This window comes from Ammospiza caudacuta, chromosome 2, assembly GCF_027887145.1.
Source record: "Ammospiza caudacuta isolate bAmmCau1 chromosome 2, bAmmCau1.pri, whole genome shotgun sequence".
Classification (NCBI taxonomy): domain Eukaryota; kingdom Metazoa; phylum Chordata; class Aves; order Passeriformes; family Passerellidae; genus Ammospiza; species Ammospiza caudacuta.
Window position 1 is genome coordinate 89362703 of NC_080594.1, and position 134073 is coordinate 89496775.

General features: G+C 40.5%; 2 protein-coding genes across 7 annotated transcripts; one reads left to right on the forward strand and one right to left on the reverse strand.

Annotated features, from left to right (window-relative positions):
* Positions 1 to 21543: 21543 nt before the first annotated feature.
* UBE3A (ubiquitin protein ligase E3A) lies at positions 21544 to 75743 on the forward strand. Of its 5 annotated transcripts, none has more exons than XM_058824933.1 (15): positions 21544 to 21820; positions 25481 to 25570; positions 30963 to 31030; positions 39143 to 39289; positions 39895 to 40013; positions 43329 to 43373; positions 53071 to 53381; positions 56501 to 57756; positions 65908 to 66052; positions 69625 to 69830; positions 71972 to 72136; positions 72522 to 72677; positions 72772 to 72845; positions 73315 to 73458; positions 73669 to 75743. In XM_058824933.1, the coding sequence occupies exons 5-15, from the start codon at positions 39994 to 39996 to the stop codon at positions 73787 to 73789; spliced, it is 2643 nt and encodes an 880-aa protein (XP_058680916.1). In that variant the 5' UTR covers positions 21544 to 21820; positions 25481 to 25570; positions 30963 to 31030; positions 39143 to 39289; positions 39895 to 39993; the 3' UTR covers positions 73790 to 75743. The 5 variants fall into 5 exon arrangements, with proteins under 5 accessions (XP_058680916.1, XP_058680920.1, XP_058680918.1 ...); XM_058824937.1 differs by lacking the exon at positions 39143 to 39289 and adding an exon at positions 40655 to 40736; XM_058824935.1 differs by lacking the exon at positions 39143 to 39289.
* A 9756-nt stretch (positions 75744 to 85499) lies between these two features.
* On the reverse strand, positions 85500 to 104473 carry CNGA3 (cyclic nucleotide gated channel subunit alpha 3). Of its 2 annotated transcripts, XM_058800169.1 has the most exons (8): positions 104373 to 104473; positions 100640 to 100756; positions 98987 to 99166; positions 97404 to 97457; positions 93597 to 93704; positions 91434 to 91541; positions 90433 to 90539; positions 85500 to 87267 (listed from the first exon to the last, which is right to left on the reverse strand). In XM_058800169.1, exons 1-8 carry the CDS (start codon positions 104471 to 104473, stop codon positions 85862 to 85864), a joined length of 2181 nt encoding a protein of 726 aa, XP_058656152.1. In that variant the 3' UTR covers positions 85500 to 85861. The 2 variants fall into 2 exon arrangements, with proteins under 2 accessions (XP_058656152.1, XP_058656153.1); XM_058800170.1 differs by lacking the exons at positions 93597 to 93704; positions 97404 to 97457.
* Positions 104474 to 134073: the final 29600 nt, after the last annotated feature.

The following is a 134073-nucleotide window of genomic DNA, read 5'->3' on the forward strand; positions in this document are numbered from 1 at the left end:
AACCAATACTATTTTACAGTAATGAGAAAATATTTATCAATTCCCAAGTAAGCATTTTTATTTAAAAAAAAAAATTGTCATCTTCTTTTCTGACCTGTCAATATGCCTCTTTGATGGCTGATGTAGTCATGAAATATCCAGCTACATTGTTCTCCTTGTTTGTAGGTCAGTATGTCTCAGGGAGAAAAACAAAAAGCAAATAATTAATTATTACTGTTTGCTGCTCCATGGCATTCTGCAGCCCGTTTGACTGATGAGCTGATGGGCACCTGTGCTTCTGAGTGAACTTGAGTGATTTGTCTTGGTTGATGAAGTGTTTTTGCTGTAAGTACAGAATAGACAAGCAAAGCTTTTTTAGACCCGTTAATAAACCATGGTAATACCTTGATCTGATCTGGATTAAAAGCATTTTAAATATGTACAATACTAAATGTAGAAGATTACTCAAGTTATCTTGTTACAAACTCAGGCTCTGGGAACGGAGAGGAATAGAATGTGGATACAAAACACTCTTGGGCAGCCAAGTGCAAAAGATTTTTTGCTGAGAAAGTTTGAAAATGAGCAAAGAAATGAGAGAGTGAAGATGGTGGAAAGCAAAAAAAAATTAAGTAAATCAAAGAGGAACTTGGGTGAGATACCAATAAAGCAAGAGGGCATCACAGATGAATGCAGCATTTTCAAACAGAAGATGGTGCCTTTTGAGAGGAAGAATATAAACTACATCTTCTGGCTTCTAAATTTAACTGTGAAGAGTAAGAAAAATGATTGGGTGTCACTGGCATTTTGTCAGAGATGTCTCGTAGTGCTAAAAACAGGAACAGTTTGGAAGGGAAAAGAATGGAACAGAGAAGCAATACTGAAAATACTTTTTATTACCCAAACTGAGCACATCATGATCAGTTCTGGACACCTTGAGAAGGACAAAAGAGACATGAAATGAGTTTAGAAATGACAACAAAAACAATTAGAGGCAAGAAAATCTTCTAGATGAATAATAAAATCAAACCTGTTCACTTCAGAGAAGGAAGAAGATAAAGGTATTCAGAATTACAAAGAAACTGGGTTCTGCTCATCATTTTCCATCATAAAGGAGCAGAAGGGCATCTGCTGAAAATGAAAGACATAGGATGAAGAACACTCCTTTCCCACAGCAACTGTCTGATGCTATTCCTCTCCACCAGAGACAACTGATACCAGGAGTTATTTTTTACAAATTAAAAAGGAATGGACATTTCAATGGGAAAAAAAAAAGAATATGTCAAGTGCTAAAAGTAAAGATGTGATTCGATTTTAATGGATGCTATCTTCCAGTGTAGGCTGCAGGACATAAAGCGATCTTTGAAGGTGGGCAAGAGCAAACTTTTTCCCCTCCAAGGAAATTCTATTTAACTATCATGCTCTAGAATTTCTCAGACCTTTTCAGTGACAAACCTGGCACTTTCCACTGTCTCAGACAGGATGCTGGAACAGATGAAGGAGTGGCTGATTATGGAGCAACAGGTCCTGTTCTACTGTACCAGCAAACAGGAAAAATCTGGAAGAGACTAAACGTGGCCACAGGGAGACAAAAAGAGACAGAGCTTGCAGGAGTGCAAAAATTAAAACCAGACCCACAGTTCAGCTCAGTTCTCAAACATCCAGACTTTAAGAGAATAATACTCCCACTTGGAAACCAGCAGGGGAAAACAGAGACAAGCTATGGGCAATATGGTCTTCAGGAGTGTCCTGGTTTAGGGCAAATTTGGGAGCAAATTTCCAAATGGGGTGACTCTAGAAAGCAAACTTAAGCTTCCCTTTTCCTCATTGGTTTGGGAGATATAAACATTTTTCGAGAGAAGTGGACAAAACTGTTTACTAACAAGCAAAGTACTCACAAACAGGAAAAAAAAATGAATAATATTAAATAATGGAATTTTTCCTTGTTCTGAAGAGACAGTGAATTCAGAGACAGAATCCTTTCCATGGGCTGTAGCTCAGCTCACTCCATTTTTCAGGGCTCGGGTCTTTCTTTCCGCGGTTTGGGTCGGGTGTCCCGGCCACAGTGCAGCCTGGGGGCCCCCGGACCACAGTCCTGGTGTTCCAGACTGAACAATAGCTGAACAATTCCAAAGGCCTTCTGGCCTCAGCCAACTAGAAAAAACCTGACTAAGAGGAAAGGAGAGCTCTGTCCCACTGCCTGTGCTGCAGACACCACAGTCCATGAGAAGGAAAGCAGGGGAGCCAAGTGCAGTTTCTGCAAGCAAACTGCATGCTTCTTCTCCCCCTGTGAGAAACAACTGCTCACTTTGAAAATTTAAAAAGGTTTATTAAACCTTGACATAAATACAACAAAAGGACTACATAAGGAAAAATTTGCAGCGCTGGGAACTGCCCTTGTGGATATCATGTGGCCAGTTCATCTTCAAGAGTTGCATCAGCCAACACTGGCCCCTCCCAAAGTCTGTCAGGCAGCTCTTCTTTGCCATATATCAGCTTTCTTGTAACTTCATTGGAGTTCAGGTGTTGCCATGCTGCACCCCCAAAGCACCAAGCTTTTCCATTCCCAACTGGCCCATGCAAAGGACATGTGTGCAGCCTTCTTTTACCTGTCCTAGACAACCCCGGCTGTCTGATGGTCACAATACAGGGGGGAAGGGAACTATGGGGAGAACAGAGAACATCTAAACTACAATAACATAACTGTACATCACTAAAGCTTTTCTTAATATTCACACAATGGTCATCCCTTAATTGCGAGAGCCAATCATCTCATTATCATCTATAACATCCCCTTGCTGTCAGAACCACTCTTGAAGGTGCAGAACTTAACATCCAGCATAAGCAGAGCACACAATTTGGGATACAAGCATCATAAAGTCACCCTAGGACAAGGAGAGATTAATAAACTGACACAAGCTGCTGTGTCAAGTGAAGACTGGAGATGGTGTCTTTGCTCTAGAGAGGAACAAAGACATCCTGTGTTTTGCTAACTGGTCTCACTTTCACCCCTGGCACTCACACACACTAACTCATAATTAATTGACAGCTTTCCTGTGGTTTTGCAATCATTGAAACACACTGTAAGAACAGATACATTAATTTCATTTTTTTTTCTTAGTGACTTGGCTAAAACTAAATGGTTTTTGGCTTTTTTTGAAGATATGAAATAGAGAAATAGGACCAATTTTGGCATAGCTGCTGTATTCCACTTTTTTCAGCTCTGTGTTAAAATTTTCAGTAAGGCCCACTGTGCTGCTCTCAGGCATTACATGGATAAACAGGGATGTTTCACCACTTTTGGAGATTCCAGCCAGGAGTCCCTTTCCCTCTGCTGCCTGTTCAGGAACTCAGGGTGGGCCAAACACCTGGCCTACAAACAAAGATTTGAGAGCAGAAAGAGATGGTGTAACACATACACAATACTCAGTATTTCAGAAATGCCCACCCTCTTCCTTGTTTCAGCATGTTTTCAGAGATGTTCAGTCTCTTCACAAGCAGCAGAGGTTCTGAAAAGCAACTGCTACTACTTTGTGAATGGCTGTTTCAAGCATCAGTTCTGCTCCATGGTTTTTATTGTTGTGCTATTTTTACTTCACTTCTCTCACGTGATCTTCTAATGCAGCATCCTCCCCAGGTAGCATGGTGAATTATGCAGCCACCCTGCTTGAAGAGGTGAACATAACATAAGCTTTTACACAACTAAGGGGTAGCATTTTCCAAAAGTCCAGATGAAAAGATTCCCTTGACAACTCTATTCATGCATTATATGTGTTTCTTTTTGCTTAGTGACTTGAAATTCCATGACATAAAAACTCAGTTATTTGCAAGTAGTATTCCTTCCCCTTAAAGAAGGGAATAAAACATTGCTAAAATTTCTTTCTTCTATGGAGGATAAGCTGCTTTTTTTTGAGGGTTGTGCACTCGCCCTGAGATTTTCCCCATTTCTGCACGAGAGTTCATCCTCCACTCTCAGCCAGAGGGGAGAGCCAGGCAGAGCAGCAGGGAAAACCAGCCAAGAACAACCTGGGAAAATTCAGACACCTCTTTCCTTCAGTCCCTAGACACACACTGGCAGAAAGAAATACGAATGAGAACACCATCCATCTGATCTTCTCTTTGATTTTTAATTTTTTTATAGAGGGACTGTTCCAGTACACAGATAATGATCAGAAAGATGATGAGGTTTTGCCATAATCAATACAAGCTTTGAACCAGTACTTAGAATGGTTAGCATTTTAATACAGACAGAAATATTTTGCTCTCTAGCATCAGGCCAGAATATTAACTAGCAGAAGTATTTATTCACAGACCTTTCACAATTAGGTTCTCAGTCTGCATAAGACTTCTCAACTCAGAGATAGGTACAAGGATTTCAGTGGGGGAAAAATAAAAGTAAAGCCAAAAGACTTCAAGCAGCTTAGAATGTATAAAACTTTTTGAACAGCTGATGAACATCAATGAGACAGAAAAGACAACCTTGTCTACACAACCTTGTCTACAGCTCAAACTCCTCTCAAGACAACAGCAGGGAAAAGTCTAAATAGAAAAACAAAAAAATTAGTAAGTCTGATATCTTCAACCTCTTCACTGGCATCAGGTGCTCTCATATCACCTGGTTCTGCATCCCTCTCCCTGTAAACTGATAACGTGCTTTCCTAGGTGTACTGAAGTCCAGTTGAGATGGGCAGCTTGAGTTAGAAACGTAACCCAGTGAAGACCAAAGTGATTGTGGCAGAGAATGAGCATGTGTATGAAACCTGAAACAAAAAGCAGAGGAAAGATCCCTTCTGCTGCTGCTCATCCTCAGCAGGCACTGATGGCACTGCACCCAAAGACTTGGACCTGGCCTTGGATGTACAGGTCACACAGGGCAGGGAGGGAATAGGAACAACTTTCCTTCCTACTCAAACCTTTGCAAATAGCAATAACTTCAGCTGGACAACTTTGCATCTGTGTCAATAAATCAAGCTTGGCAGTTAGGGAACTGTGCATCTTGTGAACCAACATTTGAGTGAAACGCCTCTCATCTGAAGAAAAGTAATTTGCTTTGCCAAGCCAACTCAATTTGACTTTTCTAAAATAGAAAAATAGGCCAGCTAAGCCAGAATGTAAATTTACAGAGTGATTTGGAGAAATTAAAAACTACTTTTGACAATCAGAAGGAAAATAAGAACAGGGAAAATTATAATGTACCAAGTAAAGCAGAATGTGAGTCATCCATGCTAATGCAGATTTTTTTTCTCATTTGTTTTCCAGGAGTGTCTTCAAAGATATTGAAATTTAGCCTCTACACCCCAGACTGGCAGCAAGAATGACAACAATAATAATAAATCACCATATTTCAAAATCAAGAGAAAAACTAGGTCTTTTAGGTTTTATTCACTGTCTTAATAACTTGTACTTATTAAACCTCATAGTAATTTCAGAGAGATCACAGTGAGATTCATTGAACTTTTAAAATCAGCAACCAGTCAAGTCCTGTGACAATGCTTTAGGCTCATGAAAATGTCTGGCAGAAATTTAAAAATGTTCTTGCATTTTTTTCAGTGTTTGTTGCTATCAATCCAAACAAGCATGTGTGCACACATTCATGCATGGATACAACTTACAACTTTTTCATAATGGTTTCCTTCCTCCCACAAAAAAGAAAAATTAAAAAGAGGTTGTGTTGTTTCACCAATGCAAACTATTTGTAAACTCTGAATTGGTTCATTCCTGGTAAAGTGAAAATCACGAAAATCCTGTGGGTCCTCACTTGCTCCTTCACCTTGCTGCACTTTTCAGACCCACTGTAGCAAGCCAGCCCCCAGCAAAAGTTCAGAGCCTGGTGACACCCCTGAACCAGGCAAAATCCTCAGCCCTGTGGCTTTGAATGAGTGGGGCAGCCAGGGGAGATGGAGGGAGCAGAGGAAAAACTGCTGTGTCACTGTGGAACTCTTGGCACCCCATTGCAGGAAATGAGGCAGCAAAGTCAGCTGCAGTCAAGCCTAATCCTCACTGGCAACGTGAAGAAGAGAGAAGCAAAGGGACAGATGAGGAGGAAACAGCAGGGATTTCCCCTCAGCAACAATGATACTTGAAAGCATACAGACATAAAGTATTTTTGGACTGCCTGGACACTTAGCAGGAGCTGGGGATTATGTGTGTGCAGGAGTTCAGAAGAGGCTGCAAGAGCTTTGGGAGGATCCTAAACTGAGTGCAAAATGCCTAAATCTCTGGTCTGCTGTGAGAGGGAATCTGCAGTGGTTTATTTTAGCTGGAACAGCTAAACAGCTTCCTGGGACCTCTGCTTGCCACAGTGACCATCATTCTGGCAATGTTCAAGACACCTGCTGTCTTTACCTCCTGCTTCTCTCCACAAAGGTGTAACACAGGCACTTTTATTGTCAATGCTCATGATTATTCTGCCTGTGAAATTCAATGCAAGGGTATCTAAACCCTCTTCTGTGAGCCTCTCAGTTCAAAAGAAATACAAGTGATGGCAAAATACCCCAATTTAAGCTACCAGAAAGGCCTCTATCATTTCTACCTGTACTTTCTGGTCCAAGGCACATTGGACCAAATGTCTGTGATTGACAGGACAGCCCAGCTCCAAAGTCTGTCAGCAAGCAGAACTGACAGGCTCTAACAGAGGAACCCAGAGCTGGGACCCTAAAACCTCCATATATTGCCTATTACACTGCAAAGATATCTGCCACCAGCAGGAACTCTGCCCAGATTTGTTAAATAACTCCCTACTGATAAGGATTGCATCAGCTCTCCAGATACAGCTTAATCATGCCAGTGATTTTTTGCTATCCTTGAAATTCTAAAATACAGAGTGAGTTTTCCTTTTTTTTTTAAAGCATTGTTAAAAATGAGATTGCCCCATATGTTTTATATTTTCAGTTCATTTGCTGGGACAGAGAATACCTTTGGGCAAAGTCTTTGTTTCCTTAAACTTAACTCAGCTGTGCTGCCCATACAGATGAACAGTTTTCAGAAGTAAGGTACAGATAAGTCCAGCAGTAAGTACAGACCACTGTGGAATCTGTGGAATCTGTGGATTCTTTGCCATGTGGATGATGTCTTGCCTTGTGTCATTTTTCAGTTTCAGTATTCTTTGTCCTCAGTTTATGCACTATTTCCCCATTTCTTCAGCCCTCCTTGAACCATCTCAAAATTGGGGTTAGGTAGCAACTAAACTGGAAAACTGCTCTGACCATCCTTGCACACCTTGCTGCAAATAATCTCCTCTGTTGAAAAATCTCTCCCCATTGTGGGGGCAGCTTCCCTCTAGCAGCAGTTCATGCAACGGGATTTTGTGAAGGGTCAGAGTATCCTTTGCTCTTCCTCACAAAATCCTAGCTGGATCATGCCACTGCATCAAAAAGAAAGCACCCACCTCATGCTGTCCTCCTGGCTGAGAGAGGAGGCAGCCCTGTGTGTGGAGGGTGATGGTCAGACAGAGTGAAGGAGGCAGGGATGGATCAGGCAGGCCTGCCAAGGGCTTCAGCCATGCCCAGCTGCCTCCCTTTATGTTAACTCTTGCTGCCTCAGAGGGCATGGGAAAAGCAAGCCCTGAGAGGAGCTGGCAATAACAAGGCTGTCCAAAAGGCCACCTTGGAGGGATGGGGAAGGCTCCACCTCGGACCCCTGCCCACCACCAATGCCCCCTCCCCAATACCCTCTGCCCCCACATCCTCCCCCGACCTGCCAAAGGATCCTGTTTTACACATCTTGCTTGTCCATGAGCAGCCTTTCTGATGTCCAAAGCCTCTCTGGCCTCAGAAAAGGCTCCTCAAAGTGACTGATAGTGTTGTCACATGCTCCATCTGCTCCCTTGAGCCTGGAGGGGCACTTCCATGACTCTGGGACACTTCAGACTGAGCAGTGGCTGACACTGAATAGCAATATTCCATCCAAATACCATGTAAAAGACACCTGAATTCAGACCTGGAGTGGATGGGGATCATCAGTCTGCAGAGTTTGGGGGAGGCAGGGGACAGATGAGGACCAGCAACTGCACCAGGTAAAAGCAAAGATCAAGAGGACAAAATAGGGAACATGGGTTTGGACACTGTCAAGACAATGAGGAAAATAACATTCAGAGGAGTGGAACTGGAAAACTGGGACTGGCTGAGTAGTGAAAGCATGAAAGGGCAAAGCATAGGCTGATGTTAGTAGGAAGAGTGATGCATAAATAAAACATGGTACAAGAAGAACAGAAGGCTGGGGAGAACCAGGGATGCAGAGAAAGGCGAGCATGTGGCATCAGAAGAGGGTAAGAGAGGCAAAGCAGCATGCAAAGAAAAAGTAGAAAGATTAAAGGAAAAGCTTTGGGAGCTGAGAGGCATTGAGGGTCTCCTTTTTTAATTTTCTGTCCAGAAATGCCTATGAAAGTTTCTAACAAAGCATCCCAGATCTCCCAAAAGCCCCCAGGCAACCCACAAAGGGCAGCTGGCAGCTGCTCTGTACCACCTCCTTCATTGCATACCTACCACAGGGAGATTGTTCCACAGGGAAATCGACATTTTTGTCCTGGCTGTTAGCATGTCCACACAAATCAACAGTATGATCAATCCACATGTTTTCTTTGCTTTTTAGATACCCAGGCTAACAATTGTGTTTCCATCTGCTGCAGCACACAGTATCATGTAACCCCTGTACAGAGACTCTGCATTAGGAGGCATAAGCTGCCAAGGACTCTGCTCCACTGTCCGAGTTCACTTTGTTTTAGGAGAAGAGATTTCAAATTAAGTAAGCCAGTGCAACACAAATGTGTTCCTGTGAAATTCAAGCACATGGAAGGAAAATATTTTTATTTTATTCTTCTGGAGGAAAGAAATCATCATCACACTTCCCAGAATAGTTTCTAGCTAAAAACAAAACTCATTAATGGACCATTTAATTTTCTTGAAATGGTGCTTTTCCTCTATAAATGAGTAAACTTAATTTTTTTACCTCAAACTTTCTGTTGTTAATCTGTAAAGTACAGTAATGCTACCCCATCAACATTTTGAGGTGTTATGAAAATAAAGCCATGGGAAGCATTCAGTTGCTATAGTAATTAGCATCATAGGAAAAGGCCAATAAGGAAACAAAGGACTTTGTCTCCAGAACAGGGTTTAAATCACACATGAACTGTGTGTTAACCATAAAATCCACATAAAACAATGAGGAGAAAATAAAAAATACCGAGGCAAAAAGCCTGCAAGAATAAATATAACATGCATTGGCAAAATTAAAGGCTCTATGGCTCACACATATGCCTCCTTTCTGACATTTCCTGAGAGATTTTTAAGTGACTTGGCAAAGAGAAGAATGTTTTTATTAGTTAATGGTTTTTGTGTGAAACTCTATTTAATTTGCTTTAAATGAGTAATTTAGTCTCTTGCCCGGATACTTGAGGAAATTATGAAATTTTAAGTTCTTTTTCCATTACAGTAGGTACCTCATAAATATATCTAAACCATACTATATATATACATTTTAAAAACACTTAGGATAAAGCCTTTCAATTTTTGTTCCAACCTTTGTTCACAATCTATTTCTTTTGCTCTGAAAGGCTTTCTTTTTGCCACCTTTTTTGTTCCACTCTATATTCAATGAAGAAGAAATGCTTCCTAATTACAAGACATGATGGGTCTTGCTACATTTCCAAACCGTCTTATGCTTGGGTGCTTAAGAGCATTTGGCTTTGTGCTTTGCATCTAACCAACAACGTACCCAGGTGAGCTTCTATTGGGCAGGGACTTAATCCCTGTCATGTTTAATCACTACATTAAAAGATTTAAAGACTAATGTTAAAGGCTATTCAGTTTGGGCACTACAGACCTACAGGATGCAGTTGGGAAAAGCCACTTGGTTTTTCCTGACAAAACCTGTCATAAATCTTTAAGAAGAAAAGCCAGGAGAGCTGAGAAGGAAACTCCTTTTCTGTGACACCCCCTCAGTGTGTCTCAGACATCCACCTAGACACCCTGGGACTTCCTGCAAGTTTCACACACGAGGTGTTACTTGCACCATTTACTTAAATAGCTGCACTAAAAGTTCAGCTTTGGCCCACTTCTGTTCTGCACAACACCAATAAGAAAGTTATTAGGTCAGTACTGACAAATTCCATCCCTAGTCAGTGCAAAACTCTGCAGAGAGGATGACTCATCTGTTACCCAGTACAGAAAATGTGAGGGGGCCATTTTGCGCTCCCTCAGGAATCTGAACCCCAAATGTAAAATCTCCTGCTTGGATCCCACACTGTTGCAATACAATTGCTAGCAGCAGTAGTTAGGGATGTTTCTGCCTGTCCAGTTCACTGAGGTATTAGAAGCCCCTCTTGGAGGTGTGGACTTTGCTACAATTCCCCAAGTGCTTAACTCAGATCTCAGGCTGCTGCACATCCAGGTTTGTCCCCTGGGGCCACACACTCCAGTGCTGCATTAACTCCACTGGCTTCCAAATCCACTTCCCTGGTCCACATCCAGTACAAGGCATTTTCAGCCTGGTAATTCATCAGCTTGAGGACCCTGATGCTTACAGATCAACAGAGGCTATCCAAACCGCTCACATTATTTTCCCAAGTGAGTAAAAAATAGTATCGTGATAGCAGTACATACAGTACCCTTATAATTGCTTTATCTGCAGATAAAATTTAGTTCTTCATAGACAGCCCTACAGCAATCGCTACTATTTTCAGCTACCAGAACCTGGCACAAGTGTCCAGGGAACAACTCTTTTTCAATAATCAACTTCTGTCAGCACCACAGAGCAAAGACATCCCTCCCTGATGCTTCCCCTACTGCCCTTTTATCTATGCTGCCTTGACTGAAAACATTTTCACAGCCACAAAGCTAACAATATCACATCTTTTCAAATACCAAGTCAACCCCAAATGGTGAAAAAAAATAATTGCAAAACAGCAGACTAGATAGCGATAACAACTGATGTAGAATTTACATGATTTAAGAGTCATATCAGTCAGGTCATTTCTTATGAATACTCATTTAGATTGACAATGTCTCTGTATAAACATTTAGCAACTTATTCCAATTTTCCTCATTTCATTTCAACAGTATATGGACTCATTCAGACCCTTTGTTTAAAAAAAAAATTAAAAATAAGTATCAGGATAAAAATAAAAATTTTCTTTCCCATAGATGCGTGACATCCCAATACAGGTATGTTCTAATACTCCAAAGCAACCTTTTCGAATATTAGCCTTTATCATACATTTTCCTTCTTTTTTCCTGCATCCCCCCAACAGATACCTAAAAAAAAAAAGCTAGGGAAAACAAAATACTTTACAGACCAACCACTGCCAGCAAAAGACATTTGAAAATGAGACAAGTCATGATCTCTGTACACAAGAGAATTCTTTGCTCAAGTAGGGCAGGAAAGATTTTTCTGATGTAAATGTAATATAAAAGACCTTGCAGTTCAAATACTTCATCATTCACATGACTTACATGTAGTCTGTAATATAAACACGAAAAGAGGTCTTCTCTTGTGCTAGATTTATATTTATTTATTTATAATTTAAGGGAGTGGAAACTGAAATATGAGCACAAAGGAATTGTTAATGGGTGTCAGTCTGGGAGGTGGCCTCTCCAGTTCTCACTCACCATGAACGTGTGTCTGTGCAAGGAAGATAAGGCACACATGCCCTCTGTGTCTCTGATGACATCTCACCACGTCCTCTGGGGGACAGCATGACAGGTCTTTTCTTCTTCTAAGGTGTCGTGGTTTAACCCCAGCCAGCAGCCAAACCCTACACAGCTATTTGCTCACTCCCCCCGCAGCAGGACTGGGGAGAGAGTCAGAAGTGTAAAAGCCAGAAACCTCACAGGCTGAGATAAAGACAGTTTAATAGGGAAAGCAAAAGCCAAGGATGAAAGCAAAACAAAAGGAGAAATTAGTTCACTGCTTCCCACAGGCAGGCAGGTGTTCAGCCATCTCCAGGACAGCAGGGGTCCATCATGCACAATGGTGACTTGGGAAGGCATATGCCATCAATCCAAATATTTTTCTGTTCCTCCTTCTTCCCTCCACTTTACATACAGGGAAGGATGTCATATTGAGTGGAATATGCCTTTGGTCAGTTTGGGTCATCTGTCACAGCTATGTCTTTCTTAAATTTTCCATGGACTCGCAGTCTTCACACCAGCCTGGCAGTAGGAAAAGCAGAAAAGACCTTGGCTCTGTGTAAGCTCTGCTCACCAATAACAAAAACATCTCTATATCAACAACTCTGTGTTTAGCACAAATTGAAAACATAGCCCCATATCAGCCACTGTGAAGAAAACTAACTCTCCCCCAGATAAAACCAGTACATAAGCAAAGTTCAATATAACAAAGAAAGCCATTGTTCCTTATGTATCCCATATTTGATGTATCCCATGTATTATATTGGATTATAATGTATCCCATTTGATCACAATAAAACTGTGGATCAGAACTTCACTTACTATTAAACTTCAGAGATTATGTCTAACCCTGAGTGTTTTTAAACTAATTTTGATATTATTTTCGTATATTTTTAGTTCACAGACTTGGCATAATTTTTCTGAAAGACAATAAAAATAAAAAAGTATATAAAAAGAAAGATTACTTAGACATGATAGTTAGTTATATCTTAATTAGTTTTGAAGCATATGACATGCTGTATGAAAATACTATTTCCAGCATTACAAGCATTATAGTACTAGAAATAACTCTACAACTTTGATTCCAGTTCATAAATTATTAATAAATATAACTCTTAGCTGAGGACCCTACTAACAAGCTTTTGAAAAATCTGCAGCTTTGACAGGGAAATCAAGCTGCAGTATCCACTCTTAGGGAAAGACTTTCTCATGCAAATCTTGCTTTTGCGTTCAGTAGGAGTATCTTTATGGATAAGGAAAAAAAAAAAAGTAGTATGGTGCTACTTACTACATTTAGGGGCTCATTAATTTGGTTTAAGAGTGAAGAGCTTAACAGTATTTGTAAGCATGGAATGAACCAAAATTGGAAACTAAAGGATATTCCTTCTGGAATGTAACATGCAAGTCTTAGTAACATCAGTTCAGTGTGGGTATTTTAATAAAAGGAAACCTTCCCATCCTACACAATGCATCTTGCCACATGTCCATTTATTCCAAGGGACAGATTCTTCAGCAATTTTCAGCTGTTCACTCCAAGCTGGAGAGGGTAATCTGTGCTTTGAAGGAAAATTTTCCATTCCAACACAGGAGTTTGTGACTGAGTTTCAAAGATGCAATTCTAAGTACTTTGGGTCCAACAGCAAACCAGTTGAAAATTAACTTTTCATTTTCACCTCCTTTATGCTCAATACAGGTAAGAAACCCTAAATAACAGGCAAACTTCCAGTCTTGTTCATACAACAAACGAAAGGAACTGCAACCCAACAGACCACGCTGTGATGTCCACCATTACAGGACCTGCATTGTTTAAGTGTTTTACCCTACCTTGCCTTGTGAGTGCTCATCCAGCTTTATTATGCCTTTAAGTCTGCAATGACATCAATTTTGATCACTTTAGAAACATGAGATTATATTAATTTTCAATATCCTGTCTGGAATGGTGAGGGATACGTCTTAAATCAGATGTTACTTGTGAAGAATCATAGAATCACTCCCCCCCTTGCTCCCTTCTGCAAAGTGGTGTCAGTTCAGCCTTTCAGGGCACAGAATCACATCTGCTCTGTGGCTTTTAAAAATATTTCTTTCCACAATTGCAAGGCTGTCAAGGAACTTTAAGGCTTACAAAGGAAAACATGACAAGAAGTCACAATTAACATTCATTGTATCTGTTTGAATATGATTCCCTTGTGCATAAAAAGCTCTATATTTGTTCTTCAATGTCTCCAAACAAAGTGAAGTAGCTTGTTATATTCAAAGCACCTGCAATAAATGACTACGGAAAGTTAGGAAAGAACTAGTACTAAAAAGCCTATCAGATCTTTATATCAATAATTTACTCACAACCTTGGTCTTTTCCATGTAAATAAAATAAAATCAGCATTTCACAGTTTACACAGATTTAAAACCAGGCAAAAAAATTACTGTAACATACTTTTCTGCGAGACCAGAGAATAAGGATCCTGTTTTAAAAGATATTTATTTTTAGTTCAAATGAGTTCTGCATCCAGACAGCTCCAGTCATCATAATTGAAAGAGAAAAGCAGTGGGAGCAGGGATCTCTGAAGCACCTTGGTAAAACTCCAAGGTCTATGTCCATCCCAAGGGTGAAACATTTCAGTGCTTATTTGAGGAAAAACTCACGCATATTTCAAGCCATTTTTCCTCTGTCACATAGGATTTTACCTTCTCGGTGAAAATAGCTATATTTCTTTAGTATGCCAAACAGAAAGATTTATTTTCTATTCTTACAAAATTCAAAATTAAGAAAGCAAAACTGAAAGCAAAAGAACAAATGCAAACAAGACCCCTTACCATAGATCTGTGTTTGGGCAGTAGTTGGATCAATATGAATGGGAAAGAAGTTCAATGCTCTGCCAGATCAAACACATATTGAATGCTTTTGCTGGGTACAAAATAGCCTGGGTGATCTCTTCTGCAATATGGGTATTACCAGTCTAGAATAAGTTCCAGTTCTGGGGTTAAGAGGTGTGACAGTGTCACATGCCAAGTTCACATGGGTCAGATTCAGCCTCCAACACACTCTAGTGGGATCCCAAGCATAAAACTTTATCAATCCTATGCTTCTGTGGAGAGCTCAGCACTGGGGATAGTGGTTGCCTCAGGACACAAACAAATTATACTACTTTTAACCTCTGGGTTCAAACACAGCTCATACCCTCTTTGATAATAAATTAACATTTTCATCCTCTACTCTCCAGCTACACTCTTCAATGATCAATGCCTCCTAGACCCTTGTCCTTCTTCCTCCTCCTCTGATGTTCCTCGGAAGTAAGACAGGCAGCAAGACACAAAGTGCAGGAATTAAACTTCCACCTGATACTAAACCCAGACAATTCACTGTGACAAGGCACATGAAGCAGCTTCAGCTCTCCATCTTCCTCCCCATCACTCTTTTTTTCCTGAAAGGGACAGCCAGCCAAGCATCTGATGTTTATACATGGTTGAAGAAATGCTGTGGGTTGTACATTCTGCCTTTAGAGTAAGGTCATACTGCAGGGTAGGTCCTTGTAGCTACAGGAGGTTGAACCTTGTATGTGGCTGTAGCTGGTGTGATCTGCAGTGGCAACATCTACAATAAAATGAGTACTGCTGCTGAAGAAAGGAGGGGAGATAGGCTTGTCTTCTAACATCCTCTCGCACCTAAGACAAGAGATGTTTGAGCTGTGGCTGGTGCTATTTCTTCTCAAGCTAAATAAGATTGCATCTTCATGCAGACACCCCCTGTGAATGCCCTTTTCAAATTAAAACCTCCCCAGACAACAGTATTAGTAAAGCAGCTTATAAAATACTGGGTGGAGAAAGCTGAATATTGATGCTAATTACCTGAGCCTTCAGCTTTTCAATTATGTCATGATGACCTTTTAAAAATCATTTATAGACTGGAAAAAATATGGAGAGCTGGTTGAACCTGATTTCACCAAGGTGCCACTGCAGTACTAATAACCAAACCATACTCAGTATTCAAGGAATGAGCTGTTTAAATAGGAAAGTAATAATGACATTAAAATTCCAAAGAAGAAAAAAAGTCATAAATTAAATTTGTCACTGTGTAGGATAATCCAAGGATAAAGTGAGTTTCTGGCACGACACAAGTTCTCTTGGAAAAATAGAGTGTTTTGTCTCAAAAGCAACACTACAACTAGGCATCACGTGATCCCTTTTTTAGGAAAACATGTATTTGCACTGGGATTGCTTGTGTAATTTTTATAATTTCTTTTATCCATGGCAGGTTTATAAATGCAGTTGCCTGCATCCTTCCAAGCATTATTAAGCATGTCACATTAACTGCACAAAGCCATTTTGCTCTGCTCAGTAAATCAGACTTCTATATATATCTTGGAAAAAAAAAAAAATAGGCATGTGGTCAGAAAAACAGCTGTCAGTCAGGCTCCTTTTCTACAACCAAAACAATGGCTGGCCCAAACCTGCACAGCTATGTAATGTTAGGCAGCTTCAGCTGTGTGAGTGCTGCAAAGCATACCAAGGTGTCCCCACAAAATCTCTGAGGAAACAAAAGTGTTGCTCCTAAGCATCTTCCACAGCTACAACTATTCAAGACTTCTTTCTGAAAACAGATATGTCAGGAACCAGGGCCAGACTGTGAATGCAGAAAAATATGTAATACAGCACAGCAGTAAGTAAAAAAGAAAAAAAACCTCACCAAAAACCACAGAATGGTCAAAAAAGGAGCATTTCCAGTTCATGTGCGCAGGTGACCAATGGAAATTTAATGAAAACCTGCAGCAAACCACAAACCTCTCAGCCCCTGGAAAGAACTGAAATTGCCTGTATTCTGCTCCATCTACAAGAAGACTGGAGAACCTAAGTGCAAGGCTTGCAGAAAGATGATACATTGGACTTGGAGAAAAAGAGGTGCATGTGAGCTCCTTCTCCTTTCACCCTATTTCCTTCCAGAGGCCATTGGGCTGGGCAAAACATTCAGGGAAACAAGACTCTCCCTGACAAGCTTATTTCAGCAAATGAATTGTGAAACCTCCCTCAGCTTACAGGGAGGAACTGAAACAACCTCACTCGATTGAGATAAGTCTTCAGAAATGGGAGCCACTTCAAGATGACATGAACCTTCACATCACAGCTTAACCAAATCATCTATTTGTGTGGAGAAAAGGGAGAACAAGTATGCTTTTCAGGAATCAGAAGTATGCATAGCCCTTCAGAAATGCCTGTATAAAGGGGATTTCTGGAATTTTCCAGTTGCCCAGACTAAGCTCTAACTCCAAACTTCAGTATTTTATTCCATCATTGATGACCTCTTCCCATCCCTTATCTTTTTATCTGCAAAGGGATGCTGAAGCATTTGGCTTGGCTCACAAAGTCTCTGTATGCTTCAGGGCACACCTATCTCCTAAGGGGTTACACTCACAGAGCTTCACTATCTAATTTTCACTCACATAACTATTTGAAATTAATGCCAAAAAAAGTATTATCAAACCATTTATATTGGGGTTTTCAAATTAAATGAGAACAGAACACACACAGCACTCTGTGTGTGTTTACAAACACAGGAAATTATTTGCTACAAAGTTCTGAAGTGAGATATCAACATTACTAAAATTAATATGCAGTAGACTTGGTTCACGATGGAATTTCTCCAGCATCATAAGTAAATTGTGGATGAGGCTTGGGATTCTATTTTTACAGCCTTTTTCCTCCTGCTGGGAACCACTGCCTATTCTATACAACCTGTCTATGAGACAAGTTGTATTTGTTTCCTTCAGCAGTTAAAAAAACCCTGTTTGTTTCCAAATATTCAGATGTTAAAACTAGATTTTCTGCAGGCCTTCCACTTCATGACCAAGTTATTAGCCATAATAATTTGATTTTTACTTTTTTACCAAGCTTCAATAATGTAATTACTTCAATAATGTAATTGAAGCATCTCACCAGAGCCTGCTCTGTGAAGGGATCACTGCAAAAGGCAGTCACACCATTTGTTCTCTTCAGCTGCAGTCCATACCCAGGCCCTAGAGTTGCAGGGATTAGCAAGGAAGCAGGGAGGGAGTGGTGGCCTCTCCACTGGACGTTCCAGTCACATTTCTACAAATTCAGAGCCTGTTCAGCTAGGCAGATCCAGTTGCTTTCCAGCAGCTGGCTATACCAATGTAAAGTAGCTGAAAGCACTCATGGCAGCAAAAGCATTTCTGTGCCCTAGTATCTCACCACTTCAGAATATATAACACACTTAAATGAGGCAGGAAAGTACAATCATCCCCATTATAACACAAGCAACTTAGGTACATCAATGGCCACAATTAGTCTACTGCTAATCACACTACTTCAAGGTAAAAAAAGAAGCCTCCAACACGTGCTACAAAACCTAAAAGTGATCTAGTATTTCCACCAAAATGGCAAGTTGTCCCCAACAGAATCAAAACTAAATCCATCATGCAGCTTGGTCATCCGTGCAACACTGTTGTACTGCAATTAGTTTGGGGTATGTTCCTTAATGTATCATTCTTCACCTGTCCACTGCCAGCGTGATTTTTCCCACATGTCAAAACAGAAGGTGAATCTTTCCACACCTACATCCTTTTCAGAAAACCCTCCTTCCCCTGCCTCTGCATCTAGCCAGTGCAATAAATAACCACCAGCGTCCACAGCAGCTCGTTCCATCCTGCACATTTCCTCCATCTGCTGTCATCTGCCCCTTCTTCATAGCTGCGTTGGTTTTTTCAGAAGAAAAGATGTGTGAACCATCTACACTATATTACCTCAGAGCAGAGATGGGTTATGAACTGCTCATTACTAACGTGGGACAAGATCTCAGGATTGCAATCCATGGAAAAAAATGCAATTGATGGTGTCCAATGGGCAAAAAACATAAACAAGTGTCAGCTACTATTTGGAAACACTGAGGGTTGAAAAACACCATCATCATATAAATCGTGTCCTATCTTGTATACTGGTCTTTTCTGCTATAAGGAAAAAAGAAGGTACCCCAATATCCTGATAAAAGTTATGGAGACAGCTCCCATGCAATGATCAACTGCCATAAATTCCAGGAAGGTCATTAGGACTATCACCTCAGTATGCAGGGATAAAATTGTGAAGACCAGAGTTAAACTAGAGTTGAAACAGGTGAGGGATGTGAAGGACATGTAAGAGCATCAGTAGGTACATCGGCAGCAATAAAAGGACTAAGGAAATTGTGGCACTGTTCCTAAATGGGAAAAAGACCAGCGGCAAGGTAAACAGAAAAGAGTACATCCGTGCCATCACTGCTGGCATGGCAGTGTAGTCTTGGAGTTCCCAGATCCTTATGGAGAGCAGCAAAGCTTGAGGGAGAAAGAAGCTGTTCTTGGATGAGGAGCATGAATTTAGAGACTGCTTAGGCAAACTGGACATATGTGAGCTCATGGGATCAGATGGCAAGTGATGACACAAACAGAGCTGGCCAATGTCACAGTGAGGCCACCTTCTGCCATCTCTCAATAATCACAGTGTCTGTGAGAGGTCCCCAAGGGCTGCAGCCAAGGAGATCTGAGGTATGAAGATCAAGGAGGATACAGCTGAGCAGCTTCACCTGAGAGTCTGAGAGATTATTTCCAAACACAGTAAGATCAAGAACTTCCACACTGGGAATAGCCAGCATGGATATACCAAAAGCAAATAATGCCTGACCAGCCTGAGTTGAGAAGAGAAGGTTCTGTAGATAAAAAGTGAGCAGAAGTTTACTTGGACTCAGCTTGTGACATGCTGCCCCATAGCATCCTTACAGTTAAGCAGGAGGTAAGGACTGGACATGTGGGCTCTGCAACAGAGCAAGGGAAAAGTGGCAAGACAGGGCATTTTCCAGATGCAGGTTTTTTCAATATTACTGCTTCTGAGGTAACAGGAAAAATCATGGCACAATAAACTTTGGCCTGAATCTGAAATTTTAATATATGAAAGTTGGCAGGTTTTGCTACTACGTGGGAGAGAGTCTCTAGATGCAGAAGGCTGTGTTCATGCCAGTGATTATTTTTAGATGATTACCAATGCCCATCTCAACACAGCAATCTACCCTGCTTTCTGACCACACTGAAGTATAATAATACTCCATTCAGTCTTAGTATTTCAATTATACATCTGCCCACCATGTCCTCTGCAAGCACAGGACTCTCTGCACTGGTTTGTAATAATGTCATTTGAGTCCACTGGTCTTACCAGCTATTACCCTGCAACAAACACAATAGGTCTTACAAAATTGTGCCCAAGAAGACATGTCCTCTTAAACACCTATTTCCTAGCCCAGAACTTGGCTTTAGTATCATATTTTTGAGAATTTGTGTTTTTGGTTTTAACAGCTTATTCTGGCATTTGAGAACTACTTATATTTCTAGCTTATGCTTTTCAAAACAAAACAAAACAAAACAAAACCAAAAAGAATAGAGGATAGAAGCATCTCTATTTAATTGCCTTTATTAAGGGATAATGTAGAAAAGAGTCTGATGTATTTTCCTTTTCTTTTCTACTTACTCCTTCCCCCCTTCTATGCTTGTAGCTCCATATATTTAATGCTTTAAAAAGTAAATGTCAAAAAAAAAAAGTAAAATTTTCCAGGCATTGCCCCATTTTAAAATTATTTAATCAAACTGCTTTTAACATTCACTTGCCAAAACACAACTTTTACTCGCGCTTTTAACATCACACGAAAATTGTACTTGCAATGCATAGGCCCGGGTGTGGGTAGGGGAAGGAGCAAGAATGACCGAAAAGGACACAAATTATGCACAGGGCAGAGGGGAGAGGAGGTGTCAGGCAGGGCTGCGCAGGACCATAGGGTGTGTTGCCCACCCTTCGGGTTCCATCCCTGACAGTCCCTGACCCTTCCAGCTCCACCAGCCAGCTCTGCCCTCTGTGCCCCCCAGGCTGCTAGGTTTGAATAACACCAGGCATTTGATGACCTAAATTTACACCGTGCTGGCTCTCTGCCCAGCGCGGCAGGCTGGCACAGCAAGGCTGTCCACACTCTTTGCCACCTATGGGTCACCGAGCCCTCGGTGTCCCCGTCCTCGCCTCCCCTGCCTGGGAGGGGCCACACTTGGCAGGGCTGGCCTGGCACCGCCTGTCCTCTCGGGCCTGGGCTCACTCATGGCTCCAACATGGGCTCCCCTGCAGAGGTCACCCACCGGCCGCTCCCCTTCCACTGCTCCCTTCTGCCAGCCGGCCACGGCTCCCTGCCCAGATTAAACCCGATAAACCCTGGGCGGGCTGCCATGGGGACTGCCGGACAGGCTGGACTCCGGTAGGGCTCGGTGGGGACCTGCCCAGGGACTTAGAGCTGGTGGCAGCCACTCTCCTTGCCCACGGCAGCGATGGCTCCTTGCTGTGCCACCAGTCCCTGCACTGCCCGCCGGCCTCCATAGGCACCTGTGTGTGTCCGTGTGTGTGTCAGTGTGTGTGCACCCACGTGTATGCGTTAATATTTGCAGATGCTTGTGTACACGTATATGTACGCGCGGGTATGTGTGTGTACGTGTAGGCAGTATGTATGTGTGTGCCCAGCCACACCCGACGGACGCCCCCCTGCTCCCTCACACCGCCCCACCCGCGCCGCACGCCCCGCACCCTGCGCGAGCGCACGCGCAGCTCTGAGCCCCGCCCCGCCCCGCCCCGCCCCGTGCGCCCGCCTGGCCGGCGCCCCCACCCCGCGGCCCCGCGCTGCCCTCTTTCAACATGGCGGCCCTCGCCTCGCGCGCGCGGGCGCGCAGGCGCCGCCGCGGCTCCGCTCTTCCGCCGGGCGCCGCCGCGAGTGCACACGGCCGGAAGGCGCGGCCCGGCTGCTCTCTATGGTTGCCCGCGGCGGGTAGCGCGCCGCCGCCGCCGCCTCGCCTCGCCCCCGCCCGCGCTGCACGCCGGGACGCGGCCGGTCCTCCCTCCTTCTCTCCCTCCCTCCTTCCCGCGCGCCCCGAGCCTGCGCCGCGCCGACATCCGCGTTGTCCCAAGATGGAGGAGCGGGGCTCGCGCTGAGCGCGGCCCGGCCGACACAGGAGCAGGAGGAGGAGACGCGCCCGCCCGGCCCGGCCCGACCGCCCGCCTCGCCTTCCCCGCCCCGCCAGGCCGCGGCTCCGGCCGCACCGGCAGCAGCAGCGCCTCCTTCTCGCCCGCGGCCCGGCCCCGAGTGCGGCGCGGCCCCCGCATGAGCCCGGGCGGCAGAGGCGGCAGGAGCGCCCGGGAGCAGCAGCCGAGGCGCCCAGGTCGGTGTGAGCGCTGCGCAGGGCCGGGAGCGGGGATGGCGCCCGGCTCACGCCGGCCCTGGAGGGGAGGGAGGCGGCCCTGGCAGCTCCCCTGCGCCGGGGAGGAGAAGGCGGCAGCCCCGGGGGTCCTCGCCTTGCGCGCCGTGAGCCGCACGGGTGCGGGGCCGCCGGGAAGGCCGGACGGGCGGGCGGCTCCGAGCCTCTGCCGCCCCCCGTGAGACCCGGCTCGCTGGGCGACCTTGGGTGAACCCAGCCTGCCCCTGCCTCAGTTCCCCGGTTCGGTCCCTACTCTTCGGGGCTGCCGTGGGCATGGGACGGCTCGGTGCTGTCGCAATGGGAATAGGAAGTGCTGCGAGGGTCTCTTAACCAGTGGCCAAGGCCCGCTTGACAAAGTGGGTCTGATCACTTTGCTCGTGTTACCCTCTGAAGAGTGGGATCTGAACCTGTGAGCAGGCCGCCTTGTTGATACATGTGATCTGTCGCTCCTGACGGCAGGATTTTTTGGGCTTCAGTTTTTAAGCATACCTACAGTGTTTCTGGGAAGGGATGTTTCACTTTACCGCTGATTTGTAAATTTGTAAGCTGATGTGTTGTGGTCATTCAGCAGTTACTACTGCTTAAGAAACAAAACATGTTTCACAATTCTCCTTTAAGTGACAAGAACCTGTGATTTATAGGTTTATAGTTATTCCTTGTCTTTTTTCTGCAATTAATGGAAATACTTATGTTTCCTTCTGTGTAATGTGTTGGTCTAATTCTGGGACTAAGCGTGTGTTTTACACATCACTTCAGGGATGGTCCTTCTGTCTGCTTGGAACTTACCTGCTTCAGTAAGAATCTGTAAATCTGAAGCCTTGTGAGAAATCGGCTTCTCAGAGGGGTTTTACCATGCTTCTTGCATGTCTAGTAGAAAGTTTCTCAGTGGAAAATTGTACCCGATTTTAGCTTTGATTTCTTAACAAAGTAGGACCTGCGTGATTGTATTGTCAATTTATCTTCTTTCTCTTTTTCTTCTTCTTTTTTTTTTTTTTTTTGACTAGCTGACTGGTTTGAAAGGGAGAGGTCTAAAAGATAAGATTAAGTTCCTAATTTATGCAAATAGCATCCAGTTAGAGAGATTACCTGCTAAGGAGAAGCCAGCTCTGAGTTGTACTGTGTTGTTAGGCACTTACGGTGCGGGGAGAGAGGAGTACTACTTGATAAGAATGAAAATTGTTGGAAAATGGGCTTACAGTTCTCACAAACTGCTTGGTTTAGATGTTGGCTCTGAATAGCTGTGCCCTTTCATTGTGAAAACAATTGAAGGTACTTTTTAGAAATTTGAAAATATGGCAAAACTCAGTTTGAGTGTGTTGAATTGAAAGTATGAAATGTGTATTGCTAAATTGATATGGATATGCAGAGAAAACTATCACACGTGTTTGTCTTTTAAAACAGATACACTTTGTAGTGCAGTATCATTCTGTCAACTCAATGCTGAAAAGTAGTAAAAGACTAGTCCACTAGTTACATTTACAGAGCTGATACTTTTAATTGAAATTATTTCTGTACAATGTTACAGATGCTTCCTCTCTCTTTTACAAATACCTTCCATTCCACTCTAAGTGTTTGCTATTTAATGTAGCATCTTTCCTGCTGGAATTAAGTTCATTTTTTTTTATCAGAGGTGTTTACTCTTTCTCCTCATTGGAGTGTCTTGAGCATTTCCCAAGAATATAGAAACAAAAGCCAGGTACCAAAATGAGTATTTAATTTGTTCGAGGTTATTTCAGCGTATCTTTCTGTGGCTTGGTAAAAAAAGGCTTGAACAGCAGTGTGTTTTAAAGCCTAAATTTTTCAGTCCCAAGTCCTCTTCAGAGCTCTGAAGTTGTGTGGGTTTGATCCTTTTTTTTAAATAACAAACCAGACTTCTGGTCTTTTCCTTTTTTGTAATTGCTGCTGTTGCTTAAAAACATGGGAAGGATGATTCTTTTATGAATGGAATTGAAAACTGTGTGTATATGTTGAACATGCCTAGAGTTGTTCTCAGTCTGTTGGAGTCCCTGTTAGAGCACCTGGAAATTGTTCCCAGTTGTTTTAATCAACTTGAGAAAATAAACCTGGTTCTTTTTCATATAATTTAACTTCTCTTTTGAAAGTATAGAATGTCATGTGTACCACCAGGACCCAGCACACACAATATAAAATCATGTTTGTTTCACTATGATTATGTCCTTTGTTGACATATTCTTCACCAGTTCTCAGAATTCACAGGTTCTGCTTAACCAGAGTTGAGTTTTAAGTTATAAACATGTTTAATTGTAAACATGTTTAAACATAGAACATTTTCTATGAACAGTAATTAGTATAGTACATGATGTGACGCTTACCATGGAATTTAATCAGTTTTTATGTTTTTGTAAATATGCATCATCCTAATTTTTGCTGCGCAGGAATGATTTTTTCCCCCCTCTCTGTTACTTTTACTTTACTTAGTGAATGTCCATAGAGAATTCATCTTCTTTTAAATGCAGGAAATTTCTTTCTCCCTCCCTGCATCAGTGTACTCATACACCTGAAGATGAAAGCCACTAATTCTTAAAAATAGAACATGTAATTGAGGGAAAAAGGAATATAATTCATAAAGTATCTAGGCATAGATCTCATTTCCAGCATCAGTCTTCCTTTCTGGTAATGTGGGCCAAGTCTTCACTCTAATTAATGAATATCTATTGATTTTTAAACAAAGGAGGTGTGTTTTACAAGTTTTCTGAAATATCCAGTGTATTTAAGGTAGCTGCGAATTTTTTAGAGAAGCAGCTTTAAAAGGTTTTCTGTCACTAATCAAATTCTGATTTGTACCTGGAAGGAGGGGAGTAATACATTTGCTATCAGGGTCTGTAATGAAAAAAATCTAGACTATGTTGTTTACTTAAAAAAAAAAAAATACCCCCTCCCAGAAGTTCTATAAGCTGTGCTCAATAGCTGGTTCCCAGAGACAACAACAGTGGGCAAATCTTGTGTTTAAGTGAATTTTGTCACCTTAAATATTTTGACCTTAACATTTACTGCTGTAACTTCTTGTATTAGCAGGCAGTGCCTGCTGGACTCATAAAGCTGTGTTGCCCATGAATTAAAGTTTGGAAAAAAGCTGGTTCACAGGAATAGTAATGTGTGTAACATATCTGGTTAGTTAGCAGAAAGTCAGCAAATACAGTCTAAAGGTAACATTTTGCAATGAAGCAACACTTCAGTAACTACAGCAGCTGGTGACACATTTCTTCAGGAAAATAACCTCATAGGAAGAATGTGAAAATCAAATAATGTTGAGATTCAGGATTCAGGTTTGGCAATGTAACATCTGACTAAATAGCATTTTAAATTGCTATTTTTGAATAGCTGCACCTTCCTGTGGTTAGGAGGAATAGAGCTTATTGACAAAATAACTTGCTGGGTGCAAAATTACATTATGAATCAAATATTATTATAGTTCTGTCTAACAAATACTCTTATGAATGAATCTCTTAAAGGAAGCATTAACTACTTCTTACTTACTTTAATAGGTTGAGCCTGCTTCCCTGTATAATGCAAACTGCTGAATGGAGGAAGGGGGTGGAAGTCAGTCTTTACCGATACTCTTTCCGTTACCGTCCTGCATGGTTCTTTACCCATGTTTTACAGAGTGCTGAAGAATTAGGAGAAGCTGCAGTTGTTCTGCTGAGTGGAGCTAAATGGGTGGCTTCCTTCTGGACCCTCACTTCACTGTCTTAGGTAAGAGGGGTGATCTGCTTCTTTTGAAGCTACTTGAATTTCCTTAGGACAAGTATATATGGGTTTTTTAGAGAAACTTCTAGTTAGTGAAGCAGAGCTTTGAATTCTTTTTTTTTCTGATCTGGTGGCTTGAAAAGGGCATTCACAGTATGTAGCTGTCCCAGTACTTTTCATTGAAAAGCATTGCTGTTTGCATCCATTCAAATAACTTTAAAAACATGCTCTGTGTACTAACATAACTTGCTCCTGAGAATCACATTTATCTTATGTAGCATGATGGAAGTGGGACTGTCACTCAGAGGTGGGTTACAGTGGTGGTGGGTATAGGACAACTTTAACTCATGTACCATTGACTGCTTGATATGGAGTGCATGACTTTTTTTTTTCCCCACAGACTTGGAATAGTTTGGGTTGGAATGGACCTTTAAATGTCATCTAGTTCAAATTCCTCTGCAATAAGCAGGGACATTTTCAAATAGATCAGATTGCTTAGAGCCCCATCCAGCTTAACTGTGTATATTTCCAGGGATGGGGCATCTCCTGTCCCTGGGCAATCTGTTCCAGTGCTTTACCACCCTCACTGTAAAAAATTACTTTCTGATATCATATTAATCTGCTCTCTTTTAGTTAAAAGCCATTACCTCTTATCCTGTCATAGCAGGGCCTTGTAAAAAGTTTGTCCTTCTCTGTCGTGTAAGTTCCTCTTCAGTACTAAACAAAAGCCAATGAGTCTTTTCAGATCCTTCTCTTCTCCAGGGTGAACAATGCTAACTCTTTCAGCCTTTTTTCATAGGAGAGCTGCTCCAGCCCTCTGATAATTTTTGTGGCCCTCCTCTGGACTTTGTCCAACAGGTCCATGCCTGTTGTGTGCTGCGGACTCCAGACCTGGATGCAGCACTGCAGGTGGGGTCTCAGAGGAGTAGAAGGGCAGACTGGTCTCCCTTGGCCTGCTGGCCATGCTGCTCTTGATGCAGCCAAGGATACATTCTGGACACATTGCTGGGACAAGGCTGGCCTTCCAACAGGATCTCCAAGTTCTTCTGTAATTAATTCTGCTGCCAATTCCCATGTCCCCTGGCCTGTGTTGACATCAGGTGTTGCCAGTCCAGGTTCAGGACTTTGCACTTGGACTCATTGGGTGAGGTTCTCATGAGCCTGCTTTTCAGTGTTGTCCAGGTCCCTCTGGATGGCATTCCATTCCTCAGGCATATCAGCCGCACCACACAGCTTAGTATTGTTTGCAGATTTCCTGAGGGTACATTAGGTGCCACTGTCTGTCATTGATGAACTGGTCTCACTATGGACCCCTGAAGGACACCTCTTGTCATTGATGTCCATCTGAACATTAAGCCAATGACCACTACCCTCTGTGTGCAGCCATCCAACCAATTCGTCATCCACCAAAGAGTCCCATCTATTCTCTCTCCAACTTGGGATGAAGGGTGCTGTGGGGGGCCCTATCAAAGGCCTCAGAAGTTTGAATAGATGATGTCAGTAGCTGTTCCCTTGTCCATTGATGCAGTCACTCTGTCATAGGAGTCCATTAGGTTAGTCCAGCCAGACTTGCCCCTAGTGAAGCCATGCTGGCTGCTTCAAATCTTCCTGTCCTCCATGTGCCTTCATGTTCCTTCCTCATGTGACAGAATGTCAAAGCTGTGACCTAAACAACTAAAGACAAAATTTAAGTATCAAAAACTAAAGAGTGGTTTGAAACCCAAAGGAAATTTGATCTTGGTGGCCTATAGATCAGTAGGATCACAAGCAAAAAATTCCAGAACCTCTTTTTGGGTTTGGTGGCTGTTGCATAATGGTCTGGCAATGATTAGTCCACATAGTTTGTGTTTCATTCTGGTGTTGTTTGAGGGCTGTGACAGGACTTCTGACCAAGCTAGAGTTCTAGGTGTGAAGCTAGTTCATCTCTCCATAGAGAAGACCATGTTCATAGCTTCTTTTAGCAGACTGCTTTTAGGACTTTTTATTACTTCCTTGATAATCATTACACCTAAGAAATCAATAAAATGAGGAGATCTGGATGACAGACACCCTCTCCCTTACCCCTTAGGAGCTTTGTGCAGGGGAGGCACAAGAGTGATCTCTCTTGTATTGCAAAGCTTGCAGGGCACTGAGATGCCAGGCTTGTCCAGGCAGCCAAGCTCTGGCACTGCTTGTGTGCTCCTGCTCTGGTATGCTCCCAGGGACCCAGGCTGCAGCAGCTGCAGCTCTGCAGGCTTGGGCTGTTACAGGGTGGTGGAGTGGCTCTTAAAGGAACTCAACTTCTCAAATGGGACGTAGGTCAACATACTTCAAGAATGGCTATCATAGCTGTAGAAGAGTTTTGCTTTTGCTTTATGGTTAGTTGTATGTTTGAGCTAACTAATACTTTAAATATTTTTATTTTACAATGTGCTACTTGCCTTTTTCTTAAAAGGAATCAAAAACTTAATCCTGAAGAGGTCTGTCACTACCTCAGAATTTCTGGTTCCAATACAATCTTTCATTTTTCTTATTTGTGTAGCTATACTCAGATAATGATTGCTTATTATTTCATAGTGAAATCTCATGTCCAAAGTCTTGATGATGAATGTTGTGTTTTACTATGTGTGTACACCCAGGTTTATTTTTAGAAAGTCCAAGGTATACTAGTGTACACTGACTGAGTAGCAACACTTTGTGTTTCAGCTGGTGTAGCAAAAATTGCTTATTGTAGCCAATAGAAATACATACTTAAGAGTCCCCACAACCTGTGAATCCCATCAGATTTCAAGGACAAGGGAGCTCCTGAGAGAATGTAACACTTCTGTGAAACACTGGTATTTCTTGCTTGCAAAGATTGAGTCCTTTCCATGAGAAAAATACTCCATTTGCATGATTCCTCTAACCTGAATATCTGATTGAAAGAAGGACGTAAACATAAAACATAATCTAAGCACCTGATAGAGATTATTTCATGATACTTTTTACTGGGCCAGACATGAGAGTTGCAAAATATTTTTTGTATTTTATAATTAATTTCTTAAATACTTTGTTATTCTGTATGCAACAGTGTGGTTAATTCAGTGTTTTACTGTCTTAATATAATTCAGTGTGCCTGAATTATTGAAAATGCATGACATAGTTGTAAACAAGCAGCTTTTTTGGCTCTAGTCATATGATGGATTGAGATTTTTTTTAATGTGGAGTGGAAACAATATGGTTGGCCAAGCTTTAAGTCATATTGTCATTTGCATTTTTTTAGGCAGATGTGGCTTAGTGCTAATTAAGTATACTGGAGGTGAATGTTGAAGTACATTATTCATGAAATAATTTTCATTCCTTTTAGACAAGCATTACAGAGACTTATTAGCCTTATTTCCTTTCGTGTTGTCATGTAGCCTTTGAATGTAGACTTTAGACTTAGCAGACTGCTGAACTCTGTTCTGCCTTAGTGGTAGCTGTTGGGGAGAAACTGAAGGAGAAGAACTGGAAGTCCAGGAACGTCAGTTTTGTGTTGCTGGATTTGCTCTTCTGTTCTGTGTATTATTATGCAAATAACCTGTCTACATCTCCTCCTTTGTGGTCTGGTTTCCTCTATCAGTTGTACAGTCCTACCTTACTCCATAGCTTCAGTTCTTTTGGGAATCCTTTTTTTTTTGTCTCTGTTGCTGGGCAATAATCATAAGAACCCTGGTAGATGTATTTGCAATAGTTTTTCAAGCTGTACTTGGTGCTCTCCTCCTACTCTGTGCATACTGAAAATTTGTGCTTCTGTATCTTAGAGGAGAATGAGAGAATTTTATACAGATGACACTGCTCTATGTAGAAGAGCAAATGCATACATTGAATCTGGAAGTCCTGCAACACAAGGTGTGAAAATACTGCATTTGTCAGAATACTTCTAACTGAGTTTGTCTAATGGCACCACAGGAAATGAAGAATTATTCTTTGGTAGAATATAAGGTATTTTGGATTTCTGCTGTGGATATGGAGTGGAAGTGCTGCTTACAAATAGGAAAATCATCAGTTACTGTCTCATGTTATTTAGATGAATTTTTCTTCTGTTTTTTTTCTGAATGGTAGGAAAGTTTTATTGACACGGTTGCATATTGTTAACACAGTAATCCTAACTGTACAGAAAGCTACATAACTAGTAGAATTGCTTGTTGAAATAGCAGTCCTTTTTCACAAAACTTGTAGGCTGCCCTGTATAACTAACTTTTTTAAAATACAAAAGAGTGTGCTCACAGTGTTAGTGCTTGGAGCTTTAGTGGCAAAACTGGTCCAGGATCACCCCATTACAGTTCCCTGATAAAGAATTTGGCCCCTGACACCAAATGATTTCTTGCTGGTTTGGCATCTTCTAAAATGAAATGTAATTAAGGTAACCAGATTGAGGTTTCCTATGTGGGGACCCTGATCTATATTGGAGATCAGCCTAAATCAGCTGCATTGAAATTGTTTGTTGTTAATAGAGTTTTAAGCCAAGAAATTATGTATTAAATCTTCAGAGTGCTGAAAATGTGATATTCTGTGCCAAATTACTAACTTTTTTAGAAAGTAGTTAGTAGATTTCATGGAATCAGGGAATGGTTTGGGTTGGTAGGGAACCTTAAAGAAAAAATATAACTACAAGCCTCATCCATGGGCAGGGACACCTTTCACTAGACCAGGTTACTGAGAGCCCCATCCAGCTTGGTTTTGAGCAACTTCAGTGATGGGGAATCCAGGACCCCTATCTTTCTTTAGTTATATGCATATGTGTCTGTTTCTGTCACCTTTTCCCTCGAGACTGGTTGTGCTTTTAGGTGTTTGTTGAAAAGTATGTTTTAGTCCCTTGTTAAATATGACTTCTCTGAAAATGATTTTGTAGAAAAGCATACTGAACTCCAGCAGTTTGATGCACCCAGAACAAAGATTTGGTTCTATCTGTGACTTCTCCTGAATGTTTGTTTTTTTTTTCTTATTATAAATGCCAGTTCTTAAAGAAAAGGAAAAAAAAAAAAAGGACAAAATAAGGGGCGGGAAGGAGAGAGGAAATTGGTATTTATAATGAACTGGATGAATGCAATTGTAAAACTATTGCATCACTGCGGGGGAAAAATGTGTGTTTGAACTTCACACTTTTGTAGCTTATCTAACATAATAATTATTTTCTGTTGTGCTTTTCTATGAGAAGTGTGATTTATTTTTATATGGTCTAGGTTTAGGTAGTCCTGTGAGAAGTGGAGAGTTTGATATGATGATCCTTGTAGGCCCCTTCTGACTAGACATATTCTATGATTCTGTGTTTCCTTTAGTTGCATATTTGTGACTAATCAAATAGACACTTCTGAATGTACTGTCTTGAAGTTGTATGGAGCTTCAGATTAGTGTGAAGCATAGTGCAGGAACTGAATTGTAATGTTTTGCATTATAGGTACAAGAACTGTAGAAGTCCATTTTAGAGTTTGAAAGAACAAGATTCTGCAGCTCTGGAAAGATATGGTATGTTTATGTTTCCACTTACATTGTTTGTATGCTAATAATTGTTATAACAAATAATTACACTTTTCTTCACTGAGATTTAAAAAAAGATTGAAAATTAATTCAGGAAGAAGCACACATTAAATTTTCCCTTTTTAACTATTATATTTATTATTTAATCATAATTCTCTAGAAAACTGACTTATTTGATTTTTCTTGGGGAAAATAAATACTTATGGTATAACACTGGTGAATTCCCTTTTGATTTAACAAGCTCATCATCATGCTGCTACCATCCATTTATTTCTCCATGGATTGGATAAGAACTGCTGTGTTTCTGAAAGATCTGTGTGTTTTTTAATTTGCTACTGAACATATGTATAGTGAGGCTATGACTTGAAAATAAGTTTAGAACTTGCAGAAAATTTATGCGATCATCAGTGTAAGTCAAGTTTACAAATAGGAATGCTGCGAAATACAGAGATACTATCTTTTTTAGCAGTGTTAACATAAACCCATGGCACATGGTGTCTCTTTTTTGTCTAGGCTCTTAAATGTCCAGCCAGCTAAAAAGTATGTATGTGTAATGTGGCAAGACTGGGACTTGAGCTTGTAGTTATTTTGTTTGCCATTTCCTAACTGAATTTTGGTGTAGTCCTCTAGTAACACCTGGTATTACTGCACTACTCTGTAGTGTCTTTTTAAGTTCTGTAATTCTGCAACTTGGTACATTGAGAATTTTTGGAACTTTTAGCACCACTACATTGAGAAAAACAACAATTGAGTTAAATTTTCTGCCATATTAAATAGGTCTGTTAATGCATATGCATATTTTATATAGTTATTTCAATAACACTTCCTAAGCCATGTGTGTACTTTCTCTTTCAACCACTTAAATTGTGGGCAAGCTGATCCAAGTTTTCTATGCCATGGGTTTATGTCTGGATTTTTCTTTTCAAGATAATTAACTTAGAAATATACTTAAAGTTTTGAAATCTCAAATTTGCAAAACAGTTGTTTGATGTCTTTTTAAGTTCTGTTTCATAGGAAACTATAGACAGGCTCTAATAAAACTGTTAATTCTAAGCTGAAACTTTAGCTGTAGTATGTACTGATTAAAAATTGTAAGTCTCTCAAAAAGCTACAATGTTACATTGTCACAATCCAGATGTTCCTGAGAGAATTGTATAGATTGGTCCTTTACTCTAGCAGGCATCTGGCAGGTAGTGTATATTCATTTTTGCACCCACAGCACCACTGGGACCACCCACCTGCTTCTTGCTCTCCAGTGTCAATACCAGTTCTTTGTATGATGGCTCTTCTTCAAACCTAAGCCATTATTTCTTTATTGCCATTATGCCTGCTGGCTGCTTTTCTTCTGGATGTTTAGCTGCTTGCCACTGTATGTATGCAGAGTCTTTGTAGTGGTATGTGCTTCATAAGTTGATGAAGAATTGCCCTCTAATCCCCACAAATTGTTAGTGATAAATACTAATGGAACATCAGAAAAGCTGAATGTCGTACTACAGAGCTGCATGGTTGCTCAGTTTTAATATCAATTATATTTAAACAAACGTGCTGAAGAACTTGGTGAGCAGCAAGATGCTTTACATGGAAGGCAGCATGAAAGATGGGTGGCAAAGGAAATCAAAATAGAGGATAAGCAAAAGGACAGATGGAATAAAAGTTTAAGTAGTAAAGCTGAAGTGAAGCTGTAAAACTTACCTGCAAAATAACTTAACATGATGAGTAGTCAATAAAAGAATTAGTAAAAGACATTTAAATAGGTGGATTGGATTTTCACCTGCTGGTGTAAAAAGGGCTTTTTGTTCATAGCTGTGTATCATTTTGGAGGCAGCCTAAAGTAACAGGTATAATGTAACTGAAATAGAAACAAATGGTTCTGCTGCAAAAAAAAAAACCAAAGGGGGGTGTGTGTAGTGGAAAGAAAAAATCACCTGTGGTCTAAGTGTAAAGCACAGAAGCTAAAGATAATTTTGGATCTTTCCTACTTTTACAAAGGTGAACAAAATATGTATATGATCTCACTGAAATATTAAACCAAAACCAGATATTGAAGGCAAAATCTAGAGTCCAAAGTTGCAGGAGCAGCTTTAGAAAGTAGAAATAACATGCAGGCCTCTAGGTTTTGGCCTGAGGGGAGGGAATGGGAGCAAACATTAGGTATTTTTCTGTTACTCCCTGATTTATGGATATCATAGTTTAACCCCAGCTGGCAACTAAATACCCAACAGCTACTCTCTCACCTACCCACACAGTGGGATGTGGAAGAGAATTGGAGGAGTAAAAGTGAGAAAACTCGTGGGTTGAGATAAAGATAATTTAATAGGTAAAGCAAAAGCTGTGCACGAAGCAAAGCAAAACAAGGAATTCATTCACCACTTCTCATGGACAGGCACATGTTCTGTCCTCTCCAGAAAAGCAGGGCTCCATCATAGGTAACAGTGACTTGGGAAGACAAATGCCATAAGTCTGAACATTCCCCCTTTTTCCTTCTTCCCCCAGCTTTATACACTGAGCATGATGCCTTATAATAATGGAATGTCTCTGTGGCCAGCTGGGGTCAGCTGTCCCAGCTGTGAACCCTCCTCACTCCCTGTGCACCCCCAGCCTCCTCCCTGTGGGGTGAGGAGCAGAAAAGGCCCTGACTCTATGAAAGCTGTAACATGAATAGCAATAACAAAAGCAACCCTGTGTTAACACAATACCAAAACACAGCCCCACACTTGCTACTGTAAAGAAAATTACCTCTATTCCAGCCAAAACCAGTACAGTGGGGAGTATTGAAATCAAGGCGAAGTAAGTATACAGATATTATAGGATGGAGCTTTTATGTAAGTCTATGTTTGATCTCTTTGTACTGAGATACACAAAATTCTGCCTTTATGAAATTCAGTAACTTGTGATTTTATTGAAATCTAAATTCCAGAGTAGCACTATCTTTAATTTAAAGATAGTAACAAATTCAGATTCCCATCCCAAATAATTTATTCGTGTTAATTGTTCTCATACTTATGTTCCTGCTCTAATTGAATTTATGGGCCTTCACTTTCTATTAATGATGGTTTTATGTGCATTCTTTCAGTTAGAAGATCTTCATGTATTCTTTTTGTGCTATGAGAAGACTTAGTTTCTTCCAATATCTATATTGATAGGCTTAATTAACTTTGAACTCTTTTCATTGTCTAATCACAAGGCATTTTCTTCTATCTTCATGATGTTTTTGTGGCTCTTTTCTACTAGTTCTGGAACACTTTTGAGGAGTACTGAATAATTGGAGAACTGGGTTTAAGTTTGGAAGATATGTGAATGCTTTGTGCCAGGGACCCTTCATGAGCCATATCTGTCATTCTTTTTGTAATACATGGGAGCATGTGTACACTTGTACATCAGTTGTGACTGCTTTAGTCACTTTAGGTTGGCATTTTCCAGGATACAACCCAATTCTTTTGGTTTTCTAACTCATGTGATTTTGCATTAGTTTTTACTAGTTGAATTGCTTAGCTTACCAGGCAGTGGGAAAAAAAATCATATAGAGGCCTTATTAGTGTTTGGTTGGGACTTTTTTTGGCCCCATTAGGATTTATATGATCAGGTTGTATTAGTGGCTGTTTTATTTACTGTAGAATCAGTAATAATTTTGCCTACTAATTAGATGAAGAAAACTTACGTTTTATGTTTTCTGCATTGGAAGCAGCATACAGGCAAGAAAAGTAATTTGTACTTCCAACTTTATAAAGAAATATAGGCTCAAACATGCCTTTTGCATTACTTTATTTTTTCTTTTCTGTATATGACAATTAAGATTGAATTTAGGGGTTTGGTGAATATTCTCCAGGACATTTGACTCAAGTTATAAAAGGCCCACTCTCCTATTAGGTGTCAGTTTCTTACTGTATAGATGATTGTTTTGTTGTGGTACTCAAAGTCATTCTGGAAATATTTAAATTCATTCTTGGAGCATTCATAAGGACTCTTCAGAAGACTTTGGAAAGCTGTCTTTAGTGGCATATTCTTGAGAGAGATGGTTGTATTTAATTAAGCAACTAAAATTCTGGTACTGGAAGGTAAGGTAGATTGTGGTACTTCATTGTACAGTGGATTACCCCTATTTTCATCATAGATCAAAAGAGAATATTAAATTTGGATCAAAGATTACTTGGGTAGGTAGTTAAAATTCCTTTGTAAAGGAAACTTAAATTCTTACAAGTGCCACTCTTTCAATGAGGCAATCAGAAGTTATAGTTTAAATGTGGAAAGTGTTCATCCTCTAGGGGATCTTCCTAGGCCTCAGATACTGTGTGTCAACTGCCAGACTGCATTGTTCTCACAGAAGGTGACCATCAAATAACCCAAGGATAGTAGCATGTGGGATCTCAGCACCTCAGGATGGAGGTGCAGAGAGGCCGAGAACACCCTTGGGGGGCTCGGGAATCCTGGAATGTTGCCAGAAGTGTCTGGTGGCAGGATTTTGATCCTACACAGGAGATGAGACCTGTATGAGGATAGGAGGAATTCACTGGGTGTATGGTGAAGGGATAAGTTAATTAGAGTGTAAAACACAGGGTTTAGGATTTTGGTACAGGGGGGTCTAAAGAAGTAAGATGGAGGAATTGGGGCGTGTCCTGTCCTTCTTCTTCTTCTTCTTGGCCTCCATCTTCTGTGGTGGTGGTGGCACTTTGGGATTGGTCATTACTAGAAGTGCACAGGTTAATAAGAGTAGAAAGTATTGGAGAAAAATGATAAATATTGTACACGTAACTTAGGGTATAAAGATAAGTGACCGCCCGGGGGCTTCGGAGTGTGCCCATGGCTGACTTGCTGTGCAGACCTCTGTCGGGCTGAAAGAAAACCTTTTAGATAAACAATTAATAAACACCGAGACCGAGACAAGATCAGAAGTCTCTCCTCGTTCTTTGAAGCGTCGGCTCTCCAAGGCCATCCCTGGGCCTTTCCAGGCCACCTAAACAGCAACAGCCAGAAAACCCAACAGTAGCAGATTTAGGGAAGCCATGTAGGTAACAATGTTCAAATAAATTATTCCAACCTGAAAGTTATTTGCCTTTTTTTTGGTTGCTGACAAATAAGTACTTACAATCTCCAGGATGTGGCTTTAGGTTCTGTATGTTGAAGTTGGGAACCTGTTCTTGCCTCATGCTTGTAGACTTTCAAGGTTTATGGACATGTGCCAATACCTTTCATCAAACTATGGAAGAAAGTTGCTTTTAGCCCCTTTTGATGCTTCTGAACTTGCTTTCTGACATCTTGTTCTTTCACTCACTGTTTAACTCCTTGAGTTGAGAGGAACATACTTTTAAGAAAATATTCACCTGTGCCATCTTGGAGAAATAGATGTTATTATAAATCACTGCATAAACATTATTTATCCCGTTCCTTTTTGATGAGGGCTAGTTGAAGTCACAAAGTTCTTCAGATACATAATTTCATGAAGACGTCTTGCTATCTGTAATAGGTGTAGTTGCAGCCTTAGTTGATTCTCCTTCTAGTAAATAGTCACTAGGCAGGCACAGATGTGCCAGTCCCAAAGAGCGTGGCAGACATCTTGGGTTTTTTGGGCACACTCCATAGGCACAAACTTCCTTTCAATTCTTCAGCTGCTCAGTGTGCCTGTAAAAGCCTAAGCTGTAAGCCATGCTGATCATAACAGTTAGGACCAGAGAAATTTGTTTGAGTAATATGAATAAATATCTGCTCTGGGGCTGCTGTTTCTATCTTCTGTAAGGTAAGTTACAAACAGAGGAGGTTTTTTGTAGAGAAATTCCTGTGACAGAAAAGCCATTGATTTACACCAATTCACAACTCATAATACCATTTTCCAGGATCTTAGTGTATTCATTAGTGTAGTTTTCCTTTCCTAATCAAGTAGCGTCTTTTGACTCTCTTAACCAGGTTGGAGGTTTTTGTGGCCTTGTTTGTATCAAGCAGCCAAATGTCCTTTGAAATATATTCAGAATAAATCTTTGATGGCAGTCCCCTTCACCACCCACTTTGTGTTCCAGCGTGCTGGTCTCTTTGCCAGCAGACACTACTCTGCTGATGCATGAATGAGTAAGGTTTTAGAAAAATTAATTCTTTCATCTGTGCTAGGGAATCTTTGCCAATCATATTCTGTCCCATAGGAGTGAAGGCAAGGATAGGTGGGAAAGGTAGGATGAGAAGGAGATAAAAGAGAAAAATTATTCATTAAGGTTTTTTGCATCTAGACTGATGAAGAGGACTATGAGAATTTTAGATCACAATTCAGTAAGTCTAGGTTTAAGTTATTGTGCAACAAATCAGAAATGCTGAAACTACCTGACTCAAAGCTCTGACCCATGACAAATTCAGTTTGTAGGTACAAGTTTCACAACAAAACTTAGATGAGTTTACTTCAGATGAGTGAGATTTGCAGCAGTTCAGACCCTTCCTCCCATCACAGAACTGCTGTTGGATACTATGTTTGGCGGTGTGGTAAATGAGACTAACAGAGTTGGATCTGGATCAGGCCTTGGCATAAGCTTGTCTTGACTATGATTGTGGAGCTGCCAGTATATTTTTTAACATTCCAAAATCTAGTGGTGTTTGAATCCAGCACCAGCACTTCATGTGCTGTGTCACTGTTGTCAGTCACGTTCATGACTTCTCCCATATGAAAGAGCCTCAGTAAAACTTTGTTTTACTAAGGTTGATGGCAGCCTGGTGTTCCATCATGCTTCCATTTGATGGAAGACTACAGTAATACATTTTTGTCAATAGTCTGGGTGGTGTAGGACCAAGTCTATGTAGGGAGTCATTGGCCAGGCACACTCCAGAGTGTGAGCTGATACTTAGAGTAGTCAGAATGCAGCTTTCCCAACCAATGAGGCTTTAGTGATTATACCACTGTCCTCTGATCAGTGTACTAAAAGTTACTTGGGCAAAGTGCTAGAAGCAGTGTTAGAATAAGCATCTGGTTCCTCAAAACTAAGGCTTGCCTAAAAGTGGAAGTTTTCAGATCTTAATCAGAATGTCATAAGCAGAGTAGTGTTTTACAGCTTCGTAGTTTTGCATCAACATCTTGGGTTGTTGCCTTTCTGTACAGCTGATGGTCACAAAAATTAAATGGAAAGTCTTTACCCTGCTCTGTAATGTTGACAGATGAGGAACCTTTCCAACTGGCTTTTAATCATTGTTCTGTGTTCCTGGAATTGACTCAGTTGAACTTTGACAATTTACACCCATGAAACATAGGTACTGGAGAACCTCTGTTTTGTTTTGGGGATTTTTGTAGCCTATATTTTTTTTTTTACTTTCCTTGTGTCAACTGCATTTGTGTTACAATGAGAACACTTAAATATTGCTGATGTTAAAATCAACAGATGGCACTTTACCTATCTCAATGAATGATAAAACTAATAAGCATAATTCTGAAACTAAGACAAATTTTGTTCTGGTCAGAGTTTGTGGCAGAATGGCAAATTGTAGTAGATTGGCAAAACTGGGCAGCTTTTCTGACAAACTTTAGAAAATCATGAGCCTTGCTAAGATCTTACTGTAATACTCTTGTAATACATTGGACTGAAGCACAAAAGAAGGTGCAGTAAAGAAATAAATGTTTTTTACTAAATATTTCAAGCTGTCTGATGTGCTCTCTTAGTATTTGCACCAGATTGTTATGTCTGCAGGTGTTGCAGAGAGCTGTGGTTGTGCCATCAATAGCTTTGTGCACCTTCATTCTGTGTGAGGCTTTTGCTGCATGGCAACCTGCAAATGTGGGGTTTCATCTGGGTTACCACAGGAATAAACTTCTCAGTATACTATATAGAGGTCTGTCTTCATAGTTACTGCTTTAAAGAGAAAGTGAGATGACTTTTTATTTACTAAATACAATATTAACATTGCAATTTTTATCAAAACTTTATATTAGCAGAAAGTGAATGCTGTTTGTCATCCGATTCTCCTTCAGAGACCTTTTTTTCTTTCTGGCTTTCTCCAGTGCACTTAGGAGCCTGGGGGGGAGAGAGAATGGGATGAATTGAGTGTTGAGGGTTATGTTTGGAAATATTTTATCCGTTAACTTTAGTTTAGAGTAGATAATAGCAGTAGGTAAGAGACTAACTGGTTCCTTTTCAGCCATGGAAGTAATCAGCTGGGGTGGTCCCAGGGCGCTCTGGGCACGAGTATTGCTGAGTGATCATTGGCTGCCACCTGCGTGACAAAGTAAAGGACCAACCCTTCCATTTATACCAGTGGAGCCAGATCACGGGAAACAATTGACAGGTAAAATATACTTTTGAAAATTTAAGGGAGAGGAGAGAGGACACATGATAAAAATGGAGCAAAGAAGCTGAAAGATTTACCACAGATAGCAAAGGTTGCTCCTCTAAAACTTTTACTTATCTATAGCTTAATTCTTTTTGGGGAGAGGCACACGACAAAGTTCAGGTTACTTTGTTGCTCCCCTGGCAACAGAGCCTTGCTTGATAAGAAACAATGTTAATCAAGTTGTAGCAGCAACACTTCTACCAGAATTTTATTGTAGTTACAAATTACAGTTCATATTTATGCACACACTTCCAGATCTTTGAATCCTTGTTGTCTTGACATTGGATGTTTTGCACTGGTCCAAGAGATGGGTATGGCTTTTGGTTTTTTAGGCTAAAAATATGTTGCTGAATTTTCAAGTTTATCAGTTGATTGTACTGTAGTGAGTTACTCTAGAAGTTCAAATGCCATACAATAAATGAATGTAAGGACGTCTTAATCTCGCTGATAAAACAATGCTTAGCATCAATATTTTTCTTCTTTTTATTATTTTTTTATTTAGAGAATTGGCTAAAAATAATTTTTAAGAACTTTTAACTACATTATTTTTGCTTATTTAGAATTGTTAAGCTTATGCTTAGCTCAGCGTGATACAGGACTGGTGCGACAACTCGGTTTTGATCAGTGACTCAAAATTGTGATCACCCTGATGTCACCGAATGGCCACAGCTTGTAAAAGGTAAGCAAAAAGCATATCAGGTTGTTTCTCAAGAGTTTTTCTACTATAATGTTTATTTTAAGGTATTTAATTTGTATGGCCTGAAGTTAGTTTTATAAATAATATTAAGTTACAGTTTGTTTTAGATAAGTCAGCTGGCAAAGTTGAGTCACACTCTTGCTGACAGGGATTTCAACGCTCCCTCAGTTTGCCCTTGCCTGCTTTTTAAAATACAAGCAAACGCTGTGGTGCTCCATGATATCCCTCTTAAGAACAATGCTATCATTTAAAAGTCCCTGGTAGATTTTGCTGTCATACTGAATTTCTGTATAAACTGTTTAGCATGCTTGTCCAAGCATGTGTGCAGTTTTTGTTTTGAAGTATTTATCAAGATGGCTTGATGATGTTAAAGTGTGTGTGAGCTTTCATACCATTACTTTTCTCATCTAGAGAGGTACACTGGAAATTAAAGGAGTGGCTTATAGAATGGAGAAGTTGCTCCCTGTGTTATTGGAAATGAGCCACTGTTTGAATTTGCGAGCTCATACTGCAGTATTCAGATTAGTTGTTGTCTTATGATCAGTATCTACAATCTAACTGAAAGCTGAAATTTTTAAGAGCATTTGCTCTGAGATTTTCTCTGAACAGAACTCTTGTTTCAGATTTTAAGCATGATGAAAGGACGTCTTGCCGTACTATGTAGTTGTTTTTCAATACTGTTGCCTGCTCACGGGAAATAACAAGGTATCTTGTTTGTAAACAATTGGGTATTGCAAAATAAATAGCTTCTCAGCAAACAAGTACAATTCCTGTAATGAGATTGATCTTCCACTTCATTTTACTGAGTATTGAAAGCTCATTTTATGAGGTGCTTATGTTGTCATTTGAAACCTTCTAAAATCGAATTAATATATCCATTAATTGTTCTGCAAATCATAGTTATAGTAGGTCTGTTCATATTTTAGAAAACAATAAGCTGAAGGAATTTTCATCCTGTGTTCTGCAGAACCACTTACCTTAGAGGACTAAACCTTTTTTGACCCAACTAGATGGTATTTTTTTCTTATATTGTTTATCTTATAGACACAACCTTTTTTTTTTGAGTAACATATACCTAACTGCTTTGTCTCTTTACAGCCCTAATAATATTCTCACAAATAGTGAGGATAGGAAAAGATTTTGGATATACTGCTAGCTGTTTTCATGTCTGTATTGCAGATCACCAGGCTGCTTTTTTTATATGCACAGTTTAGATGCCAGTGTGCTCTTTTTCTGTAATTCTTCATGCTGCTGTTTATTTTAAAGGCTGAAAGGCTTTAGGTATTCTTGATGGTTTTTTTTTTTTTAACACCACTATTTCCTTTGTATTTTCGTAGCATCTAAAAGCACTACTCTTTCCCAAATCCTCAATGTGTTGTATGTCCCAATACTGGAATTAAGAAAGCAAAGCCTTAAATGTCCAGACATTTTGCTACCATTTTCTAAAGTCTTAGAAGTAAATAGAGGAGCTAACCAGTATGAATATAAACATATGTCTTTCTTCTATTCCAGCTTCTAACACTTAAATGCTCTGGTGAATGAGTGGGAAAAAAATTGAGATTCTTTTCACTAAGCATTTAGAGGCTTTCTTTGGTCACTGGAGTTAAAAGGAAATTCTTACTTGTTTTGCTGCTGAGCAGTATTTTTGTCAGCAACTGCCTTGTCTGTCCTGAATTTAATGAGTAAGGGAAATGTAATTTGGAGGTAATAAATAGAGGCCAAATTTTGAGATTGGGCAGTTTTTATGTTATTTTCCAGTTAAAGAGTATTTGCATTTTAAGCACGAGTGTAATATTAGTTGGATAGGAAGTTCAGAATTCTGTCCCTAGTGTCTGTTAAATTTTATAAGTTAGTGAAATACAAACAAATAATTTCCTGTGTTTTGCATCATCTGTCACCACACAGTATCCAGCTAACCTGGGAATTATAAGTTGTCTGCCAGAAATGCCTTCTAGGCACTGGGTCTGTTTAGTAGAATCCAAAAAGTTGTTAAGATCTGGTATTTCAGAAAAGTAACTGAAATTTTAGTAGTGTGTTTGGAGAGCAGTCTAAACTTTAGTAGGAGAGACCATCCAGTAAAATAGCACAATGAAGCAGGAAAAAAGGAATGCATCAGACTACATGTGGAGATTTCCAATAGCATTTAGAATCTTATAGACAGTTTTATAATAAATAGAGAAATTTAGAAATTGCATAGCTATAAATATTGATTTTTTTTTTTCCTGTAAAGCTGTGGGAAAATCTGCTTAGCTGTCCTAACTGAAGTCTCTCAGCAGACTCTGGTGAAACCTAAAAAGTTAGTTCTGTTTGCAGATTTTAGCTCACTTCTGTTTTTAGAGAGCTGTCACGAAAGACATTTTTGTTCATCTAAGCTGCGGAGTTTTACTGTAATGGCTGTGCTTTGTTTCCACTCCTTGCACAGTATTTCCAGCATGGCAGTACTGGGCAACTGTACCAAAGGTTGTTCCCAAGCAAAGGTTCCATAAGGTCTGATTTCAAGACTGTCTTGTCTTCTGGCTTGTCTGGCTACAAACTCACTGGCTAGGGGGAAGTTCTGCCTCAAAGAGAGAAAAAAAATGCTGTCTGAAAAAAATTAACAGTTGGATCAGTGCTGTCTTAAGGAAGATGGGAATAAGGAGGAGCTAAATGACTATAATTTAGTCTACTTTAAGTTCGTATGGAGCTATACCCATTGAATTAGTCTGTAAATTAAGTCAGTGGGGTTGCCAAGCTAAACACAGGTGCTGCTTGTGCTAGGCAATAACACTTAATTCTGAATTTGGCTGGGTTGAAGAAAACAGAAATCTGTGAGATTAGCTCCATAAATTCAGGTGGAGAGAGATAAGAAATTTGTTTCGATATCCTTTTGGACCCTGTTTCTTAGCTGCTATTTCTTAAAGTCCAGCTCTGTAGAGAATTTGTTGGTTGCAGTTGATCACTGATAATCTTTGAGTACACGTTTGGTTGCAGAAGTGGTTATGAAGAATTAGCCCAGAACTGGAGCACTGTGCAGCCTGAATGCAGAAGTACTGCCAGCAGAGCTCTCCCCTAATGGCTCCTGTTGCATAAGCACGGGGAAAAAGTGCTCTCCTGCTTAGGGAAATTTAGCTTAATTATACTATCATGTTTTATGTGATAAACTGTATTCTAGAGTTTGAGAAGTTAAATCTGCAAGTATGAAAATGTTGATGCTTTTAGTGGCAATAATACACTCATTGCATTCCATCTTTCAAAACTTCATTTTGTAATGACTTAAAAGAACAGGCAGTGCTTAAGGTTTTCTGTCTGGTTTTGCAGATCACCAGGAGAACCACACTCTGAGAACATTGAAACTAGCCGAATGTAAGTAAATGACTGGATGAGTTTGGTTTGTCTTGATAAAAATGTTCTAAACATGTAGAACAGTCACTCTTGCATCTGCTTAGTAAAAAGAAGACAAAAGCTGAGTAGAACTGTGAAATTACCTTAGCAAATTTCATATTAATATTTTGCAATTTTAAGCCTCTGTAGAAACTGATTTTTAATTTTTTTTTTTTTTTTTTTTGTTTGGAGAGTGCATGAGTTGGAGGGAAAGTTCAGAGGTTTAATTTAATGTGAACCAGTAGATGGTAGCATAATACAGTGTCAAAAATCTTACAGCCTATATTCAGACTTCACAGAAGGGATGTAATTGCTACCTGCCATTCGCTAACATCTTGCATGGCTTTGAAGACACTTCAGTATTAAGGCACAATACCTGCTGGTATCTCTTGTGGTAGATGGATTGTTGAACTAAGAAAAAGAAATTGTGACTTAATTTGGTGAATTTATATGTCAGTTACTTCTAGAAACAGAAAACTAGCTCTCTTTTGCTAAACCACAGAACATCTTGGTGACAGGTCTGAACCTTTTTAACTGTCTTCATTAGGTTAGAAGCCAGGATGAACTAAAACCAAGATTGTGGTAGATTGAAATGTTCATTTGAATTCAAAATTCAAAGGAGTTGCTGGAATTTAGACGACTATTTAAAAACAAAAAGAGTTTTTTGAGACTTTATTCTTCTGTGAGTTAGCAAACAAAATTCTTTTCTAGCTATTCAAACTGTCCTGTCATAGAATTCAAACAGGGAAACCACAAACTGCTCTTCTGGATAACAGCGCAAGTTCCAAAATAATAGAGGGAATGTAGCCCAGTAGTTGGTGTGCTGTCTGAGGCTTCAAAGGATCTGGGTTCATTTCTCTTCTGCCATGAACTTCTTCTCTGACCTTAAACTGTCTCCTTCACGCCTTCCCCCAAGCAGTCTAGCGTTGTACATGCCGTGAGCTGGATGCCATTTTCAGGATGTTTTGCAGCCTAGTGGCATAGTGTGAATTGCTCAAGGACTTCTCAGCTGTAGCTGCCCAACTTAAGGAGGAGCAAAACTGCAGTGAGCCCCCCCCCCCGTATGTTGGACTGCATACCTAAAAAATGAGGAGGAGGAAACAGTGAAGGCTTTTCTGAGCAATTCGCTGCAGTGAAGCCTTTTCTTGCACTAGGAGAAGCAATTCTCCTGGTATGACAGATTTTTTTTTTCCCTCACTCATACCATCTGCTACAGAAGTGCTGTCTAGCTGCTTTCTTAGGAATGCAAGGGAGCCTGACCTGAAAGGTGACTGCCTGTTGGTGTGTGGACTCTGTGTGTTGCTGTGTTAGAGATCACAGGGTAAAAGCCCTGCCATAATCTCTTATTCCTGCTCCAGTAGTGGCCCATGCTGCATTGTGGTTTATTGTTCCTGCAGCAAGTTATGTCCTTTAGTTTCCCTGTCTTAGCCAAACAGAGGAAATAAGGCTGCAGGCTGGCTATAGTCCACTCTGGATGTTACCAGTTGGATTAATGGTTTTTATGTATTTAAAGCAAAGATGTATCAGCATCACTCACCTAGACTGGTGTGAAACAAAGACTTTAACAACCTAGCATAAATCAGAAGGAAAAGGCAGTAAAGTTTTTTTCCTTTTAGAAGTTTAACAATTCTTGTGTGTGTGTGAATTATCTTCCTTCAAGAAGCCTTCAAGAAGAGCCGAACAAAAAAAAATTACAGTAGTAAGCTTTTCTGTGTTGTAGCTGAATACTTTTTCTTTTTTATGTACACCAGTAATCAGAGTGGCCCTGACTTCATAAATTTTAGCTATCTGTCTAAAATAAATATGAGCCAGTTAAGCTGTAGTAATTCACATATTTGATGAGTAGTTATGCAGTATATTTGCAAAACTAAATGTTTTTTGATCTATATCACAATGTGATATGGACTACACCTGTTACAGAGAATGTTTGCAATTCTTCTGCATAGCTGCTCTTGCCACATAAGGTGGAATGGCAGGTTGAATGGTAGAGTTGTGACCTGCAAGCCTGCTGTGTTGCTAAAAATAGTTACTATGTTATTTACATGCCTAAAATTCATTAGTAAATGCAGGGACTAAAGCAAGTGGATTTTTGTTTGCACAATGAATGGTTGGTTTTGCTCTGGCTGGCTGATGTAATTACTTTATTTATTTCCATGTTTTGAATTGCAAAGCTTCATACCAAGAGCATAGTCATATATGTTTCACATGTTTGCATGAAAAGAAATTTAAAGAAAATATTCAGATTCTTACACAGCAAAATTTTGCATAGGTAAGTCTTGCTTATCCCAGGCTTTTCAAATTCTGGGTCTCCATGTGATGAACATGAACATCTTGGTGCTGATTCAGATTTACAAGTCTTTTATCTTAGAATTGTTAAGGTCAGCATTTTCTGGCTGCTCCTGTCACACATCTCCATTGACTTTCCCTTTCGATTCATATAACTTTTTTAAAACCTGTGTGATTTAGCACTAAATCACATAATTTGATTATTTAACAGTAACTTCTTTTATGTTCATGTGTTTTCTGACTTTTTTTATCAAGCAAAGGTATGACTGTCTTCATACAGCTTTCTGTGCTTTCATCTTTCCTTCTCTCTGCTTTTGAGGATGGGATTCTTTGCAATTTTGAAACCCTTATCTGTTTTTTAATATGACTGTAGCAAGACAATTTTTCTGAGACAAGATTGTGAGATAGATGCTGACTGTGTTCTTTGCTCCCTTTCCCTGTCTTCCTGCATTGCTCCATATAGCCAGGACAGACCTTCTGTTCTCAGGGTTGCCCTTTCTGAGGAAATGTCACGCTTTTGTCAGCACATGATATTCCCAGAAGCACACTGGATCTAGAATACACAGTGGGAAGCAAGGTCCCTTGGGTTAAACCAGTATGGTCCAAGCAGAGCTCACAATCCACCCCTACTATTGGGATACACCGCACTGGAAAGAGTGGGGTTTGGAAAATGTGAGCCCTATACACAGGCATGTTTGCCAGACCCACATTTGCTGTGAGGCCAGAGGCTGAGGCAGGCAAAAGGTGTTACAGCACTGCTGGAACAAAGGGCTGGGCTCCAGCTGTGGGTGGACTCTTTGGCAGTTTGGTGTGCAGGGCTCTTCTAAAGGCTCTGTGTGGGCAGTGCTATTATTGGAAGCCTGTCTTTTCTAGCACTGCTCTTCTTACTCTAGCTAAACAGAAGCAGGAAAATCAGCATGCAAGGTTTGAAGCTGAAACTTGCACAAAGCAATATTTAACTTCACAAAGATTACCATCTACAACACCTTCTTTAACAGTTTTTGGCATTCTGGTCGTCTTCTTTCCAAAGTGTAGTATAACTGCTGCAGATGTGTCTCTTTATTCCACAAACACATCTATTGAAAGTTATTTTGCTATTAGTACTAAAAAATCTGTTTCCTGGGTTTCTATGCATATTAATGCTTTTATTTTTTTCTATTAAGAAAATTGCTTATGAACATTTTGGCACTTCTAAGTTCCTAATAGGCATTGTAAAACAGGCTGTTGTAGATTTCCATTTAATGAAATTAGCTATCTTGGAGCAATCATAGAATCATCAAGACTGAAAAGGAACTTCAAGGTCACAGAGTCCAGCCTTTGGCCAATGACCACCTTATCTACTAGACCATTGCATTACATTCCCCGTCCAGGCGTTTCTTGAACAATTCCAGGCAGGGATGGTGACTCCACTACCTCTGTGAACTGCCCATTCCAAAGTTTGACAGCCCTTTCAGTGAAGAAATTTTTTCTGATGTCCAACCTGAACTTCCCCTGGTACAGCTTGATGCCATTTTCCTCTTGTCCTGTCACTGGCTGCCTGGGAAAAGAGACCAGCCCTCACCTGGCTACAGCCTCCTTTCAGGTGGTTGTAGAGAGTGATTAGGTCACTTTTCGCCCTCCTTTTGTCCAGGCTAAACACCCCTAGCTCCCTCAGCTGGTCTTCCTAAGACTTGTGCTCCAAACTCTTCATTAGCTCCATTGCCCTATTCTGGACACACTCCAGCACCTCAATTACTTGCTTTCACTAAGTGGTCCAAAATTGGAGATGGGATTCAGGGTCCAAGGACAGGGAGATCACAGCCTCATCCTGCTGGCCACACTATTGCTGATACAGGCCAGGTCACCATTGGCTTTCTGGCACTGCTGGCTCATGTTCAGCTGCTGTGACCAGCACCCTCAGGTCCTTTTCCACTGGGCAGCTTCCCAGCCTCTCTGCTCCAGCCTGTGGTGTTGCACAGGGTTGTTGTAGCCCAAGTGCAGGACCTGACACTTCACCCCGTTAAACTTCATGCTGTTGGCCCTATCAATCCATCCTGTCCAGATCCCTTCCTGCCCTCCAGCACCCCTGTCCAATGAGAGATTTGTTTGTAAAAATAATATAATAGTTATTGTATCCTAAGCAAAAACCATTCAGAAGCTTATTTCGTGCTGCTATTTCCAGACAAGTATGAAACATTCATTTGTATTTCTAAAATTTAGGTAAACTTACAAGCAAAAATTTTGCAGTTATGCAGATATTTTAAACTTCAGGCACATTTTGAATGTAAATGTAAACTTGAATGTAAGTGCTTTGTAGGTGAATTTTAAATTATTACATGCTTCAAATCTTTCAAAAATTCCATTAATGTTTAAACTCCTAATTTTCTCTAAGGCAAGAGATTCCATTACATGATATTTCTCCAGTATTTAGTTTAAGGTATTTGAGAAATGCAAATTACATTCTGTTTCATAGGAACTTTTGAACCAGTACACTCAATCCCTGTTTTTTACAGGTTTTAGACATTGCAAAATTACTACAGAAAATACAGCCCAGTTCACCTTTGTCTTGGTTATACATGTTTCTCATGATATTCCACAATTTTGGCACCATTTAAATTACAAATGCAAAGTACTACTATCTGGCTTTTTATTAGCTAAAGAACACATGGAAAGCCTAAAAGCAATTCTTTTTCTGTAACTGCTACAAACTAATAAATGCTAATTTCGTTTTAAACAGAAAAGTGTGCTTGTGAAATTGTTGGACTTTAAAGAAGGAAGTTGAGTGTCTATTTTAGGTGCCTCTCCTCCTCACTGAAGCATTGCTTGGGGAGGTTATACAAGGCCCACTGAGTGGGAAGTTTTCTTTCAGTCATAAGAATATGCCTGTGAAATGTTTACAACTTCAGCCACACCAGTGCAGTTTCATTGTTGGATGTGCAACAACAATGGATATTTGGAAATGTTTATGCAGGTCAGTCACTACAGCCTGAGCTACAGTAGTAACTGTGTGTGCTCATGGGCAGCAGTGAGCCAGGCCTTGAGTTTTGTAAGGGACCAGCTGCTCTTGACCAGATCCCTTTATAGGAACTTGAAGAGAGCTGTGCTCTTCACGAGTGTAGCATGAGCTAAGAATAGAGAGTAGTTTTATGTTACTTTGCTTGATGAACCCGTTTTAGTGCCTCAAGCCAAGAACTTTTGTTTTCAGCATACTAAATGAGCAGGGGAATGTAGAAAGAGATCAAGTTGTCACTTGTGGACAATACAGAGATTATGCTACAAGTTCTTTTGCTGAATAATGTAGAAATAAGAAATGTGGGCTTTTGGCAATGGACAGTGATACTAATACCTGAAGTACACCAGTGGGAATGTGGTATGGAATGTCTGAAAATCTCACACTGACTTACTCAGAACTGCATTTTCTGTAAGTCTTTTTGTTGGTGAACCTCAGTAAGGGTAGCTCTTGTGGAAGGATTGGTAAATTCCCTTCTACCTTCTGAGGTCTGTATCCTCACTGAAATTTATTTTATTTATTTACCTAAATTTGTCTGAGGTAATGAAAAGTCTGAAAAGGTGAAAAGTCTGTGGAGTAGCTGCCAGGGAGAGGGGAAGGATCCAGCTGGATCCCTGTAAGTTTATGGGGACTTATGGAATTCTTACAAGAATACTCAGAGATGGCGGATGTCATCACAAGGCCTCTCTCAAGGATTTTTCAGTGATCTTGGGAATCTGGAGACTTCTCAGTCAGCTGGAGACTGGCTGATGTTGGCCCAATATTCAAGAAGGGCAGGAAGAATGACCCTCCAAACTACAGGACTGTCACTCTCACATCATTTCCTGGTAAAATTATGGAGAAGATTATTCTGGGAGTTACTGAAAAACAGCTGAAGAACACCACAGACATCAGTCATAGCCACCGCTGGTTCATGTCAAACGTAATTTCTTTTTATGATAAGGCTTCCCATCTAGTTGAGGAAGGGAAGCCAGTTGATATAATCTTTTTGGATTTCCATAAAGCATTCAATACTGTCATTTTACAGTATCCTTCTGGATACAATGTCCAGAACACAGCTGGATAAATACATCATGTGAGGGGTGAGCAGCTGGCTCACAGGTCAGGCACACAGGGTTTCAGTAAATGGGGTGACATCAGACTGGTGACCTGTCACTAGTGGAGTTCCACAGAGCTCCATCCTTGCCCCTCCTCAACATCTTCATCAGTGACTTGGAGGCAGGTCTCCAAGGTATACAGAGCAGGTTTGCCAGTGATGCTAAATTGGGAGGGGCTGTTGACTCCCTGGAAGGCAGCCAGGTTGTGCAGAGAGACCTCATCAAATTAGAGGTTGGCAACCACCAACCACATGAAGCTCAGCAAATACAAGTGCTCCTGGGACCTGCATCACAGAAAGACCCCTGGGGACCCTGGTCAGTGGCAAGTTGAACATGAGCCAGCAGTGCCCTGGCAGCCAGGATGGCCAGCCATGCCCTGGGGGGCATCAGGCACATCATGGCCAGCTGGGCTAGGGAGGGAATTGTCCCACTCTGCTCTGCACTGGGACAGCCTCACCTTGAATATTGTGTGCAGTTTTGGATATTGCAATATGAGGAAGATACAAAGCTGTTAAGAGAGCATCTTAAGGATGGCTACAAAGATGAAGCACCTTGAGGAGAAGCCATATGAGGAGTGGCTGAGTTCACTTGGGCCGGTCAGCCTGGAGAGGGACACTGAGGGGAGACCTCATCATGGTCTACAGCTTCCTGGTGAGGGGAAGCAGGGAGCAGACACTGATCTCTTCTCTGTGGTGACAGGATTTGAGGGAATGGCGTGAAACTGTGTCAGGGAAGATTTAGGTTGGATATCAGGAAAAAGTTCTTCACTCAGAGAGTGGTTGGGCACTGGAACAAGCTCCCCAAGGAAGCGGTCAAAGTGCCAGGCCTAAGATCAAGAATTGTTTGTTAGGCACATGGTGTTATTCTGGGTGATGGTGCTGTGCAGGGCCAGAAATTGAACTTCGATGATCCTTGTGAGTCACTTCCAACTAAGGAAATTCTATGAAATTCTAACATTGCTGTATTCTAGTACTGTTGTACACCATATTGTTCGCTTCCATACTTGATTTAAAAAAGAAAAATTAAAAATACAACCTTCTGTCTCTAATAGACTTTCAGAGAACTTGAGTCAGTGAGTTGCCAGCCACAAGTTAAAATAAAAGTGTTTGTACAAACAGACTTATTGTAGGCATGACAAAGTTTGAGAAGTGATCAGTAGCTAAAAACTAAAAGCAAAAAAAATGTTGAGTCCTTCAGAAAACTGTTAGAGACAAGTCTAAGCTTAGCTTTATTTACTGGCATCTCAGACATAACCTGGTTAAAGTGAAGTGTTGTTTAACATGATAAAATGTGTTGTTAATGTATCAGTGTTTATACATTGATAGAACTTTATTCAAACTAGATATGTGAGCTAGAAAGGTGTGCATGTTGGTTGCCACATCTCAGGTGTAAAAATTGAGCTTTTTCATATATAAATACTTAACCTGCTTGCAAATTACAATATTTCACACTCTAAATCTGGAGGTGTGGAATGATTGAAGGTCAGGAATGATCAAAGCACGAAATTTTGCATTCAGAAATAGTTGTCTCGGAAATAATTTATTGTTCCAAGTTGTACTAAAACACTGTTGCTTTGAGGGGATTTAGGTGGTTTTTCTTAAAGCCTCTATACTAATGGCTGAAGTATGAAAGACAAGATTAAAAAAACCCACTTATTTTTAGATGTACGTGGAGAGAGGCAGATTTTCATAAGTCTAGATATAAAAATGTGAGACCAGAACACTTCCCTTAGATTAGGGTATAGCTATTCCCTGTTACACAGTAATGGTTTTAATGATATTGCTCATGCTGCTTTTTCTTTCCACATCCATGTCAAAGTGCCATGGAAACCTTTCACCTCAGTTGGTTTTTTGTTTGCTTTCTGTTCCCTGGAACAAAAACATTCCAGGCAATGAAAGCTCAGGTAGACATCAAAGTAATTGTTTTCCTTGTAAGATGTATTTTCTTCTCTGGGATCATGAGATCTTGAAGAGTGAAGAGAAAGAAGCAGAGGTTTTATTGCTGAGTAATCAGTAGTCACTCTCAGAACATTTTCCTTTTGAAGTAACTGCATTGAAACTGCTATTTAACCAGCCATTATTAACAGCAAGGTGCAGCAAATGCTGAGTAGTGCCAGTGGGTCTAGCACTTCAGTTCTGAAGTACTTGTTCTATGCAGAATCTGCACATACATTGACATCAGGAAATGCAATTTTAAGTTAATATCACAATTTCTGCTCCTCTAATCTTAGTAGTATTGTATCAGTGAAGTTCCATAAAAAGCCTGTATGTAAAACCTAGTCAGAATGTTTGAAATCTTTCATAGCTGGTAGTTTTCATTAATAACTTATTATTTTAAATGCAGTCAAAGTTTAGGGGTTTCTTTCTGAAATGTGGTCAAACATGGTGCTCTCGATGCTGCATGCAGCTGCTTCTGTCCTGGTTACCTGCAGCTTTCCAGTAATTTCTTTACTATTTGCATGTTTCTGTAGAAGTCTGTGGCCTTATTAATAAGGCAGTTACATTTTCTTTTGTGCATATATATAGTACTGAGCCCTGGACTTGTACAGCAATACAGCTATGATTTTTTAGAATACATACTTGACACTATAATGGCAGGAGAAACAGAAGGATTTGGCAGATAGCACTTTTTGGGATTGTTTTTTTGTTTTATTTGGACAACCGTATAATTTATTTAAGCTGAGGATGAATATATCCAGCCTTGAGGTTATCTGTAATTGTGTTTTTAGCATCAGTTTAATTAATCAAGGAATATTTTTTTTTCAGATTTAAATAGACTAAAAATGATAATTTAGTCATCTGGAATCTTGTTAAAATGGGTAAAATAGTAGAGTATTGATTTTATTGCTAAATAAATGAATTGTTTGTGTTTCATGCCTCTTTCATCTGTCAGTGGCAGCCATGCCTCAGTACTATATATTAGATTCAACACCTGTACAACTTTCAGTTTTGTTTCAGTTGCAGCCTTGTTTTGCATCCAAATTGCTCTCTTTTTTAGCAACAGTTGAGATTGTTCAGAACTGTACAAGATTGTCTCCACTGTAGCACTACATGTAAAGCTGAAAACTGCATAAACAGGATTTATCTTTTACTTACATAGAACCCAAAAATTAAATTGTGCGTTAAATATATTTGCATTTTTCAAGATGAGAATCCTGCATTTAAAAAAATCTTCTACTGTGTTCTCTCTGACAGAAATCTTGTGTTTCAGTGCCTGACTAATCTCTGCCTTGCTGATGCTATTGAATGAGCTTTGTATGTGAAAGCTCCACTAATCCTTGTACTTACTGTTTGAATGTTTGCTACAGGAAGCGAGCAGCTGCAAAGCATCTAATAGAGCGCTACTACCACCAGTTAACCGAGGGCTGTGGAAATGAAGCCTGCACGAATGAATTTTGTGCTTCCTGTCCAACTTTTCTCCGAATGGATAACAATGCAGCAGCCATTAAGGCCCTCGAGCTTTATAAGATTAATGCAAAACTCTGTGATCCTCATCCCTCCAAGAAAGGAACGAGCTCAGCTTACCTAGAAAACAATTCCAAAGGTGCCCATAACAATTCCTGCACTGACAGAAAAATGAACAAGAAGGAAATGCAAGGCCCAAGAGATGACTTTAAAGGTAAGATGTTTACAATTTTCATAAAATAAAACACATTTCATATGCACAAGTACAAGCCAACAGAATTAATTCTGGTGGTGTTCTACTGACTTTAGTAAAATAGAATATTAGACAGTTGAGTATTTTCCTATGGATTCAGAAAAATGCATGGATTAAGGCTGAACACTGATTCCAAATCTAGATCTTGACCACATCTTTGTTAAAATAAGCATGCATTTGTTGTCTTACAAGAATAGTGATTTTTGCAAATATGGAAAAGTTTTAAGTGCTGTTGTATGACTCTTTTAGTTTTGCTAGTTTCATAGTTATTCTGCAGTTAATAAATTATAAAAGTTATGCTTGAACTAATTTCAGGTCCTATGTTGAGAAACTTAACAGATCAAATAAATAATGCAGTAAGTGATAGGCAATACATTCACCAAGCTAAAAAATGTTTGAGAACAGTTATTATTAAGCCAGTGTAAAATGAAATACTGTTCTGTGCATATGTTTTCTAACTTCTGTTTAGCTTTTCAAGCAATCTCTAATACTAAATACATACTAATAGAATAATGTTAGTTGTCACCTTAACCCGTGATGCAAACATGTCCACAAACCAGGCCAAATGGTTTTTAAAGCCATTAACCTTTGAGCAGACCACCTTTAAGTGTTTTGCCAAAAAGTGATATGAACACAAGTCCAGATTCATTTATTTTAGCTAAAGGTGAATTTTTTTACTAATGTACAGCAAGGATTTAAAAAACCCTATAGAATTAGCAATAAAACATAGTACTGTGGTATAAGCAACCCAAGATATTCCAGCACCAGTTTCTTCTTTATCTGATGCAAGGATAAATTTATACCCAAATTACTTATGATCTGAATAAGCAGAGAGGCAAACATTAGGAAGGGGAAAGGGAAGGAAATGTAGCATTAGATGAGCAAGAGGCACATTAAGTCTGTTTTGTGTTTTTCCTCTTGATTTTTTTTGTATTATTAATGGAGCTTTTCAGATACAGAATTTTCCTTATTCTATCTAACCATCCCCTCTCCCCAAGGCAGGTACCTAAGAGTCTTCTGAACCTAGCTCCAGAGACAGTCTGTTGGCTACAGCAGTGACTCAGACTTCCTCTCTTGGATCATCCCAAGTATTGACATTCCTTTGTAGCTGTATAGACAGAGAGCTTTTAATGCATTCTTAAAGCTCATCTGAGGCTTAGTTACCTTTGGAATTGGGTGATGTCGAAGGAATCTAGCATTCTGAATTTTTTTAAGGTCTGCTACAACAGTTGCTGGAAAATCTGCAGCAAAGTTTAGCAAAGCCGAGGAAAAGGATGTGCAGCTTGCTTTTATGCTTGACATAGGATTAAAAATTCTTAAGAAATTGAAAGAAATATGCTTCAGAAATAATTAAATTACTTTTCCGGAGTTCTTGAACTACTAACACCTTTAAAAGAGTGAATGAGGAAATTCCTGTTGAAGTATGGAAATCTGAAATTTATAATATTGTTGAATTGTCAGTGTGTGCTGATAATTTTTATGCTATGAATAATGTCTGTGGTCCAGAGTCAATAAACTTGAGACTCTGGTCCTCATTTTGAGGAGCCATGTCATGGAATATCATCTGTATCAGCAGGTAAATTTGTCTTAACACAAGAAAATTAAGACTTCTTTTAAGACAAGTTTTGCTTCCTGAGCATGCACTGCAGCAGATAAAAATAGATGTTGTGCTGAGCTTGAATCCTTTCACAACATTTTCAGTAGAGCTGTTTTTTTAGCAGGACAGATAGTAGTTTTGAGATTTGTCAGTGTCTTCAGATTGGAAGTCAATCTAAGCTGAAGACATAAGCCCAACCTTCCCTGTGTTACATGTGCTCTGAGAGTGGCTTGGGGTTCTGTGAAAGTCAATAGGTTGTCTGTATCATCTAATTTGTATTTTTAATGTAATGACTTCTTGGAATGAGTATCAGTGTAGGTAATCACATTTCAAAATATTTTGATGTACAACATGTTTATTAAACATTTCTATTAAAATGATACACTTCTTTCTGGAGAGGTAGGTAGTTCTAGCACAGTCGGTGAATACAATTTTTAGATGTTTTCTCTGGAGATGCTATTAAACTGATTCTGTTTTAGTTCTAAATTATGTGTCAGTTCAGAAGAATCTGCTTAAACTAGAATATCTTTTTAGGGTGTGATCATGTTTACAGTAATTCTACTGTAAATCATCACCTGATGTGAAAGCATCTGTGGGTTCTGTTTGAGAAGTAACATAGAAAGCTATAAATAATGTTTTCTTTCTTTTTTCTAAAGAGAAAGGAAGATTTCAAATAACAAATGGACTCTTTGAATGACTTATTTTGTATCAGGAGTTTGGGGAGAGGGAGAACAGACAGGTATTTGGAGCAGATGATGTGTGTAAACCATCTTGTTCCTCTGAATAACATGTTGATTAGTATACCCAAGTTGCTTTTCTTAGTGAGGCCTAATGTACAAAGACATAATCTACATGCCACGCTGTATGTGTAATTTAGAAGGCAGCCTAAATTTCAGAGCATATATTGAAGGGTTTGGGAGAGTTTACGGCATCAGTTTAGTCTAAAAACAGTTGCAGAAAGCATTAAAAAGAGAAATAAGAAATCTTATATTCCCATTAACATACAACAAAACAAGTGATTGAGTCTTTTCTTCAGGGTCTGCTTTGAAAAAAGAGGTTGATACAGTCTAGTTTGTTTAGTTTAATGACTTACATATTAACTATGCAGATTTACCAGAAGATTGTATTGTCACAGCCTTATTCATTAAGGCTTTTAAAGTTTAAACCTCTTACTGATTGCACATGTTTAGACAATACAGTACTGTTAACTACCTAATGTAGTTAATTGGCTGCAAAACAGTTTCACTATTGTGCACATTCTGATTGACATCCATGAATAAAATATTTTACTAAGTCAGTGAATGAAGTAATGATTTTTCATGCTAATGAAATTAGAAAGTATCTGTCTTGAATTTATTCAGTACTGACACTGTTTTTGCAGTTTTAGTGATGATATGACACACAGGTTTCTTAGGGCAAACCAGAAGTATATTATCTTTTTAATTTTTATATTAGTAAAACTAATATCTTTATCGTTTTATAGATGTGACCTTCCTAACAGAAGACAAGATATATGAAATTCTTGAACTATGTCGAGAAAAAGAGGATTATTCCCCTTTAATCCGGGTGATTGGGAGAGTGTTTTCTAGTGCTGAAGCACTGGTGCAGAGTTTCCGAAAAACCAAGCAGCACACCAAGGAGGAGCTAAAGTCTCTTCAAGGAAAGGATGAAGACAAAGATGAAGATGAAAAGGAAAAAGCTGCCTGTTCGGCTGCTGCTATGGAAGAGGATTCTGGTGCATCATCATCTTCATCATCAAGAATAGGTGATAGCACACAGGGAGATAATAACCTCCAAAAACTAGGCCCAGATGAAGTGTCTGTAGATATTGAAGCAGTCAGGCGGGTCTATGATAGGTTACTTTCTAATGAAAAAATAGAAACTGCCTTTTTAAATGCACTTGTGTACTTGTCACCTAATGTGGAATGTGACTTGACTTACCATAATGTGTACTCTCGGGATCCTAACTATCTGAATTTGTTTATTATCGTTATGGAGAATGGCAATCTTCATAGCCCAGAATATCTGGAAATGGCTCTACCATTGTTTTGCAAAGCAATGAGCAAACTGCCCCTTGCAGCTCAAGCAAAACTGGTCAGATTGTGGTCTAAGTACAGAGCAGATCAAATTCGGAGAATGATGGAAACATTTCAGCAGCTTATTACTTACAAAGTCATAAGCAACGAGTTCAATAGTCGTAACCTAGTGAATGATGATGATGCTGTTGTTGCTGCTTCGAAGTGCTTGAAAATGGTTTACTATGCAAATGTAGTAGGAGGGGATGTGGATACAGATCATAACGAAGAGGAGGATGAAGAACCCATCCCAGAATCAAGTGAACTAACTCTTCAAGAGCTGTTGGGTGAGGAAAGAAGAAATAAAAAAGGTCCTCGAGTAGACCCCCTGGAAACTGAACTTGGTGTTAAAACTATAGATTGCAGAAAACCACTTATCCCTTTTGAAGAATTTATTAATGAACCACTGAATGATGTTCTAGAAATGGACAAAGACTACACTTTCTTCAAAGTAGAAACAGAGAATAAATTCTCATTTATGACCTGTCCCTTCATATTGAATGCTGTTACCAAGAACCTGGGATTGTATTATGACAATAGGATCCGGATGTACAGTGAGAGACGCATTACTGTGCTCTATAGCTTGGTTCAGGGGCAGCAGCTCAACCCCTACCTGCGGCTCAAGGTGCGGCGCGATCACATCATCGACGACGCGCTCGTCCGGGTAAGTCAGCAGCAACGGGGCTTCTTGGCTCTGACCGTGCAAACTGCGTGGGCTTGGAGTCACTGGAAAGGACTCTGTGTGAGTCACATAGACTAGATTTCCTCCAGAAGAATCTCAGACAGCTTTATTGTTTGAATTCTAAGCATGGTGCTGGAGATCTTTATATTCATCAGAACTACTTCTGCAGATTTAGATGTCATAAAGTATCAAATAGCTCTTATTCCCCATTATCAGATCCTGCACAGATCTTGATGGTGAGAGTAAGCAGCTTCTGTTTCCTTGTCCTCTGCACTGTCCTGAATGGTCTTCTGATGGGTAGGGATTTTCAGATGGAAGTTAAAATTAAAACATTTTAGTTGTGTACTCTTCTTGTGGACATAAAAAGTCCTAGAAATAAAGCATTATTTAAATTTGGTGCAAATACTGATATGACTGACAAAGGTAGAAAGACCTGTTAATACCAAAGAAGTGTGAGAGCAGCCTGTTTCTGAATCTGCTGACTTCTTTTAATTAAAACTTAATGCCATTTGTTTATGCATTTTTTGAAGAGGAGAATCATACAGGATACAAACTATTTTACAGTAAATAGGTCCATATAGGAACCTTAATATGTTCTTTATTTTAGGACCTTCCTTTTTTTTTTTTTTTTTTTTTTTTTTTTGTTAAAGCTGGTAATATTCAAAAACTCATTTTCCTGTGTTTTGTTATAAAAGCACAGGAAATTTTTAACTTTACCAACTGCTTTAAAACTTGTTACTGAAGACCTAGAGAGGTGTTTAGAGAGAGTTTGGGGAAATTACCTCTCATTTTGCCTCTCAGCCCAGCTGTTACTTGTACTTAAATTGAATGAGTGTAACTGCCAGTGAAAGTCAATTGTGAGAACCCTGAATGACCTGCTACCTTGATTTTTCTGTATGCCTAGGAATTTTCACTTGAGTTAGCTGCTTCATGGGAATTGCTGATATTATGATTTGTCAGGGAAAACATTTGTCTTCAGTACCAAAAGAAAAAATGAAATTGCAGTGCAGAAGTGGCTTCTGTCTGTAAACTCAACTTTATATTAGGCAAATAAATATAAAAATACTGTGTACCAGGTTTTTTTTTGTATAAGAATACTCTAGTTTCTCTACCTATCAGACTTACAGTTCTGTCCAGTTATATTTTGTCATATTACTGCAATGGAGTTTATTCCTTGGATGTTCAGCTTTGGACACATAAATTCTGGAAAAAAGGGAGGGATAATTCATTCTCTTTAAGAAATGAAGAGGTAAAAGATCATAAAAGCTAGTTTTAATATGTTCTTTTCAATGTCAATTTAAGCAGAGCAAGAGCAAACCTTCCTCTTTATCTGATAATAAGAAAGAAAATCCATAAATATGAGAAAAGGCATTCTTTTACATACTGCTTGTGGTAGAAGGGGAAATCTTTGAGGACAAAAAAATTATATGTTTAGGTTAAAAAGTTTGTGGGCAACATCAAGTTGCAACAAGGCCTCAACAGTCACTGCTGTGCACATTCTTGGCCTGTAGGAAGTTCAGAAAATTTAAATTAGATTAAGCTCAAACATACTAATCTAAATTATGATGCACTTGCAGCAGCTCTTGCTCAGCCTAGCAGCCTGAGTTACATGCCTGGGCAGTTGCCATGGATCCTCCTATGGCTGATAATTTAAGCTGTCAGAGCATGCTAAATTATGGTGACCTGACTGTCAGAGCCACAAGGAAAGTAAGGATTTTAAACCGTTTATTTGGGGACAGAAAATAAAGGGAAAAGATAAAATTGTTCTAAATTCAGGTAGTCTGAACTAAACTGTAGTGGTAGCCAAAAAGACCAAGTGCAGCCCAGGCATTTCTCAGAAGTGGAAAATGGGTTCTATTCAGTAAAATGGAGATGAAGCACAGAGGTGACATCCAGAGTGGAGGAAAAGAGTATGTGCTGTTTTAGAGATGCTACAAGGTAGCTGTTGTGGGATGATGTGGAAGTAGGGAAAATTTTATTGTATTGTATGAAGTGGGTACAGAATCCACCTTTTAACTACTGATATGTTTTAACTGATGATACAAAGTATCATAGCTCAGTGAATATATTTTAAATATTCCCCAGGAAGTGTTAGTGAATGGAATGCTCTAATGTTGCTGTTTGCCACAGTGTACCTATTCTCTTTCATTTGTTTCTTCTCATTTTAATATCCATTTTAATATCAGAAAAGATGCAGTAGAAATACATTTTGGAAAGCTCAGAGTCTCTTCAAAGAAAATGTGAAATCCTTTAAGGATTGAGTTGAATGAGAAATACTGGTTTTTACAACTGGTAGCCCCTAGTTTTATTATCAGGAAGCAGGCTTAATATAAGCAAAACAACATTTTGTTTTCCCCACTGTGTACCTCAAAAGGGTGGGTGTTTTTGCCCAGGACTTGTAACTCTTCATGAAAGAAAGATCCATCAAAAGCTAATGGACTTTATGGGCATTTTGGTGTGAGCCACACACAAACCTCAGGAAATCTCTAAGCTGCAAATGTGCTGGTAGCTGGGAAGTTATTCCCGGGGAGATACTGCTCCACACTGTTGTCTTTTGTCAGAAAGTGCCAATCTGCTCAAGAATTCCACACTGTTGTTACTGGGAGTCTTTGCAATTGGTTCAGAAGTGATTTTAGTAATTTTCACAATTACTTCCTAATTGGTCTGAAATAGCTCTGGAGGAGGCTCTTCAGTCTTATGTCCTAAGCCTTAAAACAGTTTGCTCTGGCTCTGATGGGAATCTGAGATGGGTACCATGGGCTTCTGTAGCAGTACTGACAGCATCAAATCTAAGAGAAAGCTGCACTGGATCACTTTGCATCAGGGTTGGCTGCTGTTTTGGGTGTACAGTATTGAACTTAGGAAGAGTCTCACTGAAAAATACCAGAAAGATCTTTCAAAGATAATAATATTCATTTGTGAAAGTATATCTGTTCAGTGACAAAATGTTTCTGAACATGCTTAACATACAGGTAATTAATTATGCGTACCAACATATTTACCCTCAAATTTAATATGTTTTGAACTTCAAAGGTTTGAATATTTACAGACTTGTAACTACTATTTATGTCACTAGACCTGTGTCTTGACAGAAAAGTCAGTGAAACTTTTTTGAGTATCTATGGAATCACTGCTAACTTCCTGGTAAAAGCATTTTCAAAAATATTGATGAAAATGAGGTTGAGACAGTTTTATTCATATTTTTCTTATTGATGTTGAATATTTTTCAAACAAATACTTTGATCAGCCTTTGCAATTTCTTGCAAACACACTAAATACTGGCTTTCTGCTGATCAGTTGAGCTGATAAAGTCATTACCAAGCTATTTTCCTCCTATCAATACTTAATAATTTAGCTTTTAGAATTCAATACGTATATATTCTCACTTCTTGAACTTCAGTAAGGCAAATATGAACACTGGTAAGTGATTTTTTTATTACTGTTAACAACATAGGACTTTTTTCCTTCTACTAAGTATTTGAAGCAATACTTTGTAAATACCTTGAAGGCATTATCTTGTTTAAAGTTGCTTGTTGAGAGAATCTTAGTTCCCTAAAACACATATATTTAAGGAAAAATTTTATTTACAAACTTCTTTTCAATTTCTTTGCATATATGAAACTTGCCTCAGAAATTTATTTTTTCTTTTTTTATTGGAAATTATTTAATGAAACCTCTTTCTTTGTAGTGTATACTTATTGTATACTTACTTGTATGTATGTTAGTCTGAAAAGTCACCTGGGGACAGGGGTGGAATGTTAGAATTTGTAACACTTTAGTCCCCACTTTTTTTAAGGAAGTCTGGTATTTGGGACTTGGTAGCTCAGTTTGCAGTTCCTGAAGGTAGTTAGCATGCTTTTTTCTGTCTAGCAGATTTAATAGGTTAGCTGCACTGCTGAGTCACCTTGTGTGAGTGTGGTAGTAATGAAAGGAAATACCTCCTTAAATCCTCTCTTCTGCCTTTTCATTCCCCAAGAACTATTCCTTTTGTCCTTTTCTTCAGAGTTTACTCTTCCCCCACCCCCATGGCCCAGGTTAAATGTGGCATTCTTCTCAGGTAGCAGTAATTTAAAGGGTGTGAGTTATGACACACAACTTCTGCAAGTGAAAACGTGGTGGATTCCTTCAGCAGAATCAGGCTTGTACTTGGCTTGCAAATTAGAAACTCTGACAAATTGCACATGGAATGCAGACAGCTAGTGGGCAGCAACCCTCTCCTGCTTGAAAATGTCTCTGCTGAGTGATTTGATGACCAAAACTCTTCTGTGACACTTGAACCCAGTAGGCAGATTCTCTCCCGTATTAGCAGCAAAGTACTTCAGGAGATTTGACGTTTCAGACCACGTTGAAGTTTGTGTGTTCAGATGAAAGTGTCAGCCCTGGTATGCACTGGTTGGGTGCAGAGCATGTGACTGTTGATGTGTGCAGACGCCAAATGCATGAACTGTAAAAAAAACCAGCTGGAGCAAAGGCTGCTTTGTCACTGTAACTATTACTTCCCACGCTGCTTTTTGGAAAAATGTGTTGACCAACTTATGTCATAATGTGTCACTGGTACTTTCAAGCTTAAATTAGCTGTGTTCTGTCATTTTTCTGTCTAGTGTGGCAAGCATTCCTGTCTCTGCCTTAAAGAGAACCTTTATGTTATGATAGATCTTAAGGTGGTTTGTGATCATTTTTAACTGAATAGAAATTAGTTCCATTGCTGTCAATTTTAAGCAGATTGCCAAACACTGCACACAGGTGTTACATTAAGATTTTAAATTTCATATTTCTGTCATTCCTGTCACATTCCTGTCTTTCAGGAAAGCAGTGTTATCCTGTAAACAAAGTAAAATCACCCAGTGTCTTAAGTTGTGGAACATTGTTGTGTTTCAGCAAACAAAAATACCGATACTCTTTATAACGTCATCTCTCAGCTTTCAGCTTTTCGGGTCATACATTCTTCTGCTGCTTTTGACATTTTTAGGAATTTTAGGCAGTCCCTGCTTTTTAGGAAGTCCCTGGAAAATGTAGTGATTATTTCAATGACATAGCAAATCAAACCATCATGACAGAAAACAACTTCTAAAACTTCAGTAATTCACACAGATGATTGTGTTTCCCTCACAGCATCTATGTTGACAAGGTTGAGATAGTTATGATTATTAAAACCAAACAAAGGCAGGCCCCAAAACATCTAAGAACCAGAGAGCAAAAACTGAAGTTCATAATTCCCTCCTATAGAAACACGGCTGCAGTTCTGCTTAAATTCAGTGCCTCCTTACAGTTGTGTTTGCTGCTGTTGCCCACTGCATTCAGTTTTTATTGTGGAGCATCAGTGTTGACACAGATACTCAAAGGAGCAGCTAAACCCACAACTTTGAATTGAGCAGCTTAGCAGCATTTTCCTGCTTATAGAACCTACTTCAAGGAGCATCAGGCTTTGCTCAAAATACTGGATTTTTGATAATCCTTTATCTGAGTCCCTTGCAGACATCCAGTGCACTGTTTTAATCTGCCTAGCTAGCATTGCTCAACTAAGACTGTTTCCTTCCTCTTTTTATAGGCTGTTTTTGTCAGCCAAGAAATAATTTTGAAATTTCTTTAACTGCTGTATATGTATAATTATGAACACCTTCCTTAGTGTAATTTCCATGACACGATAGAGCCTTCACACTATGACATAGTTTTGCTGTCCCAGAAGAAATGCAGAGACAGCATATGCTTTCTCAGAACTCATGAAAATTCATAAATCATGCAATATATTAAATTACTGGTGGTAAGGACTACAAAGCCAACAAAATCTTGGCTGGGGAGGAAAAAACCACAGCTTTATTGCTGTTGGTTGTAAGTGGAAGGGATCCAAATAAAAGAATTTCTGTCTGTCCAGCTTGAACATTTAACCTGTATTTACAGTTTTAAAATAAATGCTGGTTCTCTGTTTTTCAAAAGTTGCAAGTTTTACTTGGAACGTGGATTGAGCTCCATTGTTGCCTTAGGAAAAGAAATTTTTGTACAAATGGCTCAGGTGGTACATAACTAAGTTTTTCTGAAAATGTTGTGGTTTACTGATTGAAATATAGATTAATCTCACTTGCTGTCATTATTGGGGTCTTCATAGCTTGCCTTTGTGGTTTTTTAACTGAGATGTATATGCTATGAAGTTACACTCCCTCTTTCCAAATTTAGTTGTCAATACCAGGTAGTGGAATTTTTTCTCCACATACTCCTTTTGCATGGGGTGCTTCAAAGTCTTCAAGCCCATTATGATAACCCCTCTAAATCTGTAGCATCCTGCCCTGCTGCGCTGCTTGGATCACGTCTGGCTGACTTGGTAGCTAGCAGGAGAAAATGTGTCTTGCTGGTGGTGTGATTTTGTGAGTCCATAGTGTCATTGCTGCTGCCTTTACCTTCTCTGTTCTGTTCCTTTTTTACTTTACACTTCTGTAGTAAAATTCTGGGCTGTAAAGAGAGTTGGCATGTGTGGATAAGGTAGGGGAGTGAAATAAAAAGTAAGGTTTATCATGTTAAGGACACCTACTGATAAGTCCAATTTGCAGTAGCCCCTATCAGAGGCAAATCTCACAAGTAATATGGTCTTGGTAGAAGAGTATACAGGTCCATCTGTGCCTTAATTTACTGCTGTTGAGTTTTCTTTGCCACATAGGCATGTTTATTGTGCTGCATATGTGTAACCAGTGTGGTTATGCTTTTAAGTAGCATATTTCTTACCAGATGCAAAATATCCTTGCTTAACTTCTGATTTACTGAAAGGATACATTTCTGGTGTAAGCAAGTGAAGGACCTGGCAATGTGCACTTACAGCCCAGAAATCCAACCACACCCTGGGCTGCATCAAAAGCAGCGTGGCCAGCAGGTCAAGGGAGGTGACTGTTCCCTTCTGCTCTGCCCTTGTGAGACTCCCCCATGGAGTGCTACATCCAGCTCTGGGTCCTCAGCATAAGAAGGATGTGGACCTGTTGGGCTGAGTCCAGAGGAGGGATGCAAAAATGATCAGAGGGCTGGAGCATCTCTCCTATAAAGACAGGCTGGGAGAGTTGGGGTTGCTCAGCCAAAGAGAAGGCTCCTGGGAGACCCTGTAGAAACTTCCAGCGCCTAAAGGGGCTGATGAGAACTGGAGAGGAAGTTTTACAAAGGCATGTAGTGATGGGACAATGGCAAATAACCTCATATGATAGAGGAGAGGTTTAGATTAGATATTCAGAAGAAATTCCTTGCTGCAAAGGTGGAGAGGCACTGCAGCAGGTTGCCCAGGAAGGTTGGCAATGTCCCATCCCTGGAACTATTTATGGCCATGCTAGATGGGGCTTTGAGCAAGCTGGTTTACTGGAATGTGTCCCAGCCCATGGCAGAAGGGTTGGAACTAAAGATCTTTCCAGGTCCCTTCCAGCCCAAACTATTTTGTGATTCTGTCGCCTCTAATGGCCTTTAAATAGACTTGAAACCCTTGTAAAATGTCAGACTTTCAATTTGGTCTGAACTGAACAATTTCACAGCAGCAGGGCAGTAGATCTGTTTAAAGGCACTGAAGAAATAAGAGCAAGAGAGTTTTGAGACTTCATTAGGATCAAGAAGAGGGAGTTGATTTGACTGTAATACTAGTGTCTTTTTTGTTCCTAGTTTTTTTCCCCAGCTCTTTGTTTGAGAGATACAAGTACTCATCAAAGGCTTGTTTTCTGTCTCCCCCTCTGAAAACATATCTGTGTAATCCCGTCACAAAGCCATTTATTGTCAAACATGTAGATCATATTGCAGAATCTTCATTGTCAGATGAATTTAATTATCCCAGTAATACATCTTTTCTTCTTTTTTCTGTGAATTGTGTGCAGCACAATGATAGCTTGTTTTAAGTAACTGCCTAAAAGAATAGAAATAGAGAATGCTAACAGCCAGTGAGCTTTAATGGGCTGACAGATCAGTTCTGTGGTAAGTTTCTTGCTGTTTATCCCTAGATTGTAAAACATGTTTAGAGTGGTTTAGGGTTACTATTGATTTCTCTTATTTTACTGTTGGGATTTGTGCTTGCTTTCTTCTTAAATTTGGCGGGTACATTTGGTTTCATTATTTGTTACTATGCTATTCTAGTAAACAGATTTACTAATTAAATTTTTCTGTCTCTTCACTCAATAGCTAGAGATGATTGCCATGGAAAATCCTGCGGACTTGAAGAAGCAATTGTATGTTGAATTTGAAGGAGAGCAAGGGGTAGATGAAGGAGGTGTTTCCAAAGAATTTTTTCAACTGGTTGTGGAAGAAATCTTCAATCCAGATATTGGTATGTGTTCTAATAATTTTCTGGCTTAATAGATTTTTCTCACAAAAGGTTGGCCTGGATGATCTTCCAGACTGGATTGTTCTATGTTTATGCTTTTTATATCCACTGCTGTTTCTCTCTGAAGCTCTCCAGGTTCATTGATGGTCAGCAGAGTATTTGCCAGACACTGAGGCTCACTGTGTTGCCAGCAGTCATCCTTCTAAAGGAGGAATGATGGAAGGAGTAACTGTATATAGTTAATGGGAACCATCATTACTTGTTTGGATACAAATCAGTAGTACAGGGTTTCTTTGCTGGGCTCCTTTGTTTGTTCTCTCACATTTCTCCTCCCTTTGCTTTGTAATTAGCTTCTAGAATTAGTAATCAAACCAAAAAGGAAGAGCTTCTGCAATAAAGCAAGAGTCGGACTGTGGGAGTTTTTGAGTTACTTCCTTCACTTCCTCCAGCTTAATAAATCTGATAGTCTCAGTTCTGCAGATCCAAAGTGTCACAGCAGTGTCAAATTTGATTGTAGTTAAAGAACCAACAGTAATTTTATATATTAGAGCCAAAATTTTACATTTGTGTTTCGGCAGTCATACTTCCATCATATTCTTGCTCCCTGCACCAATCATTTATGCAAGGACATGCCTCTTCTAGTGTGCAACTTGTCTGCTACTCTGAAAAGATGAAAATGTTATATTCATGTTAGAACAGCAATGAGATCTGCCAGGTTCCTATACTAATTCTGCATTTTATGTGAAATATGATGTTACATTGTATTTCCTGTAATGGGTTCCATTAAAGAAGCCTAACCGCTCATGGCTGTTAATTTGGTTTCTCTGTACTATTTTAAAAGATAAAGATGCTGTTCTTGGCTTTGTAGCTTAGAAGATTGATGAAAATACACAGAAATCTATTTTGACTGGATTAGAAAGGAGGTATCAGTATCAAGTACCCAGAATCAGTAGCAAAAATCTGAACCTTGGCACTTGCTCTTTGCCATATGCAAACCAGTTCTTATAACAAGTGGTACAGAATCATAGACAAGTCTTACTCCCTCTGAAAAATGCTATAAACTTAAAGAGATTTGTAATCTGAATTAGCTTACTTTGAAGTGTGGTAAAATAAAGAACTTTTAGTACTTTGATTGATGAAATTTTATTTTCAACACAAAATAAATACATTTTCAACTTGAGTTTATCTAAACAGAAGTTGTGTGGGTGTATTGAATTACTCTTTATTTAGTAGTGCTAAAATGTGCTTAAGCTAAGATCCAAGCAGTGTGTATATACTCCTTGCATTTAAAGGTAGGTAATATATTAGAAATGTATGCATGTGCTAAGTTTCACTTCTGTATTAAAAATGTAAAAAAGTATGCACATATTTTGTATTTATAGTAATTCGGCGGGGGGGGAGCTTTTTAGTGGCTTTTGGCAGAAATGTGTGCAGTATAGCAGTTCATGTATGCACCAGATATACCATGAGTGACTTTTGTTGATTATAAATGCTTTCTTTACCTGAGAAAACAGTGGGGATCCTTTAAGTGGAATTTAAAATGTCTGTCTTCAATAGGTATATTTGGAGAGATGTATATTGTTATTATAGTTTCTTTGACTTTTTGAGTATTTTAATAATAAACTACCTTAAAATTTTACTCAAAGGAGGCAATAACTCAGAAGAATCTTGGTAAAGGAATAAGTGATAACTTCCTGTAACTTCAAGGGCAATTGTTTTCGCCCTTCTTGCAGATTCCAGTTTCTTCTGGTGTTTCATTATGATTTTAATGTACTGTAGTCTTAATTTTGGTAAGGGAGTAAAATACTGTATTGCACCTGAAAGGGTTTCCAGATCTGAGTAAATTGTTGATGCTTCCTTATTAGACGTTTGCTGGAGTTGTTGGTTTTGACAGTTTAACTTTTCCATCATATTCAAAAGGTTCAAGTCATTGCTTTATGTACCAGTAATCCAGAAGTTACTTCAGTTGGTTCAGAAAATGGCATACAGGATTCTATATAATGTTTGGCCTATATATGCCTGAGTTGCTAATCCATTTCTGGTTTCCAGTTGCCTTATCTGATGGGTCAGTCTGCTATTTGTGTGCTCCCCTAATGGCTGACCCAGGCCATGTCACTTACTGAGATACACAATCCATTCTGGGGAATACCCAGAGACTGAGTGAGCTTGCAGTTTATTGCCTTACATGGAATGAGGAAAGAGGCTTTATCTCTTGGCTGAAGATAATATTTTCAGTCTTCAGAATAATTTTGTGTTCATGTGGCTTTGTAATCATTTTTTACATCTGCATAGGTTGTAAACAAGAGTATCTTTTAAGAGCTGACAAGATAAATCTTTGTGGCAAATGTAGTTGATATTCTTCACATGGATCCGACATGGTGTGTTAAGAGTAAGGAGCCTGGGGCAGTTTTTCTTAGGCTCTGCCGGAAAATTGTGACAGCTGTACAAGCAACAGGTTATTGGGACTGTGCCTGTCCAGGGTGGTCTCTCTCTCACCTTAAGTCTATGGGGTTTGCATTTACTTTGTTTCAGTATTTGGTCAGGTAAGCTAGGGATTTTATTGTGGATGTTATTTATATATAAATAATATTTATATAAATAATTTCTAGCCTGTGCATCCAGTTTCATAAACAAGAGCTATCTTGTGTCCTACTACAGCCAAAGATTTTGTGGATGTTATTCATATATAAATAATATTTATATAAATAATTTATAGTCTGTGCACTCCAGTTTCATAAACAAGAGCTATCGTGTGTCTTGCTACAGCCAAAAGGGTAAGACACTCTGCCTGTCTCTTGTCTTCACATTTTCTCCCTGCAACTTCTGGCGTGTGCCAGTTCAACTGTTTGTTGAAGTCAGCTCATGAGCTAGGCAGGAAATTGGTTTCCTGAAATAGTGAATGAGAGAAGCAAAACCACTCTCTTTAGACAGTCACAAGCTGTTAAAATTGCAGACCCTTCTGTGATGCCGAGGTCCATTTTCCTCTCAAGTTAAGATGTGTTTAATAGCTGCAGTAACAATGGTCCTTGAAACAAGCAAACAAATCTCTTGGGCATCTAACTCTAAAATCGTGGGTGATGGTCAATCCCTGCTCCATCATCATAGCTTCCAATGAAGTAGTAGGGCTGCATCTAGTCCTGTTCCTTTGCTGGAACTGGCCTTTGAGGAAAGGCTGTCACTTCTCAGTAATTAGAGTCCTTCAGGATTGTTTCATCCACATGTCTTTAACTGTGTTCTTTTCTTGTACTGCTGTATTTATCAAAGTCAGAATCACTGTTATCAGTGTGCTGCTGGTTCCTCAGTAGAGGAGGGGATGAAAGCTTGTGTACCTGCAGCTCCAGTGAGTGTTGCAGATACTGTATCACAGGTCTCTTGTGGGCTTTTAGTGGTCATGTAACAGTATTTTGAGCAGCTCCCATTACCCTAAGTAATTTCTCTTTGCCATTCAATTCAGTATAATGTTAAGTTAAATATTGCTTAAAGGCTAGTGCAAATGGGTTTATAATGGTATGTTTTATGTGCCATTTTTATTGAATTGTAACCATAATTGGTTTTAATTTTTTTTTTTTTAACAGGGATGTTCACATATGATGAGTCTACAAAACTGTTTTGGTTTAATCCGTCCTCTTTTGAAACTGAGGGTCAGTTTACCCTGATTGGCATAGTACTGGGACTGGCTATTTACAACAACTGTATACTGGATGTACATTTCCCCATGGTTGTCTACAGGAAGCTAATGGGCAAAAAAGGAACTTTCCGTGATCTGGCAGACTCTCATCCTGTAAGTTCCTTATGTTCTTCGAGTTAAATAGTGCATTTTCCATGCAATCATTTAATCTGTATTTCAGTTAAACACAGGATCACTGTCAGAAGTGAAAGTGAAATAACCAGTGACTTGCATTCCCAGTCTGTATTTGTTATTTGTTAAAATAAATTCATAAGCAAGACAACTTCTTGCTACATTTGGTTTGGAGGAGGCAGAATTGTAACATCAATGAATAGGGCTCAGTATCAATAAAGTTTGGGGTTTTTTGCTACATAAACTCCCAAATGTTACTAAGAATTATTAAGCATAAACAAGCATGTCTCTTCCCAAAGAGACTAGTAAGATTAGGCTGTTTATAGCTATTTGTAGAAGTAAATTTCTACCCAAAAAAAAGTGCAAGTAAGAATAAATATGCAGAGATGTGATGTTCTTACTGGTTTTTGTCTAAAGCAAGAGACAGATGAGGCAGTTTATGAATATCCCTACAGTTAATGAATATCCAGTGATCAGTGTCCGTTTTTACACAGCCGTTCCCAGCCAGTGGCTGTACACAAGCACTGAGCTGTGCATGTGCTTTTTTAGATAGAGCACACATGTGTGTGCAGGATGTCTTGGCCCTGCTCCACCTGCAATCAGAGATCACCAGTGGCTTCTCCTCATGGTGCTGGTAGGAGTTGTTAAAAAGCTTCATTTAGTTTCAAACCATGGGATGCTTCCCTTTTATAAGCAGTTATACAAAATCTTCATCTTTTCAAAAAAGATTAGTAAAATGATAGTGTCTAAAAAGAACTCGGGTTTCATGTTTGAAAATGAGGTGTGTTTAATCAATATGTTATCTTGTCTGCTTTGGATAGCTACATACAACAGCATGCCAGATTTGACCAGTTTCTCTGTATAATGTTGAGAAATAGTGCCCTGAGTTTCCTCTAACTTTTATTAAATACTCAAAACTTTTTGTGACCAAAAAAAGTGAATCTATTTCTATGGAACAGCGCAGTCAGTGCTTTTCCTAATTTTTCTCCCCTGTTCTTATGTTTCTCCTCTAATACCTATGGTGATTTACTTTAAAATAATCCTTTTTTAACTCTTTGTATTCTCATATGACTTAAACTTCAGAGCTTCTCAAGCCTAAAATAAAATTCACAATAGTGAATTTCTCCCAGTGTTTTTACTAATGCTGTAAAGCATGGAGAATAGGATGTTCACCAGCCATCGTCACCAATGGTTCCAAGTCCAGTGAATTTTCAGTGCAAGATCCTTTTTAAAGGTTCTGTGGAAGAATCAAAAACACACAGACAGTGAGAGGTTGAGGCTTACATGTAAACTTTCATATTTCAGTTTGAACATTTGGTGGAAATTTCTTTTTCTACTTCACTATAAAAATACAGTTGCGCACAGTTGTCATTTCCACCTTTGCTTTGTATTCTTTAGCCCCTCTGCTTCTATTGCAGCCAAATAATTGTTCCTTTGCTGCATAGGCTTTGGTTTCCAAGAGTCTTGGGCTTTTCCTAAGGCATAGCAGTGAGGAAACCTGGTTGCTCCTTTACATAGAGCAAACTCTTACAGTCATTTCAGATTCCACTTGGTAAATTCTGATCAAACCTGTGATTTTTTGGTTCATAAATGTCCTTATGTTAAAACTGCCCCATCTGTGTTGCTTCAGGATTACTTCCTAGTTGGTTTCAGTTTTAAATAAGAAGTAGAAGATAAAAGCCTGCTGTCTGAATTTTATCTGATATAAAATACTGGGGTTTCTTTGATTTTTAACTCATAAATGTTCCCCTTACTCGTGTAACATATTCTAGATGCCTAAAGTAAAGACAGATTCAAAAGACTTGAGATGTTATTAAAGGCTCTTAAGCTGCAGGTTTGACCGTTGCATTTTGGAAGATTGGTAGGTACTAAAAGGCTCTTTTAAGGGAGTTATCACTGATTACCATGTTTCTTTTTTATCTTTTTTTACCTTAACATCTTCTGTTGTTTCTCTTTACAGATACTGAGCTTAATAAGTAATTGTTTGGAGACATTTTTAGGTGACTTGTGTCGTAGAATATAACAACCCTTTTTTGAGAAGGGTGGTTTCATGTCTTTGTGTGTTACTCAGTGGAATTTATCAAAACTTATTTTTGATAGACATGTATTTCTTATTCTGTTAGGTTCTGTATCAGAGTTTGAGAGACTTACTGGAGTATGAAGGAAGTGTGGAAGATGATATGATGATAACGTTTCAAATATCTCACACGGATCTCTTTGGCAATCCAATGATGCATGATTTAAAGGAAAACGGTGATAAAATTCCTATTACAAATGAGAACAGAAAGGTACATTCAGCTTTTTAAACAGCATCTGGAGTTCTTTGATATACTGTGTGTAGAATTATGTAGAATCCTACAAAGGTTTGGTCTCATTTATAATTTTTAAGTTTGAAAGGCTTTCAAAATTGCCATAGCACAGTGTGCTTGTGAACAGAAAAGGTTTCTCTTAAAGAAAGCATTGATACATGGATACATAGCTACGGGGGGGATGTTTGACCTGTTTGAGCAGTTTTTGAAACTTGTTCTTTTGTGGTGCTGAATAAAAACTGAGCTCAGATAATTTACATAGCATTACAGAATTACATGTATTTTGGGGTCTTGTTTTTTTGGGAGGTACTTAAAGTGGCATGTGTTGAAACACTAAGGTTTTTTGGGGTTTATTTCCTTGCAGGAATTTGTCAATCTGTATGCTGACTATATACTCAATAAATCAGTAGAAAAGCAGTTCAAGGCCTTTCGGAGAGGATTCCACATGGTGACCAATGAATCTCCTTTGAAATATTTATTTAGACCAGAGGAAATTGAATTACTTATTTGTGGAAGTAGGGTAAGAATTTTCAATATACACTAGAAGAGTGGAGCTTTTTTTGATACTGAGCGTATAATTAGTGGTCATTTTTAAAAATATCATCTTCTTACAGAATTTAGATTTTCAAGCACTAGAAGAAACTACAGAATATGATGGTGGCTATACAAGAGACTCTCTTATTATTAGGTAATTCTTTCTAATTTTGTAAGATAGAAAGCACTTCATCTGCTTGTTTCTTCATAATGATTTTAATATTGTAAGATTTAGTATTTTTGTAGTACTGGAGATGCAAATGTCTTATGTGTAATTTCACTTTTCTCAAGTATTGTCATTACAGAAGAGGAGATAGTATAAGCATTGTTGAATCAGTACAATTCCTTAGGAAATAGGAATAATAAAATAGCTGCAGGACACAGCCAAATAATGTTTAAAGACAGTTAAACTGCAGTGTATAGTAATATTTCTGATTTCTATTTCTGAATCTCATTTATTGGTAAATACATTCTGAGAGTTTTGGTTAATGAATGCAACTTGTAAACTTGATGTTAAGACTGATTAGAATTATTAAACCTTCAAAGGTCAATTACTTTTGAAATTCTTATTTATACCAAAGAAAGTTTACAGTTTATTTACTTTTTAATTTCTTCTTTAATAGGGAATTCTGGGAAATAGTCCATTCATTTACAGATGAACAGAAAAGACTCTTCTTACAGTTTACAACAGGCACAGACAGAGCCCCTGTGGGAGGACTTGGAAAGTTAAAGATGATCATAGCCAAAAATGGCCCAGATACAGAGAGGTAAAAAAAAAAAAATTCTACATTTTGCTTGTTTTTTTATAAATGGAAATTAATTATGTGCTTTTACATTATTAACCTAGTTAAATCTGAAAGTTGAATCTATAAGGAAAGTTTATTTTCTTCAAATTCATTATTTTTCGACTTGTAAAATAGAGATGTATTCCTTTTGCATGTTCCAAGATCTGAATTCTTGTATTTTTTGTCCCACAGGTTACCTACATCTCACACATGCTTTAATGTACTTTTGCTTCCGGAGTACTCAAGCAAAGAAAAGCTTAAAGAAAGATTATTGAAGGCCATCACATATGCCAAAGGATTTGGCATGCTGTAATAAGTATAACAAAAGGGATTTAAAAATGATGGTGATGATGTCCCTGTCCAAAAAGGCCATAAGATAGTGAGCTACAGTAGTCACCTGTGTTTGTGCCTCCCTTCTTTACTGGGGACATTGGGCTGGAACAGCAGATTTCAGCTGCTTATATGAACAAAATCTTTATTTTTTCTTTTAGCGTGAAAGTGTTACATATTCTTTCACTTGTATGTACAGAGAGGTTTTCCTGAATATTTATTTTAAGGGTTAAATCACTTTTGCTTGTGTTTATTACTGCTTGAAGTTGAGCCTTTTTGAGTATTTACAAGAAAACAAACTGTACTCTCCCAAGGAAAATATTGCCATCATTTGTAGACCATGTAACCTTCAAGTATGTGCTATATTTTTGTCCCTGTATCTAATCAAATCAAGAATTGTACTTTTTGAAGAGTTTGCTTTTGAAACTTGAAGTCTTGACAAACAGTGTGATGCAATTACTGCTGTTCTAGCCCCCAAAGAGTTTTTGTTCAAAATCTTAAGAATCAATAAAGATGGAAGGGAGAACTTGGAATGTTAAATTGCAGCCTTGAGAACTTTACTTTAGTCACAGCACAACAATTAAAATTCATTTCACTATATGTTGTCTTCACATGTCTTGTAATAAACTGTGTTTTTAATTAGGAAACATTTCTTAGCATATGAAAGGGTAGAAATTTTAGTTACTTTTTTAAAAAAAGAAGTTTACTGGGGAAAGTGCATTTTCAACTGAACAGCTTTAGAGTAGGGAGTGAAGTGTCTGGAAAAAAAGATAGGAAGTTTTTGCTATATTATAAACAAAGCATGTGGAAGTGCACTTAAAATGAAGTTCTATTCTTAATTGCCTATTATGTTGACATTTAAAATAGACAATCCAAAGTCTTCCCTACATGTTATGTCATCATTTATTTAATGAATCATTTTTCCTACCTATCAAGGCACATGATCAGTGTTGCACCATAGTCTAAAGGGATGGCTACTGTATTTTAATCTCATCTAACAATAAGCAAAATTGAACAATATTAAACGTGAGGCCTACTTCATGTTGTACACTTCCAACCATTAAATAAACTGTTAGAAAGTAAGTACTAAGGTTATGTTCATCTACTACATAAAGTATTCAGTAGGTTTTTAATTTAACTCTACAAATCATATCAGAAATAAATCCTTTACCTTTCTTAGTCTGTGTTTAATGTTAATTTCTCCTGTTGCAATATATGATGAAGGGATTCTGCATTTGTGAGTGCAGATGGAACTGGCATATCTCTTTTCCAATACAAGCTGCAGCGGGTGTGCAGAGCTGAGCTTGTGCCTTGACAGTTGCTATAACTGGCTACTACCGATCAAACCCGTGACTGTGTGGAATTGGCATTAAAAGGCTTAGTTTTGGAATCATTGGAAAAAGAAAAGATGTCTTTCAGGACTATTTTAATAAATTCTTTCTAGTAATAGAAACAGACAACTGTTATGTAACTATGATGCTGAATAAAACAATGACCTTTTTTCACCATGGTTCAGTGAAAAAGAAAACAAGTTACTTTCTTACTTTGATAAATTAGATATTAAATGGTTTGATTAGACGTTGTTGTAGTACTGAATAATTTGAAGGTTGCAGGTATGGAAAGCTCTCCACAAGTGAACTGTAGTGATGTGGGGTCCAGCCATGTTCCCCTCTCAAATTCAAGCCAAGGCCAGATGGCCCGGACACATGGGACTGAAACGTACTGGGGAGGGAAAGGTGCTGTCTTCTGGCCTGTGATCTCAGAGGTGGCCCTCTTGTGACCACCTTTCTGTATGTCCCAGAGGAGGAAAACACAAGATACCTCTCAGTGTAGAGTGACAACAGTGCCTGCTGAGCCCTTCAAGTTTGGAGCAGCTCTTACTGTAGGTGGTAAGAACGTTTGCCAAGTGCCTTAAGGTTATTCACTGCAAGCATGAACACATCATGACACTGCTGTGTGGTATGTACTGTGTTCACAGTCTGATGTGTTAAGCTCTATCCCTGTAACTCTTCTTACGCTAATTTAGCTGTGGTTTGTGGTTGCACCCAGCTGGCAGATGTATGTGATTCATGTTGGGTTTTTTTTATATAGGTCTAAAAGCTGTGCAGACAGCATAACTGGATAGCAATACAAAGTTCTCTTAACTGTTGACATTGTAAATATGCTCTTTCTGTTTTCCTTTAGCATTAAGATTAAAATATTACATAATGGCATTGGCCTTCAAAAGCATAAGTTGTTTTTCAAGGAATCCTTTTCAGGTAAGATATAAGTACTTAATATTTGACTGATTTCTCATGTAAATATATACTGCCTCCCCAAATACCACTATTGAAACCTTATCTCCTTAGGACTGGTGTAAGTGCACTAGTTGTTCAGCACCACCAGTTGATAAGGTTTAAAAGAAATAAATCGTGAAGTCTTATAGCTGCAGGCTGCATTCCTGTCCTGCAGAAGTTTCAGCCAGTGTTCTGTTTGAAGGGGAAAATATAATTTTAAGTTGGGCTTGGTTTGGGGTTTTTTCCTGGGCTCCTGGCACACCTGGAATGTCTTTCACAGTGTCTAACAAAGTTTAGATCTACAAAACTTGGAGATTTAAGTGTACTTATGTGCCATGGAAATACCTCTCTTCAGTGAGATAAAAGATCCCTCTTCCAAGGCAGCAGTCTGATGCCAGTGTGGTGGTGTTCTCTCCACAGGGTGCCTTCAGGATATGTTGACAAGAAAATATTTCGGTCATCTCAACACTGCGTCATTTGGCAAATGAAAAATACCTCTTCAAATATCTCCTTCTGCACCCTAACAGACTGCCTGGATGTTTCCAACCTCAATGCAAAGGGGCCATCAGGCTTCTGTGTATTGTACCATCACATGCTTCAAAAATGATAGTAGTGCAAGAGAAGTAATGCCCTGAAAAGAATCATCTTAATGTGGCACTGGTTCAGATTTAATTAGGAGTGAAGAAATGGTTTTGTGGAGCTCTGGAAGTATGTTAGCATATAATGCTGCATAAACAGAGCATCACCTTTTGAAAGACCAAAGCTTTTGCTTCTTGCTAAAGAGATTTCAGGAACAGCTGTCAGCAGTGAGATAGTTCAGTTAACTAAGGAATAGTTTTGTGAACTTCTCACTGGGCTTGTTTTCCATTTGGCAGGCAGCAGCCTGAGACAGGATGGTGGCAGCCAAGGGGACCCCCTCCAACCCTGCATTCTGAGGAGAGCTGATGTTGAAATGGGCCCAGGGCTCCAAGGAACTCTGTGTTACAGTAGTCAGTTCATGCCTCTCATCCAACAGTGGCTTCACTGCTGAAGCAGGAGCTTCCTGTCCCATCTGACAGCACACAGGTGTCATGGACCTGGTGGGCTCAGCCTCCAGGGAGCTGCATTGTGCGCTGCCCAGGTGCCTGCCTGGGCTTCTGCTCTGTGGAGCAGGGCATTGGACACAGATTTCCATGCTGGTGTTCTGGAAGAGGACAATCCTCACATCATCAGCTTTAAGGTGTTTCCATCGCACTGTCGTAGCCAGTTACCTCCAGGTAAATTTTTATTCTCACAAGAGGATTAAGAATTTCCTGGTTGCCTCAAGAGTTTTTATGAATTAGGTGGAATGTTTGAGTTATGCTTTATGTATTATGCAGAAAAACTCCCATCATTTCTGCTTGCAAGATGGAGCAGCAATTCTTCCAATTTCTTCCAAGTTAAGCTATTCAAAATCAAGCCTTTCCTAACAAGAGCTGAGTTTATTATGCTTAGTCTGAGTCACAAGGGTTTGTGATAAGTTACTTACAGTTCTTGTCCATAGTTGAAAATTTAATAAAAGTATAATAAAATTCATAAGACCATTGGGCACTTAATAAAATTCATTTTTAAAAATTCAGATTTATACTGAATTATGGAAGGGATGCTGCTTTGGAAATAAGAGCTGATACTGGCCTTAGTCTTTAGGTCATTTCCTACCCAGATGAATTCATTTGGAAAACCATGAAATGTCAGTATTTTTCTCTAGTGCTCCATCTGAAGATGTCTTCAGCTGTTGGTTCTTATTGTTCTTCTTCATGAACCCAATTAAAAAGTGTGTGGAAAGTTGGTTTTAATTACAAATATACAAATATAGTTGTAGGATACATCAGGAGAGTGATTCTGATAAATAGCTGAAGTTTCCTTAGTGTGCTTGTGTTCATGGATGTCTTGCTCAATATAGATCCTGTGTGGGGAAATGTCTAAGAGACAAAGACATTGGAGATGTAAGTGGAGGGTGGGAATCATTATTCTATTTTAGGACAATGAGATTGCATTAGAAACTCCTACATTATTTTGCTGGGTGGGTCAGTGCATAGTTTTGAGACTTCAAAATTGAGACGAGAGTGTGGTGACTGTGAAAGTCAGCCAGCCAATTGCTGGAGTTAGACTTCTGCCCTTTGAAGGACAGGCAGCACAGCTCAACTGCAAACAACTGCATGTGCAGGGATCCTGCTGCTCCTGCAGCCTTGGCTCACAGCTTGGACTGATCAGTGTCAAGTGAAGATGAAAACTGCAGAGATTTGTGGCTCAACTGCTACATGCAAAGCTGATGTGAAGTCTTTCTTAATATCACCAAAGGTTCTGGTCTCTCTTCTGTACCACTGGGGTCATGTACAGAGAAAATCCTTTAGAGCTGTCTTCCCACTGCAACCTCCTGCTTTCAGACCTGTATAGGACAGCAGAGGGAGTAACAGTGCTCAAAACTAAGTGGCCATGGAATGGCAACTAGCTGAACTTCCCTGTTGAGCTGCCACACATCCTGTGTTGCTACCTTTGATTTAATATTTCCCTTTTCAAGGACTCTGTGTTTGAGCAGCAAGGGATAAAGATCAGGTAAGCCAATATATTACTACTGAAGGGGTTTTGTTTCCTAATATAACTGATTTTAATAAAAATTGGAAATGCAGCACAAGAATGTTTTCTAGATGAAAGGGTGTTTCCAAAAGAAAAATCAGTGAGCCATGCACACAGAATTTTCATTTTTGTCATGTATGCATGAAGAATACTATGAATTTTTTAGCAAGGCACCTGAAATAAAACATGACATTTTGTTTCTCCAATATGGGTATTTCCTTCAAAAGCACAACACAGACCTCTTTGTGAGCATCTGATAAGGGTTGCTCTTGCACTGTTTGTTTTACACATTGACTCTCTCTGGAGAGTGTTTCATTCCCAAACTAAAATCCCCAAGAGGATATCCCTTCTAACAAAATTCTTGTCTGGCTCATGTGGTGTAAGGGCTGGACCCAGCCTCTGCTTTCTGCCTGAGCTGTAGTAGCCAGCAGCCAGCCTGGGTGAGAGCATTGCTCCTGTGCCAAGAGTTGTTCCAGACAATATCCTCAGGCCTTTCAGAAGCAATCCTGCTCCAGACCTGCAGCACTTTGGACAAGAAGATTTGTCATCCTAAACAGCTTGCGTGCTAACTTTGATTTTGGAGGAGAGGATTTCTCAGTGTTTAAGCCTTAGGAAAAGTTTTGTGGGTTTGGGACTCTCTCTATGCGACCTGCCCTCTGTTGCCACCTTCAGAGGATGGTTTAGTCCCTTCTTTCTCTTTTGTGCTCTTGGCTTCTCCAGAACAAGGGCTGGCCTGGAGCCAGTGCTTTTGGACACCATGTCCTGCTGCAGCCCAGCAGTGACCCTTGGGGCAGTTGGTGGCAATGATTTGCCTGCTGCCTCCAAGCCACTGCTGCAGGGCTGTGGGTGGTAAAAACAGGCTCTTCCAGCAGTTTCTTCCCAGTGTCTGCAAGGTGGGGGCCTCTGGCAGCCATACTCTGCTGGTTTTTACCTTTCCTCTGGGAACCTTGGGTCCTGAGGATGATTGCAGCCTCTGGAGTCTCCTAGTGGCTGCTGGTAACATCAATAGGTGTCAGCACCTCCTGAGTTTGTTCTGAAATTTTCCCTTTGCCCTGCCCAAGTGAGAGTGAAGCTGTGTAGGACTGAATCCTATATGGAGCAGGCAGCACTGCTATGCTGCACAGCAGGTTTGCCCTCAGCAGTGGCAGTGGCTGGGGAGGGGGAACCCGCCCTTCTGGAGTCATTCCTGTCACCCATTGGTCTGGCTTGGGCCCCTTCTGCCCACCTAAGTGTAAATCAGTTTAGAAAACTCTGCAGGGGCTCCCCTGTCTGCTTTCTCTCTCTGGCTCCAGATTGCAGCATCCCTTCTGTACTAACCTCCCTTCCCTGGTGGCAGGAAGCTGAGCAGCTTGGGGTGTCTCCCTTGTGCAGCACATCTGTCACCCCTGCTCCAGGCTGGCTGCAGTTTTGGACTGCACAGCTGCCGGAGGTGCTGCATGGCTCTGCTCTTGCTCCTCTTCTTCCTCACCACACCTACCCTTCTTGGGCTGCCAGTGCTCACAGCCGGTGCTGCCAGGCTATGGCAATGAAACTGCCAGCCTTGAAGCCTTGAATTTAAAGTGTTTCTGCCTGGGACAGCTCCTTTGTGAATCTGCCTTGAGCCATGAGCCTTCCTTGTGCTGTCACTGCTCAGACTGAACCATGCATCTGTGAACCAAGCCTGGCTGTGGCTGACAGGCTAAATGAGCAACCAATGTGTTTGGAAAGGCATGAGGTGCTTTGCTAGAAAAGCTCTGCAGCTTTGTGCTGCCAGACATAAGCTTTTCTCCTAACCTCGATGCAAGTGTGGTCAGAGGCAGCTTTTATTGCTAGGAGATGAGGCATTGGGTTTTCAGTAGTCAGAACCTAAAATTCACACCTCTGGATCATTTCCTTCACTGATGGTACCCAAAGCTGCTGCTGTAAGAGAAGGTTTCCTCTGCCAAACATTGCACCTGTAAACAAGCAGCCTAAGGACTTGCTTAAAACAGCCTAAATCTACAATAATCTGATAACAATGGGAATCCCACTGCAGGAAGCTGGGTTAATCATCTGCACTACTCTGCAAGTGAAATATTTGTACTTTGATGAGGAACTGGCAATTGGTTCTCCTAAAAAGAGTAGATCTTTACAGCATGGTTGGATTGATTCATCAGACCTGGCGGCAGGCTACACAAAAAAAAAAAAAAAAAAAGGTTTTGTGCTTCTCTGTCTCCTTCTCTGGAAAGGCAAGTAGTGCCCATGCTACTCACCTGAAGGGGCTGCTCGTGTGACCACATGGAGGTGGTTCCCCTTCCAGGACAATGAGGGCATGTTACTGTTGGCTGTAAGAACAGAATGGTGTGGGGTTTTTTACTTGTCAGAAAGCTAAAGAAATTACATATTTAAAAGCTGAGAAATTATAAGTTCTTTATCAAGCTGCCCATTGTTTTAGAATACAGCCATGCTTTCCCTGATTTTCCATGTTAGTGTTCTTCAGTTGCCCCCTTACACGAAGGCTGGTACCAGGCACCACAAATGCTAAGGAAAGAAAAATGGAATAGCATCCATTAGTAAATGCCTTCCATGTTTCTGCACTTCTGGTTTTAGTACTCTACCCCTGACTTACCTGTACAAATAAGAGAGGTCTCTGTTAGAGCTGGTCAGTGTCCTCAGCCTCTTGGGAAGACAGCCCATGGAAGCTGAGCCATTGGCACTGCAACCTGCACTCTCCCAGCAGGAGCCCAGGTGATCTCCCAGCTTCTGATGAAGGAAATCTGTGAGAACTTCTACTGCTTCTGGAGTAAAGCTAATGTTTGTGTTCGTCCTTAAATAACTGCTTTAAGAGTGCAAGCCTTTCCTCCTCCCTTTGCTCCTAGGGTGTGGAAGGGGGAGGATTGCCAACACAGACCAGCAGAACTGTATCTGCTGCAGTGAGGCTGCAGGATCAGCTGGCAGCAGCAAGCCTCAGCCCTCGTGAGCTGGAAATTATTGCAAAATCTGAATTTCAGAAACAAAAGGCCTCACCATCTTCACCCTAGAGCTTGTTCCTCAGAGCTTGTGTGGTTTTCCCCCCTCAGGCACCCTTCTCATGCTCTGGGCTATGAATGGGACTGGGGAGGAGAGGGGAGTCCCAGATTGATGGCTTCCCTCAGGAAAGCTGCCACAGCTGAAATCTTGTGCTTTAACTGCCTGTACAGTTGCCAGATCCATTTAGTGCATAATTCGCTTTGCTCTCAGGGATACATGAGATGTTTTTGCAAATAATGAATTATGTAGAGAAGGATTTGATTAATTCTGTTTGTTCCAGGTTGGAAACATTAATAGAAGAGCTGGGGGACCTTGAAGCCAAGTGCAAGTGCTGTCATCTTGCAAATCTTGAGGGTGAAGAGTAGCTTTCCTTTAGTCTGCCTGTGTCACCTCACTGGACAGCCTGGCCAGGTTTGGCCTGTGAATGTCTCATCCTTGGTGCCAGCAGTGATACAGACACAAGTGTGTCTTTCAAAGCCACCAACACAAGGAGCAGCTCAGAGAAAGCACCAATGCTTTTGTGGGGGCATGGACAACGAGCAGTTTGGTTTCTAATGTAAAGTAGAGCCCTTAGTGTACATTAATAAATATTTGGCAGGAATGAAACTCTGAAGCCAATGCCTTGGAGAAAAGAGTTTTAAAAGCATGATTGTACTTTCCCTGGGCTGGTTTTGAAGAAAGAACTGCACTGTAAAGAAAACCGCAATCCTTGGCTGTACGAATACATGAGCTGTTTTGCTGTTACTGCTGCTTCTGAAGTCCAGTTCATTGAATTTGCCAGGGCAGTTTTCTGCTGTAAAAACTGTAAATTAAAATAATAGGGGATGAGGGTAAAAGGATGGGGAAAGCCCTGAGAGAACTTGAGAGAGGAGCAAGGCTGAAATCTTTTGCTGTCAGGGTACAGGGTCCACAGCTTCAGGCCCTTTCCCTGGAAAAGCTTACTCCAAGCAGCAGTTGGAGCATGGTGTGCCACTCCACCACCTCTCCTCTCCTTTTGCATGTGGAGCAGATGTTCAAGCCTCTCAGACTTTGCCCATCTGGTGTCTCACTCAGCACAGGCAGTTTGGAGCAGCAGTGCCACCCATGGCTACCTGCCTAGGCCCATGTGAAGTGAGTGCTGTGGCCATTAAATCTATTTCTAGATTCAGCCGATGTTCAAATGCTCTGTAAGCACTGCCCTGTGCCTTGCATTCTCTTGTGGCAGGGTTAAAGAACCAGTCCAGCCCCGTCTGTGCCAGGCAATTTTTGGTACCTGTGTGACCTGTGTGCAAGCAGCAGAAAGCTGCACACAACTTCTGCTAGAATAGCCACTCTCCCTGCTGTGCCACCTGCCTGGAGCTGGGAAGGGAAGGCAGGAGACAGCTGGCAGCAGCCTGGCAGGCTCTGTGCCCCATGGGACCTGGAACCCCTTGGGCAGTGGCATAATGGTCAGGCTCTTGTGCCTGTGTGGTACCTGCAAACACAGGGATGGTGTCAAAACTGGGCCCAAGACCAAAGCTGTGTGCCAGCTGCCCTGTAGTGAGGGGAGGCACCATTCCCACACAGCTTTCTGTCACTTCAGATCTCTGTTCCAGCTAGCAATTTTCCAGGCCATGTAATGGTGATGTGATCAAAGTATGTCTAAAACACTAAAATCTAGAGGAATATGGGTAAGAGAAAACACAGATTTGCTTGAACATTACTCAAAATATTTTAATGTACATGCTTTAGCCACATTAAAGAAGAGGAAAAAAACATCTTACAGAGATGAAAGATGCCAAAGGATGTGATTTCATCGTGCCAGAAGCTGTATGTTTCAGAGTGACTGAAGCCAATAGCATCAAAATGCTCTTTTTCTGGTGTATGAAAACCAGATCAAGAGGCACGGAAAGGGAACAGCAAACATGTATTTAACTGATAGATTAGGCTGTTCTGATCCACCAGGTAAAGATGCAGTCCTGTGGTTTTTAGGGTTTTTAAACAGGTATAAATTTGGTATAAAGGGTACTTTGAACAGTTTTACTCATACATACCAAGTGGGCTGGAACAGCTGTGCTCTGTTGGGTATTTACAGAGAATGATGGAGAACATGTCAATATGCATGAAACCCCTACCACACACAGTGGGTTTGAGTCACACCAGTGAATGTCAGCCAAGGCGAGTGTGGTACCCGGCTCTGTCACAAGGGGGAAGTTGAGCAGCCTGTGACAGCCCTGTCTGTGCTCACAGGGGCACCCTGCAGTGAGCCCAGCTCCATTTCAGCCCTGCCTGCCCCTGGGTGGGACCAGGGCACTACACCCTGCCAAAACCAGCCTCTCAGAGCTCCCCCATTTCTCTCAAGCCCTTAAAGAAGAAAAGGCCAAGATTCAGCTGATGAACCAATACTCCTGAGTGCCACTGGCCACAAAGAGATACTGACTGTTTTCCAAACCACTTATTACAATCAGTGGATATATTGATAATAGAGGTTAAGCCCAGCCTAGGGAAGATCCATAAGCATAGCTGGCTTCTAGGCTAACACTAACAGGAGTTTAGACAAGGGCCATGTGTGGACATTACCACCCAGTTGTCCCTTTGCCAGAGTTGCTGGCAAAGCTCCATTCCTTAATCACTGACAGATTTGTCTCCCTCACCAGGCTCAAAAGTGTCAATAGAAGGGAACAGCTGCTTGCCTGGAGACGAGGACTTTCTCTGAGCAGTTGTACTCAGTTTAGCAAAACTGTCACTTTTCATTCCGCTGTCACCCAGTTAAACCACCCTCTTCTCAGCGGGCTCCTCACCAATTTTCCAACAGGCCATTGATCCCAGATCCTGTCATAACTCAGGCCTGAGGACAACTAAAGTCAGAGCACTGCCCATAGTAATACCTAATGCCACTGGAGGATCCCACGCCATACATGCTGAACAGCCTCTGCTATTCCACACTTTCCAAAAGCCAGTGAGATACAGGAGGATTAAAGTAACATTGGGGAAGTTGCATGACAGCAAAATACTGTACAGCAAAAAATGAAAGCTAGTACCTTCTGCATTCTCCCTAACTAATAGAAACAAGGTAGTGTGACAACTACTTTGGAGAAAAGATGGCAGCAAACAGCACAGGGAGATGGAGTAGACATCCTCAGAAGAAATAAAAAGGAAGAAAACATAGGCCTAAGTGACCAGAATGACTTTGCAACACAGGGCTTGTTATCCTTGCCTTGCAGAAAACCTGTTGTGGGAGCAAGCTGCCTGGCAGGCAGTGACAGCCTGCCCTGCCAGCCCATGGGATTTCTCAGTAGCTCAGGCAGTCCCTCGGGACTGCCCACTTGCCAGGGAGTTCACTCAGCACCCTACACAGGGGAGCTGCACACACCAGAGCCCTCTTTTCTCCTCCCAGGTTTGGTGAAACTTGGGAGGTTTCACCTGGGAGGTGAAACCTGGGAGTATTACCCTTAGGGGGACTCCTTTCCAAGCGAGGGTTTTAGCAGTGCTGATGGAACTGGGCTAAAAATCCAGAAGGGAGCATCCCCTGCTCTCTCCCCTGGCAAAGCAGTTGCAGAGCAGCAAAGGCTGTCACAGACGCTGCCAGAAGGGACATGAATGAGCACTGCTACTCTGTCAGCATGGTCCTTTGTGCAGAACCCAGCTCATTAGAGAGAATCACACTAAAGCATCGAGCACACGGCTGTTTCAGACACGTGCAGGGTGCACTGCAATGGCCAGGTACCTGACACTGCTTAGCTGTTGTCCAACTGTCTGCACAGACTGTGAAAGAACAAAAATTTTGAGAAACCCAGACATCCATCCATGCATTTAATCAGCTACTAAAGTAGCAAGTTAGAGCAGGGTACCCTATGAACATTTTTTAAGCTCTTAAAAAGGAAAAATTTCATCTCTTCTACTTCAAGTACAATGCCTTCTTAACGCATGATGTGCAGGAAGAGACAATGTGTCAAGACCTACCGGTACCAAACACAGCAGACATTCTGAGCATGACTTGTAAGAAGCCCACTCTCAGTACAAAAAAGTACCAAGTGCTGGACCAAATCTCCCCCCAAGAAGAAGGTGACAGTGTTCTGTTTACAAGAAAATACTGCTTCAGTTAAAAATGCTAAAAACCATTCTCTTGAGTTCATATAAAAATAATTATGTCTATGTATGCACACACATATTTACATACATTTATGGCTTTCAGTGCTTCAACCTTCTCCAATAAGTGAGGAAATATAAATACTCCATTACTTTTTCTCCTCCTCAGGTTTTTCAGCCTCTGCTTCTGCAATTGATAAGCTGCCACTACCGTATTTTTTTACTCGGGTTTCTACTCTGGCAAGTCTCTGTTTCACCTTTTGTTGAGATGCAGTGTATTCTGCCATGAGCCTTGCAAACCTAGTCTGCAGCGTATCCAGAGCTACTTCAAGTCGTCCTATTTTTTCTTCCAAGTCTTTTGGGTCAGCTCCCGCTTTTGCTGCCTCCTCATCTATTAAATTGTCTTTCATCAGAATTTGACGTCCTTTCTCTTCCAGAGCCTTTTTGGCTTCTGGATATTCTGTGAGGGCTTCCATTAAATCATCCTTAGACAAGCAGAACAAATCAGAATAACCAATACTCCTAATGTTGGCTGTCCTCCTGTTGCCAGATTTGCTACCTTTGATGTTTAGGATGCTGATTTCACCAAAGTAGCTGCCATCGCTTAGGACTACAAATTGGGTTATGCCATCATCCGCCACCACAGCCAATTTTCCCTCTTTAATAATGTACATTTCTCTTCCAATATCTCCTTTTTTGCAAATGTAGTCACCAGGACTGAAGACCGTAGGTTTCAGTTTCAGCACCAGCTCAATGAGAAGTCCAGCTTCACAATCCTGGAATATACGCACTTTCCTCAGCGTGTCCAAATGGACATTGATGGCAATTTCAGCCTTCAACTTGTCAGGCAGATTTTTGAGAACTTCCTTCTCATCCACCGTTTTCTTGTTGGTCCAGAGGTAATCAAACCACTTAATAACCCTGGCTTCCAAATCCTTAGTCACCTTTCGGAACTGCATGTACTGTTTAATGGAATCCACTTTGGCCTGGAACTCTGCCCTGGAAGCATTCATGTTGGAAATCATGGAGCCAACGTTCCCGACAATGGTGGCAAAGATGAGCACGCCCACCAGGAAGTCGATGACCACGAAGAGATACTCCTCATCCTTCACCGGGGGCGGTGTCTCCCCGATGGTGGTCAGCGTGAGCGTCGACCAGTACAGACTGTAAATGTACTTCCGGGACAGGCGCGCGTACTCCGGCACGGACACGTTGGGATACACCCAGGTGTCGGTTCCGAACCCGATCACCTTCGATATCGCAAAGTAGATGCAGGCGTTCCAGTGGATGATGATGAGAATGTACAACACCAGATTGCCAATGCGGAACATATTTGGATAATTTGTCCTGGTCTCAGTACGATCAAAAAACTCAAAGAGCCGAGCGATCCTCAGCAGGCGGTTAAACCGGAGCTCGGGGTAGTTCAAACCAAGCTTGAAATATGCCAGGTCTGTTGGCACAAGAGACAGCACGTCCAGTTTGAACTGCACAGTTTTGGTATAATGTTCTCGTAACTTCTTCTCATCCTGAACTAGCAATCCTTGTTCAAGGAAGCCTTCAGAGAATAAAAAGATTTTACATTAGAGTAAAAATACCATCAACAGTAGTGAAAGTTAAAATTTTTACTGTTATGCCTACAGATACTTAGGTCATTTAATTGCATATTTAAATATTTCAATCAGCTTTCAAAGCTGGTATATAATGACTAAGAACAATGATTCTATTATCACCACAGTGCTCCCTGAGGCCTTCTACTCCTTCCTGCGACAGCTGTATCTTTTTCTTTTAAGTATCTTTGCAAAAAAAAGAGGGATATTCAAGTGTCTAATTTTTCATGAATCATTGGCATGAGTCATAACTAAAGTTAAGAAAGTGTCTATAAAATAGCAGTGGAGTATTTTAAAATAAATACCAAGAATAAGTAGGCATAATAGATTGTTGGAAACCTTTTTCAAACAATATAGATACCCTTGAGATAAAGAAATGCAGTCATCCCCCTCCCTAAGTCATGCTTTTCTTCTTGTGTCCAGTGTTAAATCTGACGTGATTTTACTTGGCTTGCACTTTGTATTTCTAGTGAGAGAGCTACTAAGCAGACTTTCACACATCAAAATTTTTTCATTCCAAAGACTTTGAAAAGTATTAGATTTAAAAAAATTACAAATAGATATAAACTGCAGTGAGAGACAAGAGCACAGCTCTTTTGTGCCTCTGAGGGCATTAAAAATGTTCCACAAGGAACAGCCTATATAATTGATAGATATCAAATACTTGCTGCAATTGAAGATATCCAACTGTCAGCCCACTGGGCCACTCCGGAGAAAATGTCCACTGAGGAAAAAACAAAACATTCCCGGTGTATCCTGGATTATCACATTTTACTAACTCCTTAGCAATCTGCAAGGCACCTATAGCTTTCTCAGGGAAGCCTCTGCTGAGGAACACCAAGCTGCATTTCTTTGTGCCCTACACAGCACGGTATTTCTGGAATGTGTGGCTCATCTGAAAATGCCACATCTATTTGTGTGTATCTGGCTTTGGATCTGCAAACTAACAGCGATTACTAATGGAAGTAGTTCCTGTGCCATGCATGTGCTGCCTCCCAGAACACTGCTGAAAAAGCAGGTCAAATATGCCCTTTGGTTGTACAACTAAACAGAAAAGCTGGCCAGACTGATCAACTTCTGATACACAGTTATGAAAAATAACTTTGAAAACACCTTCCTCCTGAAAGGAGATAAAATCTCTTGGCTTTTTGTTCTCTTATAGAACTGAAGTCTTGCAGTAAAATCTTCTGAAAGCATTAGAACACAGGGTATGCTAAACACAACCAGCTGCTGAGACATGAATCTTTTCTGTTTCACAATGCACAGTCACCAAACAGGTGAAATGCAGTCCAACTGGCTCTGCAGCTAGACAGAAATGCACCATGGAGAAGCTGCTGATCAGAGTAGTCGTGAGGCTACCTAGATCTCAGTTCCAAGGCAGACCCTGCCCTCAGACAGCAAAGTCTCACTCCTCCCCAAAGGCTGCCAGGACCTCCATCCCCAGGGAAGATGGGCCTTGTGGACTCACATGAAAATGCAGCAGGCAAAGGCAGAGAGGCAGAGCCAGAAGGAACTGTTAAGAGAGCTGACAAAGATTTTGCCACCTAAAAGAAGCAACTTCTTTCTTGGAGTGCCTGGAACTACAGCTGACACCTGCACTGAAACATTTGGGAGACAGCTCCAGCAATTCTGCAGTTGCAAGCCAGGCCTGAAAATTCGAATTCCAGTCAGGTTTTAACAGTGATATAATCATTATCAGGACAGCCCATGGAAATTTATAACTTGCTTTGCCTGGACATGCATAATTTCTGCTCTGTTCTTTCCCATTACATTAACAGACATAACTGCAGAAGGTAAATTTAGTTGGCATAGCTGACATTTTAACTGCATAAAGAAGATGAATGCCCCTCCCCATCCTGCCCCAAATGCAGCACTCTTGTGATTTTGGCTGGTACCTGAAACTGACTTTCCTGTTGAACAAAGTACTTGCTAAGTTTAAGAATTTGGCTTGCCATGGGTTGTGTGCTTCCCACATGAGAGCATTTTTAGCCCATCTTGTAATTATGTTTACAACTTCTCACAGGCCATAATTAACATCAAGCTGTCAGCACAACTTTAAATAAATAAATAGATAAAAATGGGTAAGATGTTAAAATCAAAGATCTAAAATTACTCTCACTTTTAAATTATCAGTTGTTGTGGACCCTTTGAAGGGACATTTTGAAGCTGTGTCTGTACCAGTGAAGAGAATGAGACAGGAGATGTTTTCTGGCCCCAGACCAGCTACCATGACAGCTTCTATTCGTGTAAGTTTTCCCAGGCCCCTCCAAAAACACCCAACCTCTGCTGTCCTCCTCGCTGTCCCCAGACACTGGGTGCTCTCTGGCATGGACCAAAGTGCAAGCACCAAAGTGCATTGAGGACTATTCAGTAACTTGGTGACATGGATCACTGTATGTCATTGCTCAGGCCTATATTATATTATATTATGACCTTGCTCAGTTTAAAACAGATACCATTTTAAGGCTGGAATCTCAGCCTGCTGGATTACAGAAACACTACAAGAAGTTGAAGAGAATCACTTCACACATAGCATGGCACAGCCCTCACAAATCCTCTGGGCTCACACTTCCTCCAGGAAGGCAGGACCTAAGCACAGGTTCCTGGGTTAACCCTGTCCCATCACCAGGCAGTGGGAAACTCTGGCAGGACCTCACAGAGCCTGCAGGAAGCACGGAGGGTGGCAGATGGTGGCAGAGGGGCCACACTGCCTGTTCCAGGCGTAGGAGCACAGACTGAAGGCTGGGACAGGTGCCAGGTCTTGCACTTGACCAACTCAATAACCACTTCTGAGCAGGGTGCTGCACTGCTTAGTAAAGAAAACAGCATTTTTGGGGTGCAGTTGGTTTCCTGCCCCAGGTGCCCTATTGTCCCTTCCCCACACAGCTATGCACTCAGCATCTGGCATGCCTATTACTGACAGAACTGAATTCAGAGACAAGTGTTGGAACGTATGGCCTTCAAAAATCCAAGCTGATCAGACACTTCATCTTCCAAAAGCCTCCACTGTTGCACTCTGACAGGACATTACAGTGGAAACACCCCACAGGGGAATTTTGTTTCCAGCCTTTAAATACATGCAGTATTAGAGAACAAATCCCAGAAAGACTCACCTGTTCTGAACCTGACGAACATGTCAATAACATAGATAATATCAGAGAGATAATCCAAGAACAGCCACATTTTAATATGGTCCATTTGTAGCTCATCAAAGCAGGCTCTAAAGAAACAAAAATTTAAAAAAATAATTACACCAACTGCATAAGCAGAGTACTTGCATTACATGCCCCAGCTGTAATGTTAGTGCACATTTCTGTTCCCAAAATATTACAGAATATCTCCATCTCCAATATCTAGTGTGCAGACATCTGCACACTAGAGCTATGTCCAAACAGACACCAAGATCTTTCAGAATTCAAAGGTGTTCTTGACAGGAATAAACTCAAACACATAAATGCCCCAGTTATGCAGGATTACACATATCACTCCAATAAAAGTGCACCAGATTTCACGGGATACATATCTCCATGAAGATAATTCCCAAATAAAAGATTTATTTCTCAGTGGCAAGCCATCCTCATCTCTCCCTACCATCTTACACAGTGTAAGGAAACCCTTTCTTTCTTCAGCTCACCATCACTTTCACTGAACCTGATTTCTATATTCTACTATGGAAAATAAATACTTGAGTTACATCTTCCTGCCCTTCGAGCGTCCAAAAGATGTATTATATGAATTTAAGAGGCCCCACCACTGCCCACATCCCTCCTTTCTGTTCTCTCCTGGGAGGTGGGAAGCCCTCATCCCTGGCAGTGCCCTGGGATGCAGCGGCCAGGACACAGCTCAGCCGGCAGGTGGCACACAAAGGCCACACCAGCGCTCATGAGGACACTCACTGCAAGCTACATCCACCTGCTTTTAGACAAAAAGGAAAAAAAAAACAAACACTGGCAATCTATTCCCAGTGGTAGGCATATCATACATCCCTAATGGGGTATGAACTGTAAATCTTCTAGGCAAGTCACTCAAAACATACTGCAGGGAGGTAAGAGGGTGATTTACATAGGAAAGATAATGATTGAAATGTAAAATTGTTATTAACTTCAATCCATACCTGCACACTAGCATACACCAGTTATAGAACACGGGTGCTGCAATTACAGTCAGCCAGTTGTAGTACAGATTGCTTGAAGGATCTATCACAAAGACCTCCTTTTTCTGCCTGGAAAGTAAAACATGCAGATTTACTCTGGAAATTTAAGAAAGCAACCTGCTGGATTTCCCTCTTCTTGAGGCTGCTCATTTCACCATGAACTCACAGCTGCCCAAGAAGAGAATGTATCCATGCAGGCAGTGCAGATGAGATACCAGGCATTCCATCTGACAAGCTCTACTTTGTTTGACACAGCTTTGGAAAATGTAAGAGTGGAAAGAAAACACAGACATTCATATCTCCCAGGCTGAAACCCACAGCCTTCTGTATTAAGCCCCACACTGAAAAAAACCCTTAATTGTTAAATATTTCTTATTGTCACTCAGATTAGAAGGTTACATTTCATTGCTAGAGAAAGAGCCTTCCTTTGCAGGCTAATTATTGATTTTTAGCAAATTCTATTATGGAAATGACTGTATAAGCACGCATTTGAACAAGTAAAACATGTATGTATTTAAATACATGTCTGTACAAGTAAGAAACACTGTGTGCATATGCACATACAGTGTGTGTGACTAAAGCTGAAATATGTCTTTGTCAAAGGCAAATTTCAAACATTCACAGTCCTGGCTCAGCCTCACAACAAGGAAGTGATGCTAAAGGAAGCATACAGGCCTGGAATGTAAAGATTTGAAGAACAGCATGGCTAATGGCACAGGATATGCTCAGAAGTGCCCACCTCCAGCATGAGAAAGGTTAATATGGAATAGAGAGCAATTAGGCTTGTAATCAGTGGATTTGAGGTCCACAGCTGCAAAATTAATTCAACTGTAAAACTGTGATATGTGGACTGTATAATAGTGTGCAGAATATGTGGCAAGGCAATGCTTGAATACGTATTTGTGGGACTTTTCCTAATCTCCAAGAATGCAAATATATTAAAATATAATGGTAATTTATTTCAAATCTGTGTGTATTTCTGGCATTGCCATTGCTGTCAGCTGAATACCCAGAAATGTGAGTAAAAGAAGCAGCTTTAATCTAAAATGTATTTACTTTACTATCTTCACTACTGGTTTTAAACCGTTTCTTCTAGAAAACTGATCACCACCTCAAAACTGGTGACCATGAAATATGGCCATTATACATCAGAGTATACTACCTTGTACACATTAAAACATCAATTTTCTTTGAGAAAATGTATTAAAACACTCTTGGCTACTGCAAAGCTCACACTTTCACTACATAGTAATTAAAGACAAAAGACACTGTTTAGAACAAAGACTTTGTAATTGGAAAAAAAATTAAAAGCTTTGATTAATAAAGATCTTGGAATCAATCAGATTCCATTTGGAATGCCCTCATGTCTATATAGCACCACATACATACATATAAACCTAGAGTATATCCCTGTAACATACTCCTTAACTGTGAAATGCACTCAAATGCATTCTCTCTTTATCTGCCATCATCATTACTTTTAATCACTGGTAATAGTAAATTGCACTGTATTTGGGTCAGCTTTAAGGGAACAAAGCAACAACACGATCCATTTATGTCAAAAGCATTCAAATTACCTCATTTTGTTGCAGAAATACACCATCCCTTAACTAACAGAAACAAATTTAGTGATCATTAGCAATGAACTGCACTATATTAAGTAATTAAATAACTAGTCAGTGAAATAAGTAAACTTATTAGCAAACCTTTAATTTTCTTCATGTAAGATATTTCTACACGGTAAGACGAACCAGACTTTTGGTTCATCTGCTCTGAATCATTACGGAAATTCTGGAACAACGAAAAGTCTGCAGCTCTGCAAAGCAGGCTGCTGTCCTAAAGTGTTGTCATAATTGAAAAGTGATCTTCAGTTCAAAGTTACCAGAGGTAGCTCAATTCCCTTTTACTGATGTAGGCAGCTGTTTCTCAAAGACCTAAATAGAGGTCTCTAAGATACAACTTGCTGAGCAACTGAAACCTTCCCAAAGGGGAAAATGTATTAAAGATTTGACAGGCTAAGAATCTGCAGTCTACAGAACAATTTTAACATTATAATGAAATGCTATACCATGTTTTGTAGTGTAAGAGATGTGCTACAATCACATATTCATTCTTTATACTTACTCTTCCTTTTTTTTATCATCTTTTTTGTCATCTTTCTTTTCCTCTTTTTTCTCCTCCTTCTTTTCCTCTTTTTTCTCCTCTTTAACCTCTTTCTTTTCTTCCTTTTTGCTGTACAACATAATGCAAGGCTTAGCAGTATTACCAATACTGAACAGTAAAGGGAGAGGATGGAGGTTTGGGAACTATTCTAAACTCCAGACAGAATAGGACAGGGATCCAATTGGAAAAAAGGGTTCTCAGGCTGAGACCTCTCACCCTGACACCACCACACCATCACATCAGGTAACCAGGTGGCTGATTCTCTGCATTAGTCACCCACAGCTCCTTGACCTTTTCAGACATCAGCGTACCAGGCTAATTTTAAGTAAATGCTTTCAGTTTGATTGACTCTTAAGAGCCCAGGCACTTAAAAAGAAACCTATCAAATGATGACAGAATGTGAAATGGTTTAACAAACTGTCAGCGTTCTTTGCACAGCTAAAGCCTCAATGTGACTGTCTGAAGCTTTCATAGTAATTATAAAAAATCAGGATGAATCTCCTCTCATGGTTCTTTAAAACCAGAAAAATTTTAATTCATTAATTGCCTCTGGATCTCAGTTGTCCCATTCTTAGGCTTGTCTGAACATAAGAGTCCTGAAATATGTTAACTTAGGCAGACAGGCCCAAAAATACTTTTCAAACCTACAGGAAGTTAACATCTTTCACAAGATTCTGACAATACCTAAAGCTAGATCTGCTACATGCCTTGGTCATCAATCATGCAATGTGTTGTGAAGATTGGTGCTCACTTGCACAAGCAGAAAATCCATGATCCAAGATCTCCTCCTTTTTTATTTGAACACTTCTAGTCCTTGAAGCAGAAAACATCCCCCCCAGACAGAAAAGCCTAAGAGTGATCCTCACACTACACTGCATGTGGATCACAAAACTCCTCACATGTAATGTCTGGTTTGATTGAAAGCCATGGATTCCTGCTCCCATGGGAGCTCTGTTTTCTCCTCTGAACTGCCAAGAGTGTGTCTGAGGCTCCCTTTGCACTGGTGTCAAGAAAGGATAAATTAGTTTAATGACAGCAACCCCCCACAGCAAGGACAGAGTGTGTAACAGTGCTGCTTGCAGGACTTGTGCTTTCTGTGCACACCTGCTCATACTGCTCAGACAGAAAGCTCTGTGCTGTGAATGGCAGTCACATCTAGGGAAGTGCTTGATACAGGGAGAAAGAAGTGCTCCAAAGGAGATGACAGCCACCAATTTTAAGATAGTAGCGGCTTTCACCAATCAGCAATGAGCACCTGTTCCAGTCCTTACACTTAAATATTTCCACAGTGATGCACCACCACAGTGTACTTTGGAAAAGCCAAGACTCATTTGCTAAAACATGCCAAGATCCCACACTCTGCCACATCCAGGGAAATACCTACCAAGCTGATCAACACCACTGACACCTTCAAAATTACACAGTAAAAGGGAGCAGAACTGGAGGGGAAAAGAACCTTTGGCTTGACTGATCTTCTATTTCTACTTGCATCTCAAATCAAAGAAAGAGTTTTTTATTTACCAAAGATGATTCCTACACAGCAGTGGGAACTGTTTCTCAAGAATTTATTTCTCTGGACTGACTGTCGAGAACTTTACCTCTTCATTTTCCAATCTGCCCCCAAAACTCCTTCCTGTTTAAAAAACATGTAAGGATTTCACTTCAGATTACCATGCATGGTGTCTGATCTAAAGGGAAATGCTCAGTTGCTGTTGTTAGCATTAATGTAGATCCTCAATACTTCAAATGCCTGGCATTCCTACCAGTAAGTAGAATTTTCAAAGGGTAGGGCTGCCTGTACATTTCTGGATCCTGTTATGCAAGGAAAAGTAGGCTGAGATTGAGAATCAGCCAAAAAGTCTCAGTGGTGGTGAACTTTGGAGGGACAATTTGACAATTTTGACAATTCCAACTCCCTCCTATGTTTGTGTTTTATTTATTAAAAATGAAAAAACTTTATTTCACAGAGTATCTAATTTTCCCCTATTTTTTTAAAATAGCACCTATTTTTCCCTGGCCTGAGTTCTCCTACAAACTCATCTGTCAACTACAGGTACCTTTTGTAAATGAGTTTCTTCCATTCATGTTGCCTCTGTTTATTTTTCTGTTATGGTAACTCCCAATTTATCATACTCACATCTAGTTGCAGTCTGATTGGAAATTGCTCAATGGAAAAGGTTGGCCATAATCAAAGACTTGAAAGCATCATGTACAGTTCCCCAAGACACGGCACACTTAGCTCTTTAACATAATGAAAAGTCCACATTTCTTTTTCTTTACCAGTAACCCTGAGTAAACTGAAATCCAGTAACTAATAAAACAGTTTGTGTCTGTCCTCTTTGACCCCAACACAGCAGAATCCATGCTGTTTTTAAGCTGTGTGCAGCTTTAGACTTAGAAATCTACTTCATCAGCCCTTCTAAAAACACTGTCATAGTCTTTGAGTGACTCAAATATTTGCATTTCTCATCTGTCAAGTACTTTGCAAATCAACTACGTTTCAGACTGTTGGGCAGGTAGACAGACAGGTCTTGTCCTCATTTAAAAATAATGAAACAGTGAAAGGATGAAAGTTCTGCCCAAGGTACCTGAGTCACTGTCAGAAACAGAGTAAGGCAGAAGTATTTCTGTCCTAACCAGTCCTTTGGGCTCCATCTAGCAGGCTTGGCTCCAAGCTTATAGCACTTCTTTTATATCAGTCTAAAGAAAAACCTGCATATTTCTGTCACCGTTCACTGCACACAGATTTTCCTTTTGAATAAAAGTTACGCAAACCAAACCAAAAAGTTGCTTTAGGAGAAGGAAGATCTCTTGTGCAGCTATGTGCAAAAAGGTTTTGCAGCATCATTTAAAATGTACAGTTTAAACTTGCCTATGATGGAATTATTTGGAGAAAAAAAAGAACCAAGAGTTTTCTAGAAGTATTTCTGACACAATCAAAGATGTACTGAGTACTTTTATTTGTTTTGTTTTCATCTGGAAAGCAATGAAAAAAAACCTACTATCATTATGCATGAGAACATATCTGCTGCTGGATACTGGAGAGCAGATATGTCTTCAGATTGCTGTGGTCTAAGACAAGCAACAAACATTGATGTTGGATGATTTTAAATTACAGGAGCTCTTCACATTGTTTAATAAATTTCTCTTTGGTGTAACACTGTGAAATAGCTTGTCAATTATATTAAATAAACTCAAAAGGACAGCTTCTGTCAGACACCCTGTGGCAATACCAGCCTTATTATGGTGCCTGTCACTCTCTAAGACAACAGTACCTGCCGAACAGAAACACACACTTTTAAAAGATGGACATATAAATGGGTTTTGGTGCCCTCATCAGTATCCACTTCTCATTTGACAACCTGAAATTTTTGGGACACTTGATTTGCAAAAAGGGACCAGTGTGTTAAAAGAGGGAAACCACTATTAGAAAATTTACACATGAATCTCACTTAAAAACTGAAAAATGAATGCATAAATTGGTAATGCAGTAAAATCAGCCAGCTGAACTACAGAAGGTAGGGACTAAATGCTTAGTCAAATTCACTCCTCGAGAGGAAGGGGTAACTTCAGACAAAAAGAAGTTCACAGGGAGCACAAATGATGCTTTTCATACAAGAAAACTAGACATTTCTCTATAATAAAACTATACTCTTAGGAAAGGCTTAGCAAGAACTAAGGAGTTTATACTACAAATGTTACTAAGCTGGATAGGGAAAAAGAGAAGGTGCTGGTAGTAGAAAGGTCTTTGGAGTTAACAGTACTTACTCTTCATTAGTGTTGTTGCTGAAGTTGACATTGAACCTGGCCAAGGGCCAGTGACTGCAAGCAAGTTAAATAAAACACATTAAAGAGTGTCAGTAAAGGCTGCTGGTTTTTCACACACGTGTTTGCTGACATGACAGACAGACTCACGAGCTTCTCACATTGGCACTGATAAGATTAGCAAGGTCAATTTTGACTGTTGTGATAAGCCCCTTTGCATAACTGCTTCAAGGCACCAGTTCCTTTCTGTCATGTGCCTGGCATACACATTTGTGACCACATCTGATGTCTGAAGCCTGTTCTTAGGCGTATTAGTGCATGGCAAGATGCACCTCACTATTTTTAGCCCTGTACTCATTGGGCTTCTATTTCAAGCTTTCTTCAATCCTTTCAAGTCCTCTTCACAGATGCAGTGTCAAGGCTTGTGGATAAGTAATGAGCATACCTACCCATTGCTGCAGAATTAAGCCTTCATGATCCAACAACTGAGAGTTCCTGTCCAACAGCATAAAAGTGAGAAGGCAAGGATGGGTGCCCCCAAATTAATTTCAAATAGCCTTATGCAGAGGTTTGTTGGCCTATGATCAATGTTTTTCTCTCTAATTACTTGCCATCTGCAGATGCTACTGATCCAGACACCTGAGAAATCAGGCAACAGTCTGGCTAATTCAATAAAATGTGCTCTTGAGACGAATTTCTAAGAAGTAGATCAAGTGAAGGACTACAACAAATCAAAGCAACCTGTGTAATGCACAGATATTCAAAGGTTGTTGCTTTAATCTGAATTGCTTGCTGATATTTTTGAAACTAATTACTTGCTTACCTACCAGTCTTTAATTAGGCAAAAAAATATAGGAGACTCTGTTTCAAAGCCTAACGCCAAACAGAAAGACAGCTTTTGTCTTGGGATTTCATTTTCCCATTTTAGCTGGAGTTAAATTTACAACACTGTATTATACATTTATAGAGTAATAATAAGTCATCAAGTCAAAGAACTGTAAACATATAAAGGTTTCACTTTCATTTTACTGAAAAAAAATTAAGACTGAACCTGCCTTCCATACCAAAGACTGTGTATGTGCTAGTAACTGAAGTCAGCATCCAAATGATTTTGCCATTTCAGAAGCTTTCTGTAATGTGATCAGATAGACTTCTGAGTAAATATAACAAAGCAATTTTGCACAACTTCTTCTTTAGAGTTTCCTAACACTTGCAGATTATGCACATTAAGATCCTGAAAAGCCAAAAGTAGAAACATCTCAGAATCTTGAGATAGAAATTGCATTCTCCTCAGCAGAGAGCAGTTTAGCAATGTCAAGTTGCATATGGTAAAATTCCAGTTCTGAGAAATCACTCTGCATGATCAAAAATCCTTTACCTCAAGATTTTGGTCACAGCGTGTTTGAGAAAGAAAATCTGTTGAAAGTGCAATACTTTAGTTATGTGAAGATTCCTGGGCAGCATTAGATACTCTGTTCATCTCCCACGCTAAGCTCCTTACTCTCTTCTTAAAATACAACTTACATCCTAATTACCAAGAAAACATGATAACCTCAGCCATTTCAAGTACAAACAAGTCCTCTTACCTGCTGGCTGCCCCGGGCCGCTCCCGGGCACCCAGGAAGGAGCGGATGTTGCTCTGCCTGGTGGACACCTCCACGAGCTCCGGGCCCCGGATGCGCTCCAGGAAAGAGTCAGGCCTTTGGTCCTCACGGTGCGCGTGCCTTGTGGCCCAGGACCTCACGGACAGCACAAACCGTGACAGCCTGCATGGAGCACACACACAAAATGGACTGAACCAGGCAGAAACAGGAGGTGCCTTAAAACATCCCCACAAACACCAGCCAGGATTCTTCTCCACATCTCCACCTGTGATGAAATTAAACTTGATGGAGTAACAGTATGAACTCAGTCACTTGCCACAATTTTGTAGATCACCTTCTGCACTGGATCAGGAAAATACCTCACATATCAGTTCCTATTCTACTGTAACCCCACTGCAGGAGCAACAGAATATTCTTGCTGAGTGGGGGCCTTTGCATCTCAAAGTGAGATACTCAGTGAAGTCCATCAGATGCAGGTTTTTTAGATCCTTGAGAATTTCCATTCAAGAGTCATGCTGTGTTACCCTAATATTTAAATTGCTAGGCATTCATGGTTACATTACATCACAAACTTCCCTGTATATTCAGAGCATACATAACTGTAGCTACACACACATCATCCAATCTATCCTGAAAAAAGGTAAAGAAATTATAAACAAAGATTAAAAAGGAAGCTCTCAGTATGAATTTATATATTCATGTGCATTATGTTTAAACAAAACACACAACTACAATCTTTTCTCATCTAAACTCAACTTCTTGAATACTTTGTCATCTACATCTGGTGATGTCATTATCTGAAAACCAAGGAGGAAAATCCCAGTTTATTCTCCACTATCCAAAATGATGAAATGTGAACAATACTCTTTAAATTACCATAGTTTTACAGTAATTTTTTTCTTTGCTCTTTGAAATAAACTGTGCTTAAAGAAACTGTGGTCTGTTTTATGTGGAACAATGGTATCTGAAGGCAAAGCCCTGCTGTCTCAGACACAAAGCAGACATAATAAAGTTTTGAACCTCCACTTCAGGTTTTCACTTAAGTCCCAGTAATACAAACAACTTAAGACAATGTTCAGCTTCAATCTTGCTGACTAGGGCTCCAAATCCATTATAAACATAACTGGATTCTAAAAACTGAGAGGAATTCTTGCACTCAAAACACAAAGACTCCCTGTCTCCTCCCTTTCCAGAGCCATCTACCAAAAGGAGACAATCATTATGTTTTATTTGATAGGAAACAAACACTGCATCAGCTATCAGCCTGAACCAAACACTTACCCATTTATTTTACAGCCTGGCCTCACTTCACACATTTCCCAGGCATTCAATGTATTTTCAGATACAGTTATGTAAAAATTATTTATTCTTTTATATTTGAAAAATTTCTTTGGGCTTAGTCAGCCTCTCTCAGATTCTAAGTCTTCTATTAGTAATAAGTAAGTGATGAATCAAGTTCAAATGCAACTTCTGTTACATGTTACAGACATTCTTCAGCTGGACTCCATCCACTTTCTTTGGAAAGTGGTGGCTCTTCTTTCTTTACCTCCAAATTGTGACCAGTCTTTTCCAGCAAATTGAATTAATACTGGAAATTCTATTAGTTAGTTAACATTCTATTAGTTACTATGTTACCTTGCCATTGCTCCCCTGCCAGTGAAGGAGCTTGTCTGGGATTCAGGTACATGTCCTCCCTCCACAGAAATGACTCCCTGAAGTTCTGAAGATGCATCCTCACGCAATGAATGGGCTCTGCAAAAACATTTTTTTTTTTTTTTTTAAGAATTCCATGCAGCCTTCACCAGACTTTCCCCCATCTGGTTCTCTCCACCACTGCATCAGGAAACACTCCAGCACATTGCCCTCTCCCTAGTAATACAGCATTTGATAACCTTGTTGCTAAGCCTGGGCTCCTATTCTTCTGGGGCCATCCAATATGAACTGAAGTCAGTGGAGTCTCTGCCATATATTCCAGCAAGCTCAGAAACTAAAGACGATTTATTAGCACTTTAAAACTTACTATTTGAGGAAAAAAAATATTAAATTTTAGCCTCATCTTTCAGAAACACAGTTTTGAAATTGACTTCACTGGAAGCTGGACTTTATGAAGGTTCACTCCAGATTTTTTTATAGTACTCCTTGGTTTTCTCTGTGTTTTTCAGTCTTTAGTATTCACTTTTACAAGACTTTTTTTACATTCATTAAGAATCACTTTCTTCCCCCTTTGTAATGGAAACAAGAATTCTCATATGGGTCTGTTAATCTATATGCCAGGAAAACACTGACAAAAATGATACTTCCAGTATCTTCATAAGAGTTGGCAGCAGCATTGTGAATGCCCACAAAAGGATAATCAGCAGCTCAATTTTATGTACACTCACAGCTCAGAAACTAACAAACAAAGAATTAAAACATTATTATTTCTACCCAAAGAACAATGCAAAAATAGATCCTGACAGTCCCAGGATTCTCAACTTGTTAACTGTTTTCTACTTCTCCTCCATTAAAAAAACACCATTTAGTACTGAAAAACTTTTATAACCTAGTTTATGTTGCCAGTGCTGAGAATATTGTGGCTGCCAAAGTTAACATCCTTCTAAGGGGACAATTAACAAACTCATGGCACAGGCATTCATCACAGATTACCAGATTCACAGAGCCCACACTCAGCCCAAGAACTCTCTTGAGCTGAATGCTGAGAGAATAGTAGAGTTTGTCCACCTTTTTTAGTATTTCCTGGAGAAACTGCTTACAGACCTGCTGGAGAAAGGATACTGGACTAGTTAGTGTTTTAGACTGCACTACCATGGCTGGCTTTAAGTATTTTATTCCCATTTACCGAGTAATAATACATTTTGTGTGATCTTAGCAATAAATTCTAATATTGTTAATGGCAGTGCCTAAGAAGTATCTAAGTTCCCATTACAACCAATGGCCATCTCAGGGCTTGATTCAGCTGCTTCAGTATAGAGTCTGGTACAATCTGTAACACCTCAGAATACTTTATTGGACTTCTCCAGAGCACACAGCTGTCTCCTCACATCCACTAGTGCCTACTAAACGCTTCAAATACTCTGTAGTATCTCAAATAGCATTAGATGCCTATTTCAGGCAACTAAATACCTCTCATAATCAAGAGAGCCAAAGGAGCCTGAAGAGTTTCTGAGTTTGAGGGTAAGCTGAGCAGTTCCCTGGGTGCTGCTGACCACCAGTACTGACTACATCTCCACTCCACAGCAGGAATGCAGGCACCTGCTCACATGAAGACACTGAAATCCAGATGTCTACAGAGCACAGCTGAATCCCACTTCCAACTTTAGACAGCCAACCTGTGTATATAAGCTGATGTGCTGCCTCTCCTATTTGAGGTGTTTCTATACAGAGGCTGGGTTTTAAAAATGGAGATTCATTTGTTATTTTGGGTTTTTTTTTAATTTTTGTTTTAACAAAATGAACCAACTTTATAACACATTACAGAGTAAGACTATGGGAACATGAATCACTGCAGCAAAAATGAGCACAGCATTTTAAAAATCAGTAGCAGCTTTCTGTTAAGTGTTGCAGTGAATGCTTTTTCTTGGTGACACCTCATTCCACAGCAGAAAAGTGCTTAAGCACATCCTTAACATTAAGCATAAATTTAACACCCACAGACTTTATTAAGAACTAAGTAATGTGTTTAATTGCTCTGTTGAACTACAGCAAATAGGAGCTGGAGGACAGCAAAGGCAAAGAAGAAATGCAGCTACTCTAGCAAACATGCTTTTCTTCCCAACATCTATAGTTGCGTATTTTGATGTAAGAGAGAGAAAACCTAAAATCATGGATGGCTTCTATCTTTGGGTACAGACATATTCTAAAGCAAATCTGAATTTAAATTCATCTTCCAGTAATAGAGTTTTAAAAAATTTTTTAAAAAATTAAATAAAAAACCAACAAAATTTTTAATGGTATTATAAAGTTATTGTATATACTTAGCAGCACTCATTTCAAGAATCCAAAAATCTTAAACAGGAGATCTCTTTTACAGAGCAAGACTGTATCTTACCCATCTATGAAGTCCTGCAATTAATGCTGATAATATTGAATGTTCCTTTAAAAAAATTACTCTTCAAGACCATCACCATGATGATAAAGTGCAATTCATATTTCAGTCCCTCTACCTGTCAAAGTCATTGCCTCTGAAATTGCAGATGACCATAGGGATTTAATTCTACATTTAAACCCTTATAACCCCGCCTCACATCCCAGCCAGTAATTCCCTTCTGTGAGCTGCCAATCACTGACATCTACTACAAATAGGACACTAAAAATAGGAAAGGAAGAGGCTCATTTCAATCTGTGTTTTCACTTTTTCTAACACATCACTGTTAATGGAGGGAAAGGGACAGGGCTTTTTTAAATCTCCCTAAGGAGACCATGGGGTAGTGCAACAACAGCAAGCAAGCCTTACTGTGCAGAACAAATCAGATCCATTTTCACTTCAGTAAGGTACATCTATGTGATAGAAGGTACCATGAAAGCAAAACAAAAAGAAATAAAGGACCAATTCAAACAGAGCATCCATAGCAGCTGCTGTGACATGCAATCCAAAAATCACCATAACAAAGGGAGTCCCATCAGCCCATCAGGATTCTGGGTGCTCTAGTCTGGGTGTGCATTTTAACAGCAAGAGACAGCCTGACAAGATCCGCATAGAGGAGGTGGTTGGCCATAACAAGCCAAAAGCAGAAAACAACTTCCAGCCTTTAGAGATGCTATGGATCATCAGGCATGTTTCCACAGGCCCAGCAGGCTTTGCCCAGTCTAGAGGAATGACTGCTACTGTGCAATAGGTTAAGTGCAAGCTCACTGCATGTTTCAAACAGCCACTTTAAAACTATCAAAACTAGAGAAAGGTGAATGTAAAGAAACTATTACATTTCCTCTGTACAGTGGGACACTCCAAAAATCCAGCACAAAAATGCTGATACTCTTTATTCACTACAGATTTTCCCTATCATAGGAATTAGGCAATTTGCAGAGGCTGCTTTAAGAAAACCAAACGTTCCCAAGGCTTCTCACTGCATGGTGCTCAAAGGTTCTTTTTCTTGCTCATATCCTACATACCTTGTTGAAAGCATAGACCCTGTGTGCTATCTGTGTGGTGACTTGAGAAAGAGGTTTGTCTTTGATGAGTTAGTGCAACCTCCCTGTGTCTGTCTCTTCTATGCTTTGGACAGATGTTGTCAAGTCTGTAAAGTGCACTGGGCCAACAATACCACAACACAATATTCCCATAATTCTAGCTGCCATTCCCAGAGCTACAGGAGTTCCACAAACTATGCAGCAACCTGTTCTCTTGACTGTGATGAAAGGAAAATATTACCTGATATAGCCATTTCCAATCCTTTCGATATCTTCATCAGCAGTTCTGACGGACAGGCTGTGTACACCAGGGTAGGAGTGCTGGGTGTTGATTTTTGCCATTTTGCTTTACATATCAACATCTAAATGACAGCTGAAACGGGAAAAAAATTATGAAGGCTTCAAAAGAAATGTGCTCAGTATTCAAAAAGAGTTCTTTATTAAAAGAGTGGAACAGCAAAAAGCAATTTCAACCATTTGAAGGACGGTCTGTGATATTTACAAGCACATATGACATGTATTTCTCAATTTATTTGCAGTAGACAGAAGAAAAAGTGTTAGTAAAAATTCATCATGACCAAAGCAAAAGGGTTACATGACATCATATTCTTTTAGTCTCTGGGCTTTATGGACTACCAACACTGTCATACCTATTATCCATAGTGAAATTGCATTTAAAAATCTCATTAAAAGAAGGTTAGTAAGAAAGTCAACTAAAAAAAGCCAGGTAATACATGTGCTAGGACAACCTATTCCACTTTAGATTGATTTCCCTGTGCTAATTTTATCTATTTTATAATTAAGACTTTTATTCCAAAAATCCATATTAACCAAGCAGATAATTAATGACATTTACCCCTTAGTTTAATGCAGGCCATGCTATAATTCTGTATTATTAAAACTCTGCAGTAAACACACACTAGGGGGTTTTATCACAATGCTTCAAAACAGTCTCTGTTAAAATATTTAGCAGCTTATCTCCTACAGGTTTTAAAAGATTTGTCTAAATTCCTTTCCAGATTGGATCTTCAATGCCTTTCCAAATTCATATCACATCTACTACTTACAAAATGAGTTTTAAGACTTAAGACAAGTGTCTTACAAATGAAGGAATGAAAGAATTTCAGTGAAAGCTTTGAATTTTTCAACAAGAAAAAAAAAGATTTAGAAACTCCATTCAGGAACCTTTTTTGTCTGAAATATGACTAGAATGAAATTCCCTCAGGATCAATCAACTCCCTCACACTAGGTCGTGTCCATTTTTCACCTGGAATCCTCTGTGTCACTGACCACACAAGATCCACCTTCAACACCAAATGAAATACAGATCTTTCAGAAACTGTGACTTGAATCATTCAGGTTATTACACATGGTTAGAATATTATGCACCCACTTTCTTGAAAACAACATACCTGACTTACCCTCCACTCAATTCCCAGACAATTAAAGAAAGTAATACATAACTTTAAAAATTATTTAATATATTTTAAAGTGTTTTTTTTTTTTAATCCAGAAATAATGAAATTACTCTAGAAACAGCCTTGGGCATCACTTAATATTCAAAAATTTTATTAGTACTCCTCATCACTAATTTTGCCTTAATTTAAATCAGTTACTGTCTGTGTCTCACCTTAAACTGAGCCTTGTTCGTGTTGATTAACTGAAGTTTAACTGGGGAAAAAAATGGGCATTTTTATTACACATTGATATGAAAAAATTCCACTCTTTCAACCCACTCTCAGATTGGAATGTTCACTCAGAAGAATTAACTTCTAAAGTGCACATAATTTATGTTAAAAAACAAAACTCAGTTTTAAAAGCTTGAGAGTGGGAAGAATTATTCATAAGTAACAAAGCATTAACCTTTTTTCTAAAGTTGTAATTTCAGAGCAAATTTAGCACTGAGTGAAGCTCTTGACTAGTTCTGACACTTAGTTCCACTTATCAGTTCTGGTGATTCACAATCAGATTGATGTTTACCTACAGCAGTTCTTAAAAACAAGGGTCACCTGGTTTATAACCTCCAACAAAGTAAGCAACTCTGTTAAAAAAGTAAAACTGTTAAAACAATAAAAGCACGAAATAATGAAACCCTTCTGAAGTCTTGGGGTGATGTGGATAATTTGCTGCTAACACCAGGGATTCCCTCACTGATAAGACACATTGCTTCTGACACTGGAGATGAGTGAACAATGCCTTTCTATGTTTCAAATGCTCTGGTGTGGCACATGGATTTCCAGGTGCATTTGTGCATCAGTTCCCAAAAGTTTGGTTAAAAAACATGAAGTACAGCATTTCTTTACACTTAAAACTGAAATGGCTGAAATTGGATATTACTAATCTGGAATTAAACACTTTTAACAGATATTGGAATTAGATACTTCAAACCTCCTGAAAGGCTTGAGTATGCCAGTGGAGCACTGAATACAGGAAACCTTATTCAGGCTTTCAAAAGCTATGCCACTAAAAAAGAAAAAAAAAATAATAGCATATGAAGTCAAACACTATATTGAATTAAAAAAACAAGAAGACAGAAAGCAAGAACAGGACTAAATAGTCACCTTCACCACTGCAGATGTTTATAAACAGTATTCCTCAGGGCTCTGTTGGAAAACCTGTTGTTAATGATGCTGATGGAAAGATGAAGTGGTGATACAGTAAGATCTCAGGACAGCAAAAAATTGTATAGGCAAGAGAAAGAAAAGGAGTGCAGGGAACCTCAGGATGACCAACATCAACTACAGCAATTTCTCAATTTGATGGTAAGTGATGTGCAACACAGGCAAATGGAAACCCATGAATATAGGTGAAAAGCAGGTGAAACTAATGCCCTACATGCTTCCAAATGAACCATATGTACTCAGAAAGGGAACCTGAACGGCTAGTTTTGGATTAAATATGAGGGAGAAATTCTTCACTATGATGGTGTTGAAACACTGGACCATGTTGCCCAGAGAAGCTGTGGATGCCCCACCCCTGCAAGTGTCCAAGGCCAGGTTGGATGAGGCTTTGAGTAAACTGGTTTGGTGGAAGAGGAGTTGGAATTACATGGTCATTATGGTCCCTTCCAAACCAAACCAAACCAAACCAATTTATGAGCCTAGGACACAGGTACAGCTCAGAGAATCAGTGTGCTCACTGCAGGGCAGCCTTGCTGACACAACTGACAATGTATACATGGAACATGTTAATGACACAAAAACCACTAAAACTGCTCCATGAAGCAACAGTGCAGACTCATCTGGAACACTCCAAGTCCTTCTCTTAATCAGAAAGATAAAGCAGAATAACAGTATGGCAAGAATGATTAAAGACCTGAAAAAGGGAGAGAAAGGAAAATGGGGCCTGCTCACCCTAAAAGGTGAAGACTCAAAAGTTATAAAATAAAAATATGTAGGTAACATTTCAGGTCATTTCAGATCCCTTACAATCATTTCAGCTGTAAAACTGACATTCAATATACAGTGGGGTCTGAACTCTTATTCTGCCCTATACTGGAGGAAAGGAGGGGGGGGAAATTTCACAGAAATACAACTATACTACTAAGCAAAAAAATACATTAATATATTTTTGGAAGGAGGTAGGAGGAATGGATGAAAGTGTGTTACCTGTGCCCAGCTGTGGTAGAGAGAGACTGAACACAGGACAGATACAAATAAATACTGAGGTAATTTGGGTACAGTGCAGGTGCTGAGACCTCCTGAAGCAATGTGGTTTGGCACTGCATAAAGCCCATAAAGTTCTGACAAATGACTAACTATCTGATGAAGAAGAAATATTTGTTCCTTACAGGCCTCTAAGAACCCTAATGACAAGTGTTTTTACTAGTCTAGGGAGGAGATTGACATTTCAACATTGGATCCAAAATATGGCAAGTAATTAACTAAGGAGCAGCTTAACAGGAGTCAGCCAGCAGGAAAGTCCTGAAGAGTCAGGAGGCTCCACAAACCTCTTTTGCAAGGACACAGAGAGACAGCTCCAGCCATCTGGGACCTGCAATCCCAAAACTGCCACTAAACACTGGTTCTCACAAGGCAGTTTTAAGAAGTGAGCAGAACTCAGTTTCATATTTAAAACCAGGCAGAGTGGCAGGTTGGTCTTGGCTTGCTGCCAGATGCCCACACAGCTGCTATTGCACTTCTCTTCAGCAGCCCAGTGGGAGAAAGCTCATCATGGGTCAAGAGGAAAAAACAGGAAGAAAAAGGACATTGGAAGACCAATTGTCATCACAGGAAAATGGGCTCAAACTGGAGAAAACCCAATTTCGTGCCAATTAAAATGGAGTTGGATGGCAGGAAACAAAGGCAAAACACTCTACCACTCATTTTCCCCAGATTCAACTTTACCCCTACATTCCCAACTCCTCCAGCTCCTCCACCCTACCCAGCAACACAGGGGCTGGGAATGGGAGGCTGCAGTCAGTCCCTGTTCCCTCCTTGCCACTCCTTCCTCCTCACACCATGCCCCTGAGCCAGTCTGGGTCCTTGCTGCAGGCTGCAGTCCTTCACAACCTGCTCCACAGGCTGCAGTCCTGCAGGACAAACCTGCTCCACTGTGGGTCCTCCATGGACCACAGTCCTTGTCAGGAGAGCCTGCTCCTGCACAGGCTCCTCTTCACTGGCTGCAGTCTGCTTCAGGAATGGCTCCACCAAAGGGTCCTCCACAGTGGATGTCTGCTCCATTATGGAGCCCTCCAAGACTTGCAAGGGAATCCTGCTCCAGTGCCCACAACACCACCTCTGCTCCTTCTTCTCTGACCTTGCTTTCTGCAGAGATGATTTTCACCATTTTTTTCCCCCTCAGTCCCCTCACACTGCCTTTGTGGCATCCTACCCTTATTTAAGTGCTTTTTCCCTGAAGTGCCACCCTCTTGGCCACAGGGGATGAGCTGGGGCTGGCTGGAGCCATTTGTGCGCAGCACAGGCAGCCCTGGCTGCTCACATCAGTCCCTCAACCCCTGCCAGCCCCTGGCACTGCACCCACCCTGGTACCTGCCTTTTGTAAATAACAACTACCTGGGAACTACACTCTCTGCTCTGAATATTTAATGCTAATAATTACACTGAGGGTAAAACTTGATTACCTAAAGGCTGACAAGTCTGGTAAATCCATGTTAGGCACTTAGAACAGGTATTTAGCTTACAAGTCATTTAACAAAAACATAGATAGACAGACACATTGTCCTCTGAGCCTCAGTCAGCCTCACCCAGCAAAATAAAACTTGAATCTCTCCTAGCTCATGAAAGATTGGCATCTTTACCAATGCCTTAAGCAGAATTTTAACATGCTTTCTCACCTAGTCTTTTCTTCCTTGCTACCTATTGGGTAGGACTGAAAGAGATTAATAATCCCACACTCAAGTGCCTAAATCACTGAGACTGAAACTACAGCTAAATGAGACAGATGTATTATCCTAAAAATGTAACAATTTACATACATGTAATTATTACATACATGATAGCACTCCCTACTTGAAATGGAAGTGGTCAGGCTCTTTTATCCTCTTCCTTTTGGATTCAATAGCAACTGAGGTTTTGTGTCAAACTATTTCAAAGACACTCTCTGGTATAAAAGAAGCATTTTTAACAAGACAGCCAGTTGTTTTTACAACAAGTATGAGTTCAAGTAACATATGAAAATTTTGGATTCACTTGAGTATTTCCTAGTTTTGAATACCAAGTTCTACTTGTCTCTTTAGGGCTACATCATTAAAGACCTAGAAGCAGAGCTACGAAGGCTGCAGTGTCTAAATTTTAGGAGCTCTGCCATCCAGTGAATTTCCTGAAGCAGGAATGCAGAAATGCAGGAACATGGCACTATGAAGGAAGCTACCTATGTGAAATGACTGAAACCAAACTGGGATATGGAGAATAACTGGGCTTCTAACTCCAGGCCCAAAGCAGTGGCACCCAATTCACAGCCACAACTCCCCTATTTCTCAAGTCGATTCACCTGTCTGCAGCAAATGGCATTGTGCTGAGCAGCTGCACCTCAAAAATGAGAAACCTTTGCAAGTCTGCTTCAAATTAAGCAAGAAAAAAAACAATTTTCCTCCTTTTTCCAGAGCCTGCTACCTGTAGATTATGGACTCCAAATAGCTTTCTTATGGGTTTTCAGCACTCTAGAACACCTATGGCAGCAGCAGTACCTGTTTTCAGCACCCACTGCAATCTGGACACAGTCAAGGCCTCTGAGCAGCTTTGTGGCCTGAGTTTCAGACAATTTTGCACCCTCTCAGCAGGGAAAAAAACCCAACACACAGATACACACTTTAATATTACAAATTATAACAAATTTAGGAAGTTGATAGCTATCCACTAAGCCATCAAAGCAAGCTCTGCAGCCTGTCTAATATCTGTGAAGGACCTTTGAATCACTCTCAAGAGCACTGAGAAAGTTCATGTTTGGGCTACTCCAGCAGTTCCCTTCTGGGGCAGAATATGCCAACCCAACCTAACTTAATCCAAAATTGTTAATCAACCAAGAACTAATACACCTGATACAAACTAAATGTATTTATTCATCACGTAATAATGACAGATCAAGCTATTTATACCACCACTTAGTATTCTTAACGCTTATTTGTTTAGAGTAAAAGGACTACAGAAAGAAAATATGGCAGAATTCAAAAAAGAGCTTTTCAAGGTGAAATATATATCACCGCCACAAAGTAAAAGATTACTTTACATATGATTTTATAATGCATTTTATAATGCATGTGTGTTTGTGTAGTTAAAACACTGTTGTTCTTGAAGCTTTCAGCATGTTATTGCTGTAGAAGCAGTGATAAGCTGCATAGGATCACTAACATCATTTTAGTTAAGACACATTCCAAATCCTCACACAGCCTCTCAGGTTCAACCCTGATAAGCCTTTGGGATTTATTCTGGGATTTGACCTCCACCTACATGATCCTTGTTATATCACTTGCTAATAGTTGTGGCTCAGCTGTGCATTATGTATCTTGTGTGTGTTCTGTGTGACAGGCTGCAGCTCCAGTGATGCAACCCCTAATGGCAACAAATGGACATCAAACACTGCACACTGGAACTTCTAAATGATGACAAGGTTTGAAGACAAGGCACAAAATCCTTTTCTTCAAGGATTTGGAGGTTTGCAAATTCACCTGCACACTGGACTCTGGCACACTCATCTGGAAATCAGCTTTGTATGAAGGCCATTAGATCAAACTCAGGGAGTTGGAAAAAACAGTCAGCTGTACCAACTTACCCTCATGAATTCATTACAGTTTAAATCAACAATTCTTAAATTCTAGGGCCTCTTTTAAAAGCACACTTTTCAAAATTTATTACTCTCTGCTACATCATATTGCATTTTCTACAGTCTCTGAGCACTGACATCTCCTGAGAATGCACATAATTTATATGCATAGCCCAGTAGCCTCAGGACCAACCAAGGATTTCAAATACTCTACCTTTCACAGGTACTTTAGATGTGCATGCACTTCGTAAAGCATTGCATTATTCATGTATGTATAATTTATAGTTTTACAATGAAATGCACATGATTACCTTTGATCTATTTGATGGCTGAGTCTCTGGCACCTTTTAGTACCAAAATCATCATTCAAATAAACTGAATTATTGGGACTGAGTTTTCCTTCTGTAACTATGAACTATTGGCAATATAGTTCCATTTATATATCCATTCTATATATCCATTCTAGCTGTGGATATTGAATTTAATATTGCAAATTAAAACACAGAAAATTAAAAATTACAGCTGACAGCACAAGCAAGTCCCATCATGTTGTTTCTGCTGCCACTATGGTTAACACAGCACAGGTGTCCATGTTTCTATACAGCAAATAAGCTCTGTGCAAGGCTTCTGAAGCCACTGCCTAAAATTCACTGGTTCTGCCAATGTCTCCTGTCAGTGCATTCACATTTCAAGGTAACTCTTAAAAGTGTACATAGCAGGGGCATGAATACAGCATGAACACAGCAGGTTTGCAGTCCTGAATGTATAAAATAAATCTGTATGCATAAATCTTGCATACGTGTGACTGTCACCCATTTAAATTCCGTCCCTGCCCACTTTATGCGAACCATGGGAGCCACCCCATTTGCCTGGGGAAGGGAAGCACGAGGGGTTGGTAAATCGTGTCACGTTTCACAAGCCGTAAGGAGGCATCCTACCGAAGAGGATTTAAGAGATGCTAATGAAAAGAGATGGCAGCACTGGAGAAGGCTGCCGGACAACGTGCTGAACCGAAATGACTGAGCCTGGGTGCAAATTGGATGGCAAAGGCTGGCATACACAGAAAGCAAAGCCGATACATGCTGATATGAGGTGGAAGGATGAGGTACAATTTTTTAAAGCTGATGTGTTCTTCCCTCAAGTCATTCACTACTTGTTTACCATGATTACCCTTGCTGATTCAACATCCCGACAGTCCCATTTTCATTTGCAACACGTATTTTTCTAATCTGATGGTTTTAGCATACATTCTCAAGGAAAACAACATGAAAAATACCAGAGGGGAAAAACCAAAGACTGTGCTGACTGAAGACACACAGTTATGCTATTCCAAAATCTGTAACATCTGAAACTGCAGATGTAGTTTTACTCAGTAGTAAAAATGAAAATTACACATTTTAAATACAACAATCCTTTAACTATTTGCTTTGAATGCAGCAACTATGAATCTGGAAAACAAAATATAGTTAAAACAGGTAGATCAACAGGTACCAACATAATTTCTTCAGAGATCTAAAGTAATGTTCACGTCATTTTCCCTTATCCTTATCTTCTTTAGGCTTTTCCTCTTGGCAAGTGAGGGGACCTTGCACTACAGAAAGACACTGATTAGTACTGCATCTTCCACATTCTTAGGCAGACTATGGCCTGGATTACAGTACAGGATTTTTGCAAGAGATGTCATATTTCTAGAACCAAGGTCAATTTATGAGAAGCACCAGGAATCACTGGAAAATTAGTCTCTTTCACTGCTTGTAGTATTTGCTAGCATTTTTTAAATACAGGGTTCGATAGCCTCATGCTTAAACCACAGGCACCAGACACTGGAGAAGTGAAGAGACGCATGGATCAAGCTAGTAAAATTAAGTGTCAGTCAACAGGAATGGAATAAGTCCCCTCAGCCCCACTTCGGTTCAGATTTGTGCCCTGAACCCAATTTAATTTTAAGTACATAAATCACTGCATCAATAAATCAAATTAACACTTTTCTTTAAAATTAAACAAATAAACAAAGTTTACGTTTCCATTTCAAGCTTTTGAGCTAAGGCTTGAAGTCTGGTGCAGGACATGACGCCACTCTCACAGGCATGACAGAAGGCTTACTGCCCCCTGCTTCACACTCACCTGCCCGCGCTCTCCTCCGCAGCATCCGAACTCTGCAGCTCCGTCCGTCCGTCCGTCCGTCCGTCGGTCCGCGTGCCTGGATGCGGGCCCCGGGGCGCTCTTGCTGCGGGCAGCGCTGTCCTGGCCGGCCCGGACGCGCTGGGGCCGCGCCGGGAGCCGCGCAGGGCAGCGCAGCCCGCCCGGCCCGGCGGGGGCGGCGGCGCAGGGCAGGGCCCGCCGGGGCAGGGCAGGGCCCGCCGAGCCGCCCCTCCGCGCGGCGAGGGCGGATTACGGCCGCAGCCCGAGCGCCTAAACCCGGCTCACCGGGAAAAGCCGCTCGAAGGGCTTTGCGATCCTGTTAAGTTCTCGGAGAGGATCAAGACGTCAAAGGGGCTCGGCGGCGCCCCGGCACATTTCGTGCCACGCCGAGGAAAGTTGGGAGCCCGGCGCGGGCAGGGCAGGGCAGGGCCGGCCCGGGCCCGCCGGCGGAGCGAGGAGCCGCAGCCCCGGGCGGCGAGACGAGGAGCGGCGGGACCGTAAGGAGCGGCCACACGCCCCTCTGCCGCGGCAGCCGCTGTGCCCCGGCGGGGCGGAGCCGTGCCGGGCCGGCCCTCACCCCTGTCCCCCGTGCCGGGCGGGCTCTCACCCCTGCTCGCCGAGGCGGGGGCCGCGGCCCCAGCGCCCCTGGGCCGGGCAGGGTCCGGCTGCCGCATCCGCCCCTGCCGGGCCGTGCTGCCGGGAGAGCCCGTGCGGAGCGGGAGCCAGAAGAGCTCGGGGCCGGCACGGAGAGCCAGCTCCCCGCCGCCCTCCCTTCGCACACACCGCCCGCGGCTCCGGGATCTGCCGCCGGCGGAGGGGCCGGAGGCAGCGGGGATGCTCAGGAGGGCGGCTGGGGACGTGCCGCTGCCGCTCGAAGCGCTTCCCTCTCGGCAGCCGTCGGGGAGTGCATTTCCCGGGCTCTGGCTCCGCCGTCCCTGCGGGTCCTGCCCGAGGGGAACCGCGAGGGGACGGATGGAGCCCCACAGCCGCTCCCGGCACTGCTGCTGGGACCGGCACCCTCCCCATCGTGAGAGGCGCTTCTCCTCGCCGTACCGATGGATAGGTTTCTTCTGCAGCTCTCTGGCCCTCCCTGCCTGACCTCCTTGAGGGTGCTGACCCTCATTTTCCTCTGCTGGAGTTACCTCCAGGCTTTCACACTCCCCCGAACTCCATCTGTTTAGTTCTGATTCTTCTTTTCACAGGGTTCAGAAGAGCTGGAAACAAAGAGTGTGTATGATTCATAAAATGATTCTTCAGCTAGGAAATGTCAGCAGAAGCCATGTCATTCCTAACTGAAAGGCTGCTGCACTTTGCTGCATGTCAATTGAGCTACATTGAACACAACGGGACATTAGAAAAGCATTCTGAGTGCTCGGGTTATTATCGTGCTTGTCAAGAAAGATGAACCACATCACACAAAAAGGACTGAGGAGAGGAAAAGACCATGGCTAAAACTCTTAAAATCCCATCAGAATCTCGAGGTGTCTGTCTCCTATAGCTGTCACACCAGTCTTCAGAGTAACAGGGTTTTTAAGGATTAGAACATAAACGCTAGGCAGAAAAGCAGACGGCAGAAAGCATTTGAAGAGCATCCTTTTTCATGTCCTGTGCTGCTGGGCTGACTCCGCAGGAGTTCTCCAGGCAGCATTTTGGAAGCACTGGGAATGCAGCTAATCAGCCAGGTGTGCACCAAGTGCCTGGCTGCTGTTGTCCCTCCGAAGACTCAAGCACTGGTTGCACTTCCCAGGTGTTCCATGTAGAGCCTTGCAGGGCCTGGCTTCCTCCTTAGACAAGGTTTTACATCTTGCTCTTATGTTCTGGTTGCTACATGAAGGAAGCCTGTGAATAGAGCACAGGAAAAGCTATGGAGACTTCCAGAAGGTCCCAGATATGGACATTAAGGGGATCAGGCTGAACCAACAAAAATGAATGTCCACATCCAGAATGGCATCACTGTCCAAACTCTGTTGTTGAATTCAGTAGTACTGCTGCAAGGGAATTCTGGAGAAAAGATTGTGTTAAAGTTGTAATACATCTTCACAGTACCTCTAAACCAGTTGCCTAGGAATTGAAGATAACAGGAATAAAAAATTCTGTTTTCCTTTTCCATTTTCTGAGTTGTTAAGTATAAATTAAAACATGCTTATTCAGGGAGAAAATGTTGCTTCTTTCCAACATAATTTCCATGAAATTTTCTTTCCAAGTTTAGTTCTTGCTTCATTTGTACAATCATTAAGCCAGTCCCCTGAGAGCCATCAACAAGTATGTTCAGCCTGCTGACAGCTGCAAGTATCATCCATCAAAATTATTATGTTCATCAAGGCACTACTGATGATTTATCTCAGTGGCTTAAAGTTATTGGTCTTAGATAGACACCCCTTTAAAACACAACCATGAATTACCATGTCTAATTTTAACAAAGCATTTTTCAGTTTTATATGCAAACTAAAGAATAATTTTGTACCATGGTGTATGCAATTAAGCAAACCCTCCATGATAGTTTGTGACTGGAAATTATAATTAATAAGAAAAGGAAAATCTGGAGTTCCAGCACAGTTGGACTTCAGTGATCCTTGTGGGTCCCTTCCAGCTCAGGATATTTTATGATTCTGTATAATGATAGAAAGGAGCAAAAAAAGCATCTTTTCACTGCAGTAAACTGCAAGTTCTCAGTTGCTGTAAACTGATATAGGTCCCAGGTAATCAATGGAGTTGAGTTTATTTACAGTACCTGTGGCTTTGTCTACACAGCTTCCTTTTGAGGAGCTCTGACATTACTCTGATAGTTCTCTCAAGACTGCTGTGCTCTGCAGTGAAGCGCTGCCAGGATGCATGACAAAAGAGTAAGGTGTACTAAATAAATAAATAAATAGAGGAATGTGTTATAAAATCTCATTTTCTTCAAATTGAGAAACCATAATTTCCTGTTTGCATTGTAGCTCTGCCCTGTTTCTTCTGATGGTTCCACTTCAGAGGAACTAAATGAACAAAGATCTGTGAAATAATTGGACTGAATTGCCAACCTTGGAAAAGCTCATTTGGTTTTGTTCCCAAGAGAAACACTGATTAGATCTGCCTTAGAAAGCCATTCTCATTTGAACAATGTGAGTTATGATTCGGAGAGAGCCTGCAGGATTGGAGCTCCAGTGAACAAAACTGTGACGTCAACATGTGCAAATGCAAGACAAAAAGATTCAAAAGAGAGAATAAATAGAAACAAACAATAGAAACATCCAAATGAGGCATGTGAAATCCACATCATAGGTATTTTCACGGTTTTTGAACAGCCTGATCCTGTGAGGAACTGACGATTGTAGAAAACTGAACATAGCCAAGCTTCTTTCATAGACTAGCCCCACCGGAGCCAAGGATGTCCTGATAAATAAAAGCAAAAGGTCACACATACCTGTGTGGTGTCCTACGCTGGAATCTCCATGTTGTTCTAAGTATAAGTGAACAAGCTCTATTTATTTTACCTTACTCTGCACCACTGGGGTGAGGTCCAGTAAGGGGGCAAGATAGAAGTCTGTTATTCTTTTTTAACCAAAATTAATGAGCTTTTACCTGGCTTGAGTAAAAATAAATGCTGAATGCAAGTAGCTGCTGTGTCCCTTTGAAATCAATGAAAAGCATGCCCAGGTTTTGGTGTAACAGGGTTGGGTCCTTGTTACACACACAAAAGCCTGACCATCCACCTAAAACCAGCCATTTTTTCAAGCAAAATCACAGTGCAAGCTCTGCAAAGAAAGAATGGTAACCCTCTAACTTTGCTTGGTGTTCCTGCCACAGCAAACGGAGGCATTGCCCAAGAGCAGAGCAGGGCAGGGACAGGTGAGGATCCTTCCCCCCTGGCGTCCCAGCAGCGCTGCTCAGCTGGAGCAGTTGTGTCACACGGCGTTTCACAGGTGCCCCAGCCCGCTCTCTGTCACAAGAGAGCCCCGAGGGATGGGGAGCACACGGTCACCTGTCAGCAGGGACTCTGGCTCCTGGCCCAGGAGAGGTGTGGAAATTCCTGCTGACTGCAAGCCGAGCTGTGAGCTCCCTCACCATCCTGTGTGAATCACACTGCCTGAAGACACCGGCTCCTGCAGACAAGGAGGGAGCTGTGGAATTGTCCTGTGGAGTTTCGTGCTCCTTTATTTAAACAAACACCTTTGCAAATGCAGCCTTGTTAGTGTTCCCCAGGTGGCTAGCTGCAGATAATTAATATACACAATAGAACTTATTTTGTTATTGTGGTTCTCAGGACAATCCTATCTCTTAATGAAAATAAAACTATCCTGCTGTCTCAGGGGAATTTCAGCAAAATGCTAGTCAGGCCTGAGGCACAGGCTGGGAGACAGCCCAGCTCCTGCAAACAGAATGAATTGACATTTCCATTGTTGTGAATTCCATTTCACATAATGGTGGTCCATTAGCAGCAAGCACAGGAAAGAGAGACACTTATGTGAAATATAAATTAGGGCTTAAAAACCTTTCCCATTGTGCTGTATGATGGCAGTCACTGCCATTGCTGGGCCTCACTAATGATTCTGAGGAAAGCCAGCTGTCAAGTCTGCAGCCAAATGTTGGTAATCACAGATTAAAGACGTCTCTTTCATGAACTCAGAAATATCTTTACTTGGATCTAACAGCAGCCTGCACAGGCTTTGTGATGGATTGTTCTGAGATAGAGGATACAAATGATAAGTGGTAGATCTCTGACTGCTGTCTGTAAGCACTGTGTCAAGTTGTAAACTTAGAACTACAGAAATGAAAGAACTAAAAAATGTGTATAGGAGGGCTACTGGGAGCTAACAGCTCCAAGTGTCCTTGTTCTGACCTTCATTTCAACAGCAGTTTGAGTAGTCAAATGCCTCTTGCTGTCTTGCAGATATCAGTGACAATCCTATCCTATCCAAACTTCATTTTAGGGGTTGCAACTAAATGACCTGTAAGGTTCAACCCAAGCCATTCTATGATTCTATGATTTGTCTTGGAGTTTTTAGGCAACACCCTTTATTTCCATCTGCTGTATACAAGGCTCAAGGTGTAAGATATGTCTCCATAGTCATAAAAAGCAAGCATTTGAAAATGTGACAGAAAGTTCAATGTTGCAGTAGAGTGCTGAGTTCTGCTGAATCTTTATTTATCTGGCACTGTTAAATGTCTCTCTAAGGTTTCTGTGGACCAGAGATTAAAGCAGGGCAGGAGCAGTCCACCTCATACAAGTCAGATAAGGCAAAGGTGAAATGCTGAAATAAAAATCGCTTTTAAAGAGCAAATATCACTGGCTGGGACAGGTGAGAACTGTTGTCTTATGAAGTGGAAACAACCACAGACAACAAAGGCAAAGACCCAGGAAATCTTTGCCAATGGGAACGTTCTGTATACAGGCTTTGCTTAAACAAACAAGCTGTCTGAGGGCTGGGGTCAGTGACTGCTGTGCTGCCCTGCTGATGTATCTATCTGAGCAGGTTACTGGCTCTCACTCTAATCCTGGCAGCAGGGACAGGTTTCTGCTGGATACTCTTGTCTCTCTTTGGGGGAGATGCCTTCTTTTGTAGAGTGAGTGCCAGGCTATCCATGCCCTGTCCCCTTTTGGCTTACACACACACATGGCTACAGCATGATAGCTTACCATGGCCTGGCACAGCCCATCAGAGATGACCAGAATGCAGATATTCCTCCAGACAGTGAAATCATCTTGGTTCCAAGCCAGCTTGTCCTAGTTCCATATCAACAGGAGTTTTATTTCAGCAAAATAATAACACACTTGAAAGCACTGTTACAGTGCTCAAAGACCTTCCATGCAGTAACTACCAGCAAAACCTAAGTTTCAAAGTTGGTGCTGCCTGTGCATGAGGAATGAGGAGGACTTTTGAGGAGGAGCTGAGGGAGCTGGGGTTGTTTAGCCTGGAGAAGAGGAAGCTCGGGGGGCACCTTATTGGTGTCTACAGCCACTCGAGGGCATGGTGCAGCCAGGTGGGGGGTGGCCTCTTCTCCCAGGCAGCCAGTGACAGAACAAGACAAAACAGCCTCAACAGCCTCAAGTTGTGCCTCTTTGCCCAGGCAGACCTGTGGAATTGCCTGGGGGGGTGTTACAGCTAATTTTTTGGGGCCTCATGGGTATCAAAATGTCTTTGCCAATATCTCTGTAGCACCTATGAACACTATTCTGTTTCTTGTCAAATGATGTCATGTTCAGAGGGACATCAAGGCAGTGTAATGCAGCAGTCTGGATTACCAGCCTGCAAAGAGATTGCAACTAACCTTCTGATGTCACTTGAAAGTCAAATGAGACGTGGCAGCACAGCTGCCATTGGGATCTTCCAGAATGGTGCCTTCTTTTCAGCACAGAGGAAACTCAAGGAATACTCTGAGTGGTTTTCCTGAGAGCTATAGACAGACACAGAGAGTTTTTGGGAAAAGCTTCAGAGGCTGGCAGTAAGACAGAAGAATTTATGAGATTAACACTGCTAAAATCCTGAGTGGCTAATAAGACTTAACAATGCTTGCACTTTCCCATGCACAGAACAACAGATAGGGGCTGGGGCTGATTTGATGCTGGTAATGATTAAAGGGGAAGGAATGATTTCACAGAATATATTCATTAAGATTTGCTTCCCATTTATTGCCTTACATATAAAGAATAGCCTGAAGGACGAGTTTCATGAGCTTAGCAAGCAGCATTCCTAAAGTTTATCCTTAAACCCTTTTCTTGCCAAGGGAGGTGGGGATTGTTAGAAAGCATGATGTGCTAGGTGTTTTATACAGAAAGAAGGAGATTAAAACTGAGCTTCAGACACTTGTGTCATGCTGCTGAGAGACTGGCAAGGAGAGCTCTGCAGTTTCTTCTGCCCCTTCCATTGCCATGCAGCTGTCTTTTCTAGAGAAGAGCTAAGAGTCCTTTTGGCATTAGAACCCTTCTTTGAGTGACAAATAATATTTAATTCTGGGACTGATCAGTATAGAAACAGCTGGTGACTGACATGTGGCTGCTATTCAGAGATAGGCAAGCCAGATATCTGGTTTGCATGGCAATTCTGACTCAGATAACTCATTCACATAGACTCTAAAGACAGAAGAGGACTGTCCTCTCCAAAATCAAAACCTTGAAATGTGAGTTATCATCATTCACAAGGAAACTCCATTCAATTTTCATAACTATGTCAAAAATACACCATAAAAATGAGAGAAGTCAACTTCAGAAACTTCTAGTTGCTAAAGTAAAGCCCCAGCATTCAACAACATCAAATTGTGATCAGGCTGTTCTTGGCACTGCAGGACTCACAGTTATTTTGAAAAATAAATCACAAATATGTGTACTACATCAAAACTATTGAAAAGGGACATTGCAGCCTGTTTCTTTTTCTGAAAGATGTAGGGAGGTCAGGTGACTAAGTCACTGCTGCACTCATTTCAAAGAATAACAAAACTAAAAATAGGACAGTACTTTGGAAATTGCTGTACCACACCAAAGTCAGTAGTCCCTTTAATTGTGGCTATGTTTTGTTTATGGATAATATGCAGGAGTGAACAGTAGAGGGTGTTAGCTTAAAGGAAAACTTGAGTTAACTCTGTGGAATATGTCCTGTTTAATAGAATTCACAACAAGAAAAAATAAGGTACTACTGGGAAGTACCTTGTGTCTTGGTGTAAATGGCACTAGGGAACCTGTCCATGACCTCACCTCAAGAGCAAAGTAAAGGGGAAAAAAAAACAATTGCAAACAAACCCCTCTTAAAATAATAAAATTTTAGAATTATTTGGGTTGGAAAAGACCTTTAAGATCATTGAGTCCAGCTATTAATCTGGCACCACTAAACCATGTCCCCAAGTGTCCCATTTACAATCTTTTAAATACCTTCTAGGGATGGTGACTTCACCATTACCTGGGCAGCCTGTTTCAGGGCTTGACAATCCTTTCAGGGAAGAAGATTTTCCTGATATCCAATCTGAACCACTCCTGGCACAGTTTGAGGCCATTTCCTCTCATTCTGTCATTTGTTACCTGGCAGAAGAGACTGCCTCTGTTTTTATGTCATTCATGACTAATTAATTGACTTGAATGCTTTTTCAATGTAGCTTGCAGACTGGATAATTATTCTTTTGATGACTTTCTGGACAGCAGCTCAGAAAATGTTTTCAAGTCGATTTTTTTTCTAGCATGTCTCAGTGTCACTAGATTTGCCTTTGTCTTCAGCAGTTTCCTAATGTCAAAACAATTTCTTTCTCTCTTCACATAATTAGGCAGATATAAATGGTAATGGATATAAATGGACAAACCTAAGCCTCTCCTGCAGTACTCGCCAGAGGGAGTGACTTTACTGACAGGGCTCAGTGCTATTTTAGGTGCTGTGGATTATTTCCCCTGGCATCTAGCAGCCAGAAAAAAAATGAGACTTTAATAAGTATTATGTCATATATGCCAGCCTGAACTGGATGTCTTGGACACCCGTAAACATCTCAGATGGCTCTGGACTGATGCTTAGGCAGCTGGACTTCATCCTGTTTGTTTCAGTTCTGTGGGTCTGAAGAGGAAGAATATATAGAGAGATTTAAAAAATTCCTTTATTTATTTATAGGTGCTCAGGAAACATATTTGTGGCTACAGCCAAGCTGTAGCTCATTCACATGCTGTTCTAACATGTGAAATCCTGAATCATGGGACTTTCCTCCCTTTCCATTCACTTAGATGCTAAATCTGAGTCCTGGACACACACCAAGTGCTTGCAAGCATTTAGATTTCAACTCTTAGATGAAAATTGTCAAGTGTAGGCCTTACCACAAACTTGGGTACCTTTATTTTTGTACATTTCAATGTTCATCTTAGTTCATAAAACCCCATGAACATCACAAATGAGACACATTTTTGAAGTATTGTATTTTACTGCATATATAATCAGGTAAGTATTATGGGGAATTAACCAAAGTCACATTGTATCCAGCGTTCCTGTAACAAGAAGCCCTCACGCTTACCTGGGGCCACTGCTGGGAGGATCAAAAGGGCAGTGCCACTGGGCTCAGCATCACAAGCTTGTAAGAAGTCCAAAGCCCTTGCAGAAGTGTTCATAGTCTAATAAAAAAAAAAAAAGAAAAAAAAAAAAGAAAAAGCCAAACAGCAATAGATGTGCATGTAGATACAAGGTATAATAAAACTTTCTCTCTTATTACCTACTTTACCAGAGCCAGTGCATAAATATTCTGAGTTCTGTCTTTGCTGGTTTCTGTGCAGGAGTGGCCTCGTCCTCTCAACTTCCCCTTGACTTCTTTGAAGTTAAATAGTGTTTGCCACTGCAAACCACGTATACACAAGGTCACATTTATAGAGGACCAACAGTTTAGTCACTGGTGGGAGGTGAGGAATTTTGTGTTCAGTGCTTTGGCATGCTGAGAACTTCCAGGCTTCTGCAGCCCAGTTAGAGGGTAATGGTCAAAACTGGTCAGACTGGTCATTTGATTGTATTGATCTCTTAAAGCAATACAAACGTGGGTAGGCTTGGAAAATGGAGAAAAAAAGGACCACAAGCTATTAGTCAGCTGCCAGTTTGTCACTAGGAAAGTTCCTCTTGGTGGATCAGACACCCTGCACAAAATGTTACACATTTATGAGAGAAAGGATTTCCAAAATTGCCACCAACCATGGAAAATGTTGGGGTTTTGCTGTTTTGTGCCAATTAAAAAGCACACCCCCTGAAGCTTTCCATTGTAACCCATTTCTCTGTGGAGTTAAAACCTGCAATTTCCTGCTGCTCTTACAGCCCGAATTCAGCTAAAGATTCCATAATGAGAAAGAAGAGGCAGAGAAAATTAATTTTTGTCCTTAGCACACAAAGGAGGAGTGTGTAGCTTTTGTGCTTGGGCTGAAAACACAGTGACAGAGTGTGGCTGCTCTCTGACCACAAGGGCTGGCAGAACTGAAGGATCAGCAAGTACAACATTGCTCATCCCAGCCAGAACTAATGTGGCTGAGTGCATTTAGCCATATATTTAATTAAGGCAACAAACAGGCCAACACTCAGCTGCCAGCCCTGCAGGCATACTCACAATGTAATTGTCTGGAAACATATTGTTAAATTCACGTGCAAAAGATATTTAGGCCCTCAGTACAAAGCTGTTAGGCTGAAGTGCTGCCTCTTGTTTGTTGAGGGAGGCTCTGAGTTTCCTTCATCTGTAAAGCAGCTGCATAAAATAAAGATTGGTAGTAAATCCTAGCATGAATTTTCTTGTGAAAGACATTTTCTCTGGTGCCATACCTCTTATAATGTATCCACAGGCAAATTACCCCATGTCACCCATTAATATATAAGTTTAAAAAAAAAGGTCAGTAAATGCCAAAATATGTTTCTGTTCAGGAAGAAAAGGACCAAGATAAATAATGAAAGGTATAACACATATAGCACACCCTGCCTTGGTGTCTAGTCTGCTACCATTCTATGAGCTATCTATTAAATCCAAGAGCATCTTGCCTTTTTATGGACAATTCAGATTCAGTACCCATGACTTCCTGTAACAGTAACCCCTACAAAAACTTGCTTAGTCCTTGTATTTGTATGCTTGTATTTATACCTTTTAATACTTTGCACACCTAGCGAGGGCAAAGCCCTTTCAGTTCCAGGTGACTTTCATGTTAGATCAATGAAAACGGAAGAGAATAAACAGGCAGCATCTGTGGTAAATGAATGCACTATGCATGAAAAGACTTTCAGAGCAAAACCAGGCTCTGCAGACAGGCGGAGAAGGTTGAAAATATAAAGTATAGTAGAAAGAAAATAAAACCCAATTCTTCTATATTTGCCATCTATACTCACTGCATTCCCTGAATGTACTCCCTCACACATTTCTTGGTTAAAGACTTCGGTTGCCATTTCGTCTGTGAAAAGTGAGCAGATTCACAGCATGCTGTATTAGAAAGAGCATGGGGAGATGGTGATGCTATGAATTTCTGGCATGTCAGGAGACCATCTTCCCCCTCTCGTGTTTCCAGCCCAGTCCCGCACATCCCAGCCAGCAGGGAGAGCAGTGCTCCAAGGCCTGGAGAGCCAGAGGCTGCAGCAGGGACAGTGGCACCGGCTGTGCCTGCAGGCTCGGGCTAACAGGACACTACAAGGAGGGTGGCATGCCAGTGATCTGTCTGAGGAGAATGTTGGGCTTGAAAAGTCAACATCCCCAAATATTTATTACTTACTGCTGTCCCAGATTCTGTTTCCAAGCAGAAGCACCCAAGCTCTACATAACTCTGAGCCTATGAGCAACTGTGTAGCATCAGTATTGCAGAGAGGGTCTTAAACCAGTGCAGGCTGCTTCTGTCTGGGCTGATCAATGCAGCATCCGTGCTGCAACAGCCACTGTCAGGTGGCTTCTGGTTGATTCAGGGGACTGACAGAGCTGTTTGCAAAAAAAATCTGCATAGATGCCATATAAAACAAAGGTGAGGTGTGCAGGAATCTCCAATCTCCTCATCACTGCCTGATGCAGCAAAAGCTCAGCTTACAGTCACAAATCTGAGCTCTAGATCAATGCATACCAGTCGGTGTCACTACATGTCAAAGCCTGTATCACAAATTTCCCATCATCCTCTCCTCAAAACCCACAAGCAAACAAAGATCATGTGGAAAAGAGTCAGAGAGGCAGCTGCTTGGATGCTGTGATGCTCAGCCCTGAGTTACCTGTCAGGGAAACTGTCTGGAGGAGGGAATGCCACTGGAGATGGACAATTACTTTTTCTAAACCTGGTAAGGACTGAGACATGGGGCAACTTTCACAGGATGGGATGACACTGCCAGTGCTGAGACCCCAACCTTAATAGCTTTTGGAGTGGAAGAGTGGGCAAAAAGAGCTGGTGTTCAGCTTAGGCCACAGATGTGTTTGTATTTGTTTGCTTCTGGCCTTTTCTTACAGCCCTGTAATTAGAAGACTGAGCTTACAATGTGTTGAAATCATCCCTCACACAGTTTTGCCCTCAGCATGTTTACTGTTAAATCAGAACCTGGGCACCACTGAGCCGGGCTGAGGTATGTCTGCGCAGAAGCAGCAAGGCTGCATCACAAACCCTTCTCTCACAGCTTGGGCAGGGACAGCACTTAATGCTGATGCTTAATGCTGTTGGCCTGGCTCCAGAGCCACTGTGGGGAGGACTGGGATCACTAACTCTCTGTTTTCAAGGGCACTCAGCATAAACCTGCATCCTTTCCTGCTGAGCACTCCCCTTTCCCAGGAGAAGCACCTCCCAGCTGGAGGAAAACCTCACCTTTGATGCCAACACTCATTTTATCAACAGGAGAGGGTTACAGTTTGCCCTGGAGCACTCAGGGCCATGGGGATGTGTGATTAAGAGGAGCAATGTGCTCTCTCACAGTGTTGCTGTATTTATGCAGCAGCCAAGCCCCAGGCAAGCAAGGAAACAGCCCTGGAAGAAATTGTCCATTGCATACCTGTGCAGATTGAGTCAAAGTTTGTTATGTGAACTTCCATGAAGCTTCCCTTGTTCTCAGAAGAGAGGACAATGATCTGATTTCCCATTTTCACAACAGAGTAGGAGGTTACTGATGACTTTCTAAAGGAATTCAGGCTCAAACACTTCTCAGCTTCCTGCTGTTCTGACAGCTGGTACCAACAGGACAGCTAGCAGGTGTTCTCTCTTATGCCTTTCATGTCGAGCTGAATGCCAGGGGCTGAGTCCCAACCCCTGGGTCCAAGGCTTGATCCAGAATGATGAATACATATGCAGGTGAATATCCTTTTCTATTTGTTTGTTTGGGGGCTTTGGTTTAGTTGTTTTTCTGTGTAAGCTATGTTTCTTTAGCAAGTAGGAGAAGTTCCATCTTAGTAACTGGGAAAGAATCAGAGAGAAGTAGTCTGAGCATAGCCTTGGCAACCTAAACCCCACCCCTGCCAGCCTTGTGTGAGGCAGTGTGATGAAGCAGCAACCTGGGTTTTTGATGGTCTGCTTATGCTCCCTTGGCAAAATCTGAAATTAGGCTTTCCAGGTCACGCTCAGCTATCTGGTAAATCCAAAAAATCTGGAAAATTCATCTTGTTTATGGCAAATCATCGTAATGCTACTTCTCTTTTTAAAAGGGATGGAGGACAGACACAAGCATATGAAAGCATAACTTCCCACACATCTGCACCAGGGTGTGGATCTCAGGGCAGAGCTCACCTGTGCAAATTCACCAACAGGAATGTTTAAATGAAAAGAATAAATCATCCTAATAATTCCCAAGCTTACTGCAAAGCAAGGCAACAAAACATTTAACCAAACTCAGGCAAGTCTTGTGGCCACAGTAGGAAAAATTAATGAATGTTATCCCATGACAGAGGCTTCTTGAGGTCAGACTGCACATCCAGAATGGAACAGTGCAAGGGATCCTTAATAACAAGTGAAAAGGAAACTCATTCATCATCATCCATATTTCTATAATACATCAGATTTTAAAGGTAACTTTTTAAAAATAATCAGCAGTGACTGATGTCCCTCCTTTATGCAGAAGAATTAGCCATTCAGGCTACCTGTGCTGACAGTTTTGGTCTTGTGCTTGGTTAACATTCATGTTTGTATTTCTCACAAGTCTGTATTGCACCCAGTGTATTACTAAGTCTCTTCAGCCATCTGAGTCTTTGTCAAGTGGGATGGCACATAATCCATCTGCACATACTTAACAGTATCTACATGCAAAATTGGCCCCCACTCCATTTTCTTCATGTCATTGGAATTGCACCTGCTCAGCCTTAAACATAAAGTAATCACAAAAGACATAGGTGAGATGATCATGTCAATGATTAATTTGATTGGGACACATCTTCCTCAAAAAATGTGAGCAGGCAGATTCCAAAGTCTGTGTGGCTGAAAGCCATTCTTGGGGATAAAACAGATATCTAAACTTTTCATTTAGATATCTTCTGTACCATCAGGTATGGGGCATTTCCATCCATTTGTGCTGCCATTTCCTTCACAAAATGAAATGTTCATATCCACAGTAAAGTATTTCTTTCCAGATGCCTTGTCCTAAAATTTTATGAATGCTGTGCTATAGTGATATCTCTTCCCTGTACATAAAAGACCCTCAGTGAGTACAGTAACTAGGGACTCCATGTGAGTGCCAGCTCCATTCTCCAAGAGAAAACTCTAGGACATGATGAAGAAAAAACCAGAATGTAATATGAGCTATGCAAACTGCAGCCTCCAGGATAGACCATTTCAGTTTCTCCTGGGTTTGAGTCTTCCCTAAATCAGGCCAGGCAAAAATTTCCACACTCTCTCTCACATCCCCACCGAAATATCCTGGCTTCATAGTTATTTTGGTTGCACAAACTCTATATTTCTCCTTTCCTAAATAAAAATATCTCTCTTTTTTTTTTCCCTCCACAATGAGACAAAAACAGATATCCAACCCTCATGATTTTTCCAAAACTGATCTCCAGTGAAATAGTTCTGAGTGAAATATTTTCCAAATATTACTCTGGTGAAATTCTGAAATAGAATACAGTTCTCCTGGGAAATATCTGCACAGCCACCATGTAGTATTTTCCTGGCCAAGTACACCTGAACTAGCTACCAAGAGGAGTCAATTACAAGGTGCCTAAAGGAAGCATTCAAAAGATATGTAAATATATCCTCAAAGACTCCGCCTCCATTGACTATAGAAATATGTATTTTTAATATACTGTCTATTAAATGATTGCACAAAGCTATTCTCACTTTTGTCTCTATTACTCCTTATTTAATCATGCAGCAATATTAAATATTTGCTAATTTGCTCAGAATGTGATATTAATCTAAGAATATTCTTCATCTGATAAAGGCATTTAAAATAGAAGAATCAAAATGTAGAGGAGGTAATAAAGGAAAATAGAAGACCTGAGATATTATTGCTATGTCAAAGCAGAGCAACATCCAAATAGTCAGACCCAGTTATAAATTCATCATGCGTCTGGAACACAAAAAAGATCTGTGATCAAATTGGCTCCCACAAAAACTGGAATTCACCCAATATAAATGCACCACTGGGTTACAATGTATACATGTGTACACTTAAATTTTCCACCTCTTTCTATGTGGTTAAATGTATCTTTTCAACACCATTTTACCTTCAGATGTAAAGAAAAATACACACATCTACCTGGAAATTGCAGAGTCAAGCTTGAGAATTTTTTTAATGTCCATTCACTTCTCTTCTGATATTGAAACTCTTCAACAGCACAGCTGACCCTCTGCTGCTGCTTCTCTTTCAACCTCCAAAGTAAGTCAGCAAACTCATAAATAATTTAATATTCATTCATAAGCCTATTTTTTCTTAGAGAACCAAAATTTCACCATTACAGATGTTAAAACCTTTCTTATCTGCAGCTTCATCCATTCCTCCCATGGTCTTTCCTGCTGCACCCTTCCTGTGGCTTCCTTTGCTCTGTGCATGTGCCAAGGCTGTCCTGCCCATCCTCACTGCTCCATACTGACTCCAACAGCCCTGGGGATGCAGCTCTTACCTGGCTCTGGAGAATGTCCTGCCCATCCTCACTGCTCCATACTGACTCCAACAGCCCTGGGGATGATGCTCTTACCTGGCTCTGGAGAATGTCCTGCCCATCCTCACTGCTCCATACTGACTCCAACAGCCCTGGGGATGATGCTCTTACCTGGCTCTGGAGAATGTCCTGCCAATCCTCACTGCTCCATGCTCACTCCAACAGCCCTGGGGATGCTGCTCTTGCCTGGCTCTGGAGAATTTCCTACAGCTGGACTGTGCAAGCATCAGGGAGGCTTCAGTGGGGTGGAGGGTGAAGCTCTCAACAACTGCAGAGTTTGACACCTTGATGAACACCAGGATGATGAAATGGAGAGGGAAGATGCTAGGAGAGAACCAGGACTCTTTAGTGAGAGAAAACACTGACCCCACCATGAGCTTGGATGTCACAGTTCAAACACCCTCTGAAATTTATCATGAAACAAATAACTCAATGACTATGTTAACAGAGCAGTAGTTCTGCCTAAAGATTTTTTGCTTTCTTCCTCACAAGTTCAAACCAGTCTGTTTTTCAGGTATTTTTAAGTATTCTCATTTTCTAAGTCTGTAGCTTGTGGCAGTTGCATTCACAGGCCAATCTTTGATCTCACTCTTACTCAGGGATCATCTTCCAGGAACTGCTAGGGATAGGGAATAGGCTACATGGAGCTTTGTCTGACCCTTCTTTGAAGGGTTACTAAAAAGTCACTCTTTAGTCATATCAAATGAGACCACCAACTACTGGGTACCCTCCTGGCACAAAATGATGACAATCATAACGAATGACAAAAGACCAGAAGCTGGAGGAAAAACAAAAGAGATAGAATAGGATGAAACAAAGTAAACAAAAGCATATACCCTATTTTGCTTCAGACTTTTGTTTTCAATGATTGTATTAAAAACACTTGTGTAGTAGAAAAAAAACTGTGGAAGGAATCAAAAGAATAAAGAAGGATAAGTATATGATGTACAGGCTGGGGGAGCAGCAGCCCAGACTGAATACTTACAGAGTATGAGATTTGAGTATGATTTGTTTTAGGAGTGATTTTCATCCATAGCTACCCCTGAAACTCTGAAGCTGCAGTTCAAAAATCAAAAGTGTGTCTTTGAAAATTGCCTAATAAATGTGCACCATCAGCACTTACATACACAAAAGAAACATTCTGATTCTTCTTCAGCACCCAAGAGACAGAAATCTAGAGTTCACATGTGTAAAGGTCAGGAAATTTCTTGACTGTGTCCTGTCTGCCTGCAGTACAAAAGCATTGTCAGACTGAAATACTGAAAGGTATTGTGGCCATACTGCTTCCCTGAGTAAAGTGAAACCTGCACTATTAAATGAGTGTTCCCCATCAGACACAGTTCACAATCTGTTTGTTATCTTCAGCCAGTCCACAGGCTCTCTCTGTTTCTTTCTAAGATGCTGTTCCACTCTTGCTCTTAGGATCTGGACTGAACTGTCCTCCAAATCTGCCCTCAGATACCCCCAAACACGCCTCCTAAAGCAATGGAACTGCACTTTCCCCCCTTGCCTGTTTCATTCTTTATGAGGATAGAAACAGAGAGTTTAGCACACTTTCCTCTTTCCATGAGCAGACAGCCCTGAGACAAGACAGAATGTTTCTGGCTGAGCTGTAACGTGGTATGAAGAGACAAAAGCCAAATCTGGCTGCTGCTGGGGAGCCCTTAGCCACACACAGCTGCAGTAAGGAACAGATGCAGGCATTGCTGAATTGACATCAACTGCTCGTTAAACAAGCCATGACCAACAGATGGGAACACTGCTTTATTGTGATAGCCTTCTCCAAATGCTGAATGGACTAGATGGAAAATGAGACTGGAAAACGAGTGGGTGCTAAAAATGGGAAATCCTACTGCAGGAAATCCAGCCAATCCACTAGAATGCCAGGTGCCACAGCTGCTCCACTCTTGAACCCAATTCAGACAAACTACATTTGCCACAGAAAAGGACAGAAGATGTTCATTTTCAAAGGTCTCCCAACTACCCCATATTGGCAGTCACAGTAATTATCAGCATAATTGCTTCAAGTCACATCTCATTATAAATGAAAAAGGAGATTTTGGCTCTGATAGCTATTATTTGCTAATGCATCAGGCAATGCAGTGTAGTACTGTGTATCATACCTGTACTTCACACCAATTTTTTTTTGGTTTTGTTTTTTTTTTCTAGATATACATTTTAGAAAGTTGACAAGGAAGTTATGTCGAATGAACATTGATTTTAGGCATTACAGAACAGAGAAAACTAGAAAGACAGAAGAATTTTTCTACAGAAAGAGATACATTATTTTATTGCATCTATAAAAACAATTATTGCAATAACCAAGGACAGAGTTAAGTATCAATGGTCTTGCTACATCAAATAGTATTATTTGAGTTACCAAGGCAAAGAATCATTAGCCAACAGTCAGCAGGAATTTGTCAGGCTTTCATTCACTCTCTTATGAGTTTCATTCACTCTCTTCATTCTTACTCTTAACACATTAAGAGTGGCAAGCATACATATCAAAATAATAATGTTTCAAATATAGTAGTTCTGGAAGAAGTAAGGCAGAATTCACTTCAACACAATAATGAAGCTAATATATGCTAAATAACTAACATGATTATTAATCTTTATTCACTTCTGTTCATGCTGTTTCTGCAAGTAGGACCATCAGGAATGGGCTGTTGATTCCTCTTAACAATCAGAAATATTTTAGCTGAGCATGAACCAAACCACAAACAGTCCAAATTCCCTTAATTCACATAGGGCCCACAGGTCTGTGGAAATACATGGGAGTACAAGGTTTCATCAACCACCTATATAAGAGCCATGTAGCTGAATCCACATTAACTTGGGGAGCACAAAAATCCATCTTGGTAATCTGGCAATGCTCATTCAAGTTCAGGAGAACTTCCTTATGTAACAGATGAATGTACACATGAAGGCAGCAGAAACATAGGCAGAAGTGTTGATTAACACATCAAATAGTTACAAAACATAGCCCAGTCAGATTTCTAAATATATATATAAATATATGTGTGTGTGTGTGTGTGTGTATGTGTATGTATCTGGACAAAAAAAGTGACAAGATAAACCTTTTTAAAGGAAATGCAAGAAACAGTGATGGCATAAATGCTTTTAATGCCTTAGACACATACATACACAGAGAAAACTTTTATACAAATATGAAGAAAATGCCTTTACTTCAGTCAAACAGATCAGGACTATTGAGCTTTTTCAGAAGTTAAAAAGATATCCAAATTATTTAGGTATTTGACATTACAAGGAAAAGAATACATGGGAGGAATACACATCTTTCAGGAAAAAAACCCAAACAGTTTAATAGACTGCTTTTAGAAATCTAAAAAAAAACAAACCATAACCTTGTTACTGTAAAAGATATTTAACTATAAAAATTGTCATTATCACAGCTATTCAAAACATTTCTCTGAGATGCTGACTTGGAAAAAAAATCTGCCTTTGATATAAACAGTGCAGAAATAATGAAGTAATTAGGAAAACCTGGAAAGGGATCATTCTGATGAACACTGGTGTGTCCAGCATATGAAAGGCAATATTTGAGACATCAGAGTGATACAGAAGTCTGAAGAGGAAAACTGGGTGTTTTACCTTACCTTACTTGTGTAGTTTAGGCTCCTGACTTGAATATCCAGCCTTATTTCAGCACTACAAAAACTCCATGAAGGCAAAGTCCATTGTCAGACACCTGATGTTTTTAATACCTGGTCCACAGAGACTAACTAAATAATTAATTAGAATGGCAGGGCTTTCCAACTCCTCATCCATGTTATTTAACACCTACTCACATCAATGTAATCAAATATGACAACTTCTAAGGAAAAGTGTTAACCTGCATAGGGGAATCTCACTGGTGCTCAACACATATTGAACTGCCAAGCAGTAAGTGTAAACTAATAGTTCATACTTGATTGGAAGTTGAGCAGATGGGAAAAAAAAAAGCCAGGCAAATTTGTTTTCTTCATTCTCTTAATCTTTAAAATGAAATCCAGTATTAGCACAGTTCAAAAAGTATGTATTCAGGGGTCAGGCAGCACATTTGACCTAACTTATAAAATTATATAACTTACACAGAGTACTCTGAAACATTTGCATGGTATGAAAATAGGGTAACTATCTACACCCAAAGAAGATAAATATGCAGTCATGTAGAGAGATTGGATAAAGAGGTATCTAATTAAACCATGTGAGGATGACCATACAGTGTTACTCAACATCTTTATCAGCTCTGACTTTTCCCTTTCTGACAAAACACAGAAGGATATGTAAATGAAAATCAACTTTAGGGGAAAAAAAAACCATATTCAATATTTATGGTGTCACAAGAAGAAGACAAGGTACCTTCTTCAGCATGTTTGACCTGCATATGACATTGAAGCCTTGTTAGAATACTATGAGATTATTTGCTAAATCTAGGCAGGATTAAAATGCATAGATAACCACTGCTCTGGTGTAATATTTCCTGCAAGCTGCAGGGAATCAGTTACAGGACTTGCTGATCACATTAAGATTATTTCACATTTCCTCAGCATCTGCATCTCAAAATGTCCAAGAGGAAGGTGTCTGCGATAACTGAGCATTTCCAACGATGTAGCCCCACCTTTGGAAACCAGGTTTTTCACTGGACAAGCCCAACCACTCTGCTCTCATATAATTCTGATCAGGCGACTCTTAAAATGTCCATTATATAATGGGGACCATAATTGCCCCTATAAGCAATGTATATGGAACTTGCAGGCAATCCTTAAAGGATGAGAGAGAACACAGAAGGAACATTCAGATGAGCTAAATCAAGTTGATTGAAAACATGATGATTGAGTGAATTTATAACCCATCACTTCTGAAAGTAAATAAATAACGAGACCATTGAAAACATATTTAAAATGGTACAAGGAGGTACACCCAGCAAGTATGGATAAAAATCCCGTTATCTTTCCACTGACAGGAGAATCTTGAAAATGAAGAGCTGACAGACATGTAATGGCAGGCCTACACTAGTCCAGTCTCTGCTCCAGAGTGACAGGGAGTATAGGTACTGCTGTCAGCTT

What these genes read in the sequence shown, in the direction of transcription:
- UBE3A (XM_058824933.1), top strand. Translation starts at nt 39,994, where the DNA reads ATGGCCACAGCTTGTAAAAG. An exon ending in AATCTTCAATCCAGATATTG is followed by an intron (nt 66,053 to 69,624) that starts GTATGTGTTCTA and finishes TTTTTTTAACAG; the next exon opens with GGATGTTCACATATGATGAG. An exon ending in AATGGCCCAGATACAGAGAG is followed by an intron (nt 73,459 to 73,668) that starts GTAAAAAAAAAA and finishes TTTGTCCCACAG; the next exon opens with GTTACCTACATCTCACACAT.
- CNGA3 (XM_058800169.1), bottom strand. Translation starts at nt 104,473, where the DNA reads ATGGCAAAAATCAACACCCAGCACTCCTACCCTGGTGTACACAGCCTG. An exon ending in CGGCCCGGGGCAGCCAGCAG is followed by an intron (nt 97,458 to 98,986) that starts GTAAGAGGACTT and finishes ACTTGCTTGCAG; the next exon opens with TCACTGGCCCTTGGCCAGGT. An exon ending in GATGATAAAAAAAAGGAAGA is followed by an intron (nt 91,542 to 93,596) that starts GTAAGTATAAAG and finishes TTTACTTTCCAG; the next exon opens with GCAGAAAAAGGAGGTCTTTG.